Here is a 121896-nt window from a genome sequence, read left to right as displayed (position 1 = left end):
CACATATTTGTAGCTGTAAAGGATTCTGTGATTCAAACATATGGAAACCATTATACAGTATTGACCAAGTTTTCTTGTTAATTAGAAAATTATTTGCAGAAAATAAAGATACATTAACAATAAATAAAATTAAGCATTATTTTGTTTTGGGTGAGATCTGTGCCAAATGTGTAGTTAAATAACATTATTCGCATTTCTACTAGTACCAGACCTCTTGTATGTCCTATAACTATGGTTTAGTTTTGATTTAGAAAGGCAGAGTTTTGCTACTTCTCTTTACTGGCATACTTACATAAAGCTGCCAGTTGTATTATTAATAGACTTTCCCCGACACAAAGGGGGAAAAAATGCTCAACTTCCTCTCTCAAATTGAAAGTCCGCAGGGGAGGACGAATAATTCAGCCCCTGTGCTATCTTCATTTGTAATTCATCTCTGCCTACAGCCTCCCTGGGATTCCTCCCGGTTACTGCTTCATTCCACAACTTGCTCCCATCCCTGGACTTCAGGGTCATGTGCCCTGCCTATCGGGGAACATCTGGGCAGCTGTGCGTGCACTAGCCAGTCCGCCATAAGTCCAGATGTGGCAGACTGCAGAGCTGAAAGACAAGGAGGTGCCAGAGGAGAAAGACGACTGAATGCCATGCCAAGCCGAGAAAATAAATAACCACCGTGCTGCATCATCAAGACGGAGCAAGGAAGCATCAGCTCACCAGCCTCGTTCAAAAGGCTTGAAATGAAATGTAGCCGAATCCGGTCTTAAAACGCAGCCTTCCATTCCAAAATATCCCACAGTAATGAATGAAAAATTACAAAACGTCTGGGAGCATGAGACAATTCACTTACTGTACATCAAATAATGTTCTAGTTGAAAAATGTTTAGATGCTGTACATTTCTTAAAAATCTGAAATTCAGCTGTATTTAACATTAACTGATGTTTCTTAGAATCAGCACTGCAGAGGCATGGAGGGTGTAACAGATGAACACTGTGGCTCTGTCCAATATGACATTTACAACATTCAGCTTAACCCAATTTCAATCACAGCATAATGTTTTAGTCAAGACTCGCGAGCCATTTGAATTTTCGAGCTTCTGCAAATTCCATGATTTCATCTTTTGCCGTTATTAACTTCATCACAATGGAGTTTTGAAATGATGCCTATTAGTTTGTGTGATGATGCCCTCTTCATCAACAAAAAGACCATAAAACACAGGAGAGGTGCAAAGTCCCTTTCAGACAATAGGGGGACTAGATGACAGCGAGAGCAAAACACTCTGTGGTCACACCTGGGGCGAAAAAGGACTTGCATGGCTGAAGAATCACTGTATGGCATGGCAACAAGGAGACAGAGAGCTGTGGCACACGGGAGACAGAAGCACGGCCTGGAGATGAGTGAACTGGAGTGGTCTTATCCAGCACAGTTTTAAGGCTCAAACCATACTACTCAAGTGGCTGCTGTCCCTACACTCCCTGGTCTGTAACGCCACCCTCTCCCGGCATTGTTAAAAGCTTGCATCACCACACTACCTCAGGCATTTTCAAAATGTATTGCTCTACAGCAAAATATCAACCTTTTATTTGATATGCCTTTGGAAAGGAGGGGAAAAAATTCCTTGGTCACAAGCTTTTAATGATGTCTATATAACCCATTTTCCTGCTGATAAAACCACGATACTGTATGAAAAGTAACAAATAAATCCTTCAGGATGCGAGTTTAAGAGTCCTTATGTGGCTCTTGAATGTTTCTTTTCGATGACATTAGTTTATTAGATATATTATCTGCAGTATTTGAATTTTTTTTTCTATGCATGTTGGCTAGAGAGATGCACTTGCACTTGTCCACACAGGCGGACCCATCACTCAAAGGCAAAACAGAAAGAAATTCAACAGTTTTATTGCATTCAACCCTCACCATAAATAACACCACTTCCCTTGTCACAACTGAATAGACATTCTTCTCTGAGGGGTGAACCACAAGACAGTACCCAAGCCTCTATTAGTAGTTACAAGGAACTGCATTTTGTCAGGACAGCATACATACATAAGTTTGGAAAGGAGAAAACACATTTCTAAACATGGAATTATGATCTATTTAAAAACAGCCAGTGAAAACAAAACAGGCTGCATCCACCTCGATGTACTACAAGGCTTTCGTGTCCGTTTCGTAAGATACAGACCAGCATTCAAAAGCTTTGGTTAAGAAAACTCCTTTGTTATGTCCAGTTCTACGCATAATTAGTGTCCTTTATACAGCATTTAAGATCTAGCCAAACCCCCCAGTGCCAGCTTCAGAGCAGCATGCAGACTTCTACACTGGTCCAACACATGCAATTCAGGTAGGATGCGCAGGCAAAGTTCAACTGAGAGAAATAGCACAGTCAGATCTCTAAGACCCTTTATTTCCAGTTTTGATTGTCTGCTGATCTGCTTGCCTTTGGACAGAATTGAAGTGGAGGCATTTTCTTAAGGAGACCATAATGGAAAAAAGAAAATTAAAGTTGAGTTCAATTGCACGCGTTGCATGAGCAAGTGCGTTAATATGAACTGATTCTCCAGCTTCATTCCAACTCCTTTTGCTACCCACCGGCATCACTAAATGAGAGAAATAAAACAGGTTGCCTCATGATGGCCGATTGCTGCTTAAAAGGCAAGTAAGTAAGCAATAAATACACATTGATAGTGCATATCGTTTCATTATTTTGTTTAGCATGGGACACAAACGTCCATGCTCTGTAGTAACTACCCACAAAATGAATCGGCATGAGCCACGTTCTGATGATCCTAATACAGGTTTTCATTGCGCTGCACCTGAATTGGCTGACTAGCCCATGTAGAACCCTGCTTGTGTCTACAGAACTAGGCAACATTCACATAAAGTAACAAAGAGAACATGCCTCTTTAGCAATTGCATTAGCAAAATTTGACACATGCCATCCAATTGTCTTTTTTCTCCCCCAGCACCTAATTTAAATTGTCTTTAAGATCCCATGAGTTAAGGAGACTGTTAAAATGTGTACCCCCACTCCAAGCGCTCCTGCAAGCGAACCTAACCAGCAAACGATTCGAGTCGCTGAGAGGGAGGGTGAAAGATGGGCGATGGGGAAGGGGTGTCACAAAGATCAGGAACTCTGTGACAGGGATTTGGTCCAACAACTACATTAAAATCTCATACAGGGCGGCAAGGTGTGGGCTGGCTTTGTGACAGCCTCTCTTCCTTCATTTCTACTTCCAGAGTAAACCAGAGACTCCGATGAGGAAGCCTTCTGAGTTTCAAGGTGGAAAAACAGTATCAAGACTGTGACATTTCAGAAAGGGGGTGGTCTTGTTGTTATACTCAAGCCTGTACTAAATATCAGTGCAAAATAATCTTGGCAGATCACTCACAGCAACTGCTCCCAGTGCATCCTGATCAGAATGATTACCAGGCCCTGAGCTCCTGAGCTCCTACGTGCAGCCTGTAGGGCGCTACAGAAACCAGCAAGTAACACCCACTGGGACTTTGCCCTTGAGTTTCCTATTCTAGCCGTCTGACGATGCTGGTATAAGTATGCTTCTTACTCGGCTAACTAAGCTGGGTCACAGCAAATTAAATAAAATCGAAACCCATGCCTGATAGGCTAGCAATTTACCAAACATGCCATGTTGAAACCAGGGCCAATTTCTTCCAGAACCTACCAGCATATCTTTGGACTGTGGGAGGAAACCAGAGCACCTGGAGGAAACCCACAGAAATACGGGGAGAACATACAAATGCCACACAGAGTGTACCGCAGGAACTGAAGGGAATGATTTGACTTGCAAAATGTTTTGGCTCTAGTGCAAAATTTGATTTTTGCAATTCCAAATAAACCCCAAATCTTCATAAGTAACATCCAAAGGAAAACAAAAGTATTCACTTTAGCTTTTATACACCCACATATTCATTGCATGTTTTCATTTACATCTGGATCGTTAAACGTGAACACCAACATGCAGACACGAGGGAGGAAAAAATATTCGCAGTTTGTGTCCAAAAGCTCCACGCATCAGTTTGTTCCCTCTCTCCTTTAGCTGTGTTCTGGGTTTTATCATATAGTCAGCTTTGGGAGGTTTAATAGGAAAGATAATTAAGGATGATTATTTCCCCCTTTGGTGTACAAAAAAACAACCCGCATGATGCATGGGCTTACAGATTTCTTCGTGTGGATGGAGAAAGGGCCTGATTGTTCACGGTTTTGAAAGGTACAAACAAGATAACAGACGCGTTCACTCTTGCGGAGGAAAGGAGCCTGTGACATGTGAGTCAAGCTCTTCTTAGAGGGTTGGCAAAGACAACCTTCAGCAAGAACTACAGTAATTTATGAAAGTGGATTTGGAATTGAAGACAGGAGGCACTTCTTTACACAGAGTAGTGGAATAAGTGACAAAACTGTAACTGGGCAGGAGATCATTAGGATCCATTGGGAATTGGCATGAAGTGCTTGGATCAATACACTGTGAAGTTCCCAACAGCTCCATAACTTTGATTAAATTCTTATGCTAGTGGCTCCTACCCAGAACACACTAAAATCTGAATCCTAGGTCTTCGCTTTCAGGGCGAAGAAGCCTTTACCAATTGAAAGCCTATAGCCCTGCCAGCCTCAGAGCCCAGCCCACCCCAGGAAACGCTTGCTTCAGGACTCCCCTTGGCCCAGACTGGGGTACTCTGTTTTAAAACAGGCCAGGGTAGATGCCTACATACATTGATTCATAGTACATTCCTTCACATTCGCTCAACACCCACCCATTCCTTCATGTTTCATGTACAGAGTGGAGGCAGAAACACATTTAACTACGAAACACAATCTCCAAATGAGTAGTGTAACCGAAAGCAAACTGCTTCACAGGTCTAAAGGTGCCTGTAATGAAATTGTCCCACACCTTGCCAGTCTGAACAACAACAAATCTGATAAAGACATAAAATAAAAAAATATTAAATTCTATGCTCACGATTCAGAAAGGTTCTCCAGTTTTACAGAACAATGCAGAAGAAAGAGGAAAGATTCAATGTATATACTACCTGGGGGAGCACTACACTACACAGAAATGGATGTGGTACTGTACAACACGCATAGAAAATCTGAAACCTCATCTAAAATAATGTGTTTTTGTTTGATTGAATTTTGTCTCTTTTTTTCAGCTGCTATTGAGTAAACGATGTGTCAGTAGAGCCATGTCCCTCCAGGCCGAGGGATTCATTCCACAGTCACAGACTTGGCCAGGTTTCTGGGGCAGTCCACCTGCAGGGAGAAAAAGTCCACATGGTGAGCGAGCCGGGCTGCACCCGCTACACACACCCAGGAGCAAAGAGTCACCTGCCCCCATCTGTGTGCCCTCCAGCTCAAACAACGGTACCATCTAGCCACACTGGCTGAAAAATTGACAGAAATTACTTAGAATCAGCCACTTGATTGCATTGCAAAACACTTTTCATTCTACCACACGAGCAAAGAAGTAGATTTAAATCAATATGAACATTTAAGGAGCTTGTATTTGTGTTGTCTTTACACAGTTTTGCAATGATTATACCACAGATTTATTATTTGTTTTATTATGCTTTCCTGTGCTTTGCTACACTTTAGGATGAGTTTCCAGAAGTTTATCACTGTACCCTATCATACAAATGGAGGTGTTAAACTACATTTATGAACTCTTCATCACCATGGTGAAATGGGATTCTCGGTTCCTCACACCTGCTGGTCTTGGTTCCAGCTGAACTCTCAGTTATACAACTGAACCCTTACTTGGCCAGATGAAAAGATTCATTTCAACTCTTCCACTGCTCTCAGTGCCTCAACATGTTGGGAGTCTGCTTTTCATAACTTAAGGGGATGGATGCTTATCTAAGCAGTTAACCTTGAGCTGTAAAAAACAACAACTCCCCAATATCATATCCTCATCCTGTCTAGCAATTCCAGTAACACCATGACAAAGTAGCTCTGCTTCTTAAGGGACATTGGAAATAATAATCCTATGGTGGGAATAATTCTGTGTGCGCTGATCATTGTATCATACGTCATTCCACAAGACAGGACCAGCTTGTTTCAAGGACTGCAGATGTACCCAAGAGCAGCTCAAAAGATGTAAGCACCGGCATCTTAGGAATAAGCTTTGTTTAACCCAATCGCTTTGACCCCTCACACTGGCCTCTCTCAGCTTTACATACCGTACTGCATGATCAGACTAACTCGCACCTCAGTTTTAGGCATTAGATGACACTCCTGTGAACCGGCGCCCACTGAGAGTTCATACACGTCTGTTTGAGTGTGTACGTCTGTGTGCGCAGTCACTGAAACAGCTGCGCAGTAAAAGGAACCCTCTTATCTACAGTACATTTCAAGCAGATGTACTTACTGACCCTTCTATAACCTTGTTCCAAAGTTCCAATGTTTTCACCATATTTATTCAAGCCAAATGGGAAGGATTCCTTTCTCTCAACGTTTCAGTAATTGGTGATCTAACTGTTTCATTGTCAGGATTTTTTGTTGATTTAATCTGAAGCTACACTGGTCTTCTTTCAGAGGTGATCCTGGTATCATTTGCACTGGGATTTGCAATATGTGGAGCCTTTGGTGTCAACAGATTGACATTTCTAAAGCAGTGAGCTCTGATGTACTGCATTGAAGGGTACAATCCACAGAAGCCACAGAGCAAACCGAAAAGTCCAAAATTACGCAACTAGTTTTGGATCACTGCATAGCGTTTTTAGAAATTGAATCATTTGTTGAGTCCTGATGTTTATAAAGAATTAGTACACATTTTCTTCTTGGAAAAATGGTCACTAAGCTCGAAAAAGCGTATAAGTGTATCAATCTTCTCCCAGCACCTTCACTGTACTGTATCTGAACTCAATGTAATCCACAGAGCACAGACATTACATGGTTGATTGAATATTTATTTTTAAGAGGCATTTTGCCCAGTCTTGAGGTTTCTGCATATGCTGCTTTAATACCACCCACATGGAAATTATGTACTAATGAATGGCTGTGATTTGGTGTAGCCAATTACTACTCAATACAACTAGTCACTCCAGGCTGGCACTGCCCTGGGACATTAAGATAGCTGTGGCTAGCTTTTCCATTTTGGCATTCTGAAATGCTTTATGGCCACCCTGAACAGGAACGCAGTTATCACGAATAACACCCATAGGCTCAGAGTGTATAGTACATCTTGGCTTCAGTTTGGTTATCTGTGCTTTCTGTACAGGAGGCCACGGGCCCAGAATGCAGATCACCTTGTGGGCTTTCTGTGACACCACACTTCACAGCATTGACTGAGAACACCTCACCGTGGAGAGCAGGGCTCAAACTTCACTTCACACTCTCGTGTGAGGTCACTGGCGAGTGCTTTTTTAACTTAAACCTGTTAATAATACAGTAGTTCTGTAACACACGCAACCTAAGTAAGTTTATTTTTCTTATGTTATGCAAACATTTCCTATTTTGAAGATAACTCTTCCTTTTTTTCTGACCTAGCAACTTTGTAAAAAATATTGTTCGATGTCAGAACAAAAAAAAAACTTGAAATATTTTTCATAGGAAATGTAACTTAAAAGAGTGGTTAAGTATTTTTTTACGGTTTGAAAATCAAATTTATGAGTTTTCTTTGGCAGGAGATGTTTTAAGAGTGGGAATCTAATTAATGATGAGGTTCCAAATCAACTGAAAAAACATGGCTTTTTATTGTTAATTTTAAAGGGAAATTTCTGTCCAAAAACAAAAATTAAATAAGAATCGAACTCCTCAGTACAGCCTCCTGACACGAAAAAGATATTTTCAGAATCTGCTTTTCAGAAAGAGCGTTATTACAGATTTAGGAATTTTCTTGCCATTTCTAATGAATAATAATAAATAATTCTTTACACTTCTATACCGCTTTCTGGACACTCTACTCAAAGCACTTTACAGGTAATGGGGACTCTCCTCCATCACCACCACTGTGCAATTCAGAGATGGAAGTTATTAGGAGGCCATGATTGGTAAGGGCCAATGGTAAATTCGGCCACCTCCAAGAAACGGCCTGGGATTTTTAATGACCTCAGAGAGTCAGGACCTCAGTTTTACGTCTCATCCGATGGACAGCGCCTTTTTACAGTATCATGTCCCTGTCACTATACTGGGGCATTAGGACCCACATAGATTGCAGGGTAAGCACCACCTGCTGGCCCCACTAACACCTCTTCCAGCAGCAACCTTAGCCTTTCCTAGGAGGTCTCCCATCCAGGTACTGACCAGGCTCACACCTGCTTAACTTCAGTGGGTTGCCAGTTGTGAGTGGCAGGGTGATATGTCTGCTGGCTGGCTTTATTCTGGGATATGATTTCTACATTTTGCTGGATATCTGCATAACCACCTCAGATACATGGTTCCAGTGTGCCATGTTCTTGAAAATGATCTAAGCACCAGATCTTGGGAAACGGAACTTGGGCTACAAGTGGAGGGGACAGTCAAGGCAGGGAGGAGGAGGCCTGTATCACTCACATCATAGCCCCGTAGCACAGCCAGGTGAAAGGACAGCAGCTGCAGGGGAATGACGCTGAGGACGCCCTGGAGGCAGTCCACGCAGTGTGGCACCTTGATGGTCCGGCTGGAGTTCTTGATGGTCTCATAATCGTCCTTGTCACAGATGACAATGGGTCGGCCCTATAACAACAATCACAAACGGGGTTGCAGCCATTCCAATAGCTTGTAGAAATGCCATGGTTTTTAAATATGGTGTGCAAGAAAATCACAGAAATGTATTCCAGGTTTACTCAATTCTGGCTGGCACAGCACCGAAAAGCAGACTGAAGTATTGTGAGAGCAAGGTAAATATCTTGCACATTTTCTGGGAAACGTTGTATAGCTACTGCAGTTCAAAGTCAAGAGCATCTTTGAATTATCACCTCCTAAAGCTTTCGAAAAAATTCTCAGCATCCTGTCTGGCAATGAATCCATACCGGAAAGAAAGGGAGATGACCTTAAGAAATTTCAGAAACTGAGATTATTGTTCATCATAACTACAGATACGAATGGGGTAAAAAACAAACAGCTGAAAACAGTTTGCTTAAATGAAAAGCACTCCCTCTCACCTGTCTGGCCACCACTTGCTGCAGTGCGTTCTGACACTTGGTGTAGGTGTGGTCTCTCATGATTATCATGATGACAGGCATCAGCTTGTCCACCAGCGCCAGGGGCCCGTGCTTCAGCTCCCCTGCCAGAATCCCCTCCGAGTGCATGTATGTGATCTCTTTTATTTTCTACATGTGGGAGAAGAGGAAGTACATTTCAAGCTCGTTAAGCGCTGAAAAAGGGGCATACTTCAGTCAAATGTCATCAGGCATGCTTGGAGCAAATCGCTTCCACTGTTTTGTTAAAACGAACTCCCTAGGAACATTCAAGAAAGGCTCGGTAAGATTCTTGGTTGATTTACCTCCTAGATTAAGGTCCAAACAAGCAAGATAAGCAGAAGAGCAAAAGGTCACATTGTCAATATTTAAGACCAGGAAACACAAGGTTAATATTTATTCACACCCCCAAGAGTCAGTATTTAGTAGATCCTCTTGTGACAGGGAGTAAACTGACAAGAAGACTCCTGGTAGTATTCCAGGAGATTCTGGCAGTTCTGAGGTGGGATCCTTGACCACTCCTCTAGGCAACATTGCTCTAGACCTTTGATTCCTGTTTGTGAGCTGCATTCTTGAGTTCAAACTCCAAACGTTCAACAAGAGGGAGGTCTGGAGTTTGAGATGGCCAATCCAGAACATTTATTTTGTGTGCTTTTAACCATTTCTTTGTCACTTGGAATCATTTTAGCAGATGTTTGGTCAAAATGTACTCGTATGTGTTGGACTTCATTATTTCACATGTCTTTATAAGGTCTCCAGTATCCATAGATGCAAAATCATCCCAAAACATAATACACACCCAACAATATTTCACTGTGGGAACAAATACTTTCACAACATGAGTGCCATGTTTTTTTTATACCAAACATAACATTAATGAACGGGTGACCAAAATGCATTTCATCCGACCAAAAGGTAGTTTCTAGTTATCATGGAGATATAATTTGGGAAATTAGAGCAGCCTCTTTTTGTAGGTCATCAACAGAACTTGCAGGCAACATCCAACAGCAGTTTGACACGTTGTACCCTCAAGATGCCAGTTTGTTGAGGAAATGTTCAACCATTGCCTTTGGATTGTCGTCTCCCAAACTACGTCTCACATGATGGCAAGATGGACTTCTCTATAACTACCACTAAAAAAAATTGCTTTTTGTGGATGTTATATAGCCATATAACCCCTACCTAAGGTGGTGGGTGGCTCTGTGGCTAAGGATCTGCGCCTGTGGCAAGAAGGTTGCCGGTTCAAATCCCACAGCAGGCAGAGGAATCCTACTCCATATAAATGGCTGACCCTGCGCTCAGACCCCAAGCTTCTCTCCCTATCTGTGTGTCTCATGGAGAGCAAGCTGGGGTATGCGAAAACACAAATTCCTAATACAAGAAATTGTATATGGGCAATAAAGTGATCTGATAAATGACCATTTGTGTACAGTCACAGAGCTCTCTGATTCACAGAATGATTGGGTTAGCTCTTTTTATGCCCCAGGGAAATGGGAAAGTATATATATAGATAAACTATAATTCCGGATATGTACTCCCATTGGGCAGAATGTTATTATTGGATTTTATTTAAAGGAATACTTTGGGGTCTGAATAAATGTGACCTTCATGTTTTCTGGAATTCAATTATGGTTTTATTCTGTGCAATGCTATTGTGATGAAACCATAAAACTTGTAGATTTTTTTTTATCCAGTGCACATTATCCTATCTGTTACTCATTCCGTTACAAGATGGCTTTCATTCCTATTTTGTGGGCTATATGAATAATTCTGGAGGGCTCTGTATCTGTTTGCGCAGTGTCAGATTCAATGCCCCCTACGGATTTCCAAGCACTGGCACCTCCTGAGGGGTTTAGAAGAGGTTCCTGGAAGGGTGAAATGGGATGGTCTGGGGCGATGAAACATTTCCGTGTAAAAACAACACAGCAGGAGATCATTACTGTTGCATCAAGTGGACGTTCTACGAAGCAGAATTATTTACGTACAAAAAAGTATTAAAAATAATAGACACTTGAGTGTTGCCTTAATTATTTCCTGTTTGTAATTCAGAGCTCTGATTAAAACCACACATGGAAGATTTTCAGACATTTTCGGGAAAAAAAAACACCAAAATGATTTAGTTTTGTAAAATCTTTTCAGACATGCAGAGAAAGGCATCAGTGAGATAATGGCTGGAGCTCTGGACTTGTAACTGCAAGGCAGCTGGTTCTAAGCTTGTGTGGTACCAGCCCTGAGCATGGCATTTCACACACATGGCTCCAGAAAACAATGCCCACTAGTGAAGTACTGAAGTAACTTAAAATGGTGCCAGTGTGAGAGCTGTGTAGCACACTGGGAAGAAGCACAACAACAGGAAATGTTCTAGACCCTCCTGGATAGTCCTGGCTCTAGGATCAAATCAATTCATACAAATTTAACAAAACATGCCAATTTCTTTATTTTTTGCTTTAACTTGGAATAAAATCAAGAGCAGGACTGAAAATATAGTTGTCTTGTACACTTGGTAATGTGTTGCATTGTAATCTGGAATAATCAGACTCATCTCTAAATTTATGATTTCAAGTTGGATCCTAGATTTCTTTCATGACATGCACTTTGTGCCAAATTTATTTGTGCCCTTGAGAAACTGATATTTGGTTTCTACCCAAAAATAAACTATACATTCAGGACTGAATTTATAATAAATAAAACAATAGGAAAAATGTAAGATTTTCAATACAGGATATCACAAAAACAAATCTTTCCAAACCATTTTTCTAAATACATAATATTTACAATCACTTGCACCACAGCAATCATTTTATTGATTCTCTTACATAACACAGAACACGTTTTCTGTAGCTTTTTTTATTAGTTTCAGGCACTTCCTACAAGGGAAACAGGACTCCGGACAGAAAGGGGTGAGGAATGTGTACTGAACCACAATGTTAATTAAACTGTAAGTGTTAAGTCAATGGCTCAATGGGTCAACAGGGAGCACATAGGTGTGTTGACTGGCAGTTCCTTAGGATAACAATGTGATTTCATAAAATCCCAGGTACTCAGTGTTTGCTTTGAAGGAGGTGAATTAAAATTGCCTAAATGTGTTCAGTACAAATCTATATAAAAAACTATCCAAAAAGACATGGTTTCAACTGATGCACGAACAGCAAAAGACACTGTACACACTCCACCGACTAATGAAAGCTGCCTGGTCCGCCTGTGAGAGAAGAAGCCCGGAGAATGAGCAGCTCTGCTTTAGCAATCAGACAGGCAGTAAGAAAGACCAGGAAACCAGCTCTGTTGGAAGGCAGAGAGGCACCTCAGAAGGACTAGGACCATCGTAGCACTCCAATCCCGCTGTCTAATAGCATCAGGAGAAAGTGCACCTCTGCTTGTTGGATTATCATTCAGAAACAAAAGAAATCCAAAGCACAAAAGCCTGAAGGCACTGACCAGAGCTCCCTCCAGACAGGTGGCGTAGTGGTACCCTCGGCCCATGATGAGGACACTCTTCTGCTGGTACAGCTCCGTGGCCAGCTTGTGGATCTCCTCGTCCAGGCTCAGGACCTCTTTGATCAGATCTAAAACACACCAGGGGAAAGAATGAACAAGCCTGCGCTTCGGCTAGGAACAGCAAGGAAAAAGCAAAGCTGATGACAAGAACTTCTGGCATACATGGGTTCCAGCGTAATACAACTGAAGTCAAAGGCACCATGTTCAATCAGCCTAGCTCACTAGATCAAGACAATTTCCTATGCATTTATAAAAGATCCATCATCCAGGTTTCCCCTTACAAACCCAGTCTCTAGAAAGAACGTTCCTGGAAGCAGAGCCTTCCTTTCCTAACACCCAAGACCAGCACTTGCTTGAAACAAGTTAACTTGAACCAATCACACCGAGAAATGGCTGGACAGAAATAGTCATTCTATTGTCTTGCTGTGCAGCTCATTGCCAAAAAGCCTATTAACTGCTTCTACTGAAGCTGGACGTCAAAACATCTGTGCCGTTTCCAGTCCTTGCTGGTTTTTAATGCGTGTTGACAGCCTTTCTAAAAATGAATGGGTAATCTAAACAGATCCTCTCTAATTGCTTCTGTTCCCATCATTCATAAGGCACATTCCATTAGCAAGCCAAAAAGTGCAAAGGATTACATTAAAAAAATCACATTAACAGCAAGAGCTGGAGAGCCCACATTTATCTAGACAGATAAAATGCCTGGAGCCCATATATTTGAGGTGCAAAAGTCTTAAGTCAGAGAGGTATCATTTATTATGCTCAAGCATCAATTTTATACCTCTGTTAGTAATTCAATTAGATTAAAGACTGTTGTGGGATTGTTACCTCTGACGGTACTGACCCAGTACCTGTAAGCCTAGAGTCAAACCTGTTTGGACTACAGAGCTCAGCCTGAATGAGTGCATTTAATTATATAATAATATGAACTATTTTAGAAGCAGAAGTATAATTATTGTTATTACAGGGATAAGTTATAAGTCAATCTTAGAGAGGCTGAAATGGCTTTTAATACCCCCACTCTTGGGTATCCCCAATAGCACCATGAAATCTTTAATCAAAACAGGCTGTCAAACCTCTGGGCTTTTGGCTTGAAAATCAGCCAAAGGTAGTTTTTTTACCTGGCAGCACTCGGAGGCCCTGGATGATCTCTCTGCGGCGGGGCTGCATGGAGATGCGGTCATCACACATCAGCAGGGCGAACATGATGAGAGCCACAAACTGACTGGTGTAGGCCTGGAACACACACACACACACAAAACAATGTGGTGAGAGGGGAGCAAGAGGCCTAATAACCCAAAAATGGCTTTAGATCCTGTCACCAGGAACCTAGTAAAACCTGTGGCTAGTTGTGTAAACATAAGACATTTCAGCAGACTCACAGTATTTGCAAAGGGCTGGTGTACATGCAGATCTGCCGTTTCTGTTATTCATACACATACAGCATTGACATTATGACACTCTCGGATCTTAAACTGTTAGACACAAACTGACACATTCTGCAGATTTACCCAGTGATTGCCAAGGGCAAAGAGGCAGCTACAGGATTAAATGGACTACCCACAAAGCATAGCTGACAAACACCATGGAAAAATGGTCAAGATGCCAAAATACCAGTGCCAACATGGTCCAAGAAAAACACAAAAACACATGCAGGTTCCAAAAGTGGAATTCAATTTTAGTTTAGAATATTAATTGGCAATATTACAACTTGCATGGATATAGGGCCTTTCATTCCAAGAGACTTGTGTTATCTGTTATTAGAGTGCAGCTCCCACGAGTCCTGTACTGTCGTGACTGCCCAGCAGTGAAGGTCTAGGAGCAATGAGCTATTAGTAATTTAGCAGACGCTGTTATCCAAAGTGACCGAGATTACAAGGTGAGCTGTGGATTAACAGACTGTGCCTTAATGCTACGTGTAACAGGACACTGTCCAAAAGCACTCAGCAAGAAGGGATAAATAACTTGCTCATTGCAGCACTTAGTGGCAAAGCAAGGCTCTCAGGGACATGCCTAATAAACCACTGTACTGATCAAGGAGACCACCTAGTACTCACTTTTTCTAGTGCCCGTTGGGAAAGCCTTCTCTGTCAATAACACAAAAAAGGCTGACTGAAAGACAGGTTCCGGTCTTGGGAGCTATATGTTATTCTGTGTCAGATGGGCCTCTTTTCCAAGGCATAACATACAAAAGAAGGACAAAGTACTGGCACCAGGAGCTCAGTCTGGCAGAGAGACACACAAACAGCTCCATCCCAGACTAGACGCTAAGAAAACAGTCAGCTGCTCCAGGAAAATCCTACACATATTTCTGGAGGGAACTTTTATGCAATACTTCATCACCAAACCCTTTTTTAATTTTGTTCAACATTTCATTTGCAACTACAATATCCCCAGCTTGCACACTGTGTTGCAGAACAAGAAGCAAAACAATTCTTTTATTTTCTCTGACATTCCACGGTCCTTGAAGTGAGATTCATCTCTATTCTCCAGGGAGACTATTTCTGTTGTCATGTGTTAGCCATTATCTGCACGTAGAACAAGTTGCAGCTTCTGAGTATTGAAATGCATGAATTAGAGGAAGACAGTAAAACTGCTGAACTGCACCCACAGACCAAGGAAAAACAAATGTAACAACTTGATATTTGGGGCTACTTCTACTGCAAAATTCTCAGACACCTGCATTTTTAAATAAACAGAATTCTGCTCTCTGCACGATTCATGACGCAATAACTTCAACCTCTCTTGGTCTGTATTGGTCTTAAACACTCCAAGTTTGGCAATCAAATTAACCAACTTCTAAAAAAAACTAGGATGATCTCAGCTCTGTATATAATTAAGAAAACACTGACAGCCATTCACGCAAAGCTCTCTAGATCCAGTCTCCAACACCTCCCTCCCGACCGAAAACAATCATAAAAATAAATGAACTCTACCACAAACTGGCATCAGAGCCTCACAGCACAGTTGGATTCCTATTCGTACTCCTGATACAGTGCAACACACAAATACAAACACACGTCATTCGTTAAATAAATAAATTAAAATGTAAAAAGTGAGGCTATCGGTACTCGATATTACAAAACAAATATCACCTCATTGTCGCATCACTTTCAATAACTGCTTATCCAATTCAAGGAAATGCTGGGTGCAAGGTGTGACACACCCTGGACAGGGTGCCAGTCTATTACAGGGCACCTACAAATACAAACATGCACTCATTCACACCAGGGCCAATTTTCCCAGAAGCCAATTAAAGTAGCAGCCTGTCTTTGGAGGAAATCGGAGCACCTGGAGGAGACCCTGTCACGCCCTCTGCAGCCAGAGGGCGCTCCTTCTCTGTCCTGTCCCTAGTTTCCTGCCTGTTGTCCTACCGGTCCCTCTCTTTCCCCTGGGCTATATATTTCCGGGTCTTGCACTCTGCCCTCGCTCAGCATTGACGTTCGGATGTCCTGAGACCCGCCTAGCACCAGGTCGCCCCACGTCCGCTACCTGAGGGCATAGGTTTTTATACGGCACTCCTGAACTCTTTGCAGTAACGAGCCTGGGCCTTTTTCCCGTCTTGCCGCTACGCATATGGGTCTTTTCCGCTCTCCTGCCTCTCCACGGTTAGTCCCTTTGGACGTCCGTGACAGACCCATGTGAACATACAAACCCCATGCAGAGAACACCCCAGGAACTGGACACAGGGTCCCAGGGCTGCATGGCTGCAATTCTAAATACTGCACCACCATGCTGCCACAAAACACATATGTCCAAGATCGTCTGAACATTATTCGCCCCCCTGCAATCAGTATTTTGTCAGTCCTACTTTGGTTTTGACCACAGAGAAGGTGAGTCCTGTAGCCTTTTAAAAGGCTCAAGTGCTTCTCAGTAAGAATTTTTCACCATCCGACCAGGCAGACCTTCTCCAGCTTATTCAAATTTGCGCTTGTGAACCACTTCATGGCACAAATGGCGCATCAGATTTAGACCTCGAGAGTGTGATGCCCAACCAAGACTCAATTTTATGCTTCCTTAAACATTTGACAGCAGATCTGGAGCACGCACGGGTCATTATCTTGCTGGAACGTCCACTTGTGACCTAACTGAAGGTCAGAGCAGAGGGAAAAGGGTTTCTTGAAAACAAAAATCTCCACATACTTTGGGATCCATCAGTTTTACTATTCTAACAAGAGCTGCAGTACCAGAGGATACAAAATAGCCCAAACACGAGACCCATGCTCAAACAACACAGAAGTGATGATTCTTTCATCCAAAAATCTGGTCCATCCTGACTTGCCAATTATCTTACCAATTCGTTGCTATTGTGTTTGCCAGATCTTTTCTTTCTATGTAAATTGTGGAATTCTGCCAAAAGAAGATTCTGCCCATTAGTTTGTGTAAATAGATGTTTGTATAGTTTAAATTATTGCCCATTGTTTTACTGGAAAACTACACTGTAGCAAGAAGAAAGAACCCACATGACTAAACATTACATAACAAGTGGGGTGTTTTATGAATTTATTTTCTAGACAAGCCAAGCTGGTGTCAGGACCTGATTTTCAACTTTACATTTGACCTTATTTAATTTGCTTACTGTCCTAATTACTACAATTGGCATCTGAGCTTAACTAATCAAGCATCCACCGCTCCTTCATTGAGTAACAATATTTTAACTTCACAGCTTGGACAATGGTTTTACTCAAAAAGCTTTAAATATTGTGCAGCTGGTGTTGGCTGAGACACAAGAAACTACAGCTCATAAAATGAGAAATGGATCGAAAGGATCAAAGGGCAGTGTAATGGGAGTTTTCTCTATTCCCCAAAGTCATATCTAATCACCACCTGTGCAATTAAACCCATCACTGCGACATCACGAATAATATCTAGAAAAAAAAACATTAAAACTGACTACACCCTCTTCTGTAGACTTGGCAGGCATCCCTGACTCATTAGATAGACATCACTTTCATTTCAAGAATTGTCAAGATAGATTAGTTTTTTTCGGTCCTCTCATATAGTACATACAGTCCATTCCTGTAATGTACAGTTTTAAACTTATTCAGTCTTAGGACCAAGACAGCAAGACAATTTATCTTCCCCATCTCAAGACAGGCAACAGACGGCCTTAAATCTGCTCTGCCACAAACCCATGGATGTTATGTGATTTATTGTTTTGGGATCTGAAGATGAAGAACATGTGAAAAAATAAAACAGAAGTGTTGCCACAATTGTTTCAATAATTGAGCCAGTGGTTCATTTGGAGAAACAATAAATAATTTGCCTTAATTCTCTCTCCACATGTCCATTCTGTGTGTGCTTTGATTGACTATCATTGCGTCTACTGCTTAGCATCTTTCTGCTGATGCTTAAACTGTTTCAGCAGTGTAACCTTCAGAATGAGAAAGTGGATGGTTTCAATTTTCGCTCTGCATCTGTCAGAGACAGGACTAAAGCTATTATAGAGAAAGGCTGGTTGTGATTGTGTTACTACTGCGTGACTGTGTGCCACTGCACAGACTCCAACTAGCTGTATTTCACTGTACAGACAAACTCCACAGAGCACCTCCCATCAAAACCAACCTCAAGCCCTTCACGATATACCAAGAGACATGAATACCGATGCTGGCAGAAATTAAACATACACAGTAGGCCATAAAAATGTAAACACTGATGATATAGACAATGCACTTAACTTGCAGCCCTCTACACGCAGACAATCCTGCCATTATCGTGCTAATCCAGCACGCCTTTCAACAGATCATTCCTCACTTGGATAACAGTTAATATCATTTTGGGTGGGGACTTGGGTTAAAACTCTGTATAATCTCTCCTGGCTTGGTTTCATATTCATCCACATGTGCAACATCTGGATAGAGGTGAAGTGTGATCAGGACTCAGAAATGGGAAGGGGGGGGGGGGGGGGGGTTACTTCAAACTGCTCATGCAAGCTGGGAGAGAAAACTACACAATTGTTCCCAGACTCAGTTATGCACCAGCAGGGGGTGCCACACACAGCAGTGGACAAAAACCAGCTGACACTGCTGAGCAACTGTACAGCCATGTTTCAAATTCCAGTGTTGTATCTAGACAATTAATATTAAAGAAAAGTGGAAAAGTCATGCATAAGTAATCAAACTCTTTGCTGTGGCAAACCTAAATTAATATAGGTGCACAAAATTTAATGAGCCCAACAATTAGTTGAGTGTTCTCTGTGTGAAGTAGTAGTATACCAGTCTTTGTAAGGTCCCTTGGTCGGGTAGCAAATTTTGGGAGAGTATTCAACTATGAAGACCAGAGAGCTTCCAAAACAACTCTGAGATAAAGTTGTAGAAAAGCAAAGATCAGGAGAAGGGTTTAACAAACACACTGAATATCCTTTGAGCTTGGTGAAATTGATCCCTCCAAACTGAGCAGATGGGCAAGAAGGAAAATGGTTAGGGATCCAACTGTGAGACCAACAGCGACAGAGTTCAAGGGCTGAGATTGCAGAAAATGCACATAAGTCATCAATATCCCCGTCACTCCACAAAGCTAGCCTGTATGGCAAAGTGGAAAATCCATCTGAAATATTGCATGGAGTTTGCAACAAAGCACTTTTGTGATATTGCGAACATGTGGTAAAAGGTTTTGTGGTCAGACAAGACAAAATGATCATTTCTGGTCAAATTGCAAAGTGTTACATCTGACGCAAACTCAAAATAGTGCATCTAATCAGTCAGTCAACACCATCTTAAGCATTGTGGTGGCAGAAAATTGCAAAGTGTTACAGTGTTACGTTATATATCTGCTTCTCATTAGAAGGGACTGGCAAGACTGCTGGGAGGATAGACGGAACAAAGTACTGGCAACACTGGGACATGTGTGTAATTTCACAAAATGGGAAACCATAGGAAGGGTCTGAATACTTTTGCAAGGCACTGTTTACAAGGTGAGGAACACTGTGGCTGTGATGTGAAGTGTAAAGCCATTCAGGCCTTGTTCCATAAATATTAGTGTTTTTAGCTGGGAAAAATCAAGACATTGCAGCGTCTCAGAATTTTTAAATCAAGCAGCGCTCTGGTTGTTGCAAGCAGCACACCACAGAAAAATAACAGCAGTCAGCACGGTCAATTTGTTTACGACAGGATATTCTTTTATCAACATTCTAGCCCTTTTAAAGTAAACTAATCCCTGCGTTACTATTAAGTGCTGAAAAAATAAAACACCAAAAACATGAAACACTAAATAAGTGTCTCTCAGAAAACAACAGAATACATTATCTTTCATAATATACATTATGCTCTCCAAAAATGAGGCTCTTCATCTATATTGAGTTATTAACCTTTCTGTCAGTCTCCTTAAAGAATTTGAAAGCAGCAATAACCATTTTTAAGCTTATGACTTTTGCAGATAAGGCCATATAAATTCAGGATCTTTGTAAAAACATTCCACAGCATCAAAAGCTGAAATCCTTCAGCTTTTTTTTATGTTAATGAGAATTAACATTAAAGAGGCTGATGATGGAAGTTAGGGTCACGAACTGAAATAATTACTGAGTAGTCTTTTTATCATCTAACAAACATTTCAAAGAAGTGTTTGTTGTCCCAATGCTACCTTATAACCTGGACTCATCAGGGATGAGAAACATCCAAAAAATAGAAGACCTTCAACTGACTACGTGGTCTTTAAAGATCTCTCAGCATTTCACTCTGGGCTTGTACAGTCTACGCTCTCTAAAATATTGCTTAAACAATTCATGAAATTTTAACTTGACTGTTTTCTCCTTACAATTCCAAGCAATCCTTCTGGAAATGTTGTGTCTGAAGTTTATTTTGATGGAACAGTTAGCCCGCTCTATCAAAATCAGTGTGCAGAGTTTGCACAACAGTAGTAGACCTCATGCACAACAGCAGATAAGAAAATGCCAGACGTCAGGAGCGGAACACCAGGCTGATGACGATAAGCAGAAAACCTTCTGAAATGTCCAGGATTATGTCCTTGGACTTGAAGCGAGTAGCATTGGGTTGAGCTGTTGTGTTCTGCAATGCACAAGCATTCTTTTCATTGCTCCACAACCCATCAAGTCCCCAAGCTGACGGAGTACCAGGTGTACTGATAGAAGAGCTGCTGATACTTCACAAAACCCCTGCAGCTTAGTTGGATTTCCTAATTGAAAAATTCAAGTCTGAGAGTACCATAGACACTTTTTATGTCAGCAGTTTAGGACAATAGCCATTTTTGTGAAAAACATTAGCTATCAAAGTATGTTTTTGTGGTAGTTGGAGCTCCTTTGCCATTTTTCTTTCTTAGAATTTGTTTAAAGAGAAAAGGCATTTATTTATTTTATTTTATGACTAAAGTGGGGGTGGGGAGGGAGGAGGGCTTGGATATCCTTGGATCAATTCATTACTAAATACCAAACGGGCTAGCTGAGCCAGACAGCCTCCTCTTGTTTGCAATCTTTCTGACAATATTATGTAAAATTGTTCTGGGAAATATGTAATGAAGCACAGGGTGGCTGTAAAGTTATATCATGCATTCACTTGCTTATTAATCTCCAAACATATGGCAAATATGGAGCAGTCCAAGTGCGACTCCCTGTGAAAGCTTGGCAACCTTACTTTATTCACGTGATTAATCTTGATGAATTAATCTATGTTTAAGGTTATAAGACCTAAGCAATGGAAAAGCATAAGCATGGAAATAACAAAGGATATGATGTAGATAACCTCAGCTTCAGAGAAGAACTGATATGAAATCTATATTTTAATTGAAAGGGTAGATTCTATTAAAGAGAGAAAGCTGACGGTATGTAGCTACACACGATGAAAATGCTTCTCAATACTCACATTAGCTCAGCTGCCTCTCCACCTTGCCAGCTGGTCCTCTCCAATATTCCCAAACCAATGTTTAAATTGGAGGACAGAGACCATTTCTAATGTTTCAGCAGGGGGTTGAAGGTTTTGACAGTCGTGAGCTCTAAGCCACCACCACTTTAATGAGTCCAAGTCCATTTCCCACCTTCTCCCAGGAATCTCATTACAGGCTACAGCCATCCTGGCCCTCAGAACCATTGGAATCAATCGCTGCCACAGGGGAATGAGCAGCTCAGATGCTGACTCCAGAGTCCCTCACTGCTCCAAAAACACACAGGAGGTCTAGCTATCATATGTATTCCGTGTAGACGTCTCTCTCTAGGTTTTTATTTCTGAACTTTCTTATTTGCAGATGTTATATAGGTTAAGAGAGTGGATTATATTTAACTTCAGAACTAGTGTGCCTTGGCGTGCCATATAAAAAGCACTTTTCCCATGATGAAACTTTTTGTTTTCCAGACCTTGGGTTCCATCCACAAAATGAATAAAAAGCTACAGAATGTGCTGGTGTGAAATACCAAATGACACAACTGCTTCTGTTAAACCTGAATGAAAATTCCCTTTCATCCATTTTGAATGAATCCAATCAGAATCATATCATGTAAACAGCTGCTCTTCCCTTCTTCATTCAGTCTCTCTCTCCATCTTGACTCACTGTACCTCTCCCTCTGATCATGGGATTTCTGGCCTCTGTATCCAGACCATGGCTGACATACACCTCACAATCATTTCTCCTCTCACTCATCTCCCCCCCCCCCCCCCCCCCCATCTCCTGCTCTATTCCTTACTCCAATACCCATGCACTCTTTCATTCAGGGCTTTCATTAAAAATGCAGCAGATCACTGCATTTTGTACATACAGTAGCAGGTACTTCCAATAAAAAAGTGCAATAGGCTAGCATGCTGGAAAAGGCTTGGCAGTTTTTCACATGGCCCCTATGTCTTAATCTCCAATTAAGACTTTGAGGTGTAGTGACCATGCCCTTGCATCCAGACTCCTGTCCACTCTCTCGCCTTTTGTCACTCACCTTGGTGCTGGCCACCCCTATCTCTGGCCCTGCGTTGATGTGCACCCCGCAGTCGGTCTCCCGCGAGATGGAGCTGCCCACAGTGTTGGTGATGCCCACTGTCAGGGCACTCCGCTCTTTGCAGTAGCGCAGGGCCATCAGGCTATCCGCCGTCTCTCCTGGAAGACAACACACACGGTTACTCAGACCTAGAGAAAGCATGCCTGACGGACTGCCTCACAGAGACATTCACACATGTAGGAAATAACAAAACATGCAGCAAATCTCAAATCCTTTCAAAGGCCTTTGAAAAGGTTAATTGGCTTTCTGGGATGAGTTTGGGCACCACAACAACGCTCAGCAGCCAATTTACTTCGATTTGCGTGGACAGCAAGTCTACAGGAGGATGGATGAGTGCAACAAGCATTCAGAAAGAGTTTCTCCTTGAGTGGAAAGATTGGCTCCATTTTTCCCAATTCCAATCAAGTTTCAAAACTTTAATTTTCTGAAATTTCTCCAAAAACCATTTCTTTTCGTGTGGCCACTTAAATATTTTCAACTTCTTTCAGGAACTGGAGGCCAAATATGTGCTCTGGGGCAAAAAAAAACATAGAAAATGGCATAGAAAGGGTATAACACTAGTAATTAAAAGACGCCTACAGGGTAATGTCTGTGTGTGTTGAAAAGGTATGCATCTCTCAGATTTCAGCCAGAAACATGAAGACAGTGTTTAGATTAAGCAACACTTTCCACATGGTACAAGCTGCCTGTGTCTTCAACAAAGCAAACTATAGCTGAATGCAGGTATAGCTGGTGGCAGTGGCAATAGAGCATTTGTTGGCTGCAGTGCTCCAAGTATCGGCAGAAACTCTCAGTGGCCTGTCAGTAATTAGACCACTGGCACAGCCTGACGGCACATAGCCAGGATAGCTGCTCATATATATGGAGACACATACTGGGCAAGCTTTCCAAACAAAACAAGGAAAGCAGCTTTTCACAGAACTGCTGAACACGAGCCACTTCGGAACTGGCCCTCGTCCACCAGGGAGGAGAAAAGAGTTAGAAAGGACTAATGATTCTTCAAAGTAGGTCACTGATGGAAACAGTTCTGTACATGCCATCAAGATCTTTCTAGCAAAGCCTGCTCCCCTGCCAGACTACTTTAATCAGGAGTCATGGGCCACTCTATTCCAAGAGGCAGGTCATATCGGCCACATTTCATATCGGACTTATTGTGCATTTTTGTGTAATCCTCTCAAGTTGTTTTCCTGCTCATTGATTGTTACTGGTCCAGATTCCTCAAACCGGATTGCCAGGAATGGCAAACGATAACCAAATAAGTGTTGCACAAGCTTCAGTACCGACACTCTGAGCCAGCAGAACACTTAGATCCTCTTCTTTAGCTCTGAAAAGCGTTTTCAGAGTATAAACATCCTAAATCGGAAACAATGAGAGACAGCTGCACACAAAACACAGTGTAGAAGGAAGAACAGAACAGAAAACTTTCATCTCCACTTAGCATAGGCTGACACTTTTGTGGATGGGAAGGTCTATAAATGTGCAGTACTCTCTCTGCTGGCATGAACACGTGGTATATAATATGTAACCAACACATTTTTCTGATGAAATTAACCATCAGACAAAGAACTGGACAAAATGAGCATGTTTAAATACGTCTTAAGGTTTGCACAAGTTCTGTTCTTTCAAGAGATGTTATGCCATGTCAAACAGGCTTATCTATTGCCAAACTATCTGCCATTAAATGTTAAAAAGGTCCCAAGGAAAGAGAAAGGAAATAATTTTACACTCTGCATGTCTTAAGGGCAAGAAGAGAGATTTGAATCTTTTTTAAAGGATCTAACTTGATATTCAGGTACCTGGATGGCTTGCTTTTGAGAGTATGGCGAGGACAGCTTATGTCTGATTGGCTGATGCGATGGCTGGGGGTGTGGCGGGAGTCGGCGAGAAGAGGGCGTCTCTCACCTGATTGGCTGATGAAGAAGCAGACATCGTCCCGGAAGACGGGGGTGTTCCTGTCCAGGAAGTCACTGGCCAGCTCCACCATGACGGGCAGCTCCGTCAGCTCCTCCAACACCTGGCGAGTCTGAAGTTGACAGAGACCACAGACTCTGCTTGGTCACATCTGCATCTCACTGATGGTTCTGCAGCACCAGCAATGAGGGAACTTTGCCACTGCTACAAATCTCCCAGTTTTGATTCTCACCCCAAACTTCTGGTACTTTGTTCTTGTGATTGAATGCAGCTGTAAATCTCAATAACAAATGCAAATTCTGGTTTTCCCTCCCACAGGAGTTCATATATATATACTGTACCTATGTAAACTCTGCAGTTAGCCTTAGGTATTAGGTCTGAAGTGGACTAAAATGATCCTCAATGACTAACTTAAAAGATCCTCATAATCTGAGGAATTTGAGCTGTCAGTCTGCACAAGATGAACTTTCGGGATCGTCACTGTTGTCATAAGCAGTGTTATTTTTAAGAACGCGCAGTAGCATTGGACAAGTACTAGTTGGTGTCATGTACCAAATTAAATACAAAGTTGGTATTTAATCATACAGTTTTAATCATGCTCGGCCTGGTGAGAGAAGAAGTACTCACTGCCACTCCCGCATGATAGCTGGTCCCACAGGCGATGAGGATGAGCCGCCGGCACCTCTGGATCTCTTTGATGTGATCTTTCAGGCCGCCCAGTATCACTGCCAAAACCACGCACCGTCAGACACCGTCAGACACCGTCAGACACCGTCAGAGCTTCCTGTTTTTTCTTCCCCACATGGTGGCAACAGCAAGCGGCTCCTCTCAGCCCCCACTCCCACACTCCAAACACTTCTAAATCAGGAATTCGGCTGGTACGGACGCAAGGACTCAGTGCTCCACACATCTATCCATTTTCTCACCACTTTATCCAGTACAGGGTAGTGGTGGAGCCAGAGCACCCTCGAGGGGCACCAGCCCATTACAGGGCAAATTACGGATCTTTGTACAGATGCACTCAGTGCTGTGAGGTAGCAATGCAAATCACTGCCCCACTGTGCTGCCTGCCACACAACACGTCATTCAAAAGACATGCGTTTCAAATCAAATGTTAGCACTTTGCTTTTACCTTTCCAAGAGTGTAATGGTAAGCTTATTTTAACAGAAAAGGGTTTACGAGTGTGAGCCTGCGTGACATTATGCATTTTATTTTTTTTGTCCAACCAGATTCTTTCTTGCACTTAAGATTTTCAGAGTTGAAAAGGCAAAGACATGAGGGGAAGTGAACGATTGCCGGCCACAACAGGATGGATATTTAACTTCAGATTTTGAGATTTATTGGATAACTCTTATAGGTTTCTTACAGGATGCCACAGAAAAGTTACAGCTAATCTTTCATGATTTAAAACAGCAAAAGACAATGATGCTTTTAAATAGCATGTAAACAGAATTATGCAAAATTGTGACTGACTAAATGTACTAACAATGTAATATTAGATACCGAATCATAAAATATTGCTATTGCATTTAGAGCTTCAAAGATCTTACCTGTGTTGTCATCAAAGTTGACTCGCCCTCTCATTGTGTTAACCACAGACTCAGGCTGCTCAAAGATCTCCTTCTGCATGAAGGAGCTGAAGTTTCCTGCAGGGAAAACAGGGAGAAAAAAGCATCTTGCATTTATAAAGGACTCTTGCTCACCTGACAATGTCAAAGTGTTTGTGTGTAGAACCTGAATTATACTATCTGAGTGCGAACAGAAATCACCAATGAATTTCAGGTGTAGCCTTTCACATAGTCAAAATATGATCTGTTCTGTAGATGTTTCATTACCATTTTACAAGCAAGACATTTGGTACTATTGATAAATCTAATGCTTAAAACTATTATTTGTGTGGCAGCTGGCTACAGGGTCATGTCTCCACCCCACTAAAGTTGACTACAAAAAGAAAGTATTTGAGTAATATTAAAAATAATATATTGCAGTGGCTGTTGGAAACACAGCACAATAGTGACCTCTGGTGGCCAGAGAGAAAATTAACACTTACCAATTGTGACCCCACCAAGTCTACACCTGGATTCAAGGAAGACGCTGTTGCTAGATAAACTTAAAATTCCTCCAGATACAAAGATGCTGTCCCACAATAGAAGAGACGACTATGATGCTGAGTGGGCACTTCACTCCCACCCACGATCTGAAATTAAACTTACGTCTTCGAAAGCCAGACCAAACCAACACCTTTTAATCAACGTAGGATTTTTCTCAGACAATTCCACTGTTACACAGGGTGAGATTTAAGGCTTATCACAAGTCTTTTTCAAACAAGTGGAATGTTCATTCAGCTCCAGTTTTAACAGGCACTACCTACAAGTCATTAATATTTAATACTGCAGTCTCTCCAGATGGGTATGTCGTAAGTAGTAACGATTGTGGTGTGGCACTCACCCATTTGTGTCCTGCTGATTATACATCACAGCTTCAGAATTACTGAGCAAACCCAGCGCGATATGGCTTTCTTGCCCACAGTGGTTTTGTGAACAAGCTTGTCTCCCTCCGGTCTGACAGAGGAATGCAGTCTGGGCATTCCTGACACACAACGGACAGGCAACGCGCCAGCGCTCGAGCCCAGGGGAGCGTCATGTGTGTTTGTGTGGTCAAGTGACCTCTGCTAGTGTGATCTCACGCTGTGTGTGGAAAGAAAGGAACTGCTGGCAGGGACTGACAGCATCCCTGATGACGACGCGTGGAGGCAAGGCTTTCAAAACTCAACGCTAACTAAATGTAGATCCTGTATTGCAATTGAAAACTCAATGGGACCTAATGATATTGACACTCTGTATTCACAGAGGCAGGACTTGATCATTTAGGAATCCAGCTCGCAATTGTGAACTAGAAAAGTTTTAAGCTAGAGGCTGGAAGGCCAGTCCATATTTAATATCAGTGCTCATGAACATGTATATCATATAAACACTTCCCACGTGAGTACCTTAGTGGAGGTTAAGGCAGTATGGTCTCTCTACATTCTCATGGTAAACATGTCGGAAAATGTATCTTAAGCCCCACAGATAGAGCTTTCATCTTGAAGGTTCCCAAGTAGCTTTAAAAATATGACGTGCCACCTCATAGAAAAATATGAGGGTGCAGCTCTCTCTGGAGTACGGAACAGCAGCATCCGAGCAGCCCAATACACGAGATTTCAAAGGGAGGAACCGAAAAGACAGGTTGTCAATCCCAGGGCTGGAATTTAGCTGTTAGACTAGGGATAATGCCCCCTTCTCTTTTTAAATGCTGCCCTTCCATACAGGAAAAACAGGATTGTTAAAGACCATCAGTGACCAGGAGTTCCCCGAGATCTCAGAACAAAGTGTTTTCTGATTGAGGGAACTCCCTAATCGATTTCAAAGTCCTCATGTTCACCTACAAGGCTCCACGTGGTTTGGCACCTCAGCACCCATCTGACTTATCTTCCTGGTCCCCTTCTCCTGCTACCCCCCAGAGCTCTGGAATCCTATCCCCAAGGATATCAGAGCGCAGACTCAAAACCTTTTATTTAATTGGGGTCTGTCTCTGCTTCTTGTATCTTCTTCTGCATTTCCGATCCCTTGCGCTCATGGGGCTAATTTTGTTACCTCCTCTCTGTGTTAACTTTGTTTTTTTGCTTTTCTTGTGAAGCGCTTTGAAAAGCTACTCTTAAAAGGCGCTATACAAGATAAACGTCATTATTCCAGGCACAGAAGCGGTGGGGCTGCCTCCTCCCCCGCGCTGACCCCTACCCTTCATGATCTGCTGCAGCTCCATCTGCAGGGTCTGGATGGCGCGGGCGGGGTGGTCCCCGGCCGTGCGCTTGATGCGGTGGATGGAGAGCCGCCCGTCCGTCACTGCCGCCACGTCGTCGTCCTCCAGGAAGATGACCCGGTTGGTGTGCTCGATCACCGCGCTGCCGAGAACAACCAGAGAACCCCCCCCCCCCCGTAAACAAAACCTCGGATCATACAGACTTTTCATATAGACCTGCCCTCTGGCACCAAGCCACACTTGTTCAATTGGACTGATATGACTTTACATGAATGCACAGCGGTACGATAAGCACCAAACAGGCATGACAGGAAACACAGCACATTCCCTTTTCCCAATTGGCAACGTTCATTCAGGGCGGCATGGGAGATAAAAATGGAAAGTGAATTATTACGCCACACGGTCATGCTGTTGTAAAAACTGCCTTATCAGAGAGGGAGACCTCCTGATGAAGACGTTCCCCTGGGACACCCAAAGCGATGAGAGGGGAGGGTGGACGGACAGACTGACCTGGCATCAGAAGCAAAGTAATATTCCACTGCCTTCTCGTCCACGGGGAAGAGACAGGTGTCTCTGTCTATGCGCGGCAGGGTGCTGCAGCCTTTCTTATCTTTTCCCGCTGGAGAGAAAGCGCAAACTGCTGATCAGCACCAGCGTTACTCTTATAATCGCAGGTACACACTCGGCAGCTTTTGCTGACGACGAACTACCGAGCCTAACACAGCGAGCCCGACTGTTCGGAACGCGGCAGAGAGTCGGAGAGGCTACGGATCAAAGCGTGAATGTTGTGCGGAAAAGCAGGAGATGCTCCTTTCCCCGTGCCTGGGTTTACCTGAGCGGTAGAGGATAGGGATGTGGTCAGTGGACAGCTTGTGGTCACTGCGGACACCGATCAGCAGGGGACCCCCTCGCCTGCACAGAAAGGACAGAGTTGCTTAGCGTTTGTGCAAAAAGCACCGCTGACTCTCAGCTCCAGCACCAGACACCAACACTGTTATCCCATTCACATTCTGCAGATTCAACCGTCATCTACAATGGTCTCCTTTAATCGGCAAAGGCGACAGATGAAGGTGTTGAAACTTGTGAAAGTTAATAATACCGCCGACACGACCTTTTCAAAACAAGCGATTAACCCGAAACGTCTTCAGCCATCCAGAACTGCAGCAGTGAGTCAGATTGAAAAGGGATTAGAAATTGCAGATAAGGGTAGAGAAACAGAAAAATAACAGATGAGTGTCTAAAAAAATCAGGAAGTGAATTTGGTGGTGAATTAAACTGTGCTGCAAGGGTAAGAGAGATGCCAGGTGTGCGTACCTGGTGCCCACTGCCTCTCCGGGGAAGTGGACACTCTTGAAGACCAGTGCGAAGGCCCCCTCCTGTAAGACACAGACCCAAGCTCAACTCTTGCATGAAATGCTGACTGAGGCTCCACCGGACCGCATCACTGCAATATAATGTGATTTGCCACTGTTGTACATTTGACACCTGTGGTTTTTCTGTGTCGTGTAGGGCATTCTTTCACAGCATTTCTTTCCTCTGCTGTGAATACACTGGAACAGGGAAAGCAACACAAGGTACATCAGTAAAACACTTATATTTGTAGTTTTATGCTGCTGAATGTAGGTTGCGCAATATTTTTTGGATGCTGAAATAGAAGATAACAAGCTTATGAGCGCTCAAGGATTTTGAGTGAACTCTCTATGACTTCTGAGCACAAAGGGCTTACAACTCAAACATTTAAAAAACATATTTTTGTCTGATCAATTTTCAGACTTGTGGGCTTCGGACTGCCATCATATTCCTCTACACATCGCTGAACAAATAATTCAGGCCAACGTGAATAAGATACCATAAAACGAAAGCCAACATACAAACATCAAGGAAGCAATACCCCAGTTTCCCACCCAGCTCCCACCCCCTCCTCTGTAGCACTATACCAGCTGCTGCGTGACTCTTTCCACCAGGGTGGGGAAACTGATGTCATCGCTCTCCCGGTTGTCGTACATGTACTTGACCAGCTTGGCAATGGTCTCTGTGTCCGTTTCCGATTCAAACTCGTAGCCCTTACTCTCCTGCGAATGATGAGGTATCCAGTGAGACAACATGCTGCCGTAATTAAAAGCACAGGGAACCCCACACCACCACCGTTAAAAATACCATGGATCTGGGCCTATTTACCCACAACCTCCTCGTATCCATGTCCCCGAACAGCTAAATTATTTATTTAATATTTGGCAGGTTGAATGTAACAATTAAGGTGTGGGCTGCATGGAAGCACTATAACTGAATGGATCAAAAAGACTGTGTGTTGTGTGTTCAGGCACACAACTCTCCAGAAGCTGGAAGATTCCTTATCTAGGAGATCAGGACATTCAGACAGAGCTATCACTCCAAACTTGTGCCGGAAGCCCCTTTTCTCAGGATTTCTATTCAGTTATATAACAAATAAGAAAAAGAGGCTCATGTCAACAGCTGCCATTTGAGATTACAGCACAGGAAAGTGGTCTGTGTTGTTGTACTGCAGTTGTTGCTTGGACAGCTCCACAGAGCAGACATTCATATTGCAGCACAACAGGGCACCAGGGTCTGTCTACAATAATGGAACATTTTTATCTGGACTTCCGAGTAGGGTGGCTAATGTGAGATCATGGAAAAGAAATACAGGCTATTTGAAGCTATAATAATTCAATCATTTCTGACTCACCAAAAACTTCCTCAGGTCTTTGTAGTTGGTGATAATGCCATTGTGGATGACAATAAATTCTGGTAATGAAAAAATGCAACAACATATTACTGTCTTTTACTTATTTTTTAATAAATAAAAAAAATATTTTATTTACCGTACTCGAAGCCTGCACTAAGCAAATCAATGGGACCTTTAGGAGTAACCAGCACCTGTCATGGCATCCCACCTCCTGTGACTTCTGCAGAAGCTATTAGCATTGTGACTGGCAGCAGTACTTTGGAGCTGTCATGTGCACGTCTCAATCATCAGATCTCCATGTTTACCAATGACCAAAAATTGTTTGTATTGGTTCAGCTCCCAAATCATCCATCATGATCAGCTGACACACTTTTTTGAAAAGAAACGGACAGATCCCGATGTTTCTCGTGTTTGATGAGCTTCGTACCGAGCCCAGGAGTGTGAATGTAGCGTCTACACACCATTGTCCTTGTCGGATCTCTGCGGGTGGCTGTTGACAGGGCTGGGGACGCCGTGAGTGGCCCAGCGGGTGTGCGCGATTCCCACGTGGACATCAAACTCCACATCCAGATCAATATCCTCCTGCTCTGCAGACCAGAAAAAAAAAACACAGACACTGCGAGAAACCGCCAGCACCTTCGCTCTGTCCGACGGCCTTCTGAACACTGGACAGCCCTTACTCAATTCAGGACAGGACATACCAAACTGGAAGATCAGATATTCTTAGCCAAGAGGAAAAACAAATAATGAACAGATCCTTATTATTTAAAGGTGCTTTCGATTTTGCATGAATCGTTCTGGTTAAAAAAATTAGAAAACTGTTTGTTGTTTTTCTTGTGAGAAAGTTTGAGCAATTTAGCATCTGAATCTTCCCAAATAAATCCTGATTTTTGTAATTATAGATTGCTGAATCCCATTAAAGTGAGGTGAGTTGAGATCTGTTATGCGGTTATATTTAGCCACTCTATATTTATCCACAAGCAGAAAACTGACAATCACAAAAGAGTGGTCCATTCTTTAGGTAAATTGGAGAAATTGCAGGTAAGCTCAACACTTCCTTTTTTTTAAATTGCTGCAAAGTAATCAGTACTATATTCAATTATTTGATCCAATTACCTAATTGACCCCGGTGCTAAAGAACTTAAAAGGGAACCGCCCTGCTAATTTGATACTTTGGGGTTGGAAAAAAATCAGAAATTGATGAGTACATTTCAAAGCACAATAAAAATAAAATGTACAGAGTAACTTAATTTAGGTTACAAAATAGACAGCATTTCCAAGTGTGCGCAGCGCCATGTCCTACGATTCCAAATGAGGCAACAAAAGTGCTGGTGATATGTTGAGGCCCTGTGACACTGTAGACAAGCAGGCTTGTGAATGCATCTCTTTTCATCTGCCAGAGACGGAGAGGCCCTTACTGTGGATCTCCTCGTCCAGAGCCTTCACCTTCCCACGCTGCTTGATCAGGTGGATGGACTTGGCATTGGTCTCCCAATCCTTGCTGTTGCCACCATCAATCCCCACGCCTGATGGACAGGAGGCAAGGACACAGACTCATAACAACACGCCGCAGATACAGTAGAGTCGCTGGCTCACAAATGTAAGAGACAACCAGAGACCAACACAAAAAAAACCTCATATCTACACACACACACACACTCTCCTACAAAACCACACGGTGACTCCTGGCTACACAAACAGCAAACGGATTCGGCTGCTCCCTCACCGGCCGAGTCGTAGCCTCGGTACTCCAGGCGCCGCAGCCCCTTCAGGAGGATCTCCAGGATCTCGCGGCGGGTCCGCGGCACGTGGTAGTTCAGGTAGGCAAAGATTCCTGACCGACAGGAAGGGAGAGAGGGGATTACAGAGGAGCAGAGCAGCACTGAGGAGGGCTCACAAAAGTTACAAAAGTCTCTATAAATCTCCAGCTTGGCCAGAGAGTTGGCCAAAATCTTCAATTATTTGTTCCTTTAAGCGATTAAGTGTTCATTTGGAGCAGCCTCTTTTAAACCGCGGGTGTCTTCCAGGACTGGTGTTGGACATCGACATTGCACAATGCTCAGGAGAGTCAGGGCAGCTCTAGAAAATTCCAGTCAGGAAGGATTATAAATAAGCCGTTGTTAAAACTGAAAAACATTTGTCTTTATCCATTCACAGAGACAGTGTAACTTTATCGCCCATTGTGGAAATCTTTTCGGATGAGACTTCAAATAACTGGATATTCCAGTATTCTTACATTTTTCTACTTAAAACACTGTATATTGTATATGTGTATTATGAAAACAAGCTGTATTCTTTTCTCATTTCAGCAGCCATTACATTATGAACTGTGTTCAATTCCTCAGCGTTTGACACTTCTGCTCTACGTGAGCCCTTTTAAATGATCTTAACAAGAAATCCCAATACAGGTATCTTTAAAAAAAAGTGTCTGTATTTTCACTCCTCACTCGCTTTTGGGTTGACGTGAACTCCACATGCCTTAGGCACTGGCTCAATACAAAACAGTAAATACATCAAGCGTAAAAGTTTCGCCTTTCAGCCCAAAGTGAAAGACCAGAAAAAAAAACATTAAAACTTTTCCACAGCCTCCTAGATAGCATGTAAATGACCATCTTACTTAAAAAGAGACCAGCATGATGTTATGCACAATCACATAGCATCCATCTATATTCTCCATTGCCAGATTAACCTCCCTCCCCCAGTGAGCCGACTTCACTTCCTCCATTTCTGAGAAATCAGGGTTTCAGATAGTTTGTTTCCATGAACACAAAAGTATTTTACATAGAACCAAACATGATTTGAATAGAACATGAAAGCTCTGTATGAAACAAGCTGATAACATATGGGCGCTATTTATCAGGATAACAAGAAACAAGAAAGAGGAAGCAATCAGTTCACACAGATATGAATGCTTTCTCAGGAGTTTACAGGACTGAAAAGGTAGCGGCATTGAGGTAGGAAATTAAAACTAATGATTTATCTTAGAAACCCAGCTTGGGAAAGTCAATTTGGGCCAAAACAAGGAGCATATAGAACACAATGCAAACGCTTAGGGCATTCAGGCTGCCTGAGAACTTCACTGAACAACAACTAAAGAGGGTATGCCAGGAAAAATTAAGGAACTTCAGCTTTGCACCTTTCTTTAAACCACTGATGATAATAGCTCAGTCGCTTCTGGCTTTGTCCCATCGTACCATCACCAGCATTGATCCTGGTGTTAAATATAACCAAAAGTAAAGGGTCTGCATTCTTGCATTGAAGCATTTAGGGAAGACAGGCTGTACAGGACAGACAAGAGTGACTGCTTCTATTCACAATAACGCCTACTGTACAAAACTCACACTGCACAAAAATCTATATTTATCCGTTTCAGCACACACCAGGCGCCACAGACACAGACGTCGTTCATACAGCGAGCCTCCAAACTCAGTTCTCCAGGGCCACAGCCCCTTGCCGCTGGCGGAACGTTAACATCTCAGCCACTTAGAACTGGAAGCAATGTTCAGCTTGTCCAGTTCAGCAAACGGGAAGTCATTGAGAGGTAATGGAAGCTAAATGCAGGACTAAATAGGAACCCAGGGAAACAGAAAGGTCTGTTTGAGCGGTAAGTTTCACTATTACAAATGGTACTGAGAGGTGCGGGACTTCGTACAGGAACTCTGGAGGCCAAAATCTGGTTCTTAACATTTAAATAGGTTATTCTTACTTGCCAGGCCAGGAACCAGGGATAAACAATTTATAGTTGGGGTAAATAACACACCCACATCTCAGTGCAGCAGAGTGGCCACAGTTTCTTTTCACTGAACCTGAACCTGGAACCTGCTAGAAAAAGGTTTATTTCTCCTTAAACACGGGAGCACCTAACCACTCATTCTATCATTCAGTTTCATGATGCAAACAAGTTACAATTTATAACTACAGCCTCGTTATACTGAGAGAAATGCTATATAACAATCAGAAGCACTAAAGGAAAGTGACTAACAGAACTAACGATCTGCTGATGTCATTACACGATATCAAATGAAAGTGGGAAGATTTAATGATGTCAAACGCGGGTTTCGGAGCAGGTGGAGTCAGAAATAAAAATGGCAAACACAGCAGGAGTGGTGACGTGCTGAAGCAAGCGGATTTCAGCTTGGGGCTGTGAAAGACGAATGCTGATGTTCAGAAAGCGCAACAGATATGAACACTGCAAGCCATTTGTCACACCTCTGGCTAATCAGAAAAAGATAGGATACCCTAGCTAAGTATATACAGAAACAGCCCTGCAGTATTAAAATAAACACTCTTGACAGGGATGATGCGCAACAAAGACACAACCAGAAGACCTAGTGGTACCTTTGTATAGTGCACCATGCAAGACCAGGAAAATACATTCGTGCAGAAAGCTGATACTTACTAGAGGTGCTAACGTTTGGTGAAAAAAAGTAAAATTTTACTACATTTAGGACTGTTCAATTTAAGACGGGATTTGGTCCATCTCTCCTTTGTTTGCAGGCTCCCAGTTCAGGACTGCATTGATAATTACAGTGACTTGCAAACGTACTCAGACCCTTTCTGTGGGGACTCATTTTGTGAGATTACAAAATGATAAATAAACAACTTTATTATATTTCATTCAGATCCTGAATGCTCAAACTGAAGACTTCTAAAGACAATTTAAACTACAGTAAATGGCAGCAAAAACTAAAGCACGGTGATAAGTGCTCTCACCCCCTCTTTAAAGTCATTTTGTGCACCTAAATCAATTCATTTTTACCTTAGCAAATTACTTAAATACCTATGCAATCATGACATTTCCATTTTTCCTTCATATTACCTATTTACCGCTTTGCTTTTGTTTTGAGCTTTGATTGCATGGTGTAGGTTGTGTACATAACACATCTTAATTGCTAAATCAAAGTGTCAGAACTTCAAGCATTCAAACAAGATGTGAAAACCCTGCCAGAGTCTGAATACTTTATAAGACGCTGTACTTTTGTTTCTGTCCGATTTCATAACTGAGGACAGTCCTGCAAAACGCATTCCAGCAGCTTCTCCCTAACCATCTGTATCAGCACAGACACAGACCGATGCTTTTACAATGGGAGTGTGATGTGAACCTGTCTGGACCGGGATCCCAAGTTCCTGGTATACAAAATCCTGAGTTCAGAGAGAATCAAGTAAGATGCAAATGTGTTGGCATATGTTCTGATCAGGTTTTTTTTTTTTTAAGATGCTAGAACACCTCCCTGTTTCCTCCTTCTGAAATAAAACAGCAAGACTGTGTGACTGTTGTTTCTAGTGTTGTTGAAAGCATCTTTAACAGGGTCCCCTTTCAATTCTGAATAACGCACATTTCAGCAAATCAATGGCTCAGGGAAAACCCGTTGATCTGCACTTGTATTTGCTCACATGTGGTGGGGTGGTGGGGTGGTGGGGGTTAAAATTTGATTCAGGCACATTCCCTTTAAGTAAACCAAAGCACAAGGCCTCCATTGAGAACAGCTAGGCACTGAGACTGCTGGACTATAGGGCTATGATGGTCTGGCTGAGGGTGAGGTTTCTAAAAACAAGGCTATCCTTTGTAGTGAGAAACTTTAAAGGAGGGGGATGAAGAGAGGGAGAGAGCAAATGAGAGGGACATTCCCTAGCTCAAAATAACACCTGATTTTCTATCAGGATATTAATGCTCAGAACACATCACTTGGAAGAGAGTAACTGTACATGCCCTACGGATTAAATGTTTCTACCTGCATTATAAGATATCAAATGTGATGACTGGAAAAGCAGAAGTGCCTTACAAAATTAGTGATAAAGTGCTGAATATGTCCAAAGGTCTTCCTGAGCATCCCAAAAAACACAAGCGCCCCATTCCCATGCACGGATGCCTCCATCAAGTTGTTTTTGTCCATTTATAAAACTCCTTATGATTATACACAGCAGGTCATGGGCTTTTTATGCTTCTGCTTTCATGAATAACCGTCACACTCCTCCTGGTTTATAACCTATGCAACATTGACTGATTTCTTTGCTGGCAAATGGGTTCAGTTTGCAAAAGTACAATAAGCCACGTTATGGGAAAAGAGCAGCTTTACAAAATCACCCCGGAACCCGATCAAATCATCAGCTATATGTGATAGTGGGCTGTTTCAATATAAGGTGGAGCTGGCTTGTCTTGGCACTGTATATTCTAAAGTAACTGTGTTTTTTTAGCTAGACCCAGTAGAGAATTGTCATTCTTGGGATCTTTAATCTAAACAACAAGAAACGAGTGCTGTGGATATAGCACTACTCGTCCCACAGGTACACCGAAAATAGTAACACAGTGGGATGAAGTCAAGAAACTGCCTGAGGGCTTCGTTGGTATCCTTAAGGAGTAGGTTATTGCATAGAACGAACCTAACAGCTCATTAAGGTTCATTTCCTGCTTCTGTTATGACAAGATACAGCTGATCTTAAAAACCAGCTACGGCATTAATAAACTAGTTTCTCAAAGCATGAGGGGAAATTATCCTACCACTGATTCTACTAAACTAGGCATGTTTAAAACTGCTGTCTGTTTCTCTAGCATGAGGATTGTTATTTCAGTGTTTGGTTGCCTTTAAGCCACACAAAATTCAAAGAATGAAGTACTGTATTACACGGCTTCAGTTTTTCATGTTAGGCGTTTTAAGATCAAGAACAAAACAAAGTATATAAGTATAAAACAATAACACGTAACTTTATTTCAGCTCTATTTTCTGCTTCATTGCCCACTATGGAGATATGGGAACAAGAGCTTGTTTTTGCATAGAATGTAATCACTCATCAGAGAAAGAGGTGTGGTAGGGGTTGCCACTGCAGAACCTATTTCTCACCACAGCACACAGACAAATAAACCAAGCAATAGGTTTTGCTCAATCCTAGACAAGCAGGACTCTGCCCAGGACTCTACTGGATTCACAAGGGCAATGAGTGTCTAACACCCGAGTTCAGACCTGCTGTGTAACTTTGTCCTGAAGAATTCTAAAATACACCACCTTAAAGAAGACAAATATATCTGCAATCAGCCAGTTGTGTAAAACATCCAGATCGCAACTGAGAGAATGTGTGATAGTGTTAAATGATTGCTTTCAGTTACAGCAGGACTGTAATTTCAGGTGTGCTTTTACATTTCTACAATGCTTGTATTGTGCAAAAAAGTACAGAATGTTGAAGCTTCCAAAATAATTCTCAGTTAATTAATAGTGTGCTTAATAGTCTCAAAAGTGAAATACCTTCCACCTTCCTAACCCAATTCAAAATGGACGTTGATGAGAAGAAATATCATTATGAATGGCATTCAGATTATTTCTAAGTAATGGCAACAATGTCAAGGTGTTAATGTCAACAGAGACATAAGACTCATATTATACCATAGCCATTTCAGCTTTAATGTAATGTGGAGTCTAGATAATTAACTTCCAAAAGCATTGAGTTTATCATTGTTTTTAAGACGGACAACAGTTATCCAGATGTTTTTCTTCATCATCAGAAAAAGCAGTAAACATGCCAGTAATTAATATGAACAACAATGAGCCAGACTGCTATGGATTGTTAATCTTATTTGCATCTCTGGAAATGGTATCCAAAAGCAAGAAAAATGAAAATTAAGGCGATATAATCCAGCGTTTTAAAATCACATTTTGTTGCTGTGTAAAGGCTAAAATGCTATGTGACCCACCACCGCCAGCAGTTCCTACAGTACGTCTCCCTGCACAATCTCACTCATCCTTTGGAAACAAAAATCGTGCGCTCTGCTACAGTCTGTCAGATAAACACTTCTCTAAAGAGAAGATTTTCCCTTAAGGCCCTCACAGTCCAGTCCCGCCCAGATAGTTAACCGGCCTTCTGCACATGATGACCGAGAGCATGTTTGCAGAAAAGGAACATTAAAACGGAAGATTTACGTGCTGGAAAATGAAACAGCAGCGACTGATACTCCAACTTGTACTACAAGGTAGTAGCCAAGTGTCTATCGACTACACCCACAAACAGTGGCTATTTAGTTAAAAAGTGTCGTAAAAGAAACTATAAGTGTAAATACTTACGGGTTTTTCCCGTGTAGTAATATGATGCATAATTCTAATCCTACTACCTGTGCCGCTCCGGAATTGTTACAGGTATTAATCATTCGAGGGTAGGCAAGAGATGTACTCAGGCCATGTTTTCCTAACAATATATTTCTTTATAGCTTATATCCGTCAAGCAAAGGCAGGAACATATCCGACTTGACGCGCAAATGATGTGATCGATCACAATAATCTAAACCACACTGTTTGGGTAAGGCTGGGTGATATTTTAATATGCCTATGGGACAATACAGTAGAAAGACCGCAGAGGTAACTTCATACTCCTATCAAAGCAGAACACGTAATCTTTCGCACGTTGTATCTCGTCTGCCTAGAATATTATTTAAGAATTCAATATAAAAGTAATAAAGATATACCGCTAATAGTAGGAAGATTTCACTCACCACACATGTCTACGTCTTGGCTGCCAAGGCGATTCTAGTTCCTCCTCAGAAGCCTTGTTGTACAAGCCCCGCCTCATCTCTAATCCCATTGGTCACCATCCAGGTAACCACCTACATGGCCCAGTCCGATTGGTTCAAATGCCGTCACTCCCGTTACCTGGCGACAACAGCAGTTTAGACGTGGCAGCAGGATGCGCAGATCCGCCTCTACGAAGGAGAGAAAGGGAGGTCGGCGAAAGAAGGTCCTACAAGCTCACAGGAGAGACACAGAGCACCCACTAGGTGTCAACTCAGGTCTCTCTTTATAGCAGAGATGCCCTGGACTGCAGGATGTCGTCACATCAAAAACAGACGCGTACGTGCTTAAAGCCTTTTCTCAGACACGTTGGTGGCCTATTACAACATGGCTGGGCAGTTTATCCCAGACTCCATTCGGATCAAGCGCCGAATTGTGAAAAGTGATCCCTGATTTTAGTCCTGAACGTACTTTTTCTGCCTGTGTTCCTGTGGCTTAGTTTCCTTGCTTGTCCTAAAGCAGTTCTCTGGGTTGATTTGTGTAAGTTCCATTCAGGATTTTTAAATACGCCAGTCATGTTTGCAGTTGTATGCGTGGTTTACGAGTGCAGCTGTATAAATGTATTATCTTACTTCTGTGGCACTGCCTTTATATCACACGCGAAAAAGGATCCACAGCCGAAACATTTCTTCTCTTTTCAGCATGGAATAAACCTTTACTTGTTCCTTAATATCATACGATTTCACGAACAGTTCCGAGGCATCTTCATAAAGATTAATTATTTATTTTTTCACTTTACGATGAGTTGTTTTTAATCCATAATCCAATTTGGAATCTACCATATATGCAAAATCTGAAATTGTAGTTCACAAAATGTCTCAAATACTTTTTACACAGGACACGTGGGGCATTTCAGCACAGGGCTGCGGTGTGGCATGGAGTCATGTTAGGCAATTTCAAACTGCTTGGATTATAAAGTGTGGGGGGGGGGAGGATTCGTCTGTGCGTACAAATATTTCTCCAGGGGGGTAGCTGCGTCAGCATGCTTATGCTGCAAAGGAACAAGTAATAGGTTAATTCCATGCTCAAAAGAAATGAAAACAACGTTTTGGCTGTGGAGCCTTCTCTGGCTGTAAGGGGTTTCATTTCACCCCTCTCTCGCCCTCTCCCCTGCTCCTGCCTCCTCCTCTCTCCTGGCTTTTGTTTTCCCAGGCTATATTATCTTTGCTGACTGCCCTATCTTTCTTAAACCCAGAGAAGGCTCCACAGCCAAAACACTGTGTTTCCTTTTTTTCTCTTTCCAGCATGGAATAAACCCGTTACTTGTTCAAATAATGCTCCGGTGAGAGACCTGTTCCCCGAGGATTCTCATGTATGGAAACGCCCCGGAGACGGTCTCAGCAGTGCAGTCTCCTTGCTTGTAACCTCTCATGTTCCAACATCCAGTGTCACCATTCTACCTTCCTCTAAAAACATTGACTGGCAAATGAAAATGTAATGAAAATAAAGGCAAACAGTTTACAGAAACTAGGTGGCAAGAAGGGATCTAACATTTGTTCACACTTAATGTTCTTTTGGAGTTTTCTTTCAGTGATGTGCTTTTTACTTGATGTATCACGTGTAACACTAACACACGCGTACATTTTTATCGCTAACTATTGGCGATCTTGTTGAGGAAACGCAAATACATTTCTCTGTAGAAAAATGAGACAATGAGGTTCCAATGGCACTTTTATTTCTTGTTACACTTCCAATTCAAGAAATATCCCTACAATTTCAGTATTTCTCACACAACATTTTACACAAAACAGCCTTACATAAAGGGCAAATCAGTTTAAAACCATATTAACTATTCCACAGACTTTTAGTCTGAATTCACAGGTAACAATTCTCATTAAAAACTCTTATCAGACACATTTCTTCTCTGCTCTGATGTGAAATAACTGGTACTGGTCATGAAACGAAGCATTTCACATTTACAAAATATCACCACATTCTGACAATAGAAGTTAATAAAAGTGACATTTTCAAGTATCTAATCAGCAAATTCTTATCTTTAACAGAAATAGTATTTACACATCTGTTTCCCAATAACATACCAAGACCATTTGATATAAATGAAGAAACAGTATATTTTAAATACAGATTATTATTATATTTTTACTTATTTTAACTTAAATGGAAAAAATTAGGAAAATATCAGAACAAGCCATTTAAAAGCATTTTGGGCAGGAGTCCTGGCATGTGAATCACTGCAGCCAAAACAATGGCACACAGAACTGGTTTCAGATGTTTGTTTTGCAAATCAAATGAGAGAGAGGCAATATTGCACAATTTAGGCCTGCTTTCCTTGCAGTTATTTCCATAATAAATATCAAGTCTCAATTTATAAAGCATGCAAGGAGATCTAATGAACACTTTCAACCTAAAGATTAAAAAAGAACCTTCAAAAGCCTGTTCTTCAGACACAAAAATAATGCAGCACAGAGTGGGGGGATGTTGGTAAGCTATAGCTCTTTCTAGTACACACTGTCTGTCACTCAGTGACCTAACGTCTCCATGGTGGAGTATGGAGTTTTTTTTCTTAAAACTTAGCATGAGTCTGGCTATACATACGCACTTCCCAGAACTACAGACTCCGTCTTAAATAAGCTACATTAAAACACTGGGATGGTGGACTAGTTCCTGAACCTGCTTGATCCAACATAAAGGGTTGAGGGGGAGAGTGGCAATGCACACATCTTAGACAGGGCCTGATACACTCATTCTCAGGTCTTGGTCCCCTGTTCCATTTCTTCCTCTTCATCTTTTACCTGCAAGAAAAAAACAGATGAAGTACAGTCATTGCCTGACACTGCCTTTGTTATTCACTGGCTGCTAGTGAAGAAATGGTTTAAGATCACTTTATTGGCCAAATACAATTTCTTGTATTAGGAATTTGTCTTTTCACATACCCCGACTTGCTCTCCATGAGACACACAGACAGGGAGAGAAGCTTGGGGTCAGAGCACAGGGTCAGCCATTTATACAGCTTGCAGTAAACAAACTGCTCATCACACACCACTCATTGCAATGCATGTTTGAAAGTCCAGCTGTGCAAATAGCACAGGCAATGGTCTACAGAGTAGCAGGAGAAATGTGATATGGACAGATGAATCATCCTTTATTATGTTCTTGAACAATGAATGACGGCACACCTGGTGCCAAGCTGAAGAACTCTACAGCCCTGAGTGTTTGGTTCCAGCCGTGAAGGGTGCTAGCAGTTCAATAATGTTATGGGGCACACTCATTCCCTTAGACCTGATGTTGCAGCATATCTGTTCTGCTGGGAAGGGTGTCTTCCAGGATGACAATCCCCATGAAGAGCACATAGGGTTGTCCATAGGTTTTCTGAGCATGACACTACTATCTCGATGTCACGGTCTTCTGAGTTCACCAGATCTGAAGCCAATCGAGCATTTATTCTGCAATGGTGCTTGAGAGAGAATTTTCTTCTTCTATCAACCAGGTATGAGTTGACTGACTTTCTCATGGAAGAACAGTGCTGCATCCGTCTTGTAGAACTCTAGCCACTGGTAGATTCTATGCCATGGCACATAAAGGCCATACTGGTGTATGATGCCCAACAGCTTAATAAAAGACTTTCAATTGTTTTTTTTTTTTTATTTTTGACCACAAAACATACATCTGTATCATTGATCATGTGTATGTGCATGTTTCGGTTTCAGTATCTGTGCCTAAACATGAACACTGGGGGTGCATCATGTTAGTTTCAGTGCCTGTGTTTGTCCCGGTGCCTACCTGCTCTACTCCCTCCACCTCTGGGATGTAGAACTGCAGCATGTTCTGGATACCACTACGAAGAGTGATGACAGAGCTGGGGCAGCTGGTGCAGGAGCCCTGCAGTTTGAGCTTCACGATCCCGTCCTCAAAACCCCGGTAAAGAACATCGCCGCCGTCTTCCTGAACTGTAGGCCTGGGAATGGAGGAAAAGAAGAGAGAAAAAGAACAGAATAAGAAACGGCAAGAGCCACTTCAACGTACAGCAGAGTTTACAGAGTCTCACGTTGTTTCTGACTGATTCTGTGGATTAAGGTACACAAGATGATTAATCAACAAAAGTGTGTAGTTTTTAGGGAGAAGGTGCAGAGAACTGGACATGCTAAACCACAGCAATAAGGCTGTGAAATGGAGGCATAATTAAAACAAAGGCACACACCATCCAAGGAAGGCAGAATGAATTGAAGTTTGAATATACACATTGTATTTCAAGTAGGTAGCTGCGACAGCATGCGTGGGCGGCAAACGGACAAGTCAAGGTTTATTCCAAGCTGAAAAGAGCATGCTGACACACCCGAAGAAGGCTCCACAGCCGAAACGCTGTGGTTCCTTTCTTCCCTTTTTGGCGTGGAATAAAACTTTTCTTGTTCCTATACACATTGTAGTTTATTAACAACCACCAAAACAGTACTGTTAATTAGGCAGAACCTGATGCGGGTGTCCAAAAGCTCTTTGATCATGGAGACAACTTCATCATCCTCTTCTGAGGGTGCTGCAGAGACCGAGAATCACAGAGAAAAAAAAAACAGGGATTCAAACAGTGTTAGATTCATGAGAAGATGTGTCCACTGATTGTTCTCTTGTGCAATTTACACATCTTAAATCTGAATTTTAAGTGGGACCCTGTAGCAGCTCTACTAGAGAGAGCATCAGCCTAAACACTGGAGATCTTCTCATCAAAATCCCACCTTTTGTCTCCCTTTAACGAGGGATACAGGTGCAGGCGGGGAGCAAAACTAACCAGGCACAACCAGAAATATGTCAGTGAAATAGCCATAACCCTTCATGCAGTTAATTACAAAAGCAAAGAAAGAGAATGTACAATAGGTACAGATCCCACAGTGTGGATTTATTCTGGATATTAGAATTTCTGTTGGCAAAAGTAGTAGAAAATCCGAGGATGCATCTGGGTAACTAGTGTGAGCAACATGGCAGTATGTTAGTTTGATATCAGGTCAGGTTATTAGCGAGTATTGCTGGGAAACAGCATTTATTGCTTGATGGTCTTTTTAATACCAGAAGTACCTTCTCCAAGGGGACAGGTACCTGTATCTGCACGAGGGGTGTCCTCATTGACCACCGGCAGCCCTGAGCTGAAGAAATCCATGATGGCTGCGTAGATGTCAGGCTTCATCACCTTCCACTCCAGATCAGTGTCTTCCTGGGTGTCAGTACAGGGATGGAAAAAAAAATCACTCTCTCTGATTAACTATTAAAGCACAAAGCTTTTACGATACAGGTAAGGGGAGCAGGACCTGTTTGTCTATAGACAAAGAAGCAGCCAAAGAAAATCCTCTAAAAACCTCTAACCACCCATAAAAGTAGGCTGAGTGCAAATAAAACAATTCTACATCTTGTCACACCACTAAGATCCATGCCTTGGAGAGCTCTTGCTTATAATGCAGGAAATGTTTTACTCCACAGTGTAGAATCAGTTCTAGCTGACATAGCTTTAGTAATTGCTGTCACCTGAATGCACCTAATACAGTTACAGTTAGAGCTTACAGTTTCCTCAACTTTCCTCTAGGTGTCACTGTTTTACCTTGGTGATTGTGATGAAGTCCGGCCCCAGAAATACACTCTTAACACCTTCGATTCTGAAGAGCTGCCTGGAAAAGAGCAGAAAGAGGAAGAAATTGCAGGGAATGAAGGAGACCACAGACAGTACATTTATTAGAATAGTTTTTTTTTTTTAAGATGACTTGAAATCAAACCCCTATAACTGGAGTCCCTAGAAAAGGATCAAAATAGTAGAACCAATGAATGTAAAATTTTAAGAGAAAAACAGCCACACATGACTTTCAGAAATATTTTAGAAGGCTGTGGTCATTTTTACTAAATGCATGGAAGCATCTATCAATAACAGGATATTGTTCAGAGATGATAACTTAATTACACGTTTTACAAAATTATGAACTGCATTTTTAAGGCAGAATCGGTTCATCTGAGAACAACTGCAGAAAATATTTTGGAGGATCATTTATTTTAAAATGATATATATTATTGCAATTGAGATATGTATGGGTTATAATGAACATGGACATTTCATTACCTGGCCAGTGGGGAACAGTAGGCATGCTTATATCCTGCAAAGTCCATGGTCCCTGACTCCAGCACCATTCGGCCTGGCAGGAACTTCAGGCTGTTTGGGTTGGGTGTGTCCTGGGTCTGAATGAACATGTTTCTTACTAAAAAAGAACAGAACATTTCTTACCTCTCTTGACAAAAGTCATTGTCCATCAAGACTGTAGGTAAAGTCAATATATGAATGCATCTGGATATGAACACAAACCTAAATCTATAAAACACGTGTTTGTATAAACCATAGTGGAGCACATAAAATGAGAAATCCTTCCTTCCTGTGTTTCTATTCAGCAGGATTGACAATTATCATGAATAACCACATCACCTGAGCACAATTTATTCATATTAATAATGCAGTTTAGTGATTATGCAGCATTTAAAGTCACTAGAGTGTATCACATTCATCGATGATTAGACTCAAGGTAGCAAAAAACATTAAAGATCTCAAATTTGTGCACTGTTTTACATTTTATACAGTATGAGTTTTAATGTTTATATATGTTTATCTGCAATAACACCTTCTGATGGGTATTTCATATTTGTTAGAGCAAGCTAAGCCAGTTTCACATTTTCCACAATGGATTATTGGTTACAACATATAACTTAAAAACGAAAATACCTTCAAAAGCCATTCATACTACTGTGGCACATTTGCAAGCCAATCTTGCGCACTTGTTAACAATTGCTCTAACAATCCTGACTTCCAGCAACATCTGCCAATGATGAATCCAGTGAAAATGGCGTCTCCCGGGGCACTCATACCTGGAATGTGTGAAGCCGACAGCTGTGTCCACCTTCTCCGGGCGTGTGTGTGCTGTATGGCACAGCACAGCCCTGAGTACCGGCAGACCCTCACAGAGGCTTCTGCAAGTCTAGGGAGAGAGGACAAAAATCTACTCAAAGGAAATCACAACTTTCCAATTAGGTGGGATGGAGGTTAATGCCACTGCCTAAAGCTCTTGGATCCTGTATTTAATTCTGGCAGGGAGCACCTTCTGTACAGAGTTCACATGTTCTCCCCATGTTTGCATGGCTTTTCCCTGGGTGCTCCAGCAGCCTGGTAACACGTAGCACAAAACGACTTACTTTTAACGCGAGTTTCCACGCATTCAAAGTACTTTCACTTTGTTAATGTCCGGTGCGATATACCCATCTTATTCTTTTGTACCAGCTCACAACTGCCCCCTAGTGTCACCAAACTGAACGAATCCCAAGCTTTCTATGGAGTAACTGGACGATTATTATATGTAATGTATTGAAATAAAAAACAGTTTCCTACACTGGTTATTCCAATTAAGACAACACTAATATAACACCCTTTATGTTCGCAGTTCCGAACGTAAAACTGGCAAAGTACACGGAATACGGAAGTCATCTTCTCAGGTCATTATCAAACTGGTCAAGTCAAGACGATATCTTCTTACTTGGGAAAACATTTCATTAAACGTATAGGAATTTTATTCGTGCCGATTATAGACTCTGGGGTGATTTAAAAAAGCTACTTGATTCTTCATTTGCGAAAGTTTTTTTTTTAAAATAACACCATCGACATTAATTCCCTTGTATAACAATATGTACGTTTATAACTAGTCTCCGCGTTGATGTGTCTTCTGGCACTTAACTCCACGGCAGTTCTTTCAAGTGTTAAGTGAGGAAACAGTCAGAAATTGTAAACCTGCTAAGAGAGCAAGGTCAGCGAACCCTACATTTCCCAGAGATTCACTATGTTTAATCTTACTAGTTACACAAAATCGAATTATTTTTGTAAAACGCATCAAAATGCCACACTAGCACCCAGCAAGTTACAACTTGCAGTTGCAGAACAGTAGTGCAAAATAAGATAAAATCGTGCCAACTTGTTTATCATGGAAAAACATGGCAGATCTCTGGACTAACGACTTGAAAAGCCTACCAGCACTAGCTACATTTCAATCTTCTGCCTTGACAATAAAAAAACAAAAGTCAGGTTAAGCACGTTTAGCAATTTAAAATCAAGAGACGGTTATAACTTACTGCAACTGTTTAAACGCTGACAACTTCAGAACTCGTCCCACAAACCTGCAGGCCGCCATTTTTGTGAGTGGCACTGTTACCCACAGTACCTTTCTCCTTGAAGGGCGGAAGTCGCTCTGGTGGGTGTTCTGGAAGTGAATCGGGTTTACAATTTTTTTTCTTACAAGCCGTAGAAATATACATGGAAATAAAAGATGTTACTTAAAAATCGTATTACACAAAATATACATTTACATTAAAATGTAGCTCTATATAGGTTATTTACAAAAGTTTCAGCACTACAAATTGCTCGTTTTACTCCAGACCCATCTAGAATCTGCAGAGCTAGTGTCGTCTCATACTACATTTTAAGTTTGCCACATGAAGTCTTGATTTGATCCAGCTTCTTTATACTAAGATAATTCAACATAACAATTACCTAAAAGGCTTTAAAGAGCATTATTACAAACAAAAAGTGAATTGGAGTAACTCTCCTGAGTGAATTTGTAGGTTTGAAATGCGTATTCCAAACGGTTGAACAAACCCAAGTATAAAAGATTGACAGACTTTGTTTCATTTCTTATTGTTCATTGTGGAGACCTCCCATTGACCTCCATTCCTTTAAGACTTACTGTTACAATTCATTACTGTACTGTACACACCACTGAGATGAAACTGGGCATGGGGTAAGAGCAGGCTTAAAACAAAATAGTTTTGGCAATGTTTAAAGATCATGCATTTGCTTTTGTTTATAAACATTGCAGTAAGAGACTGAACTCACAGTTCTTCACAGATATAGTAATGCCCTCCTCCCCTAACACACACACACACACACACACACAATGATGTACCAAGTTCAATAACTGCCTTTCATTTCATGTTTTATTTCTTTAATTGTACATAGCTTGTCATGACAGCATTCGATAACAGCCAAGTGCTTTGGGTAAATCAAGTATCTCCACAGAGTGCCTTCACAATTAGAACAGGGGAATGGAATAGTCTTCCGCAGACCCCACCAGCCCCTGACCAGAGCCTGGCCACGCAGACGGGGGGACAGGCCCCCTGCACAAAGAGCGAAAGAGAAAGTAAGACGACAAGAAAAGGCACATTGGATCGAGGAATACATTTAACACGTTGTTAACTCACCGATTAACAATCCACCACATACCACTGTGGCAAGTTTGCACATCAGGTGTATTTGCCAATACAAAAAGCTTCCATTAATGTTAATATTACCAAAAAGAAGTGTAATAAACTAGCTTAATCTCAAATCTATAAAAAATTACTTTAAACAAAGGCAGGAAGTCAAAGGAGTGTTCTTTCCACTCTTTTTCTCTTCATAATTTTACATGCAGACATTTTAAACAATAGTTATTAGCACAGTTGCAAAATAAAGGTCTTGAGAATATGGATATAGTGTACATATATATCCGCATTTCCCTAAACTCTAAAAATGAGTTTCAATTGCAGGGTTTTATTGTTTTATTGTTGAGAAAGAAGTAGTGCAAACTTCTGACTTGTGGCATGAGTTCTGCCCTTTGTGAGATGTAGCACGTTAGGTAACATGCAACAGTCTAGCTCACACACCACTGTTCACAATTTTGACTAAGGGAGTGGGAAGGGTGTAGGTTTAGACTGTAAAAAATTACTAAGAGAGTCTTCTGGAGAAGACAAGCTGAAGTCTGTATTACCTACTAGTTGCATTTCCTGTCTTCAATACAGTTCTGTCTGTATGGATGAGCTGAGAGAATTCATAGGCATGTACTTTATACACGTTTTCCTACATTATGAAAAACTAAATTACAAAAAGCCATAAGGATTAAATGAGAAATTCAAAAGGTTGTAATTTGAGATTAAGTTTGTGGAGTTTTTGTTTTGTTTACCTTATCTAATTTTAGGTTTTTACTTCAAACGGTTTCATTCGTAGGACTCCAGGGATGTGATGAAAGATAAGGTACATCCACAAAATCTCTTTCACCAAAACCCAGGGTCAATGTTAGATGCATTTCCAAGCAAAGAACAGTTTCCAGTTCAACTCCTAAGTGAATTTTGTAATATAAAAATGACTGATACAATGAATAGCTGATCTATGAATCCACACCATTTTAAGTGTACATGTTAAATAGAAGCAGAATGCGTTTTAGGTTACTCCAAATAAGCCAACTAGTCTTCTTAACCAGTGTACAAGGGTTCACAGGCCTAGATTCTAATGTCTTTTTAGGATGTCACTGTAATGCTTTCACTGAAGTCACAAATACTTTGAAAGTAGTGCAACAGAAATATCACCTTCTGTGAATCTGCTGCTCTCTTTTCAAGATTAAGGTATTCAATGAACACAAAAAGAAGATACTCAGAGATATACTGACCATTGGGAACTGAATCTATTGGTCACAATGCATTGAGGAGTAAGCAGAATACTACCTGTTCTAAAAGGAACAGTGTACAGTTTGAAATAATTGAATCTCTCTAGTAATGAAGGTTGTAGAACTTGAGAAAACCTAACACAAACTCAGATCCTCAAAGCCACATGGCCAAGTCAAAGCAACAGACTGCTTTAAGTTCAATAAATACCAGTGTAAATTCCGAGGAACTGCATTCAAGACTGAAAACATGAGGCACTTCTTTACACCAAGATTCCCTGGTAGCTGGAACTAAACCTGGTTTCTTTCAACAAATGAGATTCTCAAAACAATAAGATATAAGGAACCAAACGTGTACTGTGATCCAAATGGCCTCCTCTCATTTGTAGCCATGCTTACATTCTAGTGTTAAGCTACGGAGCTCCTCTATAGTGTTCAGAGTCCTACAGGTCAAGATCACACCAGCTTAGCTTCAGGTTCCAATTGCTTGCATATTCAGAATTGTAACTGCATGTCCCCCTGCAACCCCGTCAGCAGCATTCAGTTTCAGCACTTTGTTGCACAATAATCGCACGGATGATAAAAATGAGATTCCTCTGCAAAAGGTACACTGAATTATGACAAGGCCAGCATTTTGGATTGTTGATTTTTCTTTCAATGCACACAGCTAAAAACAAACCCAAAAATCAAGTCATAAGTTGGAGTTAGGAGGGCGACCGTACCCCAAATGTAAACCAGGAATTCAAGTGTATCTGTAGCACAGAGCAAACGTCTAAAAACAGAGCCTTCCATTCTATGACACGGGGACGTGTGCTCTAGTGCCGCACACTTCGTATCCATTTAGACGGAGACTGTAGCTGATCACGTAGTGAAAAAAAACAACACCCCTCAGAACAAAACAAAAACTACAACAACAATTCATACAGCCTGTCTGGACGTTCTCACATAAGTGGTAAAATACAAGAGACGTCCAGTAATTACTCAGCGATTCATAGTGACAATGGACTAGCAGCTCCTCTTGGTGTTGACCTGACTCCATGTGAACAGGGTCTTGAGATTTATGCACGGAGTACTGAGAATTCACACTTATGTTATACATACAGTGCTCAAATGCCTCTAAACTTAGCTAATAAGTTAAGACGTGAGACTATCAGTAATGCGTTCAAGAATCATTTTTGGAAAAGGATCCTAGAATATTCCCAAGACAAACTGGAAGCCCAAAAACAAGGTAGGGAAGGATTATTAGACTGCTAGAAAAACAAGAATGACTGCAACCAACACCTGTAAGTGTTGAAGAATACAGAAGTCGCTACCACCTACCAGTCTTCACTTCAATAGTGTGCCCAGAGGGCTATCGGGATTGATCTGGAAAAGGGAGGTACTGTGTGTATTTAGGTAACACCTTCTCCTGGGCGAGAAAATACAGGGATGTTAAACTCTATTCCGGAAGGGGAGGGGACACAAAATGATTTTGGTTTTAGGTCAAACTGCATATCACTCAACTGAACAACATAAGAAAAATTAAGTGGCGCTATCTGGGACATTAATGTAACATGAGATAAATCTCACCTAATGTCACAAGTTACCACAATTCCTTAAGTGGTCCAAGTTTTTAGTACTTGCTTATTTGTACGTATTGCAGCATTTTGTAGGAACGGGAACCAAAAACTCCAAAATTAAGGTCTTTGCTGGCTTGAAACCTGGAGAAAAGCACAGCAGGTAAGTGAATAATTTGATCATTGAGGAAAAGGGAGAGCTGAGGTAGGTGAGGAATGAAAACATGAAGACATTGCCCATTGCTGTCAAGGTCAGGAGTTCAAGACCCTGGCTTTAAGAGCATTAGTTCCAAGCTTAAATTACAGTTGTCCAATCTGCAAGGTCATCTGGTTTTTGCTTTGACTCCCAGTCACTTCTTAAAATTCATCTGTAACCTGTAGCAATGTAACACTAAGTAGATGATGGGTTGACGCCTTCACGTCCTTGAGTCTTTAATAGCCCCTGCTATCCTCATGATAATGATGAGCTTAACACCCTGTTCATAAAGAAAAGATGAGTTTTTGTGAGGAATCATACACTAGTACAACTGGACTGAATTTCAGTATGAACGTACAGCTCCCCAGTATTCTGGTTGGCTAAGATCCAGGGAGAAGGGTTCATGTGAAGGAGCCTGGCTACCTGCTATATCTTCAGGGCTTTTCCTTAGGAGCTTTAAGGTGGAAAGGGGCTGAAACGAACGGATCAGCAGCGGTCACTTCTGAAGTCCAGGAGTGCCTTGGAGCCACAGGTACTGAGCCTACCCCAGCCTGCCGGCTCACATTGGAAACTACACGATGGGCAGCTACAGGCTGCTGGGCTACAGGGGCCTCATAGTGCCGGGAATACTTGGCCAGAGACTGGGGGCGGAATGACCTCGGAGCTGTCTGGCCCAGGACAGCCTGCTCTGGGGTCCCGTGGCTGGGGTAAGGTGGGAAAGGGTGCTGCACTCTAGGCTGGGGGGATGGAAAGGAGTTGCCACCTTCCTTCTTCTTCCCGAATGGAGCCTGGAGGAAGACATCAGGCTGATCTGCAGGGACAGAGGGGCGACTGAGGAAAGGAGCATTGCTGAAAACATCACTGCCTTCCTCTTGCTCTGCTTGGAAGGCTGTTTTCGAGAAGATGTCAGGAGCCAACATGGTCTCCCTGGTGGGCTGGGGAAGATGAGAGGCTGGGGGCAGCTCAAGAGACTCCCGTCTGGCCCCCTGCCATTGTGGTTGCTGCTGCTGCTGCTGCTGCTGCTGCTGCTCCACTTCCTCATCAGAATCCATCAAGAGGGGTCTGGAGCCACTGCAGTCATGGTGATCTTCCTCTCCGTCACTCTCCCTTCCCTCTTCCTCCTCACTGGAGTGCAGCGACCCCGAGCTGAAGGGCTGGGACAGACCAGTGCTGTCAAACTCCAGGACGACCCTTCTGTTTGGGCTGCTTCCTTCACACAGCAGTCCATAGCCATTGGGCTCCCTCTGCACATCTGCCAATAAAGAAATGGCAGAATGAACTTAAAGATGCAAGAATTCAGTATGCAGAGTGGGTTCTACAAAGAGATATCTTTATCTTTTTTTAAAAACCCCTATACATGTTGTGACTATTAACTCCCTTATTTTAATTTTTTTTCTAATCATTACACCACAGCAGATAATGCAAAGAAGCAACCGTTTTTTCATAAAGTTATTTGCTCACACCTGAAGAAGGCTCCTTGGTCGAAACGTTGTGTTTCCTTTCTTCTCTTTCCAGCATGAAATAAACATTTACTTGTTCCTTTGCAGCCAACGCATGCTGACGCAGCTCCCTACTTGAGTTATTTCACGAAGTATAACAATCATACAGTAATCAGTGACACTTAATTACCTCTCACTGCACCTCCATTGTGGGTCTAATTTATTGACACCAGTGAGTTATTGAAGTCAAGGTACTTATAATTATTTTACTTTTAACAATTTAGTCAAAACCAAAAGGCCTGTCAGAATAGATTTTGGTCTGTGGATTCTGCATTTCAGAAAAGAAAGACAGCTTAATCCCAAAGTCGAATTGTGATGTTCGCTAGCACAATATATAATTTTCTAATATATATAGCACAAAGATAGCTACAACAGACAGATAAGCTTGTTTCTACAAATGGAGTCCCTACAGCATCTACTGTGACCTGACCACTGCAAGGCTCCCTTGCTGACAGACTTTCTTTACCTACTGTATAAAAAAGCAAGCGTGTTTCCAAATTCTCCTGCATTTGAAAACAGGGATTTCCACTAAAGAATAAGACATTCCTATTTTACTGTAGGTATAGTAGTTTACAATTATTGAGGTCCTTTTACCTGGAAAGGATTGATTTCCTGAAAGTTTGTGCCCGTGATTTGTGCACCATTATACTGCAAATTGCTTTGCAGTTGGAATCACATTCTCAAGTCTCACAGTAACACCTCTGATCCATAAATGCTCATTATTGTACCCCAGTTTCTCCAGAGTAAAAACATAAAAAAAACACCCAGAGAAACATTGGGATTAACACGGGAAAGTGCCCAACAGCCCAGGCCTGAGAGGAAGAATGCAGGTGCCTGGGGGGGCGCCACGGTGAGCAGACAGGCAGCAGTCTTACCTGGGCAGCACAGGGGAGCAGGCGAGCCAGACGCCTGGAACAAGAGGGGTTAGTGACAGCCTGCGGGAGCAGCGCAGGCGAGGGCGCAGCCCACTGCGAACAAGCAAGCGCGCGCGCGTGCGCGTGGACACTGAGCGAAAGAGACGGCACAGGAGCCGATATAGGACAGGACCCGAAGAAAACTGCCTGGCCGTTCCTGAAAGCAATCGGAGTACAGGGACGTCCTCACTCGCTGTCCAACATGTATTTTCTAGGACTTAGAAAAGGGATCTATCCAAAGTCCTCAGAAAGAGGGCACCACTTATTTCTTTGCAATTACGTCTTTCATTTCTACTATTACTTCTTTGAGAGTGATAACTCTCAAATATCACTCATAAAAAGAGTGATAAGAGTGATCCACCTAACAACGGGTGCAGGGCCGAATTAGGCCAGTACCCACTATTGATAAACATACAGAATACATTAAAGTATTGGCTACACCTAAAAAACAGCGACCAAAATTCCTACCACCACAAAGCCCTGCTGAGTCAAGAGCTGAACCCAAAACAGAGCCCCCTGAGCCAGCTGGTCCTGAGGCTCACTGACCTGAGCCACACCGACTAACCAGCCTCAGGACAGCACTGCTAGAGCACCACAACCCAGACTCAACCACATCACAGCACAGATCAAACAGCAATATCTCACACACTGGGACACACACACTCAAACACAACCTAAACTGGAATGCTACAGATTAGCCACACCGACTAACCAGCCTCAGGACAGCACTGCTAGAGCACCACAACCCAGACTCAACCACATCACAGCACAGATCAAACAGCAATATCTCACACACTGGGACACACACACTCAAACACAACCTAAACTGGAATGCTACAGAACCCTAAACAGACAATACACACTAGCTGAATATTTGACCAGGATAAGAAACAACAAACAGAAACAGACCCTGACGAAGTACAGGCTCAGTGACCACAGCCTGGCCATAGAAACTGGGCGACACAGGCAGACCTGGCTGCCCAGAGAGGACAGGCTGTGCTCCCACTGCCAGCGGGGAGAAATAGAGACAGAGGTGCACTTCCTATTGCACTGTGACAGATACTCTGGGATTAGAGAAACATTCTTCCCGAAATTCAGAAATCTAATCCCAGAGTTCCCACACCTGCCAGAATCACAACGGGTCCCAATCCTACTGGGAGAGGGAGGAGTTGAACTGACAGCCCAGTATGTGATCTCCTGTCACAGCCTGAGGAACAGTCTGCCTCCCAATAATGCTCCAGCTGCCTACAGTATATGTCAATATTTTATAATATGTCTTTGTTGTAAATGTCTGTAATATGTCTATAGATTTTATTTTACTTTTATTTTTTTGTTTTGTTTAATGTAAATATCATTACTTTCATTTGCTTTGGCAACACTCATTGTACCCATCGGTCATGCTAATAAAGCACCTTGAATTGAATTGAATTGATAACTGGAATGTTTCACGGAGAAAAGACAACTGTGAGTATGTGCTGTTGCCTCAGTGCACTTTTTTAAGGGACAGGGTTTTGCATTTCCAAGCGAGACTGAGACAACCATAACTGGCCTGAAAAAGTAGGGACTTTGGTTTACCTCTTATTTAATATTGAAGTCAACCCGAAGTACACCAGACTGGTGGAATCCAGGCATCTACTGGCAGCTCATATATGAAATCTACTCGAGCTAGGCAACAGTACATGAAAATGAACAATGGAATAAGCAGGAACATACTGTATACAAGCACCTGAGCCTGCCTACAGAAGGCATTTTTAGTGAATGAGAATGGTTAGAAAGAGGCCTGAGGTTTTGCTCTTTCTCTTTACAGAAAAAGGTTGACATTTTCAGCTCTTTTTCTTTGTTGCATATCTTGCTTGGGTGACTTTTTTGTGTTGTAAAATATTTTCTGGAAAAAACCCTGCACCCAACCTTTCCCGCTGTGGGTGGTTGGAGTATCAAGCCTTATTTGCTAGCCTGTGTGGAAGTTGAGAAGGGAAGAAAATGGCTGCTGTATCCCCCACCAACAATCAGAATTTCTCCTGATGTTTTAGAATGCTTAATATCGTAAAAAGCCTGTGCAAACGAACAAAGCTGCATGGAAAAGGATTTGGACAAATTAGGTGGATCCAAAAGTACAAGTACAAATACTGTGAAGTACATATCCTACCTCCCACCAGCCACAAACAGGAAGCTATCTGAATTGTAAAGAAGTATTAGTGTTATTTGCATTCAAACCACCATCATCTCTACTCTATAATACCTCATTGTTACCCTCAGGTGGAGCTGAAGTTCTGTTTTTCTCGTTTCCTCAAACCCCGGAGTGTGATGTGTAATTGGTTTCTCTTGCAGATAGCAACAAGAGCTGTATCAGTGTCATATTGCTGCATTACTGAAAGACCCTATCAGCCTAACTGATGAATGAAGCTATAGTGATGTGCTCAGGGAGCTTTGTAAACTACATCAAACAACACAGGCAGGCGGTATTGGATTTGTATAACAGTACAAATAAAGGGCCCTAATTATCTCTCTTGCTATGTTGCTGGTCTTCTTATCCTTAAAGCTATAATGAACTAAAACAAAGCTATCTGCATCTCTTTTCTTAATGAAGGCATGTACATCTATTCACAGTGAAAGACGCTTAAGTATTTGCACTAATAGTTTTGTTTGCCACAGATAATTAACAGATAAGTAACCACTTTAATTGGATGGCTTTTTATGGTCTGTATAACTATAAGTAACACTTAAGTTGGAGAGAAGAAGGAAATTTCCCTTGACAACAGCTCTTTTCCTTTTATCTTAACCAAGATATATAATGGCTGATAAAAAGCACTTATTGTAAACCAAAACAAAAGCATTCTTTCTGTATGCGACACTCAGCACAGCAGTAAACACCAGCGAGTTCAGAGACTGTGCAACCCTTTGTATTGTCAAGGAATTCTCACACAAACCCATGTTACATTCACATTTACATGTTTATTTAACGCTTTTTTGTCATTTCATAAAAATAGAAGATACACATTGAATTATACATTGTTGCTCCAACACAGAACTGGGCGTTTTTGTATAATTATTTTTTTCCAAACACACAGGGTACAATTTGTTTTTGTTTTTCACAGCAACACAGAAGTAAATTTCTACTGGCAAGGCTAGACCTCTACTGAAATACAGCACTCTGGTGTCTAAGAATAAGGTTAAGCACTGGGATTGCATAGGTTAGCCACACAGAAATCTGCAAGAGACTCAGCTGTACAGTGGAGAGAGTAGAGAGATAACAGGACAGAGAGAGAGTCAACGTGGGGGTGAAGGCAATTTACAACATTCATCAAGACACACTCATTTACACTACTAATTTGTTTTTAAAGAGCTTACGCAAGAACTACACTAGAGTGACCCACATGCTGCAAGTCTGATGAGCAGGGTTCAATGTGCGAGTATTCCTGTGCTGCTTTAATTAGCCAAAGCACGGGGGTGACGACACCAAAAAAGCCAAAGTGCAATTAACCCTGACTTTTAAAAAGGAAGGAACGGTATCCTTTTGCCTTAGCGCGAAACTCAAATTGCTCAAGTAACCTGTGAGCCTCTGTTTTCAGACACTAAATATTCAGGTTTGATTGACTGAGGTTTTCTCTGGATCCCTAAATGGATTTTTTGGGGTAGATAAAACATTAGTTTCAGATCCCTGAGCAGATCACTGACTTCTTGGTCAAAATACAAACACCAATTAGTAGGCTCTGTAATGTTCTGCTTCCATACCAAAGACATGCTGTAAGAGCTAAAGAATGCAACAGCATTTCAGAATCTTTGAAATCACCATCTCTTTTGAGAATGAATAGGAAAGCAAGTGAATTATTTTAAGCTTTACCCTGTATTATTTAAATGAGAGTATTCTACAAAGGCAAGCTCAGCTGCTGCAAAAATGGGAAAATTCAGATCAACAACTCCCCTTGAATCCTTGAGTTTCGCAGTGCAAGCAGCTGCTGAAGACTGAAGTAGAAACATGTGGCCGAGACCTTCCAAAGCCTGGCAAACGAACACGCTGCAAATACAACAGCAGGGGAAGAGAACCTACAGGTAGACAAATATTTCATCTTCAGTTCCAAGGAAATCTAAAATTGTTGCACCAATTTAGAAACATAAAACAATAATGCTCCCTACAAACAAGGAATGGGTCTCATAAGGGCTTGGAGGAACGAGATGGATCAGAAGGACAGGAAGAGGGGGAGAAAGAAGAAATCAAAGATCGGTCCTCTGAGAAGAAAAGGAGACAGTAGCCCACCGAGAAGACAGAGACGTCAGGAAGAATCTTCCTTCATCAGCCCTGTTTCCTGTTTAAAAAGAGGGGCTGCCGAGTAGGGGAATCTCACCCAGATGTACCACAGATCGCAACAAGGAAACAAGCCTTTGAGACCAGGGTGCTGACAATGGAACTGCCATCATAACAAAATCACCCCAACAATTCCCACAGATCTCAAGAACAGGGATTAACCAAACCTCGCCCAACCCCAGTGATTGACTCAATAACTCTTTAACTTTATTAGCATCCTTGAAATTAATGTGTCTCAATGGCTCAATATCTTTTAAAGGTACACAAAAAACAAACATAGAAGAGAATCGCCACACAATATAGGCATGGTCCGAAGACAGAACAGAGGGAGCAGCTGAGACCATACTGGAGATGGATATGTTAAAGGATGCATTTCTTCACCAGCTTAATTAAAAAAAAGGGCCACACACCCCTTAGTCTTTTCTGCTTTCCTTTGGCCTAAAGCATGCCAGTGCCTGACGCTGTGCATGCCAACAGAGTCTATAACAAAGCCATCACTGGACTCACTGATACCACCACAAACACACAGTTTCATTGATGGAAATCTCTCAACACGCATCCACTTCCAAACCTCTTATAGAAACCTTATCACAGCAAATTTGCAAAATAATGTTTAACCTTCACCTTGTATTTTCCATTCCTTCAATGTGCTGTCCTACTGTATGTTTTGTTGATTATGCAGTTAAAGTGTACTGTATGTACAAAGTGGGTTTTTAAGGTATTCATTTGACGTGACCCTGTTCTCACTATGCTTCTGTACACTAGACTATGATTATAGCAATTATTTTTCACATCTAGTTAGGGTAGTAACTATCACCACAGTCTACAGTTAAACATGATAAAACAGAAAGGAATAGCTCATGCCAGAGGTTTCTAATCCTGGCCCCTGAGAGACAGTGTGCCTACAGGTTTTTTATGTCTCTCCAAAGTACCAGCACTTGGAATAGCAGGGCCAAATAAAGCCAGGAACAAGCTGATTCAGGTCATTATGGGTGGAATTCAAACACAAATCTGAAGTTACATTGGCCCTCCAGTTCCAAGATTGGACACCCCTGGTTTATAGCAAGGAGAATCAGTATAAAATGGGACATGAAAACTCTATCAGATGTACTGAAGCAAATTTAAACTGGTAAACTCTCCAATGGGAAATGTAACTTGTAGTAGACAAAATGTGAACCATCATATGTTCTGATTTCCTTTGCTTAATGAGAAGCTGGATCCCTGGTTTCAGTCCTCTTTTGAGGAGTTGGCTGTTGACAAAACCCTCAAAGGGAACAATGAAGGAAATTGGGTAACAAACTATAAGCTTAGGTTTCCATTGTCAAGGACAGCAGAGCAAAAACTGAGTTATTATCGATCTCTCACTATAGCACATGCTGCTGTTTCTTCACACTCGCCAATTGCTAACCAATAAGGAATATACAGTAAGTCCATATCCCAGTATTCAACTGGTATGGACAGGCATTAAAGGTGAGCCAAAGTGGGATAATTCTGCTGTTGTTCACAGAAGAAATCTCCAAAGCATCCCCAACTCCCAACAGTGTAATGTGCTATAAAACTTAGCGAGACTGTAAGTAAAATAGCACATGCACAATGGTCCTACAAGTAAAATAACCCTTCAGCACTAACACTCACTCAAAGGCCTCACCTTTATTACTAACACACAAGACTTAGCAGGAACATACAGCAGTTAGTACAAATTCAAACACTCAGGTGAAGAGCTGAATTTCCTCCTGTTCAAAGTCATTAAAACAGCTCTTTCCCAGCAGTGATAAAATTTAATTTACATAGCGGTTAAGGTACACTGCACGGTGACAGCTGAAGACAATTAGGCTTCGTCTTCACATACATTCAGGATGCACGTGAAAACAATTCAAAGTCACATTAAAGACAGCGGAAAGATTCCACTCAAGTTTAAAAATCAGAAACATCAAATATGAGCATGTTTTATATATACAGAAAAGTAAAGAGTGCTTGCTTTGATTGGTCATAGTGCATTCTGGCCCTGCAGTAATTATAGTCAGTACTGTTCATATTAATACAAGCAAGCTGCCACCAAGAATAGGTACTGGTCAAAAGAAGGAGTTAGACAAGCAGACAGAATGAATTGTTAACTTTATCACAGCCTGATTTGCTGAATATTACATAATACAAGGATAAGAGAGATGAATTGGCAACAGTATCTCTTCTTGTGGATCCCATTGGCTTCCATGTCTATCTGTACAGCTCAAATAAATTTGACTCATCACAGAGCACAGCCGCACATGACTCCAATTACAAGAAACAAGAGATAGCAATTGTGAAGTAGGAGGAACCCGAAACCACTGGAGAAAATGCACTTGGGTGCAAAAAAACCTATCTTGTATAAAAATGTCCCATTTCATGTGGAAAACCTCCTATAACAGGGCTTTTTTAAAACCCTGGGCTTTGGAGCCTCAGTGCTTTCCTCTTTTACCCTGTCCTGTCTCACACCATTTAACTTAGCATTTATTAGAACTAAACCTTTGCTTTATTGAGACTGTTGCTAATTTCTTTAAGTTCATTAAAAAGGTGCTTTAGGTTACTGAAATGTTAGGAGTGAAACTGAAACTGAACTGTCCAAAGGGTGAAGAACCAGAAATGATGATGTCATGTACTTGGCTTTGGAGCCAGCGACCAGGGTTCGAATACTCTTTGTGAACACCCCCGACACACCAGTATGCCCATTCATAACTTTGTTTTGGCCGTTGCAGACCAGTCAAACAGCTTGTTTGGCATATAGCCATCAGGAATCCAGGAAGCATGGGCAAGAGAGCAAACGTGACAAGAACTGAAATACATTGCAGCTGTCCTTTAATTGTCCTGACTGCGAGGGGCTTTTTTTGTATTTCAGTCTACAATTATTTGATACCGATCTATAATTCTAACTGTTAATTAGCAGCTTTGTGAGACTGCGGCCCTGCAGGAAGATGAATGTCAAGAGATCAGACTCTGAATGCAACTCATACTGTCAACCCTCAAAAAAAATAAGGAGACTACAACTGAAGATTAAGAGGAAATTGCACATATAAAGGACGGCTTCCTACTCAAGCATCAGGTATCAAGTCTTATTTTTATAACTGCGGAGTTACTACGTTCAGAGCCAATTGGCTTTTACCTATGGCACAGTAGCAGCAGTGTCTTGAAAATGTACCTGCTCGAGGCAGAGATTAATAATGTCAGATGGTGCCAGAGAGCCCAGTGCTTGGCTGGGATTTTCAGGAAAAAACGCACTAGGGTGCAAAACAATAGTTTTCCAGGGCGCTTTCATCTCTGGTATTTTGACTAGTCTCTCGCAAAGATAACTTGATATAAATCCACCTCCAACTGAACCGACTGCACAAAAATCCTCATCCCTTCTTATTCTTCCCTTCATTTAGAATAAAATCCTAACCATGCGTGTTGGTTTAATAACAGAAGTTTTTGCATTGCATTGTTTTTGGACAATACGTGCATGCTATGATTTCCCTGTTCAATCTTAGCAGCCTACTTAACAGCTGGGTGTTTGTTACGACCTGCCAAGCAAAAGTACAGATGCGACAATTAAACTTATATCCCCAGTGGGGCAAATCAGGATAGCTCACATAAAACTGGAATTTTGCACCCTTCCATACAATTCTATACAAACCAGTTTTAAATGTGAGAGTTTAAATGTGACACAGAGGTTCCCGACAAAAACAGCTCTTCGGAGATCAACAGAGACACTTTAAAATACACTATCAAAAATTCTTAAAGGTCTTACAGCTCCCCAACTCCTAAAGATGTAAGTGCAAATCTTTGATCTAATTTTTAATTACTTAAAAATTCACTTTTGCATCTATTACCAATGTGAAAATTATATTTTGGGTGAGAACCAGTAAGACCTTCAACTTCAAATAAAGCACTGAGACTCATTCCAGTTACCTTTCACCTAGGTTAGTGTTTACACGAAATGTATAAAATATATAGCTAGGTACTATAAGTGCTTACATGAAAAATATAAAACTTAACACAAAGGTTACAGTTTCCTTTGCATGGAGTTTTGCCTCTCCCAAAATCATAAATAAAAAAAACTAAGTCAATATGAAAGCCTTGCAATTTAGAGCTTAATGGCTGTTTCCCAACTCCACAAATATAACAGCCATACTGAACACAGGAGGGCTTATAAACAAACGTATAAATATGTGTAATGTTACCATTTGAGTGAAGAACACATCCAACACTTTCTTTAATTTAACCCCCTAACCACTCAGGTGTACATGGTTAAAATGAGTCTCGTCTTACTACTTCCTGTTCTAGCTTTTAAACACTTCCTGTCATCGTATGGCTGGGGTTACAGAAAGCAGCCAAGAATGATAAGTTCCTTTGTTTCAGTGTTTCCAACTGGGAGTGACGCGGTACTCCCAGCTGAAAGCCAGACCAAACTGGACACAGAGGGAGACAAGCCGAGAGGAGAGAGCTCAGGAGCTTCTTCCTGGTCTCATCTCTGCTTGATAAGCAGTGAAGAAATAAACAGCTGGCCACCTTCTCAAACACAGAAAGAAAAGATGAAAGACACTTGCAACAGGATAGATATAGGGACACTATCTTTACACTCTTGAGAACAGTGTCATAAAGAAGACAGAAAAGAATTCTTCTTAAAACTATAATATATCATTGTAATCATAAGAATAATATATTTATATATTGATACTCCATACATTCATTCTATAGCACTCTATCTATATTCACATTTATGCTTACTGTGATATTTGAAATATCTGTATTTACTTTTAAACACTTTATATGTATTGTACTTATACTATCTGTTTAAAAAGGGAAAAAAGAAAAGGACATTTCTAACAGTGACTTTATACACCAGGGAAAGAGGATGTGTTGGAGGGGCAAAGACACTATACAGTAGGTTTGCAGTTTAACAATATACATCATTTTGCAAGAAAACCAAAGAACATCAAATATGGACAATATCAGCAAAAAGAACTTCAGGAATGTCAAGGGAGCGAGATGGCCATCACTGGGGGAGGGGGCAGGGCCGCGAGTGCCAGCATAGCAGGACTGAAAACGGGGCAAAGGTGACGTCTGTGGCTTGGGCACACAACGTCCGGAATACTGGCCACTCTCCACATAAAACCAAATTTAATGGAAAAACTGTTCAGCGTCCAGGTGTTCCGCAAAAGTCAGTATTAATGCCCTCCTGGTTATCTTTTGCTAAACACCCCGGGGATTCAGAGGTGAGGACGCTCTTAAGAGCACAACAGTCCTGGTTCCCTTTCAGTCTGTAGCATCCTATTATCGGGCCAGAGTCCGCTCACCGATGCAGTGTTATCCAAAGTTCTTTCGACAATGAGGCAGCCTTTCTCGGTGTCCAACAGTGCGTCCCAAACCAGTGACCCCTAAACCATCAAATTACCCCTTTCAAGTTATCTTACTGGAGTTGTAATACCCACAGCTGATCAGCTTTAACACTCACTAATGCTGTTCCACATTTGCATGTGCTGGGCAGCACAACATAGCGGTGTCCAGGACACAAGTGTTCAATACCATTACCCTCCTGTACATCCTGTAGACGTACTAATTACACCCATCCAAAATTACTCAAGTCCTTAAGCATGTGCTTCACACTCAAAATAATTAACAGTTTCTGATTGTCACTGTTAGTATTTTTGGAGGTTTTAAATCTCTCTCCTGGGAGAATTCGACAAACATGGAATTTTCAACAGACTCTTGTCTTCTGCAGAATTGGTTAAAATATCTGAGGAAAAATAATTTCGAAGTCAAAACAGCCACAGAACAATAATACGGAGTATGTAACTGATTCTGCAGGAGACAAGCAATTCCTCTGACAAATCTGTCTATGGAATTCTCCAGGGAGCAAACTCTGGTCATGTACCAAAGGTGATGAGAAAATTAGTTTTGTTTGTTTTTCAGGAAAGAAGCAGCTCTAGGGTAAGAAACTACTTGAAATGCAATGGCTGGTTTGCAAAAGAAAACATATTGTCTTAATATGCAGGACTTGAGTGAATTTGATCAAACAGTTACCTTTTCCTGCATCTAGCTTACATTAGACACGTATCAGATAAAAACCTGATTTAGTCTGGGGATGTGTTCAAGACCAGCAACCAGCTCCTTGTGATCATACAACCTTCATAGACCTAGATATAGTCACAAGTATCCACTATTGATCCAAAAGTAGGAAAGATACATAAACACCAATGAGAGGGACTGGCACACGCTACCCACTAGCCCTGCAGCTCACCATATATCTGGACATGACTAAGCAAATTCCTAAAGGTACTGCAAAAACCTAACTGAAGGTTTAGGCATGCACAAATTACTCTACACTTTTATGATCACTAGATTTCTTAGAATAGTTCAGCATTTGATGGTCTGATCAGTATGCTTTGTGGTACAATTTGATAACCATCTCAGGATTGTACCATTTAATGCTGAGAATGTATACAGTACATGTTAATTCACTACCAGGATTCAACCAAGTCAGAGACTTGATGCCTTTCTGACACATCTTTTGACATCTGTGGCTTGATGCATTTATCAAGCAATCGAAGTTGCAGTCTTACTTAATCCAAAGTACAGCTGGATGCTGATCCTGAACACACCCACTGTAAGCTGCAGCATGGTAGGTGCATGGTTAGAACATATCTGCCACACCCATATTAACATACACACTCGCAGGTAGGTTTCTTAATTTGGCAGGATCTCCCAAATTTAAAATTGAACCTCATCTTTTTGTGAAAATTTCAACTTAAGCACGCCAGCCCACTTAGGAAAAAGAAAACAACACAAAAAATAACATATGAAAATAAAATACCCATATTACTAAAAGCTGTAACTGGTACATGTGTTTGAATATGCAAAATTTCCATGCAATAGCCTTTGGTACAAGGACAGACAGTATAGGGACAACACTGGAATGAAGCAAAGCACTATGGATGTTGTAGCCAAAGGGAGCAGAGGGTCATGGATTATGCAGGTAATGAAGAAATGGGTAAGCGGGGAATTGTGGGATTTGTAGTCATTGGACAGGCAGGGTTCAAGTAGGCGCACAAAGGGGTTATTATTTTACATTATATAAATGTCAAAATGTTCTCCAACTAGTCAGTTCAGCTATCACCCACTGCTAGCAGATGTTTTTCTGTGACACTGCAGTGAGACTAAGCAATGTGTGATCAACCCTGAACAGTGTTAAAATAGACAAGTGTAGCAAAACATCTGTACAGATAAGCTGTCAGGGAATCCAAGTAAAGATAATGCTTTGGATAGACTAAGGGCATGACAAAGTGGACAGAACTAAGAAGCTTCACAGCAGAAGGGGTTTTGCAGAAACCCACCTAACAACTTTCCAAAACACACTAATACATGTTTAATATCAAAGTGCTCCGAAGGGTTCGAAAGCGCTGTTGCTGTGCGAAAACATAAAACACTGGGTAGCAGATCTCAGACAGCCCAGACAAAGTGAAAAATGAATGCCTGACTACAGCAAACCCTTACTACATATGACACAAACAAGCTGGGAGATGAGCCGATCTGAAAGCCCGACACACTGGTGACTTGAAGCTGGCTCTAGGACACTTGGAAAATACGGAGAAACCAAGACAGGGATACAGATGGTGAAGGAGAACTTGAAGGGAACGGTATACGGGCTGAGCAAAAGACCATTAACGAGACAGAAAAAAAAATAAGGGTTTCTGTGCATGAGAAAATGGTTTGTCTGGAGGTGGGAGGTTTTGCCAAGGGGAATCTGCAAGTGAGGACCCAAGTAAAGTGGCCTAAGCTAAATGATGCCCCTTCCCTCGAACTGCCCACCCCAGTGCATCGCCCCCTTCCCCTACAGGTCGATGAGCTGGTCAACAAGCAGCAGAGATCGAGCCAGGTTAGGGATGCTGGATTCTGAGCTGCCGCTGTTGTTGCGAGAGTGACCACCTATATGTGTGAGAGAGAGAGACAGCAGCAAGGAGTGAGAAGAAAAGAGAGAAGAAAAAAAAGAGAGATACGGTAAGCAGGGCTGTCCCTTGGCCCTGCCAAAGAGAAAGCATGAACACTCCCTTTCATGGTACTGAACTGAGACCTATTCTACTTAAAGGTCTTATGGTTTCCTCTTATAGAGTTCATATTACATTACTTGCATGTCAGTTTCCACATTTGTTCATACACTGAGACACAATCTCAATGCAAACTCCAAGTCTAAGTTTTACATCAACAGACCATTTGGCACACAGTCATTACAGACATTAAATCGTGAGATTTGCTGATTGAGCAGAAATGTATTCCTTGCAATATGAGCTCTTCGTGTGATTTCATAAAAATACACTTGATTTGAGTTGAGTGACATTTGTTAAAACGATCGGGTAGCTACTAAGTCATTTAAGAAAATTTAACGGATTTTCGGCACAACCGAAGTTGGCTTGTTTGACAGAAGTTGCCTGGCGAGAGAGGTTATTTCTTCAACAATCAGTGGACTAGTTCCAAGAAACCAGGAAATCGCCTTTGTGAGGAAAAGGCCACTGCCTGGAAAGCAGAATGCCATTTCACAGGTTAATAATATCTGTCTGACCAATCTGCACAATGGTTTTCAGAGTTCAGAGGCTACAGCACAAGAAACTCCAATAAGAAACCATAATTTAGCAGAATGACTGCACCTCAGGATGCTCAATGCTCTCCATGACAATGATGTCCATTCTGGGGTAATATGTCAACGGCTCAGAGATTACACGTCCGTCTTCTGCCACTGGTGGAGTGTTTGATTCACTTAGGATTACAACATCACAACTTCAATAAAACCATGGGGAGGTCTTTTGATAGATCTCTTTTTCTCCTGGCCCGAGTCCAATACGTATCTGTAGGACCACCTCACTAGTGGAGACAACAATGACTGGCCAACACTCGTCAGCTGGCTGCAACTGCACAGGTGGAACAACTTGTGGCGGTCTATCCAGAGGGTTGGTCAGGTCTATGAAAAGAACCAATAAGTCTGAAAAATGCAATTAAATTAATTTACACGAGTGTCACACTTCCTTTGTGAATCCATGTATATCATGTATCCCAGTTTGCTCATACATGTTGACTGTGCCCTGCGGCAAGTTAGAATGACTTACTAATTGGCCACAGAGTCTCTCTCTAAACTTATGCTGGAAGAAGGGAGAAGTTATAATTTCACACTTCGCTCCCACTGTCCTGAGTGGGGAAGGGACACCAAGAAAAAGACTTGCCCTCCCTCTTTTAAAAGACATGCTCCACCAGAAACTTTTATAGTGTTCAAATTAAAAATGTCCACAATATAATACTGAACAAAGAAAATAGATCTGCCAGTAATGATATTTAATTATCTCTGTGTGCCAATTGGTACTGTATTGAAATTTGTGGGGATAGCACCTTATCAGCAAACGTTTTCAGCAAGATACAATAGGCCTAGAGACTTCCCAAGGAAACAATATGAACTTTTTTAACATGAGTAAAACATGACCCCTAGTATTTGACAAAACATATGCAATGTGGGGATAGTTACCCTTTACTATTTTGACATTCTGCATTAGAAGCTGAAGGCCTGTGAAAAAATCTATTCATCTTGTAAGCAGAATGTCTACAGGACATGATCTCAAAAAATAAAATAAGAGCCTTATTCAGTTGGAAAACGTCTATAAATGAACATGTGGAATATGTGGAAAGTGGAATGCTTTTAATTACAAACTGGTATGAACAAAAAGAGCTCTTCTGAGCTCTGAAGCAGGGTGTGCCTTTTAAGACAGGTGTGAATCTTGCCCACAGCGATCACTGTCTTTGGTTAGGAGCATGGAGGGCATGACAAACAACTGGCAAAGCACCTGCCTGTTGCTTGATCTGGGATAGGCTAGAGAATACGCGTCGCCAATTAGTCTGACAGCATACTGATCAAACAGATTTAGGCCCCTGACTAGACAGCTAGCTTGTAGAGGGCACACGATGGGGGTGTTTAACCCACTCGCTCTCTGTGGGCGGTGTGGAAGTACATTTTCTCAAAGAGGACTTTCCCCTGCTGGAAATCGTGTGTGCATGGAGGGGGCTGGGGCTGGATCCCCTCCCTTCCGGGACAGGGAGGTAGTGGGAATCCGAGCCTTACCTTGGGAGGAGTTTTTGGAGATGAGCACGGGGATGGGGTCGAACTCGTCCTCAGTGCCTTTCTCCGAGTTCTCGGGCAGATCAAAGCCCGAGATGAGGTAAGTGGAGTCTGCAGCAGGAGGAGGGACAGAGAGGTGGAGGAGGGGAGGTGTTAGTGCTGGGGACAGAGCCAAGGAGGCAGCACTGCCAGTGCAGAGCAGCCACACTGAGAAGCACAGGCAGTCAGACTATGAGCGATTGCCCTGTATAAGAGAAGCACTCCATGATACTGCTGTGCAGGGAGGCCGTTACCCTGCTAGCATATCATTAAAGTTCTAACTAATGCTGAGTCATTGGACTGAATGTCAGGTGTTGGGGATTATTCCTCATAAAATTTAGTTTCAGATCCCTGATGAGCAGTATGCATTACTGTATACAGTCCACACTCTAGCCTAAAAATGTAAGTGCTATAACCATAGGCATTATCCGCCCTAAGTTTTACAGTCCTCAACTGAAGCAAAAAATGCTAACCCATTTTATAATTCATGATGGGGAGTCTACTGTAAGTATATAGTGGTTTTTGTGCTTTGAGTGAATATCCTATCTAATAAACCAGTTGTTTGGGCCACATGAAAAAGAGGTCAAACTTTTACTGGGGACGGATTTACACAGGGTTATTTCCAGCAGTTATTGCTAGCAAGCAAACGGCTACAGAACTGATTTGTGTAACAAAATGAAGAGGAGTTCTCAGTGAATAGTGAAGCAGTAAGGCAACTGCTAATAATGATACTGTAATTATTTTTAAAGCTTTCTTTCGGCTTTTGCTTGAATTACTATTGGCCAAGTGGAAAAAAGAGAACATGCTTCTTTTACTAGTTAGGATACATAACAAAGCCATAACTGGATGACTGCTCAGTTCCTTATGTGTGGGACACAATCTGAATAAACACTTCCACAAAGGTAACTCTGGATGGACAATGCAGAGACCTCCCCACTGTGGAAACGACTTTACTTCTTAAAGTTCCCGATGCGTGCCTGCAGATCTATTTCTCCCCCCTGCGGGGTTTCGCGTGAGTCTTACCCGACTGCGGATGGGCGGAGGCGAGAGAAACTGGGGCAAACTCATCCAGACAGGCAGCAGAACCGGCAGGGGCGGCGGCACAGGCAGAGGAGGAGGAAGGCGAGGAGGCGGAGGGTCCAGCGCCCGAGGAGGAGGAGGAGGAGGAGGAAGGAGCAGGGTGAGGCAGGAGAGAGCAGCCCAGCAGCGAGTCCTCCCCAGTCAGAGAGTCTGGGGGAGGGGGTGGGGTGGGGTGGGGTGGGGGGTTATTAAGGCAGGATCAGAGATGGACAAAAGAAAAGTAAAACAAGATGTTAGCACAAGCAGAAGAAGAAGCCTGTTAGAGTTAGTACCCTTGCATGCAGCCCTGCTTTCTCCGTCGTGAGGCCTAACAAGCTTCAGCACAGGGCCGTCCCTCCCGTGGGTCCCCGAAAACAAATCCAGCTCCCCAGATTATCCATTCCAGCCTTTTTTATCACAACATCACCGAGTACCGCACCAAAACTGTCCCAGGCTTCGCGCATTCAAACCATGTAGGATTTCGAACATTGTCAAATGATCTTCAAAGTCTTTTAACCGCCTGCGAAAATCTTTGAAATCGGAGTTTGTCCATTTCAAAGGAACTGTTGTTGAATAGTCTTCCCAACACCCACAGTTTTTTTTAATTTAACTAAGACCCCTAAGACAAAACAACCAGGAATGTAAGAAACCGAAATTTCTAAAAGTAAAAACAACAGCATTCGACAACAGTATTCCTAATAAAGGTTTGCATAGATAAAGTAATAAGGTAATAAAGGAAAAACTGGGTACAGAGAGAAGAGTTGTAGTATACACTGTTAAATTAAATACAAATAGTTAATATTAAAATTCACAAAAGTTTCAGCCATTTACTTTGAAAGGTTTGGTAAGATTTTGCTCCACCACTACACTTTAGCTGTTGAAAACAGGGTTCTGAACCGAAACTCAGGGAATCAGCGAACATCCTCCCCTTCAGAGCTGAGCCCCAAGCCAGACAATGCCTCATTCATCCAAGTGGTGTCAGCAGGATGCAGGACTGAGGGCCAAGCAGTGCCACAGTGCTACATTTTATCATGTGAGAGTTCATTCCCAACCCTGAATTATTCCAGTACACAAATACATAAAAATGAAAGGTGTAACTGACATTTTGACACCTGCATTTGATCGAAGGCTGCGTTTGTTTGACCAGAGCTTACATTACTAATCACATTAGCAAACAACATACCACACTGCACAGGACTTTTAAAATGATCTTGTTTAGCTTTCTTTGCATCTGATGCAGTTGAAATGGGGAATGAGCCTGCAATTCTATTCTGACTGCATTCCTGAACAAAATGCCATTACTGAATATATCAACAGAGGTAGCTGTAAAATGTTTCCGGAAGACAATCTGCCAACAAAAACTCATTAAATCAACTTAAAACACAAAATGAAGCCAGGAGGATTAAATGGACAGCTAAAATCCATGGTGCTGTTTAAAGTATAATAAGTACAGAATGCTGACCATATTGATTCCCTTCTCTGTGTGTACTCTGCATCAGAGAAAGAAAATCTGTTCCAGAAAAAGAAAGTTTCCTCAGCTCAAAGGGCACTGAAAAAGTCTTCAAAGTCACAAATCCCTGCAGATATCTAGTAACTGAAATGTAAGAAACAAAATTCTATTATAATCCTCTTGTAGAATTTCAAATGCTCAGATTCCCTTGACAACTTGCCAAGAAACACACCAGTCTAAAAGAACACAGGCGCATCTGACGAAATCCTCATCCCGAAAGTCGACCTCCCGTTACCATGATATATTTGCGATTCTCATTGACAAAATTTAATTGACTGCTTTATTGTAACTCCCTGTGAGGACGTACAGATCTGCCTGTGGAAAGAAGACCTGTAAGGAAACCAGCTGCCTACTGCATATCAGTCCACTTTTACAGGACAGGTCATATGGAAGCACACATACAAACACATCCCCATCCAGTACAGTCTAAAATACACACGGCACTTGATTTGTAATTTCACTCAATTACACAGGCAGGAGAAAAACATACTGATTAAATACTGATTACCCTGCCATTTCATTTTACAAGAATTCAAGCTTACGTTTGGTTAAATAACCAAAGTGTACCAGGTTTGTGCAGGAAAGCTTTCACTCATCTTTTAAATTACTAACAGTACTTTTGCTACCAGTGTGGGATAGCTTTCACCAGATCGGGCGAGTGTGTCCGTGCAAAGCTCACCATTTAAAAAAAGCTTGTGGCAAACCAGTCGAAGCTTGTCTCATAAAAAGCTGTCAGAACAGCAAATAAAGAGCTTGAGAAACAAATCAAAAGGAATTATCACAGTAGGTTCACGTTTTCATGTTAAGGATCTCTTAAGATCAGCCTTGGAAAACAGGATTGGATAGGATGTGTTTTTCTCCTCGTGAGTGTCAGCTGAGCGAGCCGATTGTATGAGAAGTCATATGATGAAGTCATATTGTGAGCACCCGCAGCATGTGTGATAGGTAAGACCTGGATTATGGCATGATCTGTATGTCAGGTCTTCAAGGTATGAACCAGTCCACAGCCGGGACGTGTGAGCACCCCTAACACTCTACGCAGAGCGTCAGCTGACCTGGTAAGCTGGAGGAGATCGACTCGTTCTGGGATGGGAGCCTCTGAGGCTGGGGGGGCTCCAGTCCCGGGATCAGCGAATCCACACACACCTCCACCTTACCTGTGTGAGAAAGAAGACGTGTGAGAGAGAGATGGCTTAACCACGTTAGAAGCAGCAGAGACGAAGCATTGGAACCGGAGAGAGGAAGATCTTGGGCTCGCAGTGATGTGGGGGTAGGGTGTATGCATTTGACGACAGATTTTCAGGGTTCATGTTTCCATGCGGTTAGTACTCCACCAGATTGATAATGCAAACACGGTTATCACATTGCACCACATTAGCAACATGTGCATCACCCGACAGCTTGAGTTTTAAACTGCACACAGACACCACAAAGAAGCAGGTTGAGGCACGCCAATGTCTCCCACAGCAACATGGAGCACCAGCAGCCAATGGGATTCGGACAGACAGGTGGCCAGCAAGGCAGGCGACAGAGCAGTTACCGTTGTTGGAGCTCTCTGCTGAGCTGCCGAAGGGGTCGGCCAGGGGTAAAAGGTCAGGAAGCAGCAGAGAGGTCTCAGGGGACTTCAGCCCCTCGATCAGCTTCTCTGTGAGTCACCCAGATAGACAGAGTTTCAACGCGTGGAGAGAGGAGACAGAGGGAAATGTGAACAGGAAGGTCAGAGAGGAGGAAGAAGGAACAGGAGAGACACGGAGGAGGGTAGGAGAGATTAGGAGAATTCGGGGAGAAGAGTGAAGGGAGAAATGAACACAGATAAACAGAGGAAGGAGCGTTGAGAGCAACAGAATTACAGAAGGGAGGGGAGAAAGAGTGAGGAAACAGAACAAGGAGAGGAGGGATTAAGGAAAAGAGACCAAAGTGAAGCGTTAAAAACAGTGACCAAGATGGAGGTTGCAGAAAGAATAATAATCATATATACAGAGCGAAGCCAGCAAGAAAAAAAAAAAGAAGCGGAGTTATCAGGATAAGCTTGTAGCAGAATGGTGAAACTGTACATTCGGGGAACAGGAGAATAATCTAGTCCCCATTCCTTATCCATCTTGCCCTGTTCACTCCACTCAGACAGGCTCCTGGAGATTCAGGTGGCCTTGCTTTGAAATCCGCAGACTTCGAACTCTAATGGGAACATACAGCCTGGTCTTCATTCTGTATCCTTTCTTCCATGCACATTCTATAGAACATCGCAGGTTCATATTAAATCCTGTGAACTTAATGTGGTGTTCTTTCAGAAACCTGAACTCAGGTTGGGAATATCTAAAAAATATGAGGTGTTCATCATATTCACATTTTTTTCCATTTAATCAAAACAATAGACTTTTTGAAAATTTTGCCGTCTTCCCTTTTTCTGCTAAGCCACAAGCCACCTAATATTAGGTGTTGGTGAAACACAGCCAACTATGGCCATAGACAACACATTGATCACGTACATGCTATGCCTACATATACCTGCACATCAGGTCCAGATCTAATACATGTAATTCTTTTTATAAATCAAATGTCAAAAATATTATAACCCATTTCAGGTTTTACAAGCTGCAGGCTCTAGTACAAATCATGAAAAATTAAAAAAATAAGTATTTAATAGCTGCTTTGCTGCACTTCTGTATTTGAATTTATTAAGGAATTAATATGTTCACACTAGACAAGTGTCTAAAGCTTGTAACACTTGTCATCTAAAGGCCTCCTGTTAGCAGTATTAACTTCTTTGCATATTACAGTATATATTTCTAATTTCCAACAGGGTAAACAGCAAGTAAAACAAACTTAGAACCAGGAATATGCTCAAAACTAAAAGTGCAGATAAATTAATAGTTTTGTCTAGAATGGTATGAGAACAGCCAGCTCTGAGGTTAAATCTGTTAATTTTATTGTACAATCTGATTGCAAAAAGGCAATACTGTTATGTTATTTTTGCTAGCAGTTGTAAAAATTAAATCCAGCAGGTGGAAGTAATTCACAGGTACGTCCATACGTACAGCAGCAGCCCCTGCTGGATATAATCCAGAACTGCAGGAGTGAATTCTGTAACAAGAAAAACGCAAAGTTCAGTAACGCCATGCCTATTCATAGCAGTCAGGATTGCAGTGCTGACATGACTGGGTGTTTCAAGAGACCTGTGTTAATTTCAAGGTCTGACCTAATTTGGATAGAGAGACTGACTTCAAGGACAAAAACAGCTTGTATTCTACCTGCTAAACCAGAAGACTTGTTTCATACGATGAGGTAAAGCCAATCTGCTATGATCACAGTTCGGAATGGCTACACTAGGTAATGCTTTTCTAAGACCAGTTGAGTGTGAAGAAACCTAATTTTTTGTCTTGTTCAGTAGATGATTCTATTATGGAACAAAGCAGCTGTTTCTAATATGGGCTGACGCTGAATTAGGGGCAACAGCACCTGAATTATCTAGGTAATTATTTAGGCTTTATTTTGGATTATTTAATTATGATTTATTTAGACAATGCTTTTATCCAAGTTGGAATATACAGGAACTAGCTGGTGAACAATACATTCACAACTGTCACTGTACAGCTGCTACAAGCACGACTGCAGCTTTATGTTTCATTCAAAGGCTGGAGTACAAGGGAGTGGTGTCATTACCCGAGGGCGACTCGTGATTCAGCCACCCAGAATCGCCTAAAGCAGCATCTGTCTACTCACAAAACCCTTATCTTAACCACTGAACCACCTAGCTTCTTCATATAATTAAAACTAATGGGATAATGTGGTCTATCTATTTCTATTAAAAAATAACACCATAAACTGCAGTGACATTAGTCAGTCCAACAAAAAATGAAAAAGTCCATTTTCCCTGTTAGCCGTCTATTGCTGTCAAACTATCATGCAAAGGGAGTACTGAGTCACTCTGTACATAGCACTTCCAGATGCTGCTTGTTTTAGTTGAAATAACCACGTGGTTAACTTTTCAGACTGCCCTCTGTTTAAACTTCCTATAAACATGCACATATCCAGGATCAACAAAACACACAAGGGAAAACTCATTCCAAATGGGCAAGATGTTCAAAGGGAATTAGTTAACACGGGTCCTCAATGATCACCGCTGACTCTAAGAGTTCTTCATGGCACCATGCTGATTACACCAGTCTACGGTACACTAACATGAGACAAAAGTTAGTGAGCTCCAGGATTGATCCCAGTCAGTCCTACACATGCAAAAATGTGACCAGTACACTGGAGATTAGTTTTTCCAAACATTCCAATCATTGGCACATCATAAATCTGTCAGTGACAGGCCAGGCATGGTACATATAAACAGGTAGGCATGCTTGAGGTTTTTACTGCTCAGCTGCATTTCAAGAAAGAACTCTCCCCATCTGCTTTTACCCTGTTATTTTGCTTTCTACTTAATTCATTTCCTGATGTCACTCCCCTCTGCTGTTTCTGCTGAGGCTGCTATTGCCAGGTTGCTGGAAATTTGCTGTTCAAACAAAACATTGCTCAAGAAAGAGTCCTCAAGGACTGATCACATGGAAGTGAGATGGGAGGATTATATATGCTAGTAGTGCACAATGCTCTGAAGAGCACTGCTGTAGCACTGTGCACAAATGCCTGTGAAATACCGATATTTCTCCCCACCTCACTTACTATTATCTTGCCTTGTGGAATCGATGTTGTTGCCAGTTTCTAAGCCTGGCAGATGAGAGTCTGGGAAGAAAACGACAGCAACAAAGGAAGAAAACAAAAATACAAACTGCAAACAAAATGAAATGTCTGGTAAAAGCAGATGTAATAAGGCAGACTTCTCACCCATGTGAATAATATTAATGACACAGCATTAGTGTCACCAAATTCAAACGTCAATCAGTGCATGTGATCCCCAAACAACTCCTCCTATACTTACAATCCTCAGAGCTGATTGGGATACTGGGACAAGAGGGTGGGGCTCTCAAAACAGGGCGCAGCACAGATTTCCCCCAGCCCCTTTCACTGGGGAAAGAGGTCAGAGATCACTGCTGAGAGCTGTAACAGGGAATACCTTCAGCCATCAGTGCTGCCCCCTACTGCTTGGAATTACCACACACAAGGCTTCTGAACTCCGATAGAGTGTACATGAAGCAGTACTGAACGTTACTTTTTTATATTGAATTGTCTGCTGAAATCTCCAATTCCTGGACAGCCTGACACAACAATAAGCTACATCAACACTGTCTTTAACAAAATCAAGAAAAAAAAACTACATAAAACTCTTCAGATGTAGCTAGAAACCATTCAAATTTCAATGTGGGAAGCTAGACTGTAACTGAGCCACAGCCTACTCTTTCCCTTTTGAAAAAAGCTGATGATCTAAGCGTCTTTGTTTCACTCAAACATGGCTGCCCCCCCACACCTGAGTACCAAGTGTGTTACTCTCCCTCTGAAACCACCATTTACAGTTGAAGCCTGCTACCTACAGCCTTTTCATACTGCTAAGTAAAGTCAAGACACAGAACTGCTCAACAGCACTGAATAATAGGACTACAAGGTGAAAGTCAATGAGATTTACAACACCTATAAACCACAGCTCTGGGTGCACAGGGAACTAGGATGTTAGGACTGCAATATCTTCAGCTCCCATTGTCTGTAGAATTCTCCCACTTAATTCTAATCTGCACCAAGTGCACATTTCTGCAATTTTTACAAATCATATATTTACTTGGGTTTGACCTTAAAAGGGACATTTAGGTTTATCTGACCTCAATTATTTGCATACTTTAGAATTTTAAATTTTTTGAATTATCTGTATGCTTTAGAAAAGTTTATAGCTTCAATCTGTTTCCTCAAAAAGACAAAAGATTTAACAGATGCCTTTACCACAAGTATTTTTTTCAAGGACAGAAGGAGCTTGCACACACTATACTAATCCATTATCTATTCCACAGGAGGATCCAGACTGCTTTCTACGACTGGAGGTACATTAGGAAAATAAAACAAAGAGACTTTGCCAAAGCTGCACCCTAAAGAAAGTTCTACATTACCACCAGAAAAAAAGCACTTCACAATTATTTAGCCTGGCCCTGACCTCATAAACATCTACAATGTGCCTCATATGTGTTTGGGGGTTCATGCATTTCAATCACCCTTTGAAAGCATACAGAAAAACCTTTTCATTATCACCTTTCATAAGAGCGCAGGGTATGCCAATGAGCAATGAGCCTTGCACCAGGCTATGCTCAAACACAGAATTCAAAGTCACCAGCGTAGTAAAGAAACCAGTACCAGAGTATATTCCTACAAAACGTGGCCAGCCAGGCTAATGAAACCCTTTCAATGAAATGCCACCCAAAATAAAACCGGAACGTCAGTAAATGTAGAGACAGGTAATATTATCAGTCAAACTGGACTCAGAAATTCTTAATAACACAGCCAGACATCAGACAAAATCACATAAAACACAGATGGCAAATGTTGGTCCTGGAGGGGAACATAGTTAAATGATTTTCAATCCCGCTAAATCCTTTTAAATCAGTGCTTTACTTGATTGTTTCCAGGTATTAAGAGACTGAGATTTTAGAAACTATTATAAAATCATGGCTAGCATAGAATGCAATTTGCAATGCACTCTTTAGAGTACAATCTTGTACTGATGAAGTGGCCAGCAAGACAGGATCACAATCAGTTACACCTGCAGGTCTGGATGCTCTAGTGTTCTCAGTGGCTCAGCCCCGAGTGTGTATTGAAGGGGAGGGGTTGTTACCTGGGGTATCTGATAGGGGCAGGGGGATGAAGGGGTCCGGTATGCTTAACAGTCCACCACCAGAGTCCAGGCTGAGAATATCAGCAGGCCTTTCTGCTAAGCACGACACGCACAAAGACAGAGAAAGAAGGAAAGAGAGAGAGAGAGGACGGAAAGGTGAAGCCAGCTATAATAATGCACCTAGCATTTTAAAAAAGCAGTGCAGAAAGACACACAATAGAAAGAATTCATCACACAAGTCTACCAAGCAACACATTAATATTAGATCCCACTTTACTAATGTGGGTAATTGATGTAACCCATCTTACATTGTCAACACTGACAAAAGGTATAAAGCCAGAAGTGGCTGAATCTTCACAATAAAGCTCTGGTTCCCCATAAGATGCATTATCACCACTTTTGCTGACAACTGTATCCATCATTAGTCATCTCAAAACCTTTCAAATCAAGAAACACTGAAATCAAATTTCTACTTTCAAAGGGGCTGATTGGTAGATGGCCCCTGATTCTATTGCCAAAATTTTAAATTAACAGTAGTAATCCATCCATTCTCTTTATTGGATAATGTGCATATCCCACATGTAATGGAGACGAAGGCTGGCCAGATCTTCATTGTTTCTGTGGCAACTGCTTAATTTTGTAAATAGCAATAAATTAATAAAACAAAAAAACAGAGCTCCGAAAACAGCAATTCTATGCTTCATCAAGAATGAGGATCTGGGCATTCCTTAAAATAAATTCAAAAAGGAAAAATAAAGACTTGCACAAAAGGATTTTTTCAAGAATGGAGCCTTCTGTCTTTCTGGACGATTATTTCTAACAGAAAATGGTTGCTGTATTATACAAAACAAACCATCCTCTGCAGCTACTGAGAAAATGAGAAGGTGCTCAGAGTGAACAGTAGCCAGAGAATATGGCAGTGTTCAGCAGGATCCGCTGTCTTTTGGATGAGATGTTAAAATGACATCCTGACTACATGGTCATTAAAAATCCCAGGGCACTTTTAGTTAGAGAGTTCACCCTGGTCTCCTCGCAAAGTTGCGCTCTGAGCTTGTACAGTCTGGTCTTCTGAAAGGTCCCTCCTAACTCAACTCGTAAAGCAATGTCTTATTTCCCCTCCTCATCTGATGTGTACTGGGGCTGACCAGTGCCTGAATCTGGCACTCGGAGATGGATTAAGTGGGATCTCTTCTCTTTGTTGGGATCCTTTGGGGCGAAATGTGCTAGTTAAGTTTAAAGAGTTGTTATTGTAGTTTGGTTTGGGTGACAATGCACTGTTTCTTATTAGAGTGCTTGAAGCAGGGCTGCAGCTGGACGCCTGGTTAAAAATGCAGAAGAGAGGGACAAAAATCGGCATGAACTGCAAAGCAACCCACAGAGGAAAGTCAGCGAGATATTAGAAAGTTAAACCAACCGTGCTGTAAATAATTGAAATGCACCCACTTTTTAATTGAAGGCAGTGCAAGTTACAGAAGTGGACTGAAAGTGTGCAGTTTTAAACCTTCCTTTCTGGAAAGTATACAGCCTCTCGTGTCAATAAGAACTTAAAGGGAGGAAGCTGTTGCTGCCCTTGTGCCAGTGCATTTCCCCTTCAGTACACTGTGCACTTCGCCTCCGTCGATCATGAAGAGGAAAGCTACAAACACTGGGGTGTCCCACCACAGACAGATTTTATCACAGTACATCAACAGCTGCCACTGAGAACTGTTCCTAGCTCAGTGACTGAACAGATGCACCTTACATAAGACAAGACACTTTGAGAAGGAAGAACATACAGGGAGGAGTAAGAGGATATAAACAGATAAGTGCCTACCTGACTGGCATATTAAAGGGTGGTAGACAATGTGGAGGGCAGGGGCACACAGAGAGGTCTTACCTGTGTCTGGTCCGGAGTGCTTGTTCTGTGGGAGGCAGGGTGAGGAGCAGCATGGAAGGACGGAGGCAGACAGACACACAGACAGTGACAGAATGTCTTACCTGTGCCGGCAGGAAACGGCTTAGCAGGGAAGGCGGTGGCAGGGGGCGTGGGAGCAGGCTGCAGTCCAGGGATGAGGTTCTCCGTGGAAGTGCTGACTCTCTCTGCTGGCTTCCCTGTCAGCCCAGAGGAGGAGAGAGGACGAGCAATGACACAGGCAACTAGGTCATTCCAGGGTGTCTCACCTTATATTATCAACGCAAGGTGAAAGCTGAGATGTGCTGCTGATTCTTCCACATTTTCATACATTGTTCCTTGACCAGCGGTTTTCAACTGAACTGAGAAGGAATGACTTCACACTCCAGAAAAAAAGGTTTTATAAAAAGAGAAAAAGATTCACTTACAATTTAACTTTGTGAAAAAGGGGTTCTCTTAAATTCATTAATCCTGGAATAAGAGGATCAGCTACCTCACCTTCTTTTACAAACTGGATTTTTATGCCATGTGCTGAAAATATTACCGACTTTTAATTCCCTTTATACAGGAAATGAACAAACTATGAGACCGATACAATGATGAGAAAATCTGACCCATAATCCTTAGTAAGAATTCTTCAAACAAACCCTTTTTTGAAAATCAACATTTTAGTAATAGTTTAACAAAATATTCATTTTTAAATTGATATATATTCTTTGTCTTCACATCAGAATGACTAAACTAAAGACATATCTTGAGTGTCCTACAAACCTAAAACTGCTGCCCTAATTCTATTAGGAAATGCTACTTTTTTCTTTATTAAACAAAACCTCAAATATGTGCATTCAACTTAATATCAAATAATATTATAATCGTACCAAATCGGTCCAAACAAATGATTCAACTAAAGAGAAACTTCATAGAATTCCACAAAACTTTAGTGAACTCAGATCCACTATGAATATTTTGCATGATTCTTTTAAAAGTTTTCAACTCATCAATGTGGGCAAAATGCCTCTCTGTAAATAATGTATACTACCAGATGACTATGTTTATAATACATTAATGTATTATTAATATAGTGCACACATACTGAGGTACAGTAAAGTAGTATAGCATATAGACTCTATTTATATATCATAGGGTCACATGGCAGAAAGCTCCTGCCCAGCAGAGTGATGTCTTACCATCAGCAAGTTTGGCAAAGTCCTTGTTCAGCAGCTCCTCGGCGGTCAGCTTGGAGAAGTTGTCATTGCCGAAGGGGTTCCAGGTGGACACCTCAGTGGGGCTGCGCAGGGCTGGGGCGGCGGGGGGCTCGGCGGGCTGGTAAACACTTTGCTGGGAGGAGCGCGGGGAGCCCGAGGGGGTGGTGGTCGCAGATCTGGGGAGCAGACAGACAGGTTAGGAAAGCAATAGAGTGGGCATAACAGCGCGCACCAAAGGCCATTAAAGTGTGCCAGGAGGCACCAGCTTTTACCATGCAAAATTCAGCCTTCACTGAACTTGCTGCACGTCCAGATCCCACAACAGAACCCTCTGCTTCACACCAGCAGACTGTTGCACTGCTCTGCGTTGCTGCTATTGCTTTTTACTGCTGTAGAAGAGTGTCCTCTCTTTTGGTACCCAAAAATAAACTAAACCTGGCCTTATCAGATAACATGGAAACCTTAAATTATATAACAAGGCTACTGAATGAAAGGAATTCTGGGGTTTCACATTTTCATCACTAGTTCAAATTCTGACACTTCATCAGTTCATCACAGACATGCAACAGTTTGTAACATATCTGAAACCAAAAGATGCTCAGGAGTAGTTTCACACTCGGTGCAGACTGACCTATGCTGCCTATTATGAATGCAAGAATTTTGGACTGAAAGGGAAGGGGGGGGGGGGGGTGACGCAAGTTTTAAGTGCCTGACAGGAAACTCAGGAATAGCTTCCCCACACCTCATACAGCTCCACTCTACACTCCAAGGAGCAATCCAGATAAGCCCCTTGGTCTGTCATGCTCACTTTGACTTGTTGAGGCTGGCTTCGGCTGCAGCAGCCTGCAGCAACTGGGTGGATTTGCTGATGGGCACCCCGAACACTGCGCTGTGGGTCACATCACTCAGGATCCTCCGGTGCCCCCCCCGCGCTGCCTTTGGGGAGGAGGGGGGCGTGAGAGAGCCAACCTTATGCATTCCAGATGCCCGGGCTGGAGGAATAGGCTGGCAGGAGGAAGAGACAGTGAATAAACTGCTACTGTTTGACAAGCTACCAAAATGGTAGGACAGACACTGCAGATCACAACATTCCAGTGCTTTCATTTAGGTAGGGGGCCTAAAGATTCTGCTGTCCCAACACACAAAAACATTGGGGAGGCTGGGGAACACACACAGTAAGGACAAATATAGAGGGTCAAGAAGGAAGGCAGCAAACGCAGCAGGCAGACAAATCCAAGACCAGGAAGAGGAGAGAGTGAAATCACGTGGTGACCAAACGAGTTACTGATCAAGAATATCCCAGCTTGCAACCACTGCTGATCGCCATAGTAAAACCATGTGTTTGCCTAGTTTAAGACTAGCAGTCAGGAAATCTGTAGCAAATGGTTTGCAGCAAAATGGTACAACACAATAAACCACCTCCCAGCTCCCTGCTTTTCCCCCATTGGACTGCTTGCAAAGGTAAACTGGTGCATGTCCACCAGCGAGAAGTGACTGTATTACCGTCGGCTCAGGCTGGGCAGCAGGCTGCGGGGGCGAGGGCTGCTTTTGTGGGGCGGCAGTCGGGGGCTGCTGGGAGGCGGCCGGCTGCTGTGGCTGGGTGGGAGCCTGCAGCGGTTTCTGGGGGGTAGGCGCAGCCAGCTGCTGTTGGGGCACCCCTGGAGTAACGGGCTGCTGTTTCAGCTTGGCTTTCGGTTGCACGGCCACTTGTGGGGCCAGGATCTGCACTGGCTGCCTCTGCTGCGATGCCTGCTGGGGCTGAGGCTGCTGCTGCTGCTGCTGCTGCTGTAGGTAGAAATTCTGCATCATCTGCTGCTGTATCAGTTGCTGCTGCGCTGCCTGTTGCATGGCCTGGTACTGCCAATTAAAGACAGAGAGGAGTAAGCAGACCTGCAACGCTGGGAAATGGCAAAGCAGATACTATTATAGAAATGATTTGGATTGAAACAGGGGAGAGGTTCTTTAAATGGATTTGTGCTGCGCTTTAACTTATAAGTCAACTCAGATCCGTAGTCTATGGAGCTCATTCTTTGGGTTTTTGCTTCCTCTGTGGTCATTTCTGCAGAGACGGTCAGTCAGCTGAATTCCAGACAGCACCCGCAGATCTCAGTAAACAATCAAGACAACAGAGTATATAGAGCCACAGTACAGACACATTGCAGCAATAAAACAGATCCAAGAATAATGAGAAAAAAACGACATAATACTGAAGGAAGAAAAAAAGTGGGAGCTGTCACTTCATTGGCATACTAATTAATGGGCCACCATTATATCAGATTAAATTATGGAGAATCACTCTTGAATGTCTCAACTTGGAAGAAAGGTCCTATAATGAAAAGAATTTGGGATTTCCTGTGCAAGAGACCACCGTAACATCCCACCTGCTGAGCCTGGAGTGCTTGCTGCTGTTGCTGCTGCTGCTGCTGCTGAGGGCTGAAGAAGGCAGCCTGTTGCTGCTTCAGAAAGAGCTGCTGATGCTGAGGTGTGGCCTGGGGGTGGGGCGGGGGAGGAGCCTGAGGGGGAGTGGCCTGTACTTGAGCAGGAGTGGTCTGTGGCTGGGAGGGTGGAGCTTGCTGCTGTGCAGAAATAGGCTGGGAAGCTTGAGCTTTCTGGGATTGGATGATCGCGGCTGGCTGGGCTGCCCCCAGGGTCACAACTGTAAAACAATGAGTAGGAATGTAGGTGTAGGTTTTCACTATGTTCACAACAGTAAGGCATGTTCAACTACGCAATAATCAGTTGTTTCAAAAGGATGAAAATGTTGAAATGATCACCCACAAAAGTTAACTCTAAAAGAACTGGCTGCAAAAATATTGCAAATGGAATACAAACTGGTTTACCCGGAATATATGGAATTTAGATTATTTTATCATTGCCCGTGATCGGAACTATATGAGTTCCCTCCTCTCAGCTCCCGGTCTCCTTTGTTCACATAGAGGTAGCACAGCTGGGAAGCTGAAACTGTAAAGTTTTGAACAGAAAAAACTACTTTGCACAGATCAGAAATTGCATGAACAAATGCCGTACGTGTCCAATTTCATGGTTGCAAAGTTAGTGAACACACAGACTGAACTCCACATGGCTATCTCATTTAGAAATCCTAAAATAATCCTGGTTGATCTAATTTGTTAATTTACAGAATACACAATTCTGTACAGCAACTAATATTCTGACACAAAACATCTCAAGGCCTTGCCTTGTTTGTCTCGTTCATTCTTTTAATAGAGGTCTACACAGAGATTACTGAATTCTAACAAGAAGCTCATTAAACATCGCAAGCAGCAGGGCCATGCCGCAGGCTAAAAGTCAAGATCGCTCAATGCATTTGTTTTTACTGGACAACTGGACCATCACACCAAAGCTGGATGAGATCCGAGTAAAGCTCTTTTGTCCTTTCTCCTTCTCTCTCTTATCCTACTCTCCAATGCTGAACCTGCCTGGCAATAATGATCCACATTTCCAAATTTCCCAGGACCTCCACTGGGCTCAGTCCAAAAAACGCACGTTTCAGTCCCAGTGGCATAGAGCGATTCAACTCCCTGTCAAGCCAGATTTCAGTGATGCACGGCAGCGTGCACAGCAAGTCATTTTTCGCAGTTGATTGATTTCCCATTCTTTTCAGGACAAGATAAATCAGGAATACACCAATGAGGATTTCTTTTTATTTGACATTCACAGAGAGAGAAAGAGAAAGAGCAGTTTAAACAGATACAAGGGATAAAGTGTATTCTTTATACTGAGCCCAATCCAGGACTGGCAGTGCCATTAGCATAAAACATTGTTCAGGATAAAGACTGGAGTTAACAAAATGAAAACAGAAAGAATAAAACTTAAAATACAAATTATACCACGCTGTGCTGAACTGTATAGAATTGCAAGGCCTTTTCTGTGCTTAGTTTTATTTCATTCCGTTACATCCTTTGTTTACATGCATTAGGACAAACACCCATAGGTTTAGATAGGAAACGGGAAATAAGCCTAAAACAGTAATGAGCAAACAGTTGAGTATACATGGAAATCAAAGAGCATAATCAAAAAATACAAATGCTTAAGATAAAGTATGCCGTCTTAATTGGAGATATATTTTCAAGATCAAGTATAAAAAAATATTCAATCTATCTGCACTTGAATCAACTATTAAAAGCAAGCATAAAAGCATAAAATGTATGCTTTTTTTTTAGCTATCTGCCATGTTTAAGCAATGAACATGAAATACTTACTGTACAGAACTCAATGTTTGGGGTACCATCCTCAAACCAGAGTTCTAATGCTCTCCCAGTATCTTTATGTCAGAAACACCACATCTAAATTGCATTAAAATCACAGTTAAGAGCCTTTGATAGACAGAAATGCCTTGACACAGACACACGGAGATGTCAGTGCTCAAGAGATCGCTGTTGGCATCACTATCACGTATCAAAGTAATTTGAGCTCACTTAAGTATTCCTACCCTATTTCTCCCACTGACTGCAGATTGGCACTGCATGAACCCAGCACACATCAGTGGTTTCTGTGCTGAAGAAGACACCATATGCACTGCTGGAATCTATTTTTAGTAAGAGATACACTTTGTCCAAAACTAAAACTCACTGCAGCAGTGTTAAGATCAGGTATCTCAAATCCAGCGCCAGGAGGACTGCAGACACTTATCTTTACTTGACTGAATTAAATTTTCTATATATAGGTAGGGACCTGCGTTTTGTACAACCTGGTGTTGGAATCAAAATTTCAATATAACCTCCACATTAAGTCACTAATTATACAATTATTTACGATCCTCTTCTTGCATTACTTTAATAATCTCAATTATAGCTATTAATCCAAAATCATGCATATTAGAATACTGATTAAACAGAGCAGAGTACAAGGGCTACTGACATTTATTTAATCAGGTATCCCTGTGTTACTAATAACCTTGATTCAATAGTATTTCAGAGCATTTCTCAAAAAGTTTTTGATTTTTTTTTTATAAATTGCAAATATTTCTACCACAATATTTCTATATCACAGTATTACTTTTTCATTCTCGTATTATTTACAGCCTCCGTGCTGATATCCTAATAACGTCTTAAGATTAAAGAACGTGGAGTAGCTACAGGGACACCAGTACCGGTTACAAAATGAGGCTGTGCACAACTCAAGGCCCCCTAATCAAGGATTAGCATGCATAGGTATAATGAAATTTCAATATGCTGCAAGCCTGAGGACTAACAATGGATTTGCTTCATGTTTTAGGACTGGAAAGAATAGTCTCTGATCAATTCGCAACTAACTACCTAACAGGCTAGATGGGCAGAATTGCCCCCTCTTGTTTTTGAAACCTTTCTTATGTTCTTAACATTCATCCATTTAACCAGACAATCAGACTGGATATAGTAGTGGATCAGTGTGAGACCTTAGCCAGGAGACTCGAAGGCCCTGCAGGGGCCCCTAGCACAGACAGCGAGGGGGCCCAGCTGCAGAAAAAAGCTCAGGCGAGCTGGATTTTGACTTGTTCCGAGCGAAACACACATAGAAGACCTTGACTGTGTGAAGCCCACAGATGCAGGAGTGGAAAAAGAAAGAGCGGTCTTGGAAAGAGCCACGCGGGGCGATGTGCCGGCGGTACCTGGCTGCTGCACTGCTCCGGCCGCCACGTTGGCCCTTTTCCGAGGGGTGAGGGCGGGCTGGATGGGCAGGATGCCAGCGTTGGGCTGCGGCTGCCCCGCCTTGGGACGCTGGCGAGGGGCGATGGAGGTCTCCAGAGTCGGGATGGGGTCCGTCAGCCTAGGCAGAGAGGGACACGCGGTGAGAGATGGGATACAGGAAGACATTATGCTGCATCACAAACTACTAAAAAGACAAGCAGCACTTTGCTTAGATCCACAGTGTTCACGGAGCAGCTTGAGAATAAATACTCGCACACTGCACGAGAGGTATGGGCAGTACGATACAGGCGTTCATGATTAACCCAGTAAAATTGTTTTAATCCAATTAACAAATTATAACCTAACCCCTAGCCACATTTGTCCAAGCTTTGTTAGTCTTTCTATTTTTGTGTTTATATCAGTGGGATGTTAATATTTTAGGGACAGTTTCCAAGAGTTGCAAAGTACTTATACATCCTATATAGGGGTGTCCAGTTTTGCTCCCTCAGGACTTCTGTTTCTGCAGGATTACTAGGTCTCTTCAATGCAGCTACACCTCAAGAACTGGCAAAAGTTGTTAAATTGGCCAAATTAAATCAATAATTATATGATTCAGTTCATTAAGAGCTGAACTGGAATAAGAACCTGGAGACACACTGGCCCTCCAGGACAGACCATGTTCTTTAGGGTTCGTGTCCAGTCTCTGGTAAACCTATACATTTAAGCACCCTTTCATGGTTTACAGGATACTGTTATTATTATTATTCTGCTCTCCTGAAATTAGCAGAGCTCACACCATGTGCACGCAAGCCAGTTTCTTTGTGGTGTGGAAAATAGTTCATGTTTAGCTTCCAGCATGGGTTACAAGATTATACAAATGTGTTCAGACAATCCTGATCCTGCTTTCAGTAACAGTAAAAAAGTCATGTGCTTGTTAAAAATATTAATGCCTTGTGGCACTTGGCTAAAAAAGAAGAGTGTACTGCCTAATTACATGTGCAAATTCTGCTAGCAAAAGGTGGATACAAGTGTGGCAGGCTGTGCCATCATCTGGCAGTTAAAAACCCTGTCTTGATGAACACAGAGAACAGGCTTAGTCAATTAAGTCATCCTTCTGTACTGTCAAGTCTGCCTTGCCAGTGTACTAAAAAAGATCAGTAAATAAACTGGTCAACCCAGGAAATGAGAAGAAGTAGGAGGAAACTGGTTGGATTAAAGTTATCATTTTAATCAAGTTATTCTTGTCTTGACAAAGCGAGGCGCAACCATTTGACTGCACACAAGCATGTGACTTGTGCAGGATGGAACTCTTGGCAGCCAAAGACAATCCATCAACTTCCGATACAGAAGATTCCCTCCAGTGCTTATGCCCTAATCCCTTCCTTCTAGCTCACCTGGCTTTGATCTGGCTCTTCTTGGCCGCAGCCTCACTGGCTCGGATTGGCTCAGGGAGTTTAGCCGGAATCGGAGAGTTCTGGAGAAAGAGGAAAGAGAGGACTATTGGATAAAAGGGCTGCTACACAGCTTCCTCTGCTTTTCCCAGATAAATACAGAGGTATAACAGTGCATTTCCAACAGTGACAGTACCAGCCATATCAATTATCCGCTGTCATTCCAGCACAGGGGCACTGGTTTCATAACTAGGTGCAAAAGGTCAATTGGCGGATTTGCAGATTTGGGTTGATTGATAGATTGAATTGCAGGAAGCTATATGGAAGAAAATGGTAATTCCGATCGTGAGGAGCGCTCAACCATTTCACACTGTGAAACACTAGAGTGAACTAAAAACCATCCTGTGGAAAAATCTTTGTAGGCATAGCAATATATTCTTAATAATGTTTATGTTCGCTAACTTTTAAAATTTGTTTCCTGTTTATTTTTATCCTGTAAACTATCTGAATGTGACCTTTTATTGATGTTCACAAATCTTCTTATGTTTTCTACGTGACATGCCTATGTATATTCCTTCACATATTCTTTCACTCTACAAGGAAACAGATGCTTACCAATTTGCAGAAAATATGTCACTGAGTAAAGCTATGAATATTGGGGTTTTGTCCAAAGCCCTGAATATAAAAGCATGTTTAATTTTTAATGAGTACCTCATTTCTCCTGTTAATCACCCTTTTTCCTGATTTGGCAGAAGACAGAGCACAGGCATGTGGAGATTATAAAGACATGATGGCAAATTTCATTAGAGGGTTTCCCAGATTGTTTAAAAATGGGAATAAGTGGCACTAGCTTGGTGACGTTTGGTTTAACAGGGCTCTATGCAACTGTTTAAGAAAATTGGTAAATCGGTAGAAAATGAAAGGACATATGCTGACAGCAAAAATTTAATGCAAATCGTCTGGATTCTTTCACTAAGAACATATGACTACATAGAACAGGACTCTGAAGGCTGAAGTCCAAATATTTTCTAACAAAAAAAGCTTTTTGCAATTGGTTTGTCTGGCACTGTATTTTCCCAGGCAGAGACGATAAAGCAGGGGTACCTGTACGTTCTGGACAGGACAGTCACGGCGGGCCAGTCTGAAAGCAAAATAGGCCACCTGGTAGATATCAGGGCGCTTGTCAGGGTCCGGCTCCAGCATGTAACCTGTAGAAGAACAGTACGGGAAAGGATTTAGAAAAAGCTAAAAGGCAACGTTAATGAATATAGTCATCACATTTACGTTTTCCTACTGCACGTAACTTCTGTAAACCCTAGAGCACAACGTTAACTTTCTTCTACAAGTATTTGTCACAGGAACAGTGTTCAATGCTCGTGATCTCAGAGAATAAGTCGGAGAATAAGTGACTTTTATAGCCAAACAGGCATCTCTCAGTTATAACACAGATGGCACAAAACTGTCCACCAGAACAAGTTGGTGTATTAAAAATAAAAGTATAAACTGGGAACGGGGAATATAATATTTTATCAGGACCCCACATAAGAACTTTATAACTAAAAGAAGAACTGCAAAAAATATTGCCCTGTCAGAAATTCAGTCATCAAGTAGTCTAAGAAGTTACACACAGACAAACTGAGAGGGCAGATAACCATCAGAGAAGAACAGACAGCGATACCCTCAGTGAAACAGAGCATGTCCTACAAACCAGGGAGAGAAGGATAAATATCACAAAGACAAACGTAGCGGTATGGGGGATTCATGAAGAAGGCGTTGATTGTCACAGACTGTAATGGGAAACTTACAGAATTAGTCATTGGATGGTGAGTTTATTGGTTAATGGATGCTGGAAAGGGATGATTGACATTGAGTTTTCAGGCTCTGAACCTGTGAATTCCACAGGGGCCTCAGTTACAGCAAAGAAAGGATGAGAGAAAAACACTCAAGAAAGAGAAAGATGCTCACTGGTCAGGCTGTGCACATGGCGGTAGTACTGCAGTGTGTACGGGACAGAAAACACAATAAGAGACAGATGACAACACTGACAATTAAGGCAGCATGCATCAGAGAGGGTGCAGCATAAGCTGTCTGGGACATAGGACAGAGAAAGCGTAAGTGACACAACAACAGGCTGGAAGAGAGAGACAGTACGGGCACTCACGGATCAGGCAGTGCATGTCGTGGGAGTAGCGCGAGTTGTCAGGGATGGTGAAGCTGCCGTCGCAGATGGCCACCTGGCTCTCTCCAAAGGGCAGAGTGAAGTAACACAGCTTATAGAGCAGGCAGCCCATAGCCTGGAACACATGCACATACACACAGAGCACAGGAATTACAAGAGCACATACAGAAAATAGAATCCCAATTAACACTGAACGTAAATCTATTTCACAGGCGGAAGGCTCCTGGGCAGATTTTGTTAATGGAGCTGGAAAGCCAATGTATTACTTTTAGCAGCCTGCTGCTCATAAAGACTGAAATGGCTCAAAGTACAAAGCAAGAGAAGTCTTGTTCCCCCTCCGTGATGCACTGATTTTAATTAAAAGCACCGATAGCCACAGTATGGGAAAACAGACTTCGTTTTACAGCCACAGAAACACAACATCTGAAAAACATGCCTTTCACTCACTTTTTATAGTCAACTAACCAGCTTCACTCCTAAATGCTTTCTGAAGGCAAAGCGTACCTAGTTCAGCAGCAAACATCAAAGGAAATATTTCACTTTCTATACAGAGGCCTGGCATACTTACAGTACCTGAGCGGGCTAGACATGCAGCACAACACCAAGCACTAAGCTGACAAACACAGCACTTGTTAGCTTGTTTGAGTATTTCGTCCAGAACCTCTCAAAGATCATGGAGTAATTGAATGAGTTTCACATCACACTGAAGGACACTGCTGTGGCAAAAGAGGTCACTACCATTGGATCCGGGTCAGTGGAGCCTGGACACTCACCCAGATGTCTGCTTTAGCAGTGATGACCTTCCCACTGTACAAGTTGACCATTTCAGGTGCCCGGTATGACAGGGTAGTGTACCTGAGAGACAGTGAAGACAATTTATTCATTCTAAATGACATGTTAAACATGTCGACATAGAGGACCTGACAGATCTCAGAGAACTTTCTGCATTAACTCAGGTGATTAAGGCCAAATTATCAAAAAACTTTTCACAACATCTATTAGATATAGATAAAAACTCCTTTCTAAAAGAGGTTGAAACCAGCTTCCTGCCCCATCCATACACTCCTGGTGTCTCTTGAAAGTGGATTCAAACTCAGTTGGTCTTCTTGGCCAAGTTTAATAAACAACAGAAATGAATACATTAATTAATAAATGCACCAATTTTTTCTAAAATTACATTCGAAGAAGGCCCCACAGCCGAAACGTTGTGTTTCCTTTCTTCTCTTTTCAGCATGGAATAAACCTTTACTTGTTCCTTTGCAGCCTACGCATGCTGACACAGCTACCTTCTTGAACCTCTTTGCGTTACATCCTCTTTACAACTACTATACTGTATTCACAATACTTTTTTAAGCTGGTCTGGGCTCAAAGATCAAACTCACTTCTTTATCTCATCCTCCACAACGGTCACCCCCTCGCTCTGAGGGTTCTGGAACCTGTTTGTGGCGCTGCCAAAATCACACAGGACATAATGGCCCCGGTCATGGAGCAGGATGTTCTCCACCTGTAGGGAAAAGGGAGGTGGGAGCTTCAGTCATCAATTCAAGTCCAGGACTAGCGCTAACAGGAATGTGTGAAACCAATCCTACATCCCTATAAAACCAAAAGGAAAAGCTTTAGCCAAGTTCTGGGCCTTTTAAATGAGCATTTCTGCTCTAAAACCTTCAATGCGCTCTTTTCTTCTCGGGGAAGATTGAAAACAGGTATAAACGTACTGGGACAATATGGGTGGAATTCAAGTATAAGGGAAATCAACACATGTCCCTCACTTCCTCCAGTGCATTACTGGTGAGCAGGGAGTTCAGGGTGGTGTTGAGCACTCATGGCACTCACCTTGAGGTCCCGGTGGATGATGGGAGTCTTGCACTGGTGTAGCCGAGCGACTGCCTCGCAGGTGTCGCAAAAGATCTGCAGCACCTCCGTCTCGGTGAAGCCCGTTTGCAGACGCTGGTTCATTAGGTTGACCACCTGACCCCCTGCGAGACACGCGGGCAAACAGGTCAACAACCCCTTTGAATGAATGCAGAGCCCATTCGAGAGCAAAGGCACCACACAGCATTCAAATCAAGTGAAGAACCGAGGTCGCTAAGTGACCAGCCAGCGGACAGCCAAGACAGTTAAAGAAAATCTCTTTTGATCGGCAATCTTCTATATGTAATCTTCAAAAACACAATATGAATTCTTTTGAAATAAAACAGGGGTGTGATCTTTTGCCTTTAGAAACAAGAAAGGCAGATGTGACTCTGTTTTAGTAGTTTCCGTAGAGCAGTTTTTATATAAATAGACTATTTTATATAGAATAGACTTTCTGTTGTGTGTACACTTATCACAGATGCCTTTCCCCTAACTATTACCGCACACTTTGATGCCTTGATGAGTGTTTGCAGATGCTAACTGTTGTTGAAAAACCACAAAAAGTAACAGCAGTGTATGAAAACAAAGCCTGCGGTCTGCTGCTGTTACTCTTTTATAAAGATTTTCATCCATTATTTAGCAAACAAGCAAAAGTGTGTCATTGTAATATTGCATGCCATATATTATTTAAAATGTTTAATTTTAATCTTCTATCCCTGACTTGGGCTGGAGATGTACTGTATGCACCACAGTGGATTTTTCAGCCTAGGCAGACAGAGGAGACACAGAGTCACAATCACAGACGGATAATGAGAGGCAGAGAGAGAGACACTGCACACAGACTGAAGACCGGCTGACTTAAGAGTCAGACAAGCATGCAGGGGTTGAGATATGAAAAGAACAAACACAAAAATCTGTTGCATAAATGTAAAGAATATTTAGCACATCCACATAATTTAGTAATCTTTATTTTCTATAGTTGCTCTTATTTCACATCGTCTCATTTCACAATAAATCAAACAAAAGGCACAGAAATACACAAACTAAGCAATGAAAATCTAGAGCATAAACGTGCAGATGAATTATGATTAATGAGAACCTCATTGATTTTTAAAGAATCCCATTGAATCAAGGTCTATACCAAGGGTTAGAAAGGAAGACAAGAGAAACTCAAGAGCCAGACTGAGTTTTGGCAAGACAATCCGACAGGCTAGACGCAGGAACAGAGAGATGGGTGGATAGGTAATATACATATACAGGGGGACAGAGAAAACAGGGTCAACAAAGCAGGCCCAGACAGGGCGAGGGACTCACCACGACAGTAGTCCATCAGAATGAGGACCTCCCAAACATCCCCTGAGCCCACTGCTGTGATGCTGGAGTCCAAGAAGCCCACAATATTCTTGTGACCAACCAGATCTCTCTGAACATAAACACAGGATAATTATCAAGCAGGGCTTGGGAATTCAGTACTCCAAGTCCCGCAGACTCCCAGTTGGATAAACCAATCAAGAACCCAAGACACAGTACAAACACACTGACCCAAAACGCTGTGAAAAACCACAAAGGAGTATAAATGACAGGTACAGATTTTACACAAGTGCCCCCACACCCAAGAATAATTCATGACAAATTTCACTTCAACAGAATTTCAGAGTCATTCTTATAAGTGTGAAATGAGCAAATTTTAAAGAAGGTATTAAGGAGAAATTCATATGATTTCATTTTTAAAGGGGAACTACCGTCCCAGTTTCTCAGACCGGTAATTAAATCAATTCATTGATGTTATATAAAAAAATACAAATTTCGAATTAAGCACCATATCGTGAACGTTGTGAAAGTATGTATGTTGTCCCAAGATCTCATTCAAGTTCCCACGAATGATGAAGTGATGCGGCTCACAAGTCACTGCCAGGACTAATGTAATGTGACGTACAAGCAAATAAATACAGGTTGTGCAGCAGACATTTCACCACAGAAATGTTCCAACGTGATCCGCATGCTGAGTTAACAAGTAGTATTTTTTGGCAAAACCATCTTGAAATCAAGAGCAATACTTCTATTGGATTAAAAGAGAGGCATTCACAAGCCTCTTATTTACGATGTAATAAGGCCACAGATGTCACCGGAAGTTTTGCTGCCTCATTCTGAATCACAGGACATGGCACTGCGCACACCTGGAAATTGTCCATTTTGTGATGTAAACTGGAGTTCTAACACATTGCTGTGCACATTTTAAAGTGGTTTGAAATACATTCATCGATGCCGATTCTTTCTAACCCTGAAATATGAAAATTGCATTGCAGTTCCCTTTCAGGAGAAAAAGCACTGAGATGGGATTAAGATTCTGAGAGTAATTTTAGCTATAGCCTCACCATGATCTGGATCTCCCTCTTGCACACCTGCAGGTCATGCTCGTTGTTGACATACATCCTCTTGAGGGCGCAGCGCACACCCTGGTGCGTTCGCACGAGAAAGACGATTGCAAAGCCTCCTGTAGAAAAACACAAGGGACCAAGCGACAAGTGTTAATGTCATGACCATCCCATTGAGCTCCGTCCATTAATGCATCAATCTAGGCTACCAAGATTCAAGCAGTATAGAGCAAAGGTATCTTTGATTCCACAGCTATTAACCTGCTCACTTTGCACAAGTAATTTATAGTTAGATTTTGTTTTCATTGTGTATTTTAAGTATCTGTTTTAGTCACTGACAATCCAGTTTTTATTTATTTTTAGACTGTGAGAGCATTTAAAGATTCTGGCTTGATCTGGCTTTTAATCCTATGCAAGAATGCCTTTTATTTGTTAACTGATTCAGGCTGTGTTAAGTGTATTATGCACTGTGTACAGTCCTTCTTTTAATCTGCCTGCAAAGCAAATTTCCCACCTGGGATAATATAGGACATAGGGTGAGGTTCCACAGCCACTGAAACATACCCAGCACAAAAACATCGATTACAGCTTTTGACAACGCTTCTGGGAAGCAGTTTTTACATTTTAAAAATATGATATTAAGCTACAAATACAGTATTTAAAAATACAAAAATTCACTAGCCTTGAAAAGAGCAGTTTGATAATTTTATTGGAATCCATCAATTGACAAATTTTTAGTATGCTAGTTATGTCACAGCTATTAAGCAGACTTGCTACCTGTTGAGTGTTGAATGTAGAACGTTGCGTATTCTAGCAGAGATAATAACTATGGACAAATTACATTCAAGACTGGAAATCTAGGAGGTTTTACTCCAGTGTTTCCTAATACTGTCTCTTCTGTTTTTCATTCCACCTCAGCTCTTTCTCTTCATTAATCCTAATGAAGCTTTCAAAAAACAGTTTCACCCCTCAAACAGCAGGGAGTCATGAGCAACAATTTGTCTGAACTCTGTGCCAGATGCCGGTTTCAGAACACCTTTCATTTAGGATTCTTGCTTAAATGCCCAGATGGAATTTAATTAATGAGTCTACACATCACTAAGAATGCTAATTAACATAGCGTTTGACACACCGTTGTTCCCATCATTTTCTGTACTCATAGTTTAGAAAACTATGAGAAGCCAACTGTTTCAAAATAAGTGGAAACAGAGATCTGTTTTTTACTTTTCTCAAAAATAATACACAAAACAGAGATTACTGTTAAAACTAAGACTTAGGCACAGAAACTGATCAAAGCAAAGAACCGGTTAAATTAAGGTTCAGAAAACAGAGATTAAATGCAAGATCAGGATTGGAAAACATTGCATTACAGGTATATCTGTCATTTAGTAACTTCATTTAGGACAAGCTTGCTTTGTGTATCTTCTTTTACCTTTCTAAGCTTATTGAACCCGATAGTGCCTGATAGATACCTAGATATTCAAGCAGAAAGCCTTGTGTACAGGCTTCATAGACATGAAGGTGGAAACGTGAAATGAGGAATTACTCAGAAGATGCATACATTGCTTCTGGCTTAGCACAACCTTAATTTACTTCCCCTGCACCACGCCTGGCAATCTCTTCAGAAAAAGACTTTTCTCGAGCTATTTTTGTCCACGGTAGCTAGCCGCAGTGCCAAATCGGCATTTATAAGATAACAGGGAATGAGTCACAGCACATATTACTGTGCAAGTGACAAGTAATAAGAAAACAGCAGGACAACGCTGCTCACGTGACACGTGTGATGCAACACAGCAGTTTTACTCCTGTTCAGCTCACAGCAAAGGGTGGCAGAACCAGGAGAGCAGGCTCCTGATCGGCTAAGTACCACAAAAGCAGGAGGGCTGGGCTGGGCACAACACCTTAGTGGCCACGCCTGTTAACTGCTTCTCAGGAATGAACTTCTCACCACCCGACCAGCCCAGAAAACCCAAGTGAAAAACATCCTCTGGAATTAGTTTACCACTGGACAGCAACATTCAGATAAACCGGTTTACAGCACTTCAAGCAGGAATTAGTTCTTTTTTGTAAAAGAAAAATATTATCATACATATTCCACTGTTATATTTAACAGAGGTGTGCATGACACTCAACTATGATCTTAATAAAAATAACCACAATAATTCCTTACACTTATTTAGCACTCTTCTGGACTATGAAATGTCAACCAAATATTCTTACATCTTGATGGGTCTTACCTTGGCACAATTAGATTAAAAAAAGAGGCGACTTTCAAAACCCCATTAACTTTTTTAACTGCTTTTGTCATCTTTAAAAAAAAATCAGCAGATCCTGCTTTGTTCAGAACCCGCTCAATTTCTTTTTGAACTGACAAATGTTAAAAAACGTGTCTTACAATTACCAACCCAATTCCTCATGGGAAGAGCCAACAAGTTCACTTCAATGGAGACTTTCTTTAAAAGAGTCAGTGATGATAAAAGGAGCTGCGAGCCACCTACTGGTCCATTAACTCCAATTTTTCGTTGAGGTCTAAAGCACCATCTTAATAGAAAACAAGGCCCAGCCTTTCTTAGCTTCTGAGATCTGAGGCAATCGGGTTATGAAGTGTTAACATGAATGTATACAACACTTAGAAAAGGTCGCATTCTATCTAAAGGAAATTAGAGACTGCATTTCATCATATTCTGCGAGAGTCCCTTACAAAGAGGTTCAGCAACTTGCTCAATGCAACACAATGAGTCACTGGTGCTAAAGACACAAATGATGCAATAATGGCCATGCAACAATAGCATAATGGCCTCCCCTAGATATCAACACAGTGTCTAAGGGCTTTGTCATGTACCATAAGTTCTACAGAGGTTAGCATTTTGAAATTGACAGCAGCATACTTGAAACTCACAATGTTTAAAGAGCGGTTAAAAGAGTTAGCAAGCACAAGACAAATTACTGACAGGTTTAACAAGAGGGGACGCATAACACTATAGTTCTAAAAAATCTAAACGTACTTATGTTTTGGCAACTGAAACATTATTTCCGACACCAACAGAAATCACCTTGCATAGGGAATTGGAAATGCAAATGTTAGGCGAATACCAGTAAATATGCTCTCTCTTACTGTATTAAACACCACATCTGGGTAGGTTAGATACTGCTTCAGCAGGGAACAGTATTACTGCATGACAAGCATGTTTCTGAAACAGAGCTGTCTAAAGTGAGTGACAGGCTTGCACTGCAGTGCTATTGTGCTGCTGTCCTCTCCTCAGTTAGTTAGGGGAGTATTGAGAGAAGGGAGGAAAGGCCTGTTTTTGAGCAAAGACAGAAGTGGGGCAGGCTGATATTCCAGTAAGCCCCTGGGGACTGACTGGCTGTTCTTGCTTTCCCAGTTTTAAAGCTGCAAAATACTCAGTCAACAGGCCTTTAGGGTTCACCACCCACCACTCATTATGTGCAGTGCCCAAGAGTCAGACTATTCCAAACAGTATCATGGAAGATGGCAATTAACAGGTCTAAGCAGAGAGGCAAACAAAAGCACCACAGGATTGAAATGAACACACCTATTGGTCAACACAACACAAAGCACAACAGTGAGAAGGTATAAACACAGGGGTACCTGGTTTGCAGCTGTGCCTTGTATGACACATAGGCCTTCTAACAAAGCTGATAATCCACAGGGCACACATGTGCCGGGGAAAATGGCACAATTCACCTATGGCTGCTCTGGGGGGTCTTCATGTCAATACAGCACAGTTCTGTATATGTTCTTAGGAAGAAGCAGTTCATCTCTGTATTGTAGGCACTAAGAGAGTCCAGCACCCCAGGATGTCTTGCTGGGATCAGTGTCTGTGAAGCACCTGTCATGACCTAACGCAGTCTGATCACAACGGAAATGGTGCAGTTTCCTCTACGCAGTGAAACATCCTCTGGTGCATTTTCAATTAATGAAGATTAACATCAGAGAAGACACAACATGTGAAAGTAACAGTTCAAGACTGCCTTATTCTGAGTGTGTGCACTGAATGCACACAATATCAGTGTTATCAATAGTGGAAAACAATGTCTTTTTATTTGTTAAACTCATGATTCCTGCATTCACATGGGTGTAAAACTAGACTGCATGCAGGTCTAGTGTATAAGACGAAAGCAGCAGCTAACAAAGCAACATTTATCCAAAATATTATTAAAATACTCCAACACATTTCTAAAATCTAATATAACATTTATTTTAAATATCAGCTATCAATGTTAGCAAGTAATTACAGCCAGTGTAATGCCTACATGCTCAGAAATGAGAGCATTGTTATGTCAGACTTGCGGTATAGAAGAGCTTTCATTGTTTATAGAAACGCCAGAAGGGGCTGGAAAGAGCATTCAGGAAAGGAAACATCATGCATTCAAAATATGATTTGCAAAGCTTTAATTTGATAGGTTGGTCACTGTTAGCTGACAGAGGAACAGTCACAAAAATGTCTCAATTTGTTGAAAGTATAAAACATGCACTCATGATCATTCATGTGTTGAAATAAGACCATTCTCTCTGAATCACATGAGCAAATGTCAGTTCTACCGTCTTCTGGTTTTGTCTGGATTGATTAAGTGGTTACTGTCTACCAACAGTTTCACTTAATCAATCCCTAGACTAATCACAATTTTAATCAGCTATCTGCTTGAGATGCAACAGAATCAAAACTTCAAATGATTTCATTTAACATTCAATTTTTAAAAAACCCTTCAGATTAAGCCTAATATTAGTTCTTCTGACAATGAAATTATATGCTTAACTGCAAAGAAATAAAGAAGTCTTTCTGCAGTTCACTAGTCACTGGGCTGAATGTCTTTTTCCACTAATTTCAACTGATCACACAATGCAAAACAAGCTTTAAACCTGTAATATTAACTGTTGGTTATCATTCTACATGATTACTTCCTGATAGAATTAATTAGTTTTCTGGGATGAATTTCTATTTTCAAGCTACCCTGGAAAGTCTTAAGGACTGTAGCCCTCCAGGATCAAGTGCAAGTATCACTGCTTTCAGGGCTGCTACTGCTGACAAGGTTGGATTGTAAATCTCTGTAAACTGGCTAAATTCTGCCCTGGGCTTGTAACAATCTGGCCCTTTAATTCAACTGCTAATTCCTGCTCCTCCACCTGAGTTACTGTGCAGTGGGGCTGCTGGCCATCACAGCTGTCACAGATCTACCAGATTTGTGAATGAAGTTGGTCCCCTCCCAACTTTAAATGGAAAGCACTTTAAATGGAAAAGACCTGTACAAGTAAATGAGTACTTATTAATGTGTGAGAAACAGTTATTAATGAGCATCTGCTGCTCCACACAAGAGGTAACTGCTATCGCAAGCCACACTGCAGAAACACAACCTACACTGTCAGTGTCTGAGCAGAAAGATTATTCAGAACTTTAATGACCCAATTAAGAAAGTTATTTTTCTGTAATCACTGATTTGTACTGGCAAAAAGGGTTGAAAAAGAAGTAAAAGCACATTTGGCACTTGATGTCTCTAACTATAGTTAATATTTTTTTTCTCTTGTACACAAAAAGAAAGAAGAGATTTGGTAATCAGCTCCCCACACACACAGCGATCTGAGGAGACAGCTGAACAATAAGACTGCAAACCAGAGAAGGCCACCTGCCCCATCATGCTAGTCCCTAAATTGACCTCAAAACTTCAGCTGGTTCTTGAAGGAGCTCAGTCACCTTCATCAACATCTGATTCTTGATTTGCTTGGTATTGTAAAACGGGGGACACCTGAGGGAGAAAAAATAAATTCTAAAGAGTTAAATCATATTAGTAATAATAATTATAAATGACAAAATGAGTAACACTTTAGAATAAAGTTCAATAATGTTAATTAGGCCTTCACAAACACTTCACAGAGAAAGAATAATAGTCTAAACTATCAATAGGAAACTTACAAATCAACACACAATAAATGCTGCTGGAAGAAAATGTAAAAGCAAAACGACAAGTGAAATGTTTTTCCGGCAATACAGTCCAAAACGAGGTGTTACAGAGATCAAAAAACAAACCTGAGAGTGTGATGTTGAATTTTACAGTGTTAATGTATCAGATAAATGAGAAGATAGCCTAACAAGTCTACAAAAGTAGACATGAACAATGTTTACAACTAGTCTATTAGAAGTTAATATACTGTATTCATGATCTATAAAGGGTTTATTGTTGAACTTTATTGTAAGTGTACCAATGTGCTGTTACTCACTGCTAAGAGTGAACGCAGTCGAACCTGTAAAAAACAGTAAAACGAAAACAGTAAAACACCAGCAAGGCATTAAAATAGAATGACTTGCTGCCACAGGTTGGCAAACCCTGCGAATACAGATGGTGAAATGCCCATCCGCACCAGTGATAAATAAATCACTTGGCCTATCCATTATTCAAGAGATGGCCTTCTCGGCTAACGCCGGCACTGTGCTGTGCGCGCTCCAGACAGGGCGATAAGCTAACGCAGAGCAGGGGCTGGCCAAGACATGAGATAACAAGACACTTCGCTTCACCCCACTGCTCTTCTGTGGTCACAATACTGAAAAACATATTTTAGCCCCCATTACATTATTCTTTACTGCTTCTCTCTAGATATTTCCATCCCATTCTTACATTGCTTTAATGGGATGAAATTATTTTGAATTGTTATCCAAGTTATTTATTATTTTCATTTTAGGAAGTGTTTTCTTTCTCATTATATTTTCTAAATTGCTTATTGCCCACCCACGATTAATCTCCTTGTTATGTACTATGATGTTTTCTTAGGGATTCACTGCAACAGGATACTATTGTTCGCATCAGCTGTTCCAGAGCAGAATCTCTTCTCAAAAGGCTCCTCGAGGTCCTTGCTTATGAAGAAGAGAAGCAGATCAAAGTTCCAAAGATCAAAGTGCACTCCCTTCCATCAGCCAAGGCCTTCTGAGAAAGAGCAGAACTAATTTACCAGGCAATAAACAGGAAATTGACACTGATATAAACCATGGCTTTTGATATTATCTTGTTTGTCCCTGACGCACAGTGGCATGGTGATAGATGCAGTGCTATAGAGTCATAAGGTACCGATCTCCAAGAGTTCATGTCACAAACTCTCTATCGTGTGTGAAAGCATCACTCCAGCTCTGCGATCAGCCCTAGAGACAACATCCCACTTCTGGGATAACTAGTTCAGAAAAGAATGAGAAGGAATAGCTAGAAAACAGCAGGAACCGCAATTATAACATTTATTTTTATGATGAAATATGGGAGAAAGCAAAGAGAACTTGACAATTGGAGTAACTAAATTACTAAAGAAAAATTAAATATACTCTACTGCTTTACATGTACGGTCTCTACATCATTATTGAAGCTTAATGGACATTCAGAGGACCTGCACTGTCCACAATACTTTATACATATCGAGATCATCAGTCTGACTCATGGAGGGGGGAATGACAGGGATGTGGGTGTGTGATGGTTCCCTCGAAATACATTATAAAACTCTGAATTCTAGACCTTACATTGGTGCATTAAAATGATAAAATCAATTGTAGTATTGATAGAAGGGATTTCTCTAAATCTACAAAATTAAACCTCTGTTCAACAGTGCCGGTGCCACTGCCATTAAGAGTCAGTGAGTATTCTAGGGTGCAGACTTCTAAAAGTAGTAATTGGCTGCACGAATTGCTGTTGATAACTAATTACACAAGTCAGCGAGACTGTCCTGCCACCCTTTCAAACATGACAACACTGTCAATGCTGCGTGCTTGAAGAGGACGCTTTCACTTTTGGAGTGCTGTTCACAATTGATATGGGTGATGGAGGGGAGTACATGCAGTGTTCCTTCCAGCTCTTACTGCTCAGTTCTAAACAAACACATTCCGAGTCCAAGATGCTTGATAGTGCCAAACCAAGAAAACCAGGACGGCGAGAACGTGAGCTCCAATATACAGTAACATGAGAAGGTTTCTGTGCCCACAGAAACCTGGGAGAGGGACTTTACTCCCAGAGTTAAATCAAATCAGTGATTCAATTACAAGCCTCAAATACCTTGATTGAATAAGTGGAGGACCTATGATTTTTCAGTTCAACCTTATGTGCTTGACTACTTTCAAAAATGACTAGGAAAGGGTTCCTGGGCTGCCACATCACACTGACCCCTCCGGTTTCATGAGTGATATCCAGGCACGGTAGAGACCTGCTCTAGGTCTCCCATATTTAACGTTACACTCTACCTCTGAGGATGAAGAGATTCTGGAAGAGTACAGTGGGGAGAGGAAGACGGGTTTGCATGTTCTAAACTGGACAAAAGCAACTGAAGACTAACACATTGAAAACGTTGCAAAAGAAATTCTGAAATCATTCTAAAATGATGCACAGGATCACTGCACTGAAGCAAGCAGGCAATAAAGGCCTTCAAGCTGGATTTCATGTCCATGAGCCACTGACTGGATTGCAGACTAACTGCTAATGGAACGTCACTGGTCAAGGTGGCCTCCTAAATGAGATGGTATGATTCTACAAACGAGAGCATTTTGTTTTAAAAGAAATGCAGCTGTTGCCTCCGGAGGATTGGGATATGAAATCGCAGCCGTATCAAGGGCCGATACCCCTGCTTGGGGTATCCTGGGAGTCAGTCACACTGAAGGAACAGGAGCATCAACTGAGCACTGCAGAGATCACTGGATCGAGCTCCACCAAGGGGTCAAGAATTCACAACGCAGGCTGTCAAGGATCAGTGCAAACTGCATAACGTCTTAAAATGTTATGTTTCTACCAGTTTCTGAGGAAAAATGACATGGATGTGCTTCCAGTTTACAGTGTCCCATTGCCATTTCATTTCACTGCAAATGAACATCAGCTGGTGATTTTTGCAACTAATGTGAGGCAAAGATGCAGTGAGGTCCTCTACCTAAATTGAGCTATACTGAATGTAAATCATCACAATAATTCCAAGCAGCCATCTAACGTGTGATCAGATATCTCCATTAGGGCTATTAGATATAACCATTAAGGAACAATGATTACAATATGGTACGCTTTGAGGTAGATTTTAAAACTGGACAGGCAAAGGCATTCCAAAACAAATGACTACCAATTAGGGAAAACAAACTATGAAAGAATGAGACAGAGCTGAAGAGAAGTAATACAGCTCAGGATAAATATAGAATCAATATCTATCAATATTACTTGGATGACATTTAATCGGTGGAGTACAGTAAAATAATTCTGCAGAAAATACAGAATTCATTTGTCCCGAGCACAAGAAAACCAAAGGTTAAAAATTTATGGCTCAAATGATTTAAGAAGTCAATTAAGGAAAACAGGCAAAAGAACGAACTTTAGAAAATGAGGAAAACACAAATCCAGTTAAAGAAAAGGAGCATAATAAACTGCAAGCACAGGTAACACCGATATTACAAAGCTAGACAGAAAGAATGGGGGTTTATACAGAACTGAAAAAAAAAAAGATCCAATCCTGCGCACAGTTTAAAATAAAGCACCTAAGAGATGTTGCAAACATTTTATGGACAGACCAAACAAAATCAGAACTTTTTGATCTAAATACAAAGCATTAAGGCTGGAAGTTATGGTGTTATCTAAAGTAAAGTTATGGTGGCAGCATTGCGTTACAGTTCAGCTTCTCATCAGAGGGAGTGGGAACTTGTCAAGTCTGATGGAAGCATAGATGGAGAAAAGTACTGGCAAACTGTAGAGGAAAGGCTGCTTTAGACCTAAAACTGAGACAAAACTTCACCTTTGAGCTACACAACAATCTAGATCTACACTGGAGTGGCTTAAGAATCAAAAGCTTTTTGTGAAATTTGTGAAAGTCAAAGTTTGTGCATTTTGAGTGTGCCAGTACTTACTGTTTTAACTACAAATAAGACTAAGCATCACCTAGGTTTTAAAGACAAAAGAAAGGGAATGTTACATAAATACAGGATATATTGATAATCCACACACACCAGTAAAATTTGGCCACCAGCAGAAATCACCTCCATCTTCCTATAGAAAGTGGTCACCTGTCTAGTATTCCAAAAAGCAGCACCAATGTACAAAATTTAGATCACAGAGCCCAACCTATGCACAGGGCTACACTTATAACTGGCACAGACTGTATGCTCTTAATGAGCACTTAATATAGTTAAATACCAAGCAAGGCCTATTACATCAACAGTAGGTTTTAGTACCTCCCACAGATCAGATCAGAGAGTTTGAAATATGCTATTCCTAGCTAACTGAATTCCTAAACCTCTCTCTCATCTGACAGCTGTCTCCAGGTCGCAACAAAATGATAGCAGTTGTTTCCATCTTTTGTCATGTCTATTGCTTTTCTCATGGCCATCTTACAACCCATTTCTTTGAAGGTCTTCCTCTGCTTCTTCTTCGTATTATCTAGCTGTGCAGAGGTCCGGCTTGTGATCCGTTGTTGTTCATTCTCATTAGATGACCAAACCATAAAGGTCCTCTTTTTCCATATCCTGTCCAATACGACTTCTCTCTGTCCTATTTTATCGCTGATCGCTACATTTCTGGTCATCTCTCTTTTTGTTACTTTTAACAGTCTCCTAAATCCACTCCTTGCCACTGTCAATAACTTTTCATCTTTCTTTATCGACACCAGCAGTCCTCCACATACTGTATAGCGAACTCGCTGTATCACCTGCAAGTACACAGCCACCACCACACTCATTCAAGGCCCCTCAGGACAATTCCGGATCACCCAGACAGCATCTTGTACCTCCAGCAACCTTATTTACTGTATCTCTTGCAGTAAATGCCCAGTTTCTCTCTACATTGGAGAAACAGGAAGGAGACTCGGAGACCGCTTCAGAGAACATGTCAGGGCTGTGAAGATTAAAGATCTCTCCAAGCCCATTGTTTCTCATTTCACCTCTGACGGCCACGACCACTCTAATCTCTCCGTCTGTGTTCTCAAAGACGGTTTTCCGAACTCATACATCAGAAAGACCACCGAAACTAAAATTATTCTGCAGCTAGGATCACACATTCTCCCTTCCCTTAACGACAGACTACTGTTCTTTTAAATTTTCTCCATTCATTGGAAGTTTCATTTCACACCTCTTTGCACCCATTCTGACTTCACACCTCTTGATTGGCCTCTCTTTCTGTCCCCTACTCCCGCCTCTCACTCCTCCTCCCTCCCAACCTTTGTTCTCCCGCTACTTTACCTTTGCCTACTGCCCTGTCTCTCTCACACCTGAAGAAGGCTCCACGGCCGAAACGTTGTGTTCTCTTTCTTCTTTTTTTCAGCATGGAATAAACCTATTACTTGTTCCTTTGCAGCCTACGCATGCTGACGCAGCTACCCACCTGAAACACATACTGTATACCAGTACAGCAAAGGCCAAGGCATCACACATCTTTTCTTTTACATCTATCGTTTTTTATTTCCAAATCTTTTGTAATTTTCCAAGACCTGCTGATCTCAGACCTCTACTTTTTACATCCGTTCTGCATTTACCAGTCTTCGGTCATCAAACCTCCAGATTAGTCCCATATTTTACCAATTACAGTGAACACCACACGCTTTCCACTGCCTATGAAATTCCCAGTTACCGAGATTTTTAAATTCAGGGCATTAAGTGAATGTTATGTATATAATGTAAAGGGTTTTGAAATGAGTAAGCGCAGGCAGTATGGAAAACTGCATCTCATCTTACTAAACCCTTTTTTTTTTAATACACACAAGGAAGCGCTCTGAAGAATGCTTCCATTGATTTACCTTTCTCTAGATTTAGAGATTAGTCGATCTTCCACAGAGCACCACCTTTCCGACCTCTTTCGGCAGCCTCTGCTTGCTGAAGGCAGTGTGTCTTCTCCACCACTTACTGAATCGCCACTTGCTCCAGCTCCACAGACAGCCCGGGCCGCCGGGCCTGCGGCATGCCCATTACCTCACAGACAAGCACGCCAGCACTGAGGCTGGAGTCCAGTGTTCTGGACCCAGGAGAGCTCTGCGCATTAGCTTCTCCTGCTAACAGCGATGCAGAAAGCCACACTACAGATCGCTATACAATAACACTTAGGAGCGCTTAACAATGCCTTTACTGGACAAATGAATACAGCTGATTTCCTTGCGTTATAGGTATTATCACTCACAACGTATTTCAACCCAAGCTGTCAGCAGAACTACAGTGTGAAAACATTCCCCGCTGGTCTTGCATTATTCTCTTTAAAAAGGATCAAATTAAATGAAGGGTTGTAGTTTCAGTGTAGGTCCTTTGCTGTTCTAACTGTTCCAGCAAAAATTAGGAGCATACAAAGTCATCCCGCCACTTAAGCTCCTCTGGCCTCTACTAAGTGTTTAATCCAACGGTCTTGTCCAGCACTTTCCTGAAGGAAGCCATGGAAATCTTCGTCATCAAGAACATGACTGGGTAGCACGATCCAGACTCCCACAGCCCTGTGTGTAATTAAGTGCCTCATGTCTGCAGCCTTAAGTGCTCTTTTCTATAGTTTCCACTTCTGTCTTCTGAGTCACGTTTTATTGTTGATTCTGTAGAAGCCCATTGGGTTGACTCTGTCAGGAGCACACCAAGAACTTACTCAAAGCATGACGAAACACGGAGGTCAAGCGTACACCTCAAATAGCTTCTACAGGTGCACTATTGAGTGTATCCTGACTGGTTTCATCACTGCCTGGTATGGGACCTGCTCCGCCAGGCATCACAAAGTAGTGCAGAGGGTGGTGAAGTCAGCGCAGCTCATTACCGGCTGTGAACTACCAAACATCCAGGATATCTACTCAGCTAGATGTCTTAGGAAGGTCAGGTCCATTCTCAAAGACCCCAGTCATCCCAGTCACAAACTGTTTTCTCTCCTACTGTCCGGTAAACGGTACCGAAGCATTCAGTCAAAGTCCAACAGATTACAGAACAGCTTCTACCTCCAGGCAATAAGACCTGCAGTTCCTTCAGCAAATCACCCGTAATGGCTACATGGACATACAGTTTTCATTGTATTCGGCATACTGCACTACTTGGACATAATTTATTGCATACACCCTGGACACATAGCAGTTCTATTTATATTGAGTTTTGTCCGAGTTTATTTTATTCAATTTCTATTGCACTATTATCTATCATTATGTAACCTTATTTTGTAACTAATTTTGTGATTTTTATCCCCCCAGTGAGCTTGTAGAAAAGACATTTCATTGCCAGTAACTACTGCTGCATGCTGTATTGTTGTGCATTTGATAAACTTTGATTGATTGATATAGTTGTGTTGATATAGTTATGTTGAAATAGTGCAACATAACACACTCTTCCTACCAGGGGACTTAAGGCAAGGGGTATCTTCTCACTGAGAGTTAAGGAGGTGAATAATGTCAGCAGAAACAACAGCAGCAGCAAATGCATGATGATCAATGCAGAAAAGGACATGACAAGTAAAACACCTCCTGAACTAGTAATCCTCTTTCAATTCTTGCACATTTCAGTGCAAACCTAGAGGTGACTAATTACCTACAAAATTCATGATTTTAAACCAAAAAAGAAAACGTTCACATATCCCAAGGTAAAATACTCAGAATATTTCAGGAGTGTCCTGTTCATTCCATTTTGATAAGGAAAATCTAGATGGGGTAACGGATCAGCCAGAGAGTCACAGATTTTTAGTTCATTCTGGGGTGAATCTGGAAAGACGCTGATTGTTTAAAAATGTCACACTCAGTAAAATAATAACCAGTAAAACAAAACCTGTCAAAAGCTGGTTTTTACTCTATTTGTTTAGTTTGCATCTAAACAATACAATTTTTGTGGAAAGTAAAGTCCAGCAAATGGTATTTATTCAATTTAATTTGCGCACTACTGTACACTGTAAAGCTGACGGTTAAATAAATCTAGACATTCGATTCAAATTTCCACCTCTGAAATGAGATGTCAGGTTTGTCAGGAGATTCGACTCACACAAGTTTAGAAAGGCTACAGCGTGTCAGGCAGCACAGAAGAAAATGATCTGTGTTGGAACAGCCAGGGTCATGAAATCAATGGCAATGGAAAATCTAATCCACAGACAGACACACTGACGATGGGAATAAGCACTCCAGCTTTCGTCTTCAGAATCGGCACGTTTAAAATGACGCACAACCTGAAACTTCTGCTCAATAGCTGGTTCCCCTAGTCAGATTTGCATTTTATTCATATTTCAACACAGTTTTGTTTTTAAATGGCTTAAAAAAAAATAAAGCCCCCAGAGATCTGAAAACAAGCAAGGAAACGGAGCCGTAAGTTAACGATAATTCATTTCCTTCCTGGGGATGGAGACTTAATGATACAGCCTTCTTCCACAGGCCAGGAGAAAAGGGGAACGACCCTGCAACGCCAGATTCATGGTCCCAGCAGCTGCACGGATGGAACAAGCTGCAGCAGTCAAGCCTCACTTATGAAAGCTCATTACGCTCAGATACAATTTAATCAGAGCTTTTTAATGTGATGTAATTGACTTCAAACGGACAGTGGCGCTGCGATTAGCTTGTACACAGGAGACGACTTAGGAGTTCTGCTCCACAAATACGTCACTGCTCTCTTTGAAATGTGCCAGCAGATCAAAATGTTGCCCACTTTAATGGAGCAGTTTGCCCTCTATTTCACAGTTCCCCTTTAATTCCTTTATCGTTGCTTATTCATCTGCAAACATTTTTTTTTCCTTTTGTCATTTGTAACAGACCATGTTAGCGAATACTACCTGCACAGAAGAAATTTCCACACTAAATTAGACAGGATATGCGACAGGGTCAGATTTCAGTGTAAAACACAGTGCTTCAGAATTGGCCTTTTTTTATTCCAGATGACTAACTCCTAGACGTTTCCAGGGGGCCCTTAGAGACAGACTAGGGAACCCATACAAGTCTGGCAATAAGAAAAGCAAAAAGTAATAGATACTCTCAATCATTAACAGGTTTATCTGATGTGCTGAACAAATTTGAGAGCCCTGGTAGCATAAAAATAACTGTAATTAAGTTTGCTTTAATGCCAGTTTCAATTAAAGATGGTGGTGTCTTTAGAAAGAATATGAAAAGAAATCTCTTTGCCACCAGAGTTTCGATCAATCAACACTGAAAACTGAAACAATCATAAAAAGGAACATCGCACATTACAGCAAGACACACAGCCAGACTGCTTGAAGTGCTCCTTTAAGAGTCCATCACAGGCACATCTACTCTCTCATTCCAGCTTTATTTCAATTGTTTCTTACAGAGGGGGACTAAACAGTGCTAGTACGGTTTGTATTCTATAGCATCTGCCATGATACACAGGACCTGTGTTTACTGCTGACTGGATTGACAGGGTTCAAGCACCTTGGGATTTGCAAATGAGATGGCAGACAGATCCAACAAATAGCAACTAAAAACATGCGCAGCTCATCCAGAACAGGACACGCTCAGAGTGCACCGACAACTTCTCCCTGTCCAGAGAACCGAGAACTGGACGGGTCCTACAGCCTACACCCTGCAGGGCTCAGTCCAGGGCTGAGCTCCTGGCTGCCCGTCTCTGCAGACTGCCAGGCACAATCAATGAGATTCACAGCCTGAACATGAACCATTGATCTCCAGAGGTAAGACACTCCAGCCCCCTGGCCATAGGGTTCAACTACATATGCTGCTTAAAGATTAACTTTACTGTGGGATAGGTACAGTATGTGCACCGTTTTCACTGCTTTTGAAGCACTTTATGAAATTGATTTTTGAATGAATCTGCCACCGACGCTGCTATTTTAGAATAATTTATTTTCCCTTTTCAGCACGCAGCTGTTTACACAAGAACCTAAGCTGTGAATGCTCACGGCCTTCTCTGCTGACTGCAGTACTTGCTGGATTTTGCTTTTAAGGCGTAGCTGTTTGTCTATATGTCAGAAACCAGGGAACATGCTGTCCTTGCAATTGCCATTCGAATGAAGCCCACAATGTTTTGGAGACATCCTGGCTTGCAAGCTCAGTGGCACAGATCCAGCTGTTCCTCTCCACCCACCTCAGATATTCTCAGGTGAGCACTGCCCGCTTAATTCCACCATGCATCTTATGTCAAAACATCTTTGTTATCCTGGATACTTCAAAAGCTTAACTGCATTGTACAGATCAATATACCAGCGACCACACGCTAAACTAATTTTGCAAATCAAAGCCAGAGGGAACAGCTGCTTGGGACGTTTCTGGTAAGCATATAAGCAGGCACAGGTGTGTAGAATACAAATAATACAAAACAAGGTTCATGGAACCGATTGTGACTGAAGGAGCACTGTTTTATTTATTTTTTTGGTTTGCTCCATGTCATACAGAACGTATTCCGTATGAATTCACCTTTTGAACTTAGTGCGGATTTGCTTTTGCAACTCAGTTAATTAACAAGGCAAAGAACTTTCCTTCATATTTTCACTCCACATCTTATCCCCAAAAAAGGTAAGCAGCACGAAACATCCAGCAGCTCATGTTGAGTCATACAGAGGAGCATTCAACCCTGAAGTGGTTGGAAATGCTTTAACATGGGGAGTGTTATTTATATCTCGGTCTCAGAAAATCTCAGTGTCAGTCTCCTGAAAAGCCTTTTTTGAGTATATGGATGTGTTTAAGCTTTACAAGAATCTCTCCAATGATTCCAGGGCGTATGTTCAATACATTTACCTTTTCCTTCATTCACAATCCAAATACTAAAGCTAACCCTCAACGAACTTTATAGATTCTCTAGAGAAAACACCTAGTACCCTTTTCTTTGTGTGATATATCTCCATTTGCGTGTCTGAGTGTGTTTTCATAAGACTGCTGCATGCACAGTTCTTGCATGTTCCTGCAGACGTTATTTTGACAATCTGTTGGGGTTTTTTCTGGTGTGGGGAGGGGTGCCGAATAGAGGGTGTTGCTCATTAGCAACACGTAGAGCAAACCGCAAAGTATCAGCAACAAGAAAACCACTCACTAAGATAATGTCATGATGACTAAGGAACAGAGCAACAGGAAAGAGGAAGACAACAACATGGACCTGCCCACCTCCTCCGTGTCCATTCATCACACATGGGCCTAAAATCTCAGGAAATTATCAGGTGAAGGGGTTTTCACTTATCCCCTCCCACACTTGCAGAATTTGGGGGTGCTTCTGAGAATCCCCGTTTCCTATTGGGGAGCACCTCATAAGCTTCCACACATAAGGACCAAAAATGCTTGGCCAAACGGGAACGGGAAGGACCTGGTCTGTGTGGTCTCTCCACTGAGGGAACAACATCCATCTGAGTCCACGTTTTACAATCAAATCTTGTCTAAGATCATTATTGTGGGGGTGCAAGTGCTACAGTGCTCTATACCTGTGTGGCATGTATGGACCCGTTAGTGGTTTTAAAGCCTGATCTATATTTTAAGGCTCACATACACAGCATGCACTGCAGTATGACGGAACCCGGTCCCAGACAACGTCCACAGTGGCGCCCACAGGGTAGAGTTCACCAAACAGCCTCTCAGGTGGAAAACGGGCTAACCGTCCCGTTGCAGAAAAGCGGTGAGCGGTGACTTGCTAGCGTGTGAATATAAACCCCACTGACAAAGCAGCAGCTATTGAGGGTGCCCGGGCCGTTTCTCACCTTCCGCCAGCGTCTCCTCCACCGTGACCTGGTGCCGTCCGACGCTGAACACCCTTCCAATGTAACTGCCGCCGCCGCCGGACCCGCTCCCGCCGCCGCCGCCGGCGCCGGAGCCCGGGCCGGAGCCGACCTGCTCCCGACGAGAGTCGAAAAACTTCTTCATCTTCCCCGGCAGTCGGACGACGGGACGGGGGGAGGAGGAGGAGGAGGAGGAGGAAAGAAGTTCAATGTGCGAAAAGAGAAAGCAATCCCAAGGCAACGACCCGGTCCGCCGGAGCCAGGTTCGAACTCCGGTGTGAAGGCGGTATAACACTGGCAGTGCCAAAAGTGCCAAATCCAGCGAGTGTCCCGGTTCTGACAGCTATTCAGCTGAACCTGAAAACGTGCCAAAGGGATCCTGTCTGCCTATGCTTTGGCGAAACAGCCCCTTGCAATACGGCTGTCACTTTCCTACCTTCCACGTAAGAAAAGCCCAAGGTTAAACTGGTTAGGCGCCCCAGAAGCAAGTGGCCGAATCCATGACGAATAAATAAAAAAATAATGAAGAAAATTAAAAGGCTAACCCCTTCCGACGATGTCGCGAAGATGCTTAGACGTTAAATACAATTATTGTAACAGCAAAGCTAAGCGATCTTTTTTTCTTTTCTTCCCTTCTCAGCCTACAACAGCGTCATCTCCATTGCTTCCAGGGAGCCTTGGTAAATTAGGCATGGGTAGAGACTCATTTCATCACGCCAGCCAGGGATGCGAGCGAACTGGTGCAATGATTGTGTAGCTTAAAAAAAAATCCTGCCCCAGTTCGGATGCTTGTTTCTATTCGAAAATCTCTCCTTCCAGCCCTGCCATCAGTATGGTATATTTATCTTGCCTTTCACGATTTCTTCGAAGCCGTCTCGGGCTCTTCTGTGGGGTTTATTTTATGTACTAATTCCTAATTAACCAGAGCCCTTTTTTTTCCCCAAACCCCCTCTGGTTTATTTCAACGTCTAGGTTTGCTCTTAAAAAACAGCTGAGCGGCTCGTCCCCATACCAGGAAATACATCAAAACAGGAAATGGAAAAAACAACTTCTCCACTCTTTCGCATTTTTAGCCCTCGGTGCGCCGAGATTCACTGCAGATACGCGATATCATCTTTCCTAAAATCCGAAAATAAAAATAAAGACGATAATCTGAATTACTGTCACTCCGCAGCGAAGGATGGTAATTGTAGTCCCGGGCTGGGGTACACCCACGGGCCGAGGAGAGGAGGAGCGCAAAGTGACAACTCAAGAACTACAACTCCCATCCGCAATTAGAGTCGAATAAACATTTTCCTAATACAATTTTTAAAATAAACCAAATCATTGTACAGAGCAGTATATGTGTGTCGGCCTCGTAGAAGGCATTACATTTCAAAAGTAGTTTGAAATACGATGTTGACAGAAGTCAGCCCCTTTCTCTCAAAGCATTGTGGTACTCGTAGTTTTTTTTTTGCTTACCAGAAGAACTCTGGATATCGTTTGATATCGGCTATCCTTAGAAACTTTCTGAAGTGACATGAATAGGTTTAAGTGTAGTCCTCAATTCATAATATGTGTATATGTAACCAACTGGGTATTATCGGTTTTGACGTAGATGTTGCAGTTTTAACAGAAAGGCCACATCTTGGAATGAATACTATGAATGAACGAACCCGAGACTATCTCTTTTTCCCTTTCTGTCTGATCTTCGCCCATGACCTTGGGCGGTCAGAGCTAATTCACAAAAACGCAAACATTTTGAGCCATTTTGCCTTCTAGCTTTCACGATGCAGTACATCATTAAATGACATGCGCATAATCTATATACTGCATATATTTTAAAGTAAAAATTCCGATCATTTACTGTATATAACCACACAGATGCACGAGCATACACAAAACATTGATAGTAGAAAATAAATATTGCACTAAAATAACGCGTTAATATTCACATAATATACCACGATATAAAGCAAAAAAAAAGTAATAGATATTTTATGGTTTTAATTTCTCAATTAAATGAAAACAATATTAGGATACTTTTAAGTATTAATTTTAAATGTAATTTTATCTGTATAGCCTTTTCTACCCCAAAAGAAGTTCTGCACATGTAGGACTAGATTCATTTCAACCAAGAAGTGTATCACGTTCTTTCTATATCCCTTTTTATGTTCACATGGTACCGTACACTAGAGCACGTTATTATGACAGTCACTCTGTCTCATGGCCGATTACAATAATCAGGATAAGAATTACTTAAATGATGCTACTGTTGGTGCTACTATTGCAACTGACCTGAAAAAGGTATAATTAGAAATAAATATTATTTTCCGCATCTCCTTCATGAGCAAAATGTTCCACACTGACATGATAAAAGAACTGAACGTTTATAGTTTTGAACACAGAAGACTAAAACGGAATGTAATACGGAAGTTTTCAGAATCTTCAAGGGATTTTACAAAGCCCCGCCCCGTGGACGTCTTCAGAATGAAGAGCAAAACATGAACCAGAGAACAGGAGACTCTTTTTTTTTACCCAAAGGGTGGCGGAAGAGTGGAACAAGCTATCTGGCTGAGTTGGTGAAGCCAATACCCTGGCATCATTCAAGAAACAGCATCTGAGATCCCCAGATCAATTAACTACTAATGAACGAACAGGCTAGTTGGGCTGAATGGCCTCTTCTCGTTTGTAACCCTTCCTATTTTTTTTATAAATATGCAATTTCCCTCACGGGATTAATAAAGTATCTAACGATCTAAAAATAACTGGTAGGTAACAGCATAAAACGTCCTTAAGAGGGAGCCATCACATCACTGCTTATGTTCTGTGTTGAGTAAAGGAAATGGCCTTTGAATTTATAAATAGTACACTATACTTTTATTCTTTCTGAATTATTATTAGCAGTATGAGGATCATCAGTAGTTATTAATATTCCAATATTTGGAATATTAAATAACCATATACCTAATATATTCCTAAATATAAATATATATATATTCAATATAACATTGAAGTAGAACAATGTAGTCATTCACTTAGTCATGTATAAAGTAAACTGTAACCTAAACATTGCGATGTACTTCATTAACAGTCACTGGAATCTTATTTCTTTACTGAAAAACAGTCAGCAATAAGCAACTCCTCTTAATCCCACCAGCTAGAATTCTGTACTTCTACGACTCTGACTTGATTAAAAGCAACACAAGACCCATGCTTCTCAGTGTGACAAGCCTATTCAAAACAGACTGGGAAAATATGAAATATTAATTTGGGGGGGGGATATCTCAAAGGTATATTGAGGTATTCATTCCAGACCAGGTGGAGCCTGTGTCTTTGTTCTTTCTGTGGTGTGTTTTTTTTTTTCAAAAAGCATCTCATGCAGTCACAGTGTGCAGTTCCATTCAGCACAATACAAAGTGTATTTCCTACATGGATCACATACATTAACAATGGGGACTCGGGCTCCAGTCTGTGACTTGTATAGCATTTTCTAGTTTTTGCCCATCTCATATGAAGTCTCAGTTACGTCATTAATCTAATTATAAATAATGAGCTTTAATTTATTTATATCATACGATTGGGGACTGTAGTCAGCAGTCCCAGGTAGCTGGATGTGTTTTTAATCTTGTATGTACTGTATTACATGCAATTTCAAAGTAGTTTTAATGCATGTAGTTATGTGACATTTTTATTTGTGTTATCCGACAAAATTAAAAGTCTGGATAATAATATAAATAACATTGTTCTAACTGGTACCAGGGAAAGAGGTCCATGAAAAAAGAATCTGAGTAGTGCTTGAACCCTGTGAGTGAGTTAGGGTGATCCTTAAAATTAGTGCAGTGCAGTGATGCATGATAATCTTTATGTACAGTATCAGCAGCCCCTCTACTCAACAGAACTGGAAGATAAGTGAGCGGATTGCTTAATCAATTTAATTAAGAGGGAACGCCAAGCAGGCCAGGTTGTCTGACAAATTCAGAACAGAATAACGTCTTATCCGAACCTCCCACAGCACAGTGTCCCAGGTCACTGTAAAGGGGCATTGGTTTTTAGAAAGTGTGGTCTAAAAAAGAGTGGAAGAGTGCTGCCAACATCACCATCCATAGAGCCTACCCTCAAATACCGTGGTCTCGCTGGATGGGAAAATACAAGAAAAGACCAGCGAGAAAGTGTATTTCTCCATCTCCGTCAGCACAATCCAATAATCAACATCTGGAGTCGTGTCACAGAAATTGGAGTACCTTTGGCGGCCTCTACTGGTAGTCCCTGTGTAATTGCAGCCTGTTCTTACGCAGACCGGTTACACCGCTTACAGGAGTCATCTGGTTTTCCTTAAAGATCTACCATCATGGTACTGACCACACCCAGGCTTGTTTACCTTCTGTGATCTGACATTTTAAGACTCCAAGAGCCTGTGATGTTTGGTGGTAATGCTTGTTTACCTGGAATAGACCTTCTTCTCTATAACCCTCTTTCCTATTGAGATAATTTTCTTCAGCTTGACCGTCTTCTGATAAGACTCCTGACTAACAGCTCTTTTAAAACAGCTGAACTGCAACACCTGTCCAACAAACTGCTTAGCCCGAGCCTCTCTTCGTTTTGGTGATTTGTAACAGGCCTTCGAGCTCCAGCATGTTTAAAGGAACTCTCTTGCTTTCTCTTTTGCCTCTGTGGAGAAAGTCTACAACACACTTGAAGTATGAGGGATAGATCATTGACAAATATGATAAAAATAAAGCTCAGAAAAACAGTGGTAAATAAATACTTTTTATATTGATCTATGTGACAATTACAATTACTGAAGACAATGCAGTAAGTAAACAGATTAGACAGATTAAACAGTTTTTACTTGCAGTATATGATATATGGTCTGAAATGTGAAACAAAACAACTAAAATATCAGTCATGGAACTGTAATTCATTATTTTAAGAAGTACTTTAATAGTGCTTAAAGTGGGCTATCCACTATCTATTCATTTGTTTTCTAATCACTTAATCCAATTCAGGGACACAGGGGAGCCAGAGTCTATAAAAGTGGACTATTTATGACTTAAATACTGTATGTATTCAGCCATTCATTTAATCTTTATTCTTAGACTGTCCAGTTGTAATGCTAAAACATTGATATTGTCTGCATCAAAAGCTCTATATTGACACAGCACAAGTAATATCACTATTAACAGAATGATATCAACTACCTGTAAGTGTGCACGTGTCCAGCCTAGGCATGATGGGACAGGGAAACTCATTATTACAGTATTTGTTTAAGCGTAGTTTCTTGCTTTGTTTTGCATATTCAAACCCTAGGACTACTTTTGTAAGCTGCTTGTTGCACTCTGCAGTTGCACTCTGCATGAACAAAAAGCATTTACCTGGTTATAAGAACAAAAGAAAAGTTGAATATTAGAGATGGTTATTTGGCCCATTTAGTTAATTTTTCATGCCATATTGTTTTAAGAGTTTTATCCATGGCATCAGATTCAGCAAATGACTGAGCAACTTGTTTCAGACTCCCTAAACATTTCTGTAGAACCCTTGTTCTGGGTCTTTAATGCCCTTGTACTTTTTAATTTAATTTAATTTTTAATTTTAATTTAATTTAATTTGCACTTGTGTTCTCTGGTCTGCATTTCGTGGATCCTCAAATCCACTTGTCTGGTTTTGGGAATACTTTTCAGGATTCTGAAAGCTTGTCGCAGGCCCATCAGTAATAGTTTCTGAGGCAAAAGAGATTTGATTCCTTTACCCTGTCTGTGAAGGAAACTCCCTTAAAGGTGCAGAATTAACCAGGTCAACAGCTCCACGTGTTATTGTGGGTGTGGTGCTATACAAGAAGGAGAATTTCAATAAAGTACCCAAACATTACAGCAAATAATGCTTTCTGTATTGTGCATCTAGAATAACCTTTACGAAAACGATTGAGAAGTCGGATACATTGTATACACAGTTATAGAATCACAGGTATACTGTATAAAGGGACACCCTACTGTCAGGTGGGGAGCTGCTAAAGTGCATCCACTGTACACTGCAAAAAACACATCCATTCATTTCACTACATTTCCTAAATGTCACTGTGCTAGTATGCAAAAAGGACACCCTGTGTAAGGGATTTGCATTTTCTATTAATAAATCATTCTCAGAGACACTGGGGGACATTTACACATTTGCTTTTATATGGCGACCAACCAAACCATAATGCAGTGTACGTGTTGTTCTCTCTGCCCTTTTCTCTAGACTGTTCCGCCTCTCCCCTCCTGCACCTCCAGGGCCCCTGCATTCACACCCCTGGCTCGGCAGGGAAGGAGAGAACCACCCATTCAGATCAGGAGTGCTCAGCCCCTGACCTCCGTTCCGTGTCTCCTCGAGCCTCACCTGTGCAGACATTACCTGTAGGATCTCTGTCGCCCTGCTGGAGACTGACTGATGAAGCTCTCTGCTCAGTGGCCTTCCTTCCTTACTGTAGTCAGTGATCCCTCGCCTACACACTGCTCCCTTCTTCATGGACATTGCCTTCATTGTCTTCTGTGCTGCACAGGCATTGCAATTCTAAGTGGTGCCTACCTCGCTGTTTTTTTTTGTCATTTCTATTTTTACTTATTTATTCTACTGAATTTGGATGATTTTACAATGTATGATGTATTATTGTGTATATTGTGAATTGCCTGCTGAGCAAATAAAAACAATAATAATAAAGCACTTGTAAATGCATATATTTCAAGTCCTGCCTTTAAGTCCATCTATCCATCAGCAGAATACCACTCACTCCTTGTAGGGGTCTCAGCTATTCCAAATGCACAGGCAGCAAGGCAGGACTCCCCCCTGGACTGGACACCATTCCACTGCAGGGCTCACACACATGCACTCTCACACAGGGACAGTTCAGAGACACTATCTAAGCAAGCAAGGATTCAAACACAGTCTTTGACAGGCATTTCTGTCACAACTACACTGCTCCACTCCCTACTCCACATTCTACTGCGCCCAAAGGCCAGGGCTCCTGCCCCAGGAGACTTATATACCGTCTGGAGTGACATCACCTGCTCATGCCAGCATGTCTTTGGAATGTGTACGGAAAGCGCAGAGAAAACCCACACGGACCCAGACAGAGCATGCGAACTCCACAGCAAAGGCACCCCAGTCATGACCCAAACCCAGGACCCAAGAGCTGTGAATCAGCAGTGTTAACCACAATGTTATCAACACATCAGAGTCAAATAATTAAAAATAATCATGGAACACATGTAGAAAAAACTAAAAATGAAATAGCATTAAAATGCATAATAAAAAATGTGTAATTTGTGCAATTAATCTTTTTTTGTAACTTTCAGCTTTTTATTTTATCTTGCTATTGTTTTTTTCTGCCATTAAGTACTTCGGGGTGTTACATAGCATCCCTATATACAGTAAATAAATCTATTCTAAAATCGTTCATCTTGTAGAAACCTATATTTATGAAAGTAACTTAAAGGTTGCTATGGGAATATCCCAAAGCTCCCAAAACTGGTGTGACATTTTAGAGAAATCTTTGTACTATTTTTAGTGTAGGGTATACATTGCCAGTCATACAAACGTATATTTTCCAGAGGGCAAGAATGATTACGGGGGGGGGTGACGTCACCATCCCGAAACTTATTTTGGAACTGTGCGATGGAGGGAGGCCGTGTCATTCAGGGTGCGGCGCGGCTGCCAAGCCTGATGTGATGAGCACAACGTGGAGCCAGCTGTGCCTCACTAGTCACAGTACAGCGCACACAGACACAGAAAGAAATGAGCTCCTTCTTTTAGTAACATGAAAACCGACATATAATACTCCAAAAACCTGGATGTAGGAGAGCGCGCCCGTCCGTGACATGTTTAGTGTGGGTGTATACGGTAATTGAGGATAACGCGGCGGTTTTTCAGAATTATGTACCTTAATCCACCTACGTGAGAGGAAAAACTACAGGTAATTTCGAAAGTGTGAAACAATTTTCTTCACCGGCTGACAAATAAACGTCGAAACTGCTCAATCTACTAGATTACCATTGGCGCATATGAAATATTACAGTGATCTTCACAAATATATTCACTGGTATAAAACAGCTGCTATCAAAATGCTCGCAACTCTGCTTTTCCATTACCGTGGTCTTAAAAAAAGGTGCTTGACGAAAGTGGCTCCATCCAACCGGTTTATCCAACTTAGGTTTATTATTGTGGTGTTCACAAGGCTCCGGGGACGTTAACATTAAAGTGGTGAACATTGTTCCCTAAACAGCAGACATTAAAGTCGGTCTGACAAAATGCTTTATGGTTAAGAGTATGAGTTATGGGTGTATACTGTATATATACTGTAACACACTCTTCCACAACAAGCCATATCCAGCCACCCAATTTCTGACCGCTTTATCCGATTCAGAGTCGTGGAGAGGCTGGGGCCTATCCCGAGAATGCACAGGCTCCGGTAGGGAGGTACAACTACGATGTAGTTTCTGAGGTTTCTGCAATGTTGTTCTCCCGGTGGTTGGGATGTACAGTACTTCCGTATTACTCAACAGCCGAAACACGAGACTCAAGTTTGCGGACCGCCCAGATTTCTGTCCTCGCCCATAAAACCCTGAACACACTCCTATCCTTCAAATTTGGGAGCTTCAGGATTGCAGCCTCTTGACGCTGTCGTAAGCGACACAAGACTGACAGGTGAGTGCTTACGAGATGGCAGCTGTGTATGTTTAAGAGCTTGCAAAATAAAAAACAGGATTCAAACAGCGACTGTGCACCCGAAAGGAAGAACATCATCGAGTAACCTACCAAGGGGCGGAATAAATCGAAAGTAGAGGAAACAGGATACGGACGGTCACTTTTTTGTATATTTATACACGCATAACAATTCGGGTCAGTGCAACACCTGCGCTTAATCAACGGCGACGTCTGTTGTTTTCACTTTCGGGTTTTCAATTCAAACTCGCTGTAGGAGTAAGTTGTGTGGATTGGTCGCTGAAGGCTGTCAAGAAGGGCGGGTTTGTTTAGTTCTCCAGAGTAGGAGAAAAAAAGACAAATGCGCTTGGCCACGAATTCGAAGTTTGTGGTCGCACGGTTTCTTATCTTAAGGACCTTGTCCTCCAGGAAACGTTATTACCAAATAATCCCAGCTTTGTTATATTTCGTTATCATAATTGTATTATCACACTTTGTTTGCTTTTTAAAGTCCAAGAACCACCGCGGTGTGCCATTTTGATTTTTTTTTAATTCAATTTGCCGGTGAAGATAAAAAAAAGTTGCCCCTTTATTTTTATTTCTGGCCATTCCTTTAGGGGCTTTAGATGCTTTGATGAAACTCTCCGTTGCTGCTAAGTAACCTACAGATCGCGGAGGGTGTGTAGTCACACAGGCCTGGTGTAGTTTTTAAAGTTACAGCGACGCAGGGCGAAAGTAACGCTCGCCTGTTGCAGTGAATTATGGCGAGTGAATGAAAGCGCGTGTGTCAGTCCGATTCAGTCCGATGACGAATAGTTTCAGAATTGTAACCGATACAAGTTATGGCAACGGTTTACACTTGTTTCTGGCTACAATAATTTGAATTATGTCTCATTAAGGTCTCATTAAGAAATAAGTACTTTTTTGGGGGGGTGTCAATTAGTATCCGTGAGGGAGAGCTTTGTTGGGGGGAAAAAACACCAGCAGACACGGGGGTACCTCAGGGCAGAATTGAGAACCACTGATGCAGTGTGCTGCGATCGTGCATTATTTATTACTTATGGATCACCCTACCTGATATCTCCCTCAGTCCAACCCCCACTCAGACCTCTTCGTTCGGAAAAAAAGCCCTGCCCTGAAGCTAGATTTATGCAAAGATAACTTCTAAGATAGTTTGTGAGCATGAGTTATCTTATACAGTCAGATAAAACGGAATTTTGAGGAT

At 41.8% G+C, this 121896-nt stretch overlaps 4 protein-coding genes across 7 annotated transcripts in view; 1 reads left to right on the top strand and 3 right to left on the bottom strand.

Moving 5' to 3' along the window:
• Nucleotides 1-1878: 1878 nt before the first annotated feature.
• gfpt1 (glutamine--fructose-6-phosphate transaminase 1) lies at nucleotides 1879-39495 on the bottom strand. The gene is made up of 19 exons (XM_088939584.1): nucleotides 39438-39495; nucleotides 32688-32795; nucleotides 32380-32487; nucleotides 31423-31548; nucleotides 30962-31020; nucleotides 30195-30329; nucleotides 29572-29633; nucleotides 29090-29169; nucleotides 28768-28876; nucleotides 28236-28399; nucleotides 26010-26105; nucleotides 25086-25183; nucleotides 24450-24570; nucleotides 22488-22645; nucleotides 13741-13855; nucleotides 12560-12687; nucleotides 9089-9256; nucleotides 8499-8660; nucleotides 1879-5258 (listed from the first exon to the last, which is right to left on the bottom strand). The coding sequence occupies exons 1-19, from the start codon at nucleotides 39442-39444 to the stop codon at nucleotides 5214-5216; spliced, it is 2049 nt and encodes a 682-aa protein (XP_088795710.1). The 5' UTR covers nucleotides 39445-39495; the 3' UTR covers nucleotides 1879-5213.
• Nucleotides 39496-41171: 1676 nt separating this feature from the next.
• On the bottom strand, nucleotides 41172-47691 carry nfu1 (NFU1 iron-sulfur cluster scaffold homolog (S. cerevisiae)). The gene is made up of 8 exons (XM_088909406.1): nucleotides 47611-47691; nucleotides 46360-46469; nucleotides 45566-45701; nucleotides 45056-45122; nucleotides 44560-44674; nucleotides 43942-44005; nucleotides 43255-43429; nucleotides 41172-42266 (listed from the first exon to the last, which is right to left on the bottom strand). The coding sequence occupies exons 1-8, from the start codon at nucleotides 47667-47669 to the stop codon at nucleotides 42222-42224; spliced, it is 771 nt and encodes a 256-aa protein (XP_088765532.1). The 5' UTR covers nucleotides 47670-47691; the 3' UTR covers nucleotides 41172-42221.
• Nucleotides 47692-48453: 762 nt separating this feature from the next.
• Nucleotides 48454-113041, bottom strand: LOC148839061 (AP2-associated protein kinase 1-like). Of its 4 annotated transcripts, XM_088938395.1 has the most exons (21): nucleotides 111999-113041; nucleotides 94410-94528; nucleotides 93349-93457; nucleotides 92014-92156; nucleotides 91563-91684; nucleotides 90954-91035; nucleotides 90163-90295; nucleotides 89106-89209; nucleotides 88005-88084; nucleotides 86592-86749; nucleotides 83365-83639; nucleotides 82487-82840; nucleotides 81792-81988; nucleotides 80966-81159; nucleotides 79865-79978; nucleotides 77888-77983; nucleotides 72674-72778; nucleotides 72189-72290; nucleotides 69588-69794; nucleotides 68529-68636; nucleotides 48454-52953 (listed from the first exon to the last, which is right to left on the bottom strand). In XM_088938395.1, exons 1-21 carry the CDS (start codon nucleotides 112159-112161, stop codon nucleotides 52136-52138), a joined length of 3783 nt encoding a protein of 1260 aa, XP_088794521.1. In that variant the 5' UTR covers nucleotides 112162-113041; the 3' UTR covers nucleotides 48454-52135. The 4 variants fall into 4 exon arrangements, with proteins under 4 accessions (XP_088794521.1, XP_088794529.1, XP_088794537.1 ...); XM_088938403.1 differs by lacking the exon at nucleotides 69588-69794; XM_088938411.1 differs by lacking the exons at nucleotides 68529-68636; nucleotides 69588-69794.
• A 7529-nt stretch (nucleotides 113042-120570) lies between these two features.
• anxa4 (annexin A4) overlaps nucleotides 120571-121896 on the top strand; it is a 22161-nt gene continuing 20835 nt past the window's right edge. The window contains exon 1 of the mRNA XM_088929545.1: nucleotides 120571-120674. The gene's annotated coding sequence lies outside the window, so the exon portion shown is untranslated. The remainder of the gene's footprint in view (nucleotides 120675-121896) is intronic.

This window comes from Atractosteus spatula, chromosome 2, assembly GCF_055471065.1.
Source record: "Atractosteus spatula isolate fAtrSpa1 chromosome 2, fAtrSpa1.hap1, whole genome shotgun sequence".
NCBI lineage: Eukaryota > Metazoa > Chordata > Actinopteri > Semionotiformes > Lepisosteidae > Atractosteus > Atractosteus spatula.
This window is presented reverse-complemented; position numbering and strand designations above follow the sequence as displayed.

Coding starts and splice junctions, on each gene's coding strand:
- gfpt1 (XM_088939584.1), bottom strand. Junction 26,106..28,235: donor GCTGCAGCAGATCATGAAGG/GTAGGGGTCAGC, acceptor TTTTCCCTGCAG/GAAACTTCAGCTCCTTCATG. Junction 24,571..25,085: donor GCTATCATGCGGGAGTGGCA/GTGAGTACTTCT, acceptor TGTCAACTTCAG/ACTCGCCAGGTGTTGGAGGA.
- nfu1 (XM_088909406.1), bottom strand. CDS start 47,669: ATGGCGGCCTGCAGGTTTGTGGGACGAGTTCTGAAGTTGTCAGCGTTT. Junction 43,430..43,941: donor CTTTTGGACACCCGCATCAG/GTTCTGCCTAAT, acceptor CTCCATTCCCAG/GCCTACAGTTCAGGAAGACG. Junction 42,267..43,254: donor AGGTGGAGGGAGTAGAGCAG/GTAGGCACCGGG, acceptor TTTTTCTTGCAG/GTAAAAGATGAAGAGGAAGA.
- LOC148839061 (XM_088938395.1), bottom strand. CDS start 112,161: ATGAAGAAGTTTTTCGACTCTCGTCGGGAGCAGGTCGGCTCCGGCCCG. Junction 86,750..88,004: donor AAGAGCCAGATCAAAGCCAG/GTGAGCTAGAAG, acceptor CTCTCTGCCTAG/GCTGACGGACCCCATCCCGA. Junction 79,979..80,965: donor CTTTGCCAAACTTGCTGATG/GTAAGACATCAC, acceptor CTGGGCTGACAG/GGAAGCCAGCAGAGAGAGTC.